Raw genomic sequence first — 144179 nt, 5'->3', positions numbered from 1 at the left:
CAAACGTAAAATAAACTAATACAATAACTTATAGATGGCTCAGAGAAAAGAGTCAATATCAAGTCACATAAAGAAACAGACCATGATTGCCTCAACAAGCTCTCAAAGAATCAAGAGATCTTCTAAAAGAAAGTGCACTCCTGGAATTACCAGAAGGAGAATACAAAATATTAATATACAGAACCATTCAAGACATCAGGAAGGAAAGGAGGCAATACACAGAACAAGCCAAGGAATGCACAGATAAAGCAACTGAAGAAATTAGAAAGATTATTAAGGAACATAATGAAAAATTTAATAAGCTGGAAGAATCCACAAAGAGACAGCAATCAGAAATTCAGAAGATTAACAATAAAATTACAGGAGTAGACAACTCAGTAGAAAGCCAAAGAAGCAGATTTGAGCAAGTGGAACGTAGAATTTCTCAACTTGAAGATAAAGCACTTGGCACTAACATATTTGAAGAAAAATCAGATAAAAGAATTAAAAAAAATGAAGAAACCTTAAGAATCATGTGGGATTCTATCAAGAGAAATAACCTATGGATGATTGGAATACCAGAACAAGGAGGGATAACAGAAAATACAGAGAGAATTGTTGAAGATTTATTGGCAGAAAACTTCCCTGATACTGTGAAAGATGAGAAGATATCTATCCAAGATGTTCATTGAACTCCACATAAGGTAGATGTTAAAAGAAAGTCACCAAGACATATTATAATCAAACTTGCCAAAACCAAACATGAAGAGAGAATTTTAAGAGCAGCTAGGGATAAACAAAAAGTCACCTACAAAGGAGAGCCAGTAAGAATAAACTCGGACTACTCAGCAGACACCATGCAGGCAAGAAGGCAGTGGGATGACTTATATAAAAAAATTGAAGTACAAAAATTGCCAGCAAAGAATCATATATCCAGCAAAACTGTCTCTCAAATATGAAGGTGAAGTTAGGACTTTTCCAGGTAAACAGAAGTTTAGGGAATTTGTAAGAACCAAACCAAACCTATAAGAAATACTAAAGGGAGTTCTTTGGTTAGAAAATCAAGAATATCAGGTATCAACCCAAGACAAGAACACTGGACAGAGCAATCAGAAGTCAACACAGACAGGGAAATCAAAAAAATAAGTCAAGATTAAAAAAACGCTCAAAACACGGTAACAGCGATGATATTATGTAAAAGAAAACACCATTAAAACAATAAAGAGGCACTAAGAAATGTAGTCATAGATCTTCCACATGGAGAGAAAGACTAGGCGATACAAAGAAATAAAAGTTAGGTTTAAATTGAGAAAAACAGGGGTAAATAATAAGGTAACCACAAAGGAGACAAACTATCCTACACATCAAAATAAAATACAAGAAAAAAACAGAGACTCAGCAGAAAAAAAATTAACAACAATGAATATGAGGAAACCACAATATAGAAAGATAATCTACTCAGCACACAAAATTAAGTGGGAAAAAGAAACTGTTGACAACACACAAAAAAGACATCAAAATGATAGCATTAAATTCATACCTATCCATAAATACAGTGAATGTAATTGGACTAAATGCACCAATAAAGAGACAGAGACTGGCAGAATGGATTAAAAAACAAGATCTGTCTCTAGGCTGCCTACAAGAGACACATCTTAGACTTAGAGACACAAACAAACTAAAACTCAAAGGATGGAAAAAAATATAACAAGCAAATAACAATCAAAAAAGAGAAGGAGTGGCAATATTAATTTCTGACAAAATAGATGTTAAAGTTAAGTCCATCATAAAGGATAAGGAAGGACACTATATAATGATTAAAGGGACAATATACCAAGAAGGGAAACCCTGGTGGCGTAGTGGTTAAGTGCTATGGCTCCTAATCAAAGGGTCAGTAGTTTGAATGTGCCAGGCGCTCCTTGGAAACTCTATGAGGCAGTTCTACTCTGTCCTATAGGGTCGCTATGAGTTGGAATTGACTCGACGGCACTGGGTTTGGTTTTTAGTTTTTTATACCAAGAAGATGTAATCATATTAAATATTTATGCACCCAATGACAGGGCTGCAAGATACATAAAACAAACTTTATCAGCGTTGAAAAGTGAGATAGACAGCTCCACAATAATAGTAGGAGACTTCAACGCATCACTTTCGGTAAAGGACAGGACAGCCAGAAAGAAGCTCGATAAAGACATGGAAGATCTAAATGTCACAACCAACCAATTTGACCTCATAGACATATACAGAACACTCCACCCAACAGCAACCAAGTACACATTCTTTTCTAGCGCACATGGAACATTCTCTAGAATAGAACACATATTAGGTCATAAAGCAAGCCTTAGCAGTCCAAAACATTGAAATATTACAAAGCATCTTCTCTGACCATAAGGCCATAAGAGTGGAAATCAATAACAGGAAAAGCAGGGAAAAGAAATCAAACACTTGGAAACAGAATACCCTGCTCGAAAAAGACTGGGTTATAGAAGACATTAAAGGATAGAATAAACTCATAGAATCCAATGAGAATGAAAACACTTCCTATCAGAACCTTTGGGACACAGCAAAAGCAGTGCTCAGAGGTCAATTTATATCAATAAATGCACACATCGGAAAAGAAGAAATGGCCAAAATCAAAGAATTATCCCTACGATTGAACGAATAGAAAGAGAGCAACAAAAGAAACCCTCAGGCACCAGAAGAAAACAACTAATAAAAATTAGAGCAGAACTAAATGAAATAGAAAACAGAAAAACAATTGACAGAATTAACAAGACCAAAAGCTGGTACTTTGAAAAAAATCAACAAAATTGATAAACCACTGCCAAACTGACAAAAGAAAAACAGGAGAGGAAGCAAATAACCAGAATAAGAAACAAGATATTACAACAGACCCAACTGAAATTAAAAGAATCATATCAGAGTACTATGAAAAATTGTACTCTAAAAAATTTGAAAACCTAGAAGAAATGGATGATTTCCTAGAAACACAGTACCTACCTAAACTAACACAAACAGAGGTAGAACAACTAAATAGACACATAACAAAGAAAGAGATTGAAAAAGTAATAATAATAATTTTTTAAAAAGCCCTGGCCCAGATGGCTTCACTGCAGAGTTCTACCAAACTTTCAGAGAAGAGTTAATACCACTACTACTAAAGGTATTTCAGAGCATAGAAAAGGATGGAATACTCCCAAACTCATTCTATGAAGCCAGCATATCCCTGATACCAAAACCAGGTAAAGACACCACAAAAAAAGAAAATCAGACCTATATCCCTCATGAACTTAGATGCAAAAATCTTCAACAAAATTCTAGCCGATAGCATTCAACAAGATATCAAAAAATAATTCACCATGACCAAGTGGAATTCATACCAGGTATGCAGGGGTGGTTAAACATTAGAAAAACAATTAATGTAATCCATCACATAAATAAAACAAAAGATAAGAATCTCATGATTTTACCAATTGATGCAGAAAAGGCATTTGACAAAGTTCAACACCCATTCATGATAAAAACTCTCAGAAAAATAGGAATAGAAGGAAAATTCCTCAACATAATAAAGGGCATTTATACAAAGCCAACAGCCAACATCATCCTAAATGGAGAGAGCCTGAAAGCATTTCCCTTGAGAACGGGAACCAGACAATAATACCCTTTATCACCGCTCTTACTCAACATTGTGCTGGAGGTCCTAGCCAGAGCAATTAGGCTAGACAAAGAAATAAGGGGCATCCAGATTGGCAAGGAAGAAGTAAAATTATCTCTATTTGCAGATGACATGACCTTATACACAGAAATCCCTAAGGAATCCTCAGGAAAACTACTGAAACTAATAGAAGAGTGCAGCAGATTATCAGGTTACAAGATAAACATACAAAAATCAGTTGGATCCCTCTACACCAACAAAAAAACATTGAAGAGGGAATCACCAAATCAATACCATTTACAGTAGCCCCCAAGAAGATAAAATACTTAGAAATAAATCCTACAAGAGATGTAAAAGACTTATACAAAGACAATTACAATACACTTCTGCAAGAAACCAAACGAGACCTACATAAGTGGAAAAACATACCTTGCTCATGGATAGGAAGACTTAACAATATAAAAATGTCTATTCTACCAAAAGCAATCTATACATTTAATGCAATTCCTATCCAAATTCCAATGACATCCTTTAATGAGATGGAGAAACAAATCACCAACTTCACATGGAAGGGAAAGAGGCCCCGGATAAGGAAAGCATTACTGAAAAAGAAGAACAAAGTGGGAGGCCTTACACCACCTGATTTTAGAACCTATTATACCACCACAGTAGTCAAAACAGCCTGGTACTGGTACAACAACGGATACATAGACCAATGGAACAGAATTGAGAATCCAGACATAAATCCATCCACATATGAGCAATTGATATTTGACAAAGGCCCCAAAACAGTAAAATGGGGGAAAAGACAGTCTTTTTAACAAATGGTGCTGGCATAACTGGATATCCATCTGCAAAAAAATGAAACAAGACCCATACGTCACTCCATGCACAAAAATAAGCACAAAATGGATCAAAGTCCTAAATATAAAATCTAAAACAATAAAGATCATGGAAGAAAAAATAGGGACAACGTCAAGAGCCCTAATACATGGCATAAACAATATACAAAACATTACTAACAATGCAGAAGAAAAACTAGGTAACTGGGAGCTCCTAAAAATCAAACACCTATGCTCATCCAAAGACTTCACCAAAAGAGTAAAAAGATTACCTACAGACTGGGGAAAAGTTTTTAGCTATGACATTTCCAATCAGCCCATGATCTCTACAATCTACATGATACTGCAAAAACTCAACTACAAAAAGACAAATAACCCAATTAAAACTGGGCTAAAGATATGAATAGACAGTTCACTAAAGAAGACATCCAGGGAAAAAGAAACTATCAACACACAAAAAAAGACATTAAAATGATAGCACTAAATTCATACCTATCCATAATTACCCTGAATGTAAATGGACTAAATGCACCAATAAAGAGACAGAGAGTGGCAGAATGGATTAAAAAACATGATCCATCTATACGCTGCCTACAAGAGACACACCTTAGACTTAGAGACACAAACTAAAACTCAAAGGATGGAAAAAATATATGAAGCAAACAACAACCAAAAAAGAACAGGAGTGGCAATATTAATTTCTGACAAAATAGACTTTAAATTTAAATCCACCAGAGAGGATAAGGAAGGACACTATATAATGATTAAAGGGACAATACACCAAGAAGATATAACCATATTAAATATTTATGCACCCAATAACAGGGGTGCAAGATACATAAAATAAACTCTATCAGCTTTGAAGAGTGAGATAGAAAGCTCCACAATAATAGTAGGAGGCTTCAACACACCACGTTCGGTGAAGGAAAGGACATCCAGAAAGAAGCTCAATAAAGACACGGAAGATCTAAATGCCACAATCAACCAACTTGACCTCATAGGCATATACAGAACACTCCACCCAACAGCAACCAAGTATGCTTTCTTTTCTGGTGTACATGGAACATTCTCCAGTATAGACCACATATTAGGTCATAAAGCAAGCCTTAGCAGAATCCAAAACACTGAAATATTACAAAGCATTTCTCTGATCATAAGGCCATAAAAGTGGAAATCAATAACAGGAAAAGCAGGGAAAAGAAATCAAACACTTGGAAACTGAACAATACCCTGCTCAGAAAAGACTGGATTATAGAAGACATTAAGGTTGGAATAAAGAAATTCATAGAATCCAATGAGAAAGAAAACACTTCCTATCAGAACCTTTGGGACACAGCAAAAGCAGTGCTCAGAGGTCAATTTATATCAATAAATGCACACATCGGAAAAGAAGAAACGGCCAAAATCAAAGAATTATCCCTACGATTGAACGAATAGAAAGAGAGCAACAAAAGAAACCCTCAGGCACCAGAAGAAAACAAATAATAAAAATTAGAGCTAAACTAAATGAAATAGAAAACAGAAAAACAATTGAAAGAATTAACAAGACCAAAAGCTGGTGCTTTGAAAAAAATCAACAAAATTGATAAACCACTGGCCAAACTGACAAAAGAAACACAGGAGAGGAAGCAAATAAGTGGAATAAGAAATGAGATGGGTGATATTACAACAGACCCAACTGAAATTAAAAGAATCATATCAGATTACTGTGAAAAACTATACTCAAAAAAATTAGAAAACCTAGAAGAAATGGATGAATTCCTAGAAACACACTACCTACCTAAACTAACACAAACAGAGGTAGAACAACTAAATAGACCCATAACAAAAGAAGAGATTGAAAAGGGAATCAAAAACTCCCAACAAAAAAAAGCTCTGGTCCGGACGGCTTCACTGCAGAGTTCTACCAAACTTTCAGAGAAGAGTTAACACCACTATTACTAAAGGTATTTCAGAGCATAGAAAAGGACGGAATACTCCCAAAATCATTCTATGAAGCCACCATATCTCTGATACCAAAACCAGGTAAAGACACCACAAGAAAAGAAAATTATAGACCTATATCCCTCATGCATGTAGGTGCAAAAATCCTCAACAAAATTCTAGCCAATAGAATTCAACAACATATCAAAAAATAATTCACCATGACCAAGTAGGATTCATACCAGGTATGCAGGGATGGTTCAACATTAGAAAAACAATTAATGTAATCCACCACATAAATAAAGCAAAAGACAAGAATCACATGACTTTATCAATTGATGCAGAAAACCCATTTGACAAAGTTCAACACTCATTCATGATAAAAACCAGCAAAATAGGAATAGAAGGAAAATTTCTCAACATAATAAAGGGCATTTATACAAAGCCAACAGCCAACATCACCCTAAATGGAGAGAGCCTGAAAACATTTCCATTGAGATCAGGAACCAGACAATAATACCCTTTATCACCACTCTTATTTAACATTGTGCTGGAAGTCCTAGCCAGAGCAATTAGGCTAGATAAAGAAATAAAGGGCATCCACATTGGCAAGGAAGAAGTCGAAGTATCTCATTTACCGATGACATGATCTTATACACAGAAAACCCTAAGGAATCCTCAGGAAAACTACTGAAACTACTAGAAGAGTTCAGCAGAGTATCGGGATACAAGATAAACCTACAAAAATCAGTTGGATTCCTCTACACCAACAAAAAGAACATCGAAGAGGAAATCACCAAATCAATGCCACTTACAGTAGCCCCCAAGAAGATAAAATACTTCGGAATAAATCTTACCAGAGATGTAAAAGACTTATACAAAGAAAACTACAGCACACTTCTGCAAGAAACCAAAAGAGACTTACGTAAGTGGAAAAACAAACCTTGCTCATGGATAGGAAGACTTGACACTATAAAAATTATTCTACCAAAAGCCATCTACACATTTAATGCAATTCTGATCCAAATCCCAAGGACATCCTTTAATGAGATGGAGAAACAAATCGCCAACTTCATATGGAAGGGAAAGAGGTCCCGGATAAATAAGGCCTTACCGAAAAAGAAGAACTAAGTGTGAGGCCTTACTTTACCTGATTTTAGAACTTTTATTATACCGCCATAGTAGTCAAAACAGCCAGGTACTGGTATAACAACAGATACATGGACGAATGGAACAGAACTGAGAATCCAGACATAAATCCATCCACATATGAGCAGTAGATATTTGACAAAGGCCCCAAAACAGTTAACTGGGGAAAAGACAGTCTTTTTAACAAATGGTGCTGGCATAACTGGATATCCATCTGCAAAAAAATGAAACAAGACCCATGCCTCACTCCATGCACAGAAACGAACTCAAAATGGATCAAAGACCTAAATATAAAATCTAAAATGATAAAGATCATGAAGAAAAAATAGGGACAATGTTAGGAGCCCTAATACATGGCATTTAATACATGGCATAAACAGTACATAAAATATTACTAACAATGCAGAAGAAAAACTAGATACCTGGGAGCTCCTAAAAATCAAACACCTATGCTCATCCAAAGACTTTACCAAAAGAGTAAAAAGATTACCTACAGACTGGGGAAAAGTTTTTAGCTATGACATTTCTGATCAGCGTCTGATCTCTAAAATCTACATGATACTGCAAAAACTCAACTGCAAAAAGACAAATAACCCAATTAAAAAATGGGCAAAAGATATGAATAGACACTTCACTAAAGAAGACATTCAGGTAGCTAACAGATAACATGAGGAAATGCTCACGATCATTAGCCATTAGAGGAATGCAAATCAAAACTACAATGAGATTCCATCTCACTCCAACAAGGCTGACAGTAATCTAAAACTCACAAAACTATAAATGTTGGAGCGGCTGTGGAGAGATTGGAACACTTATGCACTGCTGGTGGGAATGTCAAATGGTACAACCACTTTGGAAATTGATTTGGCGCTTCCTTAAAAAGCTGGAAATAGAACTACCATACAATCCAGCAATCCCACTCCTTGGAATACATCCTAGAGAAATAAGAGCCTTTACACGAACAGATATATGCCCACCCATGTTCATTGAAGCACTGTTTACAATAGCAGAAAGATGGAAGCAACCAAGGTGCCCATCAACGGATGAATGGATAAATAAATTATGGTATATTCACACAATGGAATACTACACATCAGTAAAGAACAGTGATGAATCTGTGAAACATTTTATAACATGGAGGAATCTGGAAGGCATTATGCTGAGTGAAATTACTCAGTTGCAAAAAGACAAATATTGTATAAGACCACTATCATAAGAACTTGAGAAACAGTTTAAACTGAGAAGAAAACATTCTTTTGTGGTTACAAGAGCGGGGAGGGAGGGAGGTTGGGAGAGGGGTATTCACTAATTAGATAGTAGATAAGAACTACTTTAGGTGAGGGGAAAGACAATACACAATACAGGCGAGGTCATCACAGCTGGAGTAAATCAAAAGCAAAGAAGTTTCCTGAATAAACTGAATGCTTTGAAGGCCAGCGTAGCAGGGGCAGGGGTTTGGGGACCATGGTTTCAGGGGACATCTAAGTCAATTGGCATGATAAAATCTATTAAGAAAACATTCTGCATCCCACTTTGAAGAGTGGCGTCTGGGATCTTAAACGCTAGCAAGCAGCCATCTAAGATGCATCAATTGGTCTCAAACCACCTGGATCAAAGGAGAATGAAGAACACCAAGGAAACGAGGTAATTACGAGCCCAGGAGACAGAAACGGCCACATAAACCAGAGACTACATTAGCCTGAGACCAGAAGAACTAGATGGTGCCCAGCTACAACCGATGACCATCCTGACAGCGAACACAACAGAGAACCCCTGAGGGATCAGGAGAGCAGTGGGATGCAGGCCCCAAGTTCTCGTAAAAAGACCAGACTTAATGGTCTGACTGAGACTAGAAGGACCCCGGTGGTCATGGCCCCCAGACCTTCTGTTGGCCCAGGACAGGAACCATTCCCAAAGCCAACTCTTCAGCCTGGGATTGGACTGGACAATGGAATGGAGAGGGATGCTGGTGAGGAGTGAGCTTCTTGGACCAGGTGGACACCTGAGACTATGCTGGCATCTCCTGCCTGGAGGGGAGATGAGAGGGTGGAGGGGGTTAGAAGCTGGCGAAATGGACACGAAAAGAGAGAGTGGAGGGAGAGAGCAGGCTGTCTCATTAGGGAGAGAGCAATTGGGAGTATGTAGCAAGGTGTATGTGGGTTTTTGTGTGAGAGACTGACTTGATTTGTAAACATTCACTTAAAGCGAACTAAAAATTTTTAAAAAAAGAAAGAAATGAGAAGACCTTCAACAAAATAGATTGGCACAGTGATTGCAACAATAGGCTCGAACAGCAATGACTGTGAGGATGGTGCAGGACTGGGCAGTGTTTTGTTCCGCTGTTCCTATAGTCAGTATGATTCGGAACCAGCTTGACAGCAGCTAACAACAGCAACAACATGTTTGAAACAGCAAATGTGGCACACGGTTCCTATGACCTTCCTTCTAGGGTATTTGCTTTCCTCTTATATTCTCTAGTATTTTTCTCCTCCAAACTTCTCCTTTGCTAGTCATAAATCACTTTTAGGTAGGGACTTGGCTTTCTATTTCTTTCATAGCTCCATGGCCCTTAGCACACAGTGTTCTGGGAACAGTGGTTGTTTTTCCAGGTCTTATCCCTGGCTGGGCATCAGAATCAGGAGGGGAATGCTCTGAAAACACAGAATCCCTAGCCCCACCCTGCCTTTCTGATTCTGGAATCTGGGATGAGGTTGGGGACTCTGTAATTTTTTTAAGTTCCACACATATTTCTGAAGGACAGTTGCGGTTGAGACACTAGACACAGTGACTGACTGACTCACACACTCCTGACTTAAGACCACTGTCTTCCGAGATAAAAGAACAAGGGCGAAGCAATGAAAAGGGGTGAATTAAGAACTTGAATATGTAGTGCCTGGGATCTTAAAAGCTTGCATACAGCCATCTGAGATACATCTATTGGTCCCATTCTGTCCAGAGTAAAAGAGAATGAAGAAAACCAAAGACACAAGGAAAATATTAGCCCAAAAGACTAAAGGACCACATGAACCACAGCCTCCACCAGCCTGAGCCCAGAAGAAATAGATGGTGCCCAGCTACCACCACCGACAGCTCTGACAGGGATCACAAAAGAGAGCCAGAGCAGACAGAGTGGGAGAAAAATGTAGAACAAAATTCAAATTCACAAAAAAAGACCAGACTTACTGATCTGACAGAGACTGGAGAAATCCCCAAGACTATGGCCACCAGACACTCTGCTAACTCAGAACTGAAGCCAGTCCTGAAGCCCACTTTTCAGACAAAGGTTAGACAAGCCCATTAAAAAACCCAAAACGAAACCCACTGCTGTCAAGTCGATTCCGACTCATAGCGACCCTATAGGACAGAGTAGAACTGCCCCAAAGAGTTTCCAAGAAGCACCTGGCGGATTCAAACTGCCGACCCTTTGGTTAGCAGCTGTAGCACTTAACCACTACGCCACCAGGGTTTCTGACAAGCCCATTGGGGGAGAGTAATTGGGACTATGTAGCAAGGTGTATATAAGTTTTTGTGTGAGAGACTGACTTGATTTGTGAACTTTCACTTAAAGCACGATAAAAATTATTTTAAAAAACTGGAAAAAAAAAGATTAGACAAGCCTATAAAACAAACAATAACACACGTGAGGAATGTGCTTCTTAGAATCAAATACATGAGACAAAACAAGCAACACCTGCCCAAAAGCAGGATGAGAAGGCAGGAAGGGACAGGAACTGGGAGAATGGACACAAGGAACCCGGGATGGAAAGGAGACAAGTGCTGTCACATTGGGACAATTGCAACGATGTCACAAAACAATGTGTGTATAAATTTTTGAATGAGAAACTAACTTTAGCTGTAAACTTTCACCTAAAGCACAATAAAATTTTTTAAAAAAACAAAAAAGAACTTGAATTCCCTGGACCTTCTAACCCCTCCTCCTTCCAAGCCCTAGGGTGCTGCATCCGTGGCTCATTTCTACTGGCCTCTTAGTGTTTTGGGTGGACTTTTTTTTTTTTAGCACTTCCCATGGCTCAAAGCTTGATCAGGGATTTCAAAGTCAGGGTGGTAGCTGGTGGGTCTCAAATTTGTATATATACCTCTTGATGTGTTCTAAGGGTACACTCCTAATCTTCTAGCAGGAAAATATCTTGACCTGAGTTCAAGGAGCATTGCATTTGGTTCTGAGAAAACATTAGAATCACTGGGATTTTATGCTCGGTTTCCTTCGAAGAAATGAGCTATGTGTTCTGTTTAGTCACACATAACTACGGATAGAGTAACTTGTTTAGTCGTTAATTACTAGCCCAAAGTTAGAAATACAACAGGGACTTTAAAAATCCCAATTACCTCAAAGAAATACCTGTCAAACCCTTCTGCCTTCTCTTTCATAGACGTTTTAGTTAAGGCTTCTGACGCTCACTTTTTAAATACACCCGTTATTTAAAATACCAAACCAAAAAACAAACAAACTTGTGGTCATCGAGTAGATTCCAACTCCTAGCGACTCCATAGGACAGAGTAGAACTGCCCCATGTGGTTCTCAAGGAGTGCCTGGTGGATTCAAACTGCCGATCTTTTGGTTAGCAGCAGAGCTCTTAACCATTGCACCACCAGGCCCCCACTTAAAATACCAGACGAAGACCAAACCCATTGCCAACGAGTCGATTTTGACTCATAGCGACCCATAGGACAGAGTAGAACTGCCCCATGTGGTTTTCAAGGAGTGGCTGGTGGATTCGAACTGCCGACCTTTTGGTTAGCAGCTGAACTTTAAAATACAGTCAGGCACAATAATACGTAATCACAGCCTGCTTGATATCTTTAGTGGATCCTACAATCTATGCTGTCTTTTAAGACAAAGGTAAGTTCTTTTAGAAAACACATAGCAAAGCTGAAACCCAACAAACATTTAGAAAACACAAAACAGGAAAACATCAGAGCTGGGGGCCAGATGTCCTGAAGAAGTTTTCTAAGAAAAAATCTTTGAGATGAACTGCCTCTGTTGCTTTGCTGCCTGGCGTTTTTCTCATTGGAGCAGCTATTGCACAAGATTGCAACAATAGCTTGATCTTTGTCTCGATCTCAGTTATTTTTGGCCCCAATAGGTTGGGATTATTTTCAATAACTGCGTTGGAAACAGCTCTGTCAAGTCCCTTTGTTTCATGCCACAGATCTTGACTGAAAATAGTACAATGGTTTCATTAGCGACCCTAAAAGGCTTACACCAGGAACCCTTGGGAAGCCACAATAGAAAGATACCAAGGCTGCTTAGAACGATGAAACGAGAGTAACTATCTACCAATGGGTCAATTAAGCGTACTCGTCCTTATTTGCTGGTACAAGCAAGTGGCTGAGCCTCACCATTTGGGGTCTGTTTCTTGCAATAGCTGTCACTGACTCACCCTGCAAAACACTGAGCAGGAGTTGCTGGAGCTTGCCTCAGGGTCATCGGACTCAATGCTTCATTTAAGCCACACTGGGAGATGAGTACCACCACTAGGTTCCCTTGAAGGAAAATATTAAATTGAAACCAACCCTATTGCCAGTGTTTTTCAGAATAAAAGGAGCCTGCTAAGTGAGACAATTGTGAAGTATCTTCTCCTCCACTCTGCTATTTTGCCAGAATATTCTATTAACTTAGCAACATTCAAAACCTTGTTAGGGTTCCATATTAAAGTCCACAGACTTAATTGGGACCATACAGAGGGAATGGCAAGCATGGACTAAGTGTCCCAGGGACTTGGGATTAGTGAAAAGAGAGCCACACGGTGTGGGCTGCGATTGAGAGGGCCAGACAGGAGGAAGCAAGGGGTTCAAAAGCAAGACCTACTGCAGCCTGCAGGATCTTGGTTTGGTTGCCTTTCCCTCATCTGTTACAATAAAAAAAATTAGAATCTTAAGCCAGGAATCAATCTTTAAGATGATCCCCTTGATTTTGTGGATAATACACCTGGTGTGTGCCTAGAGGGGTACAGCAATTAGATGTGAGATTCAAGGTCTCACAACTGGGTTGTGACTAACCCATGCCTATTTGTTACGCTCAACTATTAGAATATTTTTGGTAGTTAATGGTAGCCACTGAAAATGTTTGAGTGAATGCTGGTTAGCTACTTCTACTATTGCTTCACCACCAACTAACGAGGAAAGCAATTCTCAAACGACATTCTATCGCCTTGCATAAAAGTTTCGTTCTCAAGTAGACACAACAACACAGCAGAGACAAGATTAAACCCAGTGCCGTCGAGTCAAGATTAGGTTCTCATTATAGTCAGCATCATGCAATGAGAAATCCTCCTAAACCAATGGCTGGGCAAGGGCCCATTTAGGGTTGAATTTTTAGGTACCATCCCTAAGGGTACAGGTACCATCCCAAAGGGAGCAGGCCATGAGCATCACTAGGTTCCTATACCTAGTTCATGCAAGGATTCATCATGCCAATTAACAAACCATTAATTTTACCAATAAAACCTTGTTCTGACATTTGTTTTGCTCATTAGCAAAACCTAGGTGATATAAAAAAAAACAGAAATGGTTGTAGTACGAGGCCATCCTCCAGAGAGTGTCATCTTTGCTTAGGGTGATCACAGACCGGCTGTGGGGTGTGCACCCTTGGTTGGCATCTGAGTTATCTCTGAATCTCAATTTGATTCATGTAATGTCACTCTGTATTTGGTGAAGAGTTGTAAAATAAATTTCAGATATCATAACAAACTGGTTAATAATGAAATGAGAACTTGAACCCATGTCTTCTGACTTCCAATCCAAAATATTTTCCAAAGAACCACCTGACTCTCTTCTAAAAAAAAAATTCATAAAGTTTGCTGGACATATGCTAAAAAAGATGCCAAACACCTCATTCACGCATGCCCAGGGAATTGGGATTTCTCTGAAAACGGTTCTTAGGAACCTAGAAAAAACCCAGGAACCCAGACTGACATTTATTACGAGTTCTGCAAAGAAGTGCCTTTCAGAGCTGTTCGAGAACCTACCTCTCAGAGTCTCACGGAGCCCTGAGCAGATTCACAGGGTGGTGCAGGAGACTACAGAAAACTCTGTCTTGCCCGAGAGCTGATTTTGCTTCTGGGCTTGTCCAAGCGGGCCTTTCGGGTGTGGCAGGATGGATACATAGGAAGCACTGACTCAGTACTTGTTAAATTAAATTGTGCTGAAAACCCTACTGGTTCCCCTGGGAGATGGTGGGCACTGAGTGGGCTTAGGCTTGTTTGCTTTGGATCCTAGCCTTCTCTACGACTGTGTATAATCCAGTGACTCTTGCCCTTGGCCGCATCTTAGAGTCACTTGGGGAAGTTTGTAAAAATTCTCAAGGCCTGCTCTATGCTAGAGCAATTAAATCAGGATCTCTGGGAGGTGGGGTCCAGGCGTCAGTATTTGTTTAAAGGTCCTCAGATGATTTGAACGTGCAGCCAGTGTTGAGACTCAATTGTCTAATCTCGTGCTTCTCAAACAGCAATGTGCAAGCTAACTACCTGGGGATTTTGTTAAAATGTAGGTTCTGATTCAGCAGGTCTGGTGTGGAGCCTAAGATTCTGCATTTCTAATGAGCTCCCAGGTGATGCTGATGCTCCTGGGCCACAGGCCACACGTGCAGTGACAAAGCTCTAATCTCTACGCAAAGGGTTTTGAGAACAAAACCACTTAAGCAAAATCTGAGAAGGGCCAAAACAATCCAACTCGACCCCATAGTTTATATCCTTCCAGAGAATGTGAGGAACACATATTCAATGTTACTACGGAGCAAATAAAATGATTAAGCACCTAAACATTTTGTAAAAAAGGAAAAGAAATTTGACTTCCCATAGATTTGCCTTAAATGTTTAGAATATTTTTCAAATCCCCAAAATCGCATGGCTCCAGTCCTAAAGAGCTAACCATCTAATGTACCCAAAAAGGAGCCAGCTCCCTGTTTCCCACTTGCTATCCCCTTTATTGATTGTCTCGGATCCAATCGCCTCTGTAGTGAGCCTGCGAGAGTGTGATACCTGTGTTTGCTGTTCTTTTCACATTTCTAGTTGAAGCCAATTAATTGCAGGACACAGGGATGGTGTGGAGGAAGCTGCATCACAAACAGCCAGCAGGTCTGCAAACAGCTCGGGCAGCTGGAAAGGCAAGGGCGATCTCTGCAAGTAAACAAAGAAGCGCATTGAGTGGCCTTTTCGCTATACCTGCATAAGCAGGTAAAAAAAAAAAGCAGGTAGTGACTGATATTTGCTGCAGCAGCTTGGCGCTGAGGATGAGAGAGAATTTTGCAAACTCAGAAGAAAAGAAAGCCCAAGCCACAGAGTCCAAGGTGTGTGCACGGGTGAATTATGTTATCGGCTGCACAGCAGGACTACAGAAAGCACTAACTATGAGCAATATATAAATTACAGGGGTCATCCAATGAGCAGATCAAGTGCAATTAAAATGCAAAAGACTTTTCTTTTTACCTGACTCAGAAAATTTTTGCAACCTCTCCAGGTCACACGAGAGTGGCTCAAATTGTCCAGAAGAGCATATAGTGGGGGGGGGGGGGAGGGGGAAGACCAGATTACTGGACTCAAAAAGGCAAACGTGCCATTCGTGTTCTTTTTATGTAGATTAAATGCATTGACTGCAGTTTGTACTGCTTAGATACGCAGCAGGGAGTCAAAAGCTTGGGTATCAGTCAACCACAGCCAGCAGCTAAACCATGGGGCCAAATCTGCTATTGTGCCTTAGATGAGACATTTAACCTAATCTTTTTTTTTTTTTTAATGGGAGCAAACCCCCCTGGACAAATAAAACGGCATTACAAGCAGCGATGGTAGCTGTAATGTTAAGAAAACGTACCAAATATTTTTAGTGATAACATAATTAATGATGTCTCCAGCCTCCTGCTTGATCCTTAAAAATCTTGCCTTCCAGATCACAGTTGCTTGGCTCACAACAGGCTGGTGACTCTCAGATATACTAGCAGAAGGCAGCAGTTTGCCTTCGCACTCTCTCAGGAAGCCATGTGGCCTAGGTACACCACAGTCAGAGAAACAGGGTTTTTCTCCCAGGGGCCACGTATACCTTTTCATGTAGACAGAGAACATCGATGAGTTCCGATGAATTTGCCCTATTAAACAAGATGGAGAAAAGGGATAGGAAGACAGAAGATGGTGAAATTCAGCATTCTGGGCTCCTGGGACAGGTACTCTTAAGTTTCAGGATGGAATTAGAGCTAAAGATGGCAGAACAGGCTAATAGAATATTAAAAACTGGAGTTAACTTTGGAAGATGGATGGTTAATTTTAACGTGTCAACTTGGCTGGGCTGTGATTCTCAGTAGTTTGGCAGACACTGGACTGGTTGCTGTCCTGTAATGTAAAGTAACATAATGTAATGTAACGTAATATAATGTAATCAACTTCCATGATGTGATCTGACATAATCAACCAATCAGTTGAAAGGAGAGACTCCTTGGGGGTGTGGTCTGCCTCGAGTATATAAATGGATTTTTTGGCAGAGCTCACTCTCTCAGACCCTGGATTCTTCTTGTCACCTTACTTTCAGTTCTTGGAACATAAACCTGCAGAAGTCTCCAGCCTGCTACCTGACCTTCAGATTTGGGACTTGTTAGCTCCCACAATTGTGCTAGCCATTTCCTTGAAGTAAATCTCTCTTTGTCTCTCTCTGTACACACACACACACACACACACACACACACACACAATTTCCTTGAAGTAAAGCTCTCTCTCTTTCTATCTCTCTCTATATATACCCTGGTGGCACAGTGGTTAAAGAGCTTGGCTGCTAACCAAAATGTTGGCAGTTCAAACCCACTAGCCACTCCATGGGAGAAAGATGTGGCAGTCTGCTTCTGTAAAGATTTATAGCCTTGGAAACCCCATGGGGCAGTTCTACTCTGTCCTACAGTATATATATATACACAAACACACACAGTCACATGTCACTGGTTTTGCTCCTCTAGAGAACCCAAACTAAAATGGAAGACATGAAATCCAACCTCTCTAACTCAGAAATTGATTCTGCAGTGTTCCCATCAGGTATGGAAAAAATCAGGTATGGATCCCGGGTTAATTTGATCGTTTCCAGAAAAAGGAAGCCCATTTCTTCTCAAGGAAGCACTTTCCAGAAGCTGTCCCTCTAGAATGTATCTCCCTCGATCCCCAAGTCACCACACAAATAGTCATTTATTTAAGTGTTTTCGGACTTTAAAGCATACACAAATCACCTGGGCATCTTATTAAAATGCAGATTCTGATTCGGCAGGTCTAGGTCGAGGCCTGAGATTCTGTATTTCCAATGCACCTCTAGGCGATGCTGATGATACTGGTCCACAGATCACGCTTTGAGTTAAAAGGCTTTGGTTGTCTGAACAAGCCCTAAATCAAGCCTAAACTTATTAGCTTGGATAAGCCTGGTTCTGAGACGGCCAAAATTTCTAGATTTTATACTCACGTGGCCCATTCTTCATGATCACAGCCTTAACCCTCATCAACCACCTTGCACATGGTCTGTGGCCACCATTCCTAGAAAAGCAAAATGCAGGTAGGGCAGTTTCTTGCCCAGTGGACAGCCCATTATCACAGAAGCTTCTCTAAATGATGGACACATAACCATTTTGCCAAATGTATTAATTATCTACTGCTGTGTAACAAATAGCCCCAAAACTTGGTAGCTGAAAACAATAGATATTTATCATCTCCCAGTTTCTGTGGATCAGGAATTCAGGAGCAGGTTGGCCAGATAGTTCTGGCATGGGACGTCTCACCGGACTACAGTCAAATGTCAACCAAGACTGCAGTTGTCAGCAGGCTCTATTAGGGCTGGATAATCTGCTTCCAAGGCAGCCCATTCTCATGGCTGGCAAATTGGGTCTGACTGTCGGTGGGAGATCTTAGATCCGTTCCATGTGAGCCTTTCCACGGGGCTGTTGGAGTGTCCTCATGCCATGATGACTGGCTTCTCCAAAAGCAAGTGATCTGAGAGACCAAGGCAGAAGCTACAACCCCCGTTATGACTTAGTCTTAAAGTCACACACTGTCACCTCTACCATGTTCTATTGGTCACACAGCGCAGCCATGAATTCAGTGTGGGAGGGGAGTATACAAGGGTGTGAATACCAAAAGGCAAGGATCATTGTGTGCCATCTTGGGAGCTTTGGTCACCACATCCACTTACCCAAGGTTTCCTATTCCCTCTGCAAGGTATGCTGACTGGGGTCCACAGCCCACTGACTGCTCAGAGCCCCACTCTAACATGTAGTAGGCTTCTGCCCTCACAGGCTGAGTTCTGTACTTACTACGAATCCATTGTTTTTGCTGCCAAACCTGGTTATGACAATTGTTCCAGTGTCACTTGTCACTATAATAAAGTTATTTCCACAATACGTGAATTGACGAAACATGAATGCAAGATGGAGTTATTTCTATGGAAACTAAGTTGAAAATTTTGGAAGATTTAATAATAGGGAGCTACAAATTCTGTTGAATTATGTGTGTGCCAAACAATTGTAACAGACTGAAAAAAATCATAAAAAATTAGGACTATGCACGAGCTCGCTTCACAAGTGTCTTAAACTTCTTGCTCCATTTTAAAGAAACTGAAATTGGAAATCATAGACAGTGCATTTTAGGTAAGGTTTATGCAAGAAAGAAAGCCCACAACTCCCATCAGCAGATCAGTACTCGAAGAAAATGGCTTGGCCGTACATCAAAAGCTTAGTGGCTGAATGTATATTTACATGTTTTAAGTTAAATAAAACGTTTAAAGTTTGTGTGTACCAGTTTTTAATGATTCCCTGCTTTAGTTTTTTTTTTTTTTCTTCAATTAACCAACCCAATTCTGGATCAGATGGATGGATAAGAAAGCATCCATTATAAATGGGAAATTGCTCCTGGGACTGGCACTTTTGTTTAGAAGGAGGAAGAAGGAAGGAGAGAGCTAACGAGAACAGGAGGAGCTCGACCATCTGGTTCTAGAAAGTCCTGAGGCTGGAAGACAATTTGGCTGCCATTTCATCTACTGGCTATAGCTGTAGTGGGGCCATAGCTGGCCTGTTCTACATATGCCTTGGGCTTCATATTGTCTTTTTTGTGGGAGAATATATATAACAAGGAAACCCTGGTGGCATAGTGGTTAAGTGCTACGGCTGCTAACCAAAGGGCCGGCAGTTCAAATCCGCCAGGCGCTCCTTGGAAACTCTATGGGGCAGTTCTACTCTGTCCTATAGGGTCGCCATGAGTTGGAATTGACTCGACAGCACTGGGTTTGGTTTTTGGTTTGGCTTATACATAACAAAACATTTGCCATTTCAACCATTTTTACATGTATAATTCAGTGACAATAATTATGTTCACCACGTTGTATAATCATCACCACTCTCCATTTCCATTTTTTTTTATCACCCTTAATGGAAACTCAGTACCCTTTAAGCAGTAATTCCCCATTTCCCCCTCCCACCTTTTGTCTCTATGCATTTGTCTAGTCTAGATATTTTATATAAATGGGATCATACAATATTTGCCCTTTTGTGTCTGACTTATTTCACTCAGCATAATGCTTTCAAGGCTCATCTACGTCATAAAATGTATCAGGACTTCATTTCTCTTTATGGCTGAATAATATTTCATTGTACAGACGAACCACATTTTGTTTATCCGTTCATCTGTTTATGGATACTTGGGTTGTTTCCACCTTTTGGCTATTGTGAATAACGCTGCAATGAAGACTGGTGTACAAGAAACTGAGTCCCTGCTTTCAATTCTTTTGGGTATATACCTAGGAATAGAATTGCTTGGTCATGGGATAATTCTATGTGTAAGTTTTTGAGGGACTTTCAAACTGTTTTCCACAGTGGGTAAACCACTTTACATTCCCACCAGCAATGGATGAAGGTTCTGATTTCTCTACATCCTCATCAACAGTTGTTATTTTCCATTATTGTGATAATAGCCATCCTAGTGGGTGTGAACTTTGACTAGTTCTTTTTGGTATAATGACTCTGTGTATTCCTTCCGTCTTCTTTTGATGCTTCCTGCATCTTTTAATATTTTCCCCATAGAATCCTTCACTATTGCAACTCGGGCCTTGAATTTTTTCCTCAGTTCTTTCAGCTTGAGAAATGCTGAGCGTGTTCTTCCCTTTTGGTTTTCCATTTCCAGGTTTTTGCACATGTCATTATAATACTTTGTCTTCTCTAGCCACACTTTGAAATCTTCTGTTCAGTTCTTTTATTTTGTCAATTCTTCCTTTTGCTTTAGCTGCTCGACGTTTGAAAGCAAGTTTCAGAGTCTCCTCTGACATCCATCTTGGTCTTTTCTTTCTTTCCTGTCTTTTCAATGACCTCTTGCTTTCTTCATGTATGATGTCCTTGATGTTATTCCACAACTCGTCCGGTCTTCGGTCACCAGTGTTCAATGCGTCAACCTATTCTTCAGATGGTCTCTAAATTCAGGTGGGATACACTCAAGGTCATATTTTGGCTCTTGTGGACTTGCTCTGATTTTCTTCAGTTTCAGCTTGAACTTGCATATGAGCAATTGATGGTCTGTTCCACAGTCGGCCCCTTGCCTCGTTCTGACTGATGATATTGAACTTTTCCATTGTCTCTTTCCACAGATGTAGTCAAGTTTATTTCTGTGTGTTCCATCTGGTGAGGCCCATGTGTATAGTCGCTGTTTATGTTCGTGAAAGAAGGTATTTGCAATGAAGAAGTCGTTGGTCTGGCAAAATTCTATCATTTGATCTCCGGCATTGATTCTATCACCAAGGCCATATCTTCCTACTACTGATCCTTCTTCTTTGTTTCCAACTTTGGCATTAAAATCACCAGTAATTATCAATGCATCTTGATTGCATGTTCGATCAATTTCAGACTGCAGCAGCTGATAAAAATCTTCTATTTCTTCATCTTTAGCCCTACTGGTTGGTGTGTATATTTGAATAATAGTTGTATTAACTGGTCTTCCTTGTAAAAAAAAAAAAAAAGGTCTTCCTTGTAGGCCTATGGATATTATCCTGTCACTGACAGCACTGTACTTCAGGATAGATTTTGAAACGTTCTTTTTGACGATGAATGAAACACCATTCCTCCTCAAGTTGTCATTCCCAGCATAGTAGACTATATGATTGTCTGATTCGAAATGGTCAATACCAGTCCATTTCAGTTCACTAATGAGGTAGCATATGATCAGGAACTGAAGGTACTGAAGGAAGAAGTCCAAGCTGCTCTGAAGGCATTGGCGAAAAACAAGGCTCCAGGAATTGATGGAATATAAATTCAGATGTTTCAACAAACAGATGCAGTGCTGGAGGTGCTCACTCGTCTATGCCAAGAAATATGGAAGACAGCTTCCTGACCAACTGACTGGAAGAGATCCATATTTATGCCTATTCCCAAGAAAGGTGATCCAGCCGAATGTGGAAATTATGGAACAATATCATTAATATCACACCCAAGCAAAATCTTGCTGAAGATCATTCAAAAATGGCTGCAGCAGTATATCGACAGGGAACTGCCAGAAATTCAGGCTGGTTTCAGAAGAGGATGTGGAACCAGGGATATCATTGCTGATGTCAGATGGATCCTGGCAGAAAGCAGAGAATACCAGAAGGATGTTTACCTGTGTTTTATTGACTATCCAAAGGTATTCGACTGTGTGGATCATAACAAATTATGGATAACATTGTGAAGAATGGGAATTCCAAAACACTTAATTGTGCTCATGAGGAACGTTTACATAGATCAAGAGGTAGTTGTTCGGACAGAACAAGGGGATACTGATTGGTTTAAAGTCAGGAAAGGTGTGCGTCAGGGTTGTATTCTTTCACCATACTTATTCAATCTGTATGCTGAGCAAATAATCCAAGAAACTGGACTATATGAAGAAGAACAGGGCATCAGGATTGGAGGAAGACTCATCGACAACCTGCGTTATGCAGATGACACAACCTTGCTTCCTGAGAGTGAAGAGGACTTGAAGCACTTGGTAATGAAGATCAAAGACCACAGCCTTCAGTATGGACTGCACCTCAACATAAAGAAAACAAAAATTCTCACAACTGGACCAATGAGCAACATCATGACAAACGCAGAAAAGGTTGAAGTTGTAGAGGATTTTATTTTACTTGGATCCACAATCAAAAGCCATGGAAGCGGCAGTCAAGAAATCAAAAGACACGTTGCATTGGGTAAATCTGCTGCAAAGGACCTCTTTAAAGTGTTGAAGAGCAAAGATGTCACCTTGAAGACTAAGGTGCGCCTGACCCAAGCCGTGGTATTTTCAATCGCATCATATGCATGTGAAAGCTGGACAGTGAATAAGAAAGATCAAAGAAGAATTGATGCCTTTGAATTGTGGTGTTGGCGAAGAATATTGAATATACCGTGGACTGCCAGAAGAATGAACAAATCTGTCTTAGAATAAGTACAACCAGAATGCTCCTTAGAAGCAAGGATGGCGAGACTGTGTCTTCCATACTTTGGACATGTTGTCAGGAGGGATCAGTCTCTGGAGAAGGACATCATGCTTAGCAAAGTTCTGGGTCAGCAGAAAAGAGGAAGACCCTCAATGAGGTGGATTGACACAGTGGCTGCAACAATGGGCTCAAGCATAACAACAATTTTAAGGATGGCTCAGGACTGGGCAGTGTTTCGTTCTGTTGTGCATAGGGTTGCAATGAGTCGTAACCGACTCGACGGCACCTAACAACAACAACAACAAGTGGGTGTGAAGTTTTATCTCATTCTGGTTTTGATTTGCACTTCCTGATCATTAGTCATTAAAAAAAAATTTTTTTTAATGACTAATGATGTTGAGCATCTTTTCATGTGCTTATTGGCTATTTGTGCTTATGGGCTTACCCACAACAATTGTGAGGATGGTGCAGGACAGGGCAGTGTTTCGTTCTGTTGTACACAGGGTCGCTATAAGTAGGAACTGACTCAATGGCACCTAATAACCTAACAACACTGGCTATTTGTATATTTTCTATAGTAAAATGTCTTTTCAAGTCCTTTGCCCATTTTTTTTTTGATTATTTGGTTTTTTGTCATTGAATTGTAGGAGTTGTTTACATATCTCGGATATTCAACCCTTACACGATTCCCAGATAATTTCTCACATTCCTTAGTTTGTCTCTTCACATTGTTGATAAAGTCCTTTGATGCACAAAATTTTTCACTTTAATGAAGTTCAATTTATCTATTTTGTCTTTCATCGCTCATGCTTTCAGTGTCATATCTAAGAATCCATTGCTGAAAACTAGGTGCCGAAGCATTACCCCTGTGTTTTCTTCTAAGAGTTTTACAGTTTTAGTTCTTACATTTAGTTTATTGATCCATTTTGAGTTAGTTTTGTATATGGTGTGAGGTCATATTGTCTTTTGATGCCTTCTTTTCCCTTTCAAGGCATTCCTTGCCATTTGTATTAACCTGATTTCATTTGTAGACAACGTTTAGGGAGAGATATGGCTTGCTGGCCACCAAAAATTTGTGCTCCCCTTTTGGTTCCATGCTGTAGTTGTTGCTAGAAAATGGTTTCCCAGACAGGGGCTACACTCCTCAGCCCCATTTTCATCCAGATAAGGCCCTGTAACCAGTTTTTGTTGAGGTAAACATGACCAGAAGTGATGTGTAGCACTTCCAGGGTGGGGTTTTTAAGAAGTTGTTGTTGTTAGTTGTCTTGAGTCAGCTCTGACTCATGGTGACCCTATGTATAACAGAACAAAACATTTCCTAATCCTGCACTATCCTCATGATTGCTGGTATGAGTCCACTGTTGTGGCTACTGTGTCAATCTACCTCATTGAGGGTTTCCCTCATTGTCGCTGACCCTCTACTTTACCAAACATGATGGCTTTATCCACCAATTAGTCTTTCCTGATGACACGTCCAAAGTAAGCAAGCCAAATCTTGCCATCCTCAGTGCTAAGAAACAACCTGGTTGTATTTCTTCTAAGACTGGTTTTATGAAGTGAATGTACTTACCCATGGTCTTTCTCCTTCTTCTGGCTCTGAGGCTCTGAGGGACAGTACAGCCTCATGGTAGAAGAAGCTTAAGTCCCTGAATCATCATCTATGGGAAAGTCGCTCACCTACCTATCAGGAACACCCACCATAAACCCAAAAAAAAAAAAAAACCACTGGTGTTGAGTCAATTTCAACTCATAGTGACCCTATAGGACAGAGTAGAACTGCCCCATAGGGTTTCCAAGGCTGTAAATCCTTACGGTAGCAAACTGCCACATCTTATGTGGAGTGGCTGGTGGGTTTGAACCATTGACCTTTCAGTTAGCAGTTGAACACTTAACCACTGCATCACCAGGGCTCCTCACAAGGGACTCTTTTGTCTTAAGACACTTACATTTGGGGAATTAATTATAGTAGCTAGTGTTATGTTACTCCGACTAATACAGGGGTGGCTCACCCTGAGACTTGCTCTTCTCCATTATTCTGCCCTTCTTGTTCCTCCCATTCCAGCCTCTTCTGTTTCATTGAGATTATCCTTTTTTGGTATGAGATACGGATATGCAAAATGTTGTCTATGTGTGCATTTTTTCTGGGAAGATGGTCCACTGTTTGTTTGTTTTATTGTTGTAAAAGTATATATAACACAACATTTGCAATTCAACATTTTTCACATGTACAATTCAGTGAAACCAATTACATTAATCATGTTGTGCAACCATCACCAGTATCTGCTGCCAAATTTTCCATTACCATAAACAGAATTCAATGCTTCCTGAACAATGATCCCCCCCGCTCCGCACCCTGATGGCCCACTGCTTTTGTGAGCATCTCATAGAGGCCTGTGATCCTCCCAATTGTCAAGAGCTGCTCTAAAAGATTCTCCCTCAGTGTTCTCATTCCTAATTAATCCATGCCCTTAATTCACCATATGATTTAGAGATCTGAATGTCCGTGGAGAATCCATAGATGTAGATAAGGTGAAAACAAAAAATAAAGAGCTCTAGTTGGATTACGAATGCAAATGTAGAGGTACACCATGGTCTACATAGAACTGTGACCCAAGGAAGACGAATTAAAGCCACCTTTGTGATTTATTAAGTAGCTGGGCTTCTCCTGTTGCAGTAGGTACAGCCCCAAAGGGTCTCCTGGTTACCTCAAGGAACTACCGTGTTCCTTTCTAACAACCTAATTTATGACCTGGGACTAAGGAGATCCTGTTTTTGTACATTCTGAGAAGCAGTTCTTCTCCAGCTCAACTCGTACTTCCTGAGAAGTTTATTTCCAACAAAACTGCCTTAATGCCAGGGAAGTAAAATAATATTGGTCTTCAGGATCCTGCAAGAGGCTGGAAATGTGAGACAGTGGATTATGTCTGTCCCAAGCTTTGAAAATTACTGGGTGGAACTAAGGATCTCCAGAGAGTTCATTATTCATACAGACGTGTCTAGTCTCCTCTTTAGAGGCCAGGAATGACCTGAATTCTAAAACCAGGGGTTGACATAGAACATCCCATTTTACTTGGTGTCTTTTTTTTTTTAATAGAAAAGGTATGGCTATATCATCTTGATCTTGATGGAGTGGCGAGGATTTTGGAACTGCCATAAAAAGTCCCCCAACCCCTGCCCAAGAAGTAAGCATCCTCCTTTTGGCTAGGTAAGAGGTAGCAATGTTCCTCTGAGGAACAGGAGAGGGTATTAATGTTTCAGAATTTCCCCCTCCCATGTTTTTGGCTTGGGTCTATGGCCATCTTCTCTTCTCACCCCCAGTTTTTAGACAATGCTTCATATAATTTATTCCTTGGACATTCTGGACCTTGGTCTAACCCCTTGACCTTGGCTTAACCCAGTGGTTCTCAAATGTGATCTTCAGACCAGCAGCACCCAGGAACTTGTTAGAAATGCAGATTTGTGGACCTTACTCCAGACGTGAGGAATCAGACACTCTAGGGATGGGACCCAGCGATTTGTATTTTAACAAACTCTTCAGGACATTCTGATGCAAGCTCAAGTTTGAGGACCACTGGACCAAACTTGACCAGAAGTCTATCCTTCACTGCCTAAACTTGACTCATGTGGTCTCTTAGCAGATTCACATCTATTTTCCTCTGATACTGCAATCCAAAGTGCCTAAATCCTAAATGCCTAAACCCTAACATATTTAGTTTCTTTGCTATCACCAAGATAATGTGGTGTTGCACTCACCTAAGAACCACGTGGCAGAAAGAAATTTACTTTCTGAAAAATTTATGCTTTTGTATACTATGAAATACATTCCATCCAGTAAGGCATTTCTGGGTTCCTCTTCCCCAGATGTTTCTGAAGTGTTGGTTCCCTCTAAGTTGTAATGGGTGGGAAGACCTGCTGGGTATACATGCCCTGTCTTATCCTGATCTAGCATCACACAGAGGAAATTTCTCGTCAATTGAAAGACAGCCTGATAATCTCTCTTGCTTTAAACTCCTTTAGATCATGTACCTTCAAATACTCATGTTTGCCTTCAGAGATCATTAGAGAAAAGCTGCTTCTTAAAGCTCAGAGCTTTAAAGCAATTCTTTGATCCAAAAGTCACTGCCAGTGAGTCTAGGACACACACAGCCCCACTGTGTTTGAAGCTTTCTCTTCTCTCTCCTTACTCCTTTTTTCTCTATCTCCTTTCCTCTTCACTTTCTGCATCTTTTTCCTCTTCTGTTTTCCTCTGCCTATGCCCAACACCTTCTAAGACTACATTTCTCAGCACATGTTTTGAAGATCACATGCCTCAGAATCATCTGGGGTTCTTGTTCAAAATGCAGATTCCTAGGTCCTGCCCCAGACCTACTGAATCAGCATCTCAGGAAATACAGCCTAGGAATCTATCTTTTAAACACATGCCCCAGGTGAGTCTAAGTTTGACTGAGTCAACGAGCACCACTTTCAGGACTCTGAAGAGTAGTAGCATCTGAAGAATGGCAGCTCTGGAAAGTCTTAGGACTTGGGGATGGCACTCTCTTCTAAGCGGTGGGAAGGGAACTTGGTAACTTGTCCAGCTGCATGATCTAGCAATCACTTGGTTTCTTTGTGGTTTCTATGTTTATTCAAAGTGTCTTCGGAGGAAGGCCGATAGAAATTACGGGGATATTAAAGCCTGCCCTCCAGCCACACCATGTAATAGTATTACCTACCTGCCCACCACCCCCCAGGCTATAAAAAAATGCTAAAACACTCAGTGTTCATCCTATTTGAACTTTGAATAAGGCACAAAGATAATTTTTTAAAAACTCTAGGGTCCTGACACCCGCATCTCAATGTTGTTGTGTGCCATCAAGTCAATTCCAAGTCATAGCAACCCCTATAAAAGGGTATAACTGCCCCCACGGGGTTTCCAAGGCTGTAATCTTTATGGAAGCAGACCACTAGGTCTTTTCTTCTGTGGAGCTGCTGGTGGGTTCAAACTGTCAACCTTTCAGTCAGCAGCTGAGTGCTTAACCATTCTGCCACCAGGGCTCCTTTCTGCATCTCAATACCCTATATGAAAACAGCAATGCATTTTTGTTAATCTTCAGTGTTTATCATACCCACTATCCTCCCTGTTATGGGTAATATTGCGAAGAATAGGAATTCCAGAACACTTAATTGTGCTCATGAGGAAGCTGTACTTAGACCAGAAGCAGTTGTTTGAACCGAACGAGGGGATACTGCGTGATTTAAAGAAAGCTATGTGTCGGGGTTGTAGCCTTTCACCAAACTTAATCAATCTGTATGCTCAGCAAATAATCTGAGAAGCTGGACTATATGAAGAAGAATGCGGCATCAGGATTGGAGGAAAACTCATTAACAACCTTCGATAATAATCTTGCTTGCTGAAAGTGAAGAGGACTTGAAGTACTTACTGATGAAGATCAAAGGCTACAGCCTTCAGTATGCATTATACCTCAACATTAAGAAAACAAAAATTCTCACAACTGGACCAATAAACAACATCATGATAAACTGAGAAAATACTGAAGGTGTCAAGGATTTCATTTTGGTTGTATCCACAATCAACACCCATGGAAACAGCAGTCAAGAAATCAAACAACATATTGCATTAGGCAAATCTGCGGCAAAAGACCTCTTTCAAGTGTTAAAAGGCAAAGATGTCACTCTGAGGACTAAGGTACGCCTGACCCAAGCCATGGTATTTTCAATCTCCTGGTACGCATGTGAAAACTGGACAATGAATAAGGAAGACTGAAGAAGAATTGATGCCTTTGAATTATAGTGCTTGGTGGAGAATACCAAACATACCATGGACTTCCAGAAGAACAAACAGATCTATCTTGGAAGAAGTACAGCCAGAATGTTCATTAGAAGCAAGGATGACAAGACTTCGTCTCATGTACTTTGGACATGTTATCAGGAGGGACCAGTCCCTGCAGAAGGACATCATGCTTGGCAGAGTACAGGGTCAGTGGAAAAAAGGAAGACCCTCAACGAGGTGGATTGACACAGTGGCTGCAACAATGAGCTCAAGCATAGCAGTGATTGTGAAGATGGCGCAGGACTGGGCAGTTTTTCGTTCTGTTGTACGTAGCGTCGCTATGAGTCAGAACTGACTAGACAGCACCTAACAGCAATGACAATGTTCCCTGAACTCAGGGACTGAAAACTCTCCCCTACAGTGGACCTGGATGGTCTCCCTGTGGTTGTGAGCACCTCAGGAAGACTCTATGGGCCTATTCCCCTTCCTCTATCCACTCAAGACTGCTTACTGCAAACGTCTGCAACTCTCTACAAAAGCACTTTTGGCTGGCACTCAGGGCAAGATGAAAATGTTGGTGAGTTAATACTTCTGGGAGCAGCCTTCAAACAATGACAGATGGGGACTTGGTAGATAAATGCCTCAGCTTCTTCTTCCCTCAGGTGGGATAACTCTTAAGCATGTTCAACACTATCCCCTAGAGTTCCCAATGGGATTAATCTTTAGTAGCCCCCAGCGTAACTTTCCCCCAGTGGTAACACACATTGTTGTGGCTTCCTCCCCTTCCCTGTTCACTTCTCCACTTCCCAACCAGTGTTTCCTGGGACCACCTTCCAAACAAACTATTTGCATTTGAGTCTTTATCCCTGTGCTCCTGGAGGCACCCAAACCAAGACAGCCCCCCTAGGACTTAATAGACACAAAGTTGAGCTAACAACTCTGAAGGAACCCACAGACTGTAAAAGACAGAAGAGGACGGCAGCAAATATCTGTATCTGTAGCATTTTGGTATGGTGGTCAAAATCATCTAATTTCTATTCCCTTGTCTCTGACCTCCATTCAAAATCTATGGCTGTCAGAGAAAACTGAAGACCTGTTTCCATTGCTCCTCCTTAATAATGACCATTTTGCTATCTAGAATGACCAGGACAGAGCAACTTCAGTCCTGTTTTGCCCTGTTGCAGGCTGAAGCCTCCGTGTTCTACCTCAGGAGGTCAAGATCCAAGCACAGTTTGGGAGTGGGAGTGGCTCCAGGATTGCCAGAAGAGTCAAGGAATGGGGAACCCAAGCCTCTTCCCCAATCCCCACCCAGAAGGAGAATGCCCAGATTTGAGTTAGGGCCATTGGCCCCAGAATTCTCTTCCTCACTGGTTTGATATACAGCATTTCATCACTTTCATGGGCACCAAGTTGCGATGTCACATGAAAAGCTCAAGGCTCCTTTGGTTGCAAACTAGCACACAAAGCCTGATCTTACAGAGACACTACAAAAAAGCATTCTTTAGGAAGAAAACCACAACAATGGGAATTTGCCATTCTCAAATTAGCATTTGGAAAATACTAGTCACACAAACACAGGACAGCAGAGACCTCAGAGAGCATCTCGCCCAGACCCTCACTTAACAAACAGGGAGCTGAGATATGAAGAAGAAGAGCTATAACAACAACTAGCCTTTAGTGTCGACTCTGCCTCAGGCACTTAATTACTTTATTCCTGTGGCACAACAATCAGATGAGGTAAAATCATTAACTCCATTCCCACGATGAAGAGACAGAAGTTCAGAGAGTGTCAGTAACTTCTGCAACGTCCCACAGCTAGAAAATGGCGGAATAGAGACTTGAACCCAGTATCTGGGATAAGTCCAAAGCCTGTGTCTGTAACCATTAAGCTAAACTGTGCCTCTAAGTGATGTTTTATCCCTCCCGTAGTCACACAGATTGTTAATGATTAAACTAATTAAGGTAAATGAGCAGAGCCTGGAATTCAACAAATGATACTACAATTCAAGGCGAAAGTCAAAGTCAAAGAGTGTGTGAAAGTGAATTCTAATAGAAAGGACAGAGCAGAGACCTTAAGAGACTTAAAAGATAGTCCTTTGTGGGAACAACTACGAGCTTAGAGTGAGCAATGACCACAGCAGTGTGGTTCGATGGTTTTAAGACTTAGACTTGAAGCCAGTCTTCTTAATTTCAACCCTAGCTCTGCCTTTTCCTAGCTTAACAGCTCTGTGCCTCTGTTTCCTCACCTGTAAAATAGGAGAGACCCCCCAAAAAAATAGGAGAGAGTAATCTTAATTACCTAGTGCTACCATCACACCAATACCACAAGTGGATGGCTTTATAGAACAAGGATTTATTTTCTCACAGTTCAGGAGGCTAGAAGTCTGAATTCAGGGCATGGCTCTAGGGGGAGGTCCTTCCCTGGTAGTTTTAGAAGTTCCTTGGCATTCCTCGGTGTTCCTTGGTCTTCCCCTTCTGTGTGTGTCTCTGTGTCTATTCTGCTCTTTTCATAACTCAGAAGTGATTAGGCTTAGGACCCACTGTACTAGTGTATGACCTAACTAACATAACAAAGAAACTCCTATTTCTAGACAGGATCGTATCCACAGGTGTAGGGGCTAGGCCTTCAATACATATTTTCTGGGCGCACAATTCAATCCATAACAGGGTAGATGTGAAGGACGAATGATATCAATAAGTACAAAGCGCTTAAAACAGTGCCTGACACATAAACAAAAACAAACAAACAAACCCATTGCCGTCAAGTTGATTCCAGCTCATAGCAACCCCATTGGTTACAGAGTAGAACTTCTCCACAGGGTCTTCCTGGCTGTAATCTTTGCATTGGGCAAATCTGCTGCAAAGGACCTCTTTAAAGTGTTGAAAAGCAAAAATATCACTTTGAAAACTAAGGTGAGCCTGACCCAAGCCATGGTATTTTCAATCGCATCATATGCATGTGAAAGCTGGACAATGAATAAGGAAGACCGAAGAAAAATTGATGCCTTTGAACTGTGGTGTGGACAAAGAATATTGAATGTACCACGGACTGCCAAAAGGATGAACAAATCTGTCTTGGAAGAAGTACAACCAGAATGCTCCTTAGAAGCAAGGATGGTGAGACTGCGTCTTCCATACTTTGGACATGTTGTCAGGAGGGATCAGTCCCTGGAGAAGGACATCATGCTTGGCAGAGTACAGGGTCAGCAGAAAAAAGGAAGACCCTCAATGAGGTGGATTGACACAGTGGCTGCAACAATGAGCTCAAGCATCACAACGATTGTAAGGATGGCACAGGACCAGGCAGTGTTCCGTTCTGTTGTGCACAGGGTCACTATGAGTCGGAACTGACTCAATGGCACCTAACAACAACAATCTTAACAGATCACCAGACCTTTCTTCTGCAGTACTGCTGGGTAGGTTCAAACTGCCAACCTTTTTGTTAGTCTCATTCTCTCACTGCCATCGAATCAATTTTGATTCATAGTGACCCTATAGGACAGAGTAGAATTGCCCCATATGGTTTCCGAGGAGCGGCTAGTGGATTTGAACCGCTGACCTTTTGGTTAGCAGCTGAGCTCTTAACCAGTGTGCCACTACCTAGAGGCCTATGCCTGATACATACTAAGCTCTTTATAAGAATTTACTGTTATTACTCAATGCTGTATCTCCAGGGCTAACACAGTTTCTAGCATATGGAAGGTGTTCGATAAATATTTGTTGAATAAATGAAAAGTATTAGTAATTCTAATGGTATTTATTGTTCTCTATTCCCCCAAAACAGAAAATAAGTAAAAATTAGTAAGCCCAATTCTTCAATGATTAGAACCACTTTTCCTTGGCAACGACCAGCTGTTTTCAACTTTAATCCTTGTTTTGGGCCCATTTTACCAAGGAAGTGACATCTTAGAAACGTGGCAGATCACAGCTTCAGGATTTTTTTGGCTACAGCTCTCAAAAATCCAACTCAAATGGGGAGAAAGGAGGTGAATTTACAGACTCGAACAAAAAATACAGGGATGACTTCAGGCATGGCTACAGCCAGGGGTTCGAATGATGTCATGAGGACTTGGTCTTATTCTATCTCTTAGGTCTTCCTTCTTCAATGTTTCATTCTAATCTCAGGCAAATTCTCACCTGTGATAGCAAGATGGCTGCCAGCGGTTTCAGATTGATGCCCTTATGGCTCCAAGACCAGGGAAAATAAAACACTTATTTTTCTGGTCACTCAAGCCAAAGTCCCAATTTTAGCTCTGATGGGACCAGCTAGAGTCATGTATGCATCCCTGAACCAGTCACTGTGACTCCGTGAATGGAATACGTTGTCCAGGTTTGGTACACGTGTCCTCCACCTTCGTTGCAACGGGTAGAGTGAGCCGTAGCCAAAATACACGGACTAAGATTGGAATGTTATTACCAAAAGAAAGGAAAATGGCCTAGGCAGGCAAGAATTACACACTTCCTCTACAACCAGTCATGAGGCAGGGATGCCCAGCAAGTCCAAAGCATGTTCCTTAAAAGGATGGTAGATAGGTAATCACCAGTTTACCTAAAGTTTCACTTGTATCACACACCTCACACCTCCCTCCAGCTCCAAGGCAGTGATTTAAAAAACTTTTTACCTCTACCTCCAGCAAAAAAATAAAATTCATGTTGGGAGATAGTATGCATATGAACTGAAACAAATGCTTCACAGGACAGTATTGAATCCAGCCCAGCCCCTGCCCAGCCACAAAACAGTATTTCCTTTTTACTACTTGCAATGTACTTGGATAGTTTCTAGTCTATTCTCTTCTATTTCATTTATGCCTTTCCTTCCCTTCTGACTCCATTCCATTCTGTTCATTCCTATTAGGGCAATCATTGGTAGCTACTGAAACAAACAACCGCTAAATCTCATTTGCCTGACAAAATAGAAGTTTATTTCTTGCTCATATCCTAGTCCAAAGTAGGTCAGGCAACTCTGCTTATGACTTTCTTCCCCCTCCAGAGGTCCCAGCTTTTTCCATGTTATGAGGCTGCCATCTTTAACACAGGATCGGGCAGAAGACAGAGAGTAGAGAATCACTCAGGGGATTTTGATTTTGGTTGAAAGTGACATATCACTTTGCCCATGCTCCACTGGCCATGATCCAGTCACATAGCCCCAACCTCGCTGGAAGGGCCCAGAAAACATAGTCCGAGCACCCAGGAAGCAGAACCAGCATTAGTGAGCAGTTAGTCTACGCCAGACTATTCTAGTCTGTTAAGAAAAAGAAAATGCTGGTTTTGACCCGCTCCATGGAATTCAGGGCTCTAATGGTTGCAATTCCCTAGTTTGAAAAACTTGAGCCTAGCGGCCTGCCTACGTTGTGGACTGATCCTTTCTTCGATTCTGTCTTTTTGTTCTCATATGTCTATCCTAGCACCTGACGTCTTCGTCCTTGGTGAGGAGACCCTGACCCCCTTCCCACCCACCTTCCGCCCCACACCATCAGTCCCTAACTCTTTGCCTGTGTCCCAAACTCCTCGAAACATTCTTTGGCCACTGTAGCCACCATGGCTCCTGGCTCCTGCCTTGTACGGTCCTCCATGTTTCTCATCCTGTCTGTCTACTTTCTTACCCCTGCTCAGCCCCAGGGCCCATGGTAAGCAGACAGACTACGCTTCATTTTCTGCTTTCTGAGATGGTAAATGAGACCAAGTTCTAACAGCCCCTCACAACTCTGGGGTTTTGCCCTAGGCTGGCTCGGGGGTCTATCTAGGTCAGGACTGACGTAATTGAGCCAGTCAGGCATGTAATAAGATAGCTCCCTGCTACTATGGTGAGGAGCTATGGAATCCGACTCTAGCAGCATCTTTATCTCCTCAATAGGCTTCAGAATTAATTATCTAAAAAGCATTCGCTACTCACAAAGTAGCAAATCTCTTATCAGGCTATCTTTTTAAGACGAGGCAAGTGGAGGATCGGATCTTGGGCTCTCCAGTTAAAAAGGCCTTCTGATTCTGGAAGGATAGAAGGATTTCTGCTGCTCAACTTGATAAACAATTAAAAAAAAAAAAACCTTTAGTCAATACTTAAATGGAGTTTACCATACGCTAGACACTCTTCTCGGTGCTTTACAATATTAATCCATTTAAACCTCTCAGAAACCCTACAGATGAGGAAACTGAGGCCAGGAGAGGCTAAGGATCTGCCCAACATCACACAGCTAAAAAAGATTACAGCCTGGATTCAAACACAGGCAGTCTGGCTCCAGACACTGCCCTCTTGACCACTGGGTTACATTGTCCCCATGAGAATAATTTTTATTTGTATATAATATTTTTTTCTACTTACAATTTTTGAAAGGAACCCTGGTGGTGCAATGGTTAAGCTCTTGTCTGCCAACCCGAAGGTCAGCAGTTCAAACCTACCAGCAGCTCCGAGGGAGAAAAGAACTGGCCATCTGCTCCTGTAAAGATTACAGACTGGGAGACCCTATAGACCGTTTCTACTCTGTCATGTAGGGTCACTATGAGTTGGGATCAACTCGACAGCACACAACAACAGTTTTTGAAATGTTTACACAATAACACCCTCACAATAACTCCGTGATCTAGATATTATGATGAGGAGGATCCTATTTTACGATAGAGAAAACTGAGGCCCTAAAGAGTTACATGACATTCTCATGCAGTAATGCTTTACAACCAGCTCAAACCAGCTTCCCAGGGGCAATTGTTCAATTTTCAAAACTTCTGCAAGCCAGTTGTAAACCATGGTCATTATTAATACTATCTATCTATCTGGAGCCCTGGTGGCGCAGTGGTTAAGAGCTCAGCTGCTAACCAAAAGGTCAGCAGTTCGAAACCACCAGCCACTCCTTGGAGACCCTATGGGGCAGTTCTACTCTGTCTTACGGGGTTGCTATCTATCTATCTAATACTGTGGAGTCCTTGGGGTAGCACAAACAGTTAAGCACTCAGCTACTAATCAAAAGAGGTTGGCGGAAAGATTGAACAGGCCCATGGAACAAAACAAGACTAAAGGGGCACACCAGCCCTGGGGTGGGGACTGGAAAGTAGGAGGGAACAGGAAAGCTGGTAATAGGGAACCCAGGGTTGAGAAGGGAAACTGCTGACATGTCGTGGGGTTGTTAACCAATATCATACAACAATGTGTGTACTAACTGTTTAATGAGAAAATAGTTTGTTCTGTAAGCCTTCATCTGAAGTACAATAAAAAAAGAGGTTGGCAGTTTGAATCTACCTAAAAGCTCCACAGAAGAAAGGCCTAGGAATCTACTTCCGAAAGATCATAGCCATTGAAAACCCTATGGAGTAGTTCTACTCTGACACGAATGGAGTCGCTATGAGTCGAAATCAACTCGATGGCAACTGGTTTGTTTTTGTTACATTATATATTTTTATATATGTATTTATGCATATATATTACTTAATATGGAAACCCTGGTGGCGTAGTGGTTAAGTGCTATGGCTGCTAACCAAGAGGCCGGCAGTTCAAACCCACCAGGCGCTCCTTGGAAACTCTATGGGGCAGTCCTACTCTGTCCTGTACGGTTGCTATGAGTTGGAATCAACTTGACGGCAGTGGGTTTGGTTATTTGGGGTTTTTTTTTATTACTTTATTTTTTTTATTACTTACATATAACATATTACATTTAATATATAACATATTACCTTTAATAAATAAAAATAAATTTATAACTGAATAAACTATATGATTTATTTAGTTACTCAAAGCTCATCACTTCCTCATTATTTCACTGCATTTTGCTATTATCCACGTGCTTTTTTTTTTTTTTTTTGAGGTTATCTGTATCTCTATTGTATCTGCCTGGTGGAGACACTGTGTAATAAAGTGTTATTGAACAACTCTTGCCAACTCTGTGTTTAGTGACATCACATTGGTAGCCTGAAATCAGCCACACTGGTAGTATTGACACTATGGAAGTCAGCAAATTCTATGAAGAAGCCTCCTCCCCCCGCCCCCCAGTCATGAAAGCCGGTTGTTAAACATTTACCAGCATGCCACTGTTCCCTTGTGTCTGACCGTCCCTATTCCATGGACGTCACAGGTATGTGCCTAATGTGACTTCTTTTCTTGCCTAACTCAACATTGTATCTCCAGGCCTGACATGGTCTCATTCCACTCCAACTCCTCGTAAAGACTCCAGCCAGTTTCCTGACTTTCCTCTACCCATCACCCCCTCTCTCCTTTTGACTCCCATTTCTCAAAAGGGCTTTCCCAAGCAGCTTCCAGCTGCCTTCATTTTATCTGAGTCAGCTAATATCCAGTCAGCCCCATGGCCCTCGTTGCTGCAGGGGTGAAGTTCTGTCCTCAGAAATACCCACCCACCTTCCTGTTTTCCCTCTCAGGCGTGGGAGTCAGTGAGGCCCAGAAATGTTTTTGCCCTAGACTTCTCTCCCACGCTCTGGCCCAGCCTGGTGGGCAAGAAAATGGTTAGCTTCTCTGTGTGTGTTCTCTGGGAGCCGGTTACAGATCAAAGGCTGGTCCTTCCCTAGGCTTAATGCAGAACACCCCTAACCATGCCAAATGCTCCCGCTTGGCAGCCTGGGTTTTGACTTACAGGCATCCAAAATGGGGCAGAGATGTTGGTGGATCATCCAACACAGGAAGTACAGAGCATACATTCATCTTCATTCTCTCTGACACGCACTTAGATTTTTTAAACTAACAGTTCCCTTTCTTTACAGCCCCACGGACTTGAGGAGATTCTAGAACATTACAATAAAATATGTAGGACTCACTACATGCCAGCCATTGTTCTAATCGCTTTGAAAAACTTGATGAGGTAGGTGCTATGATTAAATTAGTTAACCAGTTGCTGTCGAGTTGATCCTGACTCATGGTGACCCCATGTGTGTGTCAGAGTAGAACTGTACTCCATAGAGTATTCAAAGGCTGGTTTTTCAGAAGTAGATCACCAGGCCTTTCTTACGGGGCACCTCTGGGTGAACTTGAACCTCCAACCTTTTGGTTAGGAGCCAATTACCCCCATCTTAAAGGTGAGAAAACATTTTAAAGGTGAGGCACAGAGAGGTTTTAAAAAACTTGCCCAAGTTCACACAGCTAATAAGCTTGACTTCAAAGCCTTTGCTCTTAATGGCTATGTTGAAATGATCTTAACTGGAGCTGGTTCCCCCTCCGGGCTTTGAAAGCATTCTGTTTATACCTGGGTTATGGAATTTACCACATTATATATATATTTTTTGTCATTATCTGTTTATGAGTTTGACTACACCTCTCCTGGTTCCTCAGGTTGAATCCTTTCAGGAAAGACATCATGTCTTATTTTTGTTTGAGCCCAGGGTGTAGAACAGAGTCTGGTTCCTGCTAACTGCTCACCACGAGTTAGTTAAAATGAACGGCCTTTCTCACTTTCAACATGAGGAAACGGACGCCCAACAATTTGACAGAAACCTCATGGCCCCTAGTCTGGCACTCGCTCTGCCCTGGCTCACTACTCTTTCTGTTAGTCTGGGGACTGGGAGCTGGATTATGGGGACCAAGAACAGCCTGGCATTGCCCACGTGCCATTTGGAACACTGGCCTGTGACTTCTCCCAGAAAGAGTGTGCACCTATCTCCCCAACTCACAGTCAGGAGAGGCTGAGAAAAGTCCAACGGCCACCTCCGAGATAATCACTCGTCGATGACGCAAGTGGGCACAGCCTGAGCGGAGACCAGCCTCCCACACCAAACCGATCAGGCTTCAGATATACAATGCCCAGAGCAGCGAGGGCTTAAGAACCCAAATCAGAGACACCTCATTCACAGCTGATTTCTATCAAGATTATTCGGACTCAAAACTTATCAAGGAAAAGGCAGGAAGATCCTCAACCATGAATTCCCCCCTCCCCGCCCTGGGGCATAGCAAGGGTAATGAGCACCCTGGGGCAATGAGCACCCAGGGGCAATCTCTAAGTTGGGGAGATGGGGACAATTTCAAGATGAATAAACCTTGATAGCAGCGAGGCATCAGCAGAAATGCCTTCCCCCCTCTTGTCCGGCTGCCTTAATCAGGCGCCTTTCATATTTGTGGCACCTGGGAATGTCATTGCATGCCTCGTCTGGCGCCCCCTTGGACTTGTGCCCCGGGGGCAAGTGCCCTCCCTAACCCCCTACACCTCTGATCTCCACTCCTTCCCATTTTGTCAGAATGTCTTAACACGAGCAGAGATTAGCTTGATCTTGTCCTCCTTTTCTTTAAGCCGGGTATTTCAACTGGCTGCTTTCATCCGTACCCTTAGGTATAGAGGGAAAACTCCCGTTAAACTTAAATGCAAATAACCGGAAAAAGCAAAGGCAGTCCCGGTTCTGTGTTACTTTATAAAACATAAACAAATGAGAAATCAGCAAAATAATCACGGGGATTTGAAAAATTCAGTGAACCTGACAGGCTATCACAAAAAAAAAAAAAAAGGCCTGCGTAATTCAGAGGAATGGTACAACGAAATGTTTATAGTGTCACTGAGGTCCTGGCAAAGCTTGAAGCACCTTTGACAGATCAAAGAAAAAATAAAACATTATTCCATTTAGGTGCAGTGTTATGGATAACTTGGTATTCTAGTTCTTTGGAAATGATTAACTCCATGTGGTATTGATGGTAACGATCCATTTTCTGGCATAATGAATTAGGCATTCCTCCATTGTTCCCTAGCTTGGCTTCATTCTGTGTGTATACCAATGGCAAGTGTGTGTGTGTGTGTGTGTGTGTGTATAAAAAATATACATCTTTCAGTTTCACACACACAAAAAATAAAAACATGCCCTATAGGCTGCCAGAGGAGAGAACACCAGCCTGGAAACTGATTTATTTTGATCACCTCGAGTAACCCTATTTCCTACCTAAGACATGAAACCACATCAAGGAGGGAACAGTTTTCACTTCTATGAAGTGGAAGGGAAATTGCCACTCTTCAAGCTGGGAGCTCAGAACCCTTTGTTGCAAAGTGTCCATTTTTATCTAATGCATTCTCTCTCTGGAAGGCCCTTGTTTTTAAGGAATAATTCTTCCAGCAAAGGCTCGCCCATCAGGCATCCCATTCGTGATTAGTTAATCTGCGAAGATGAGAAACACCGTCTAAGTGGCTGGTCTACTTTAGCAGCGAGAGAAAATCACAGCCTCTAATTTCTGAAACTCGTGATTGTCTTGCGACTGTGTGATTTTTAAACTGCAGAGACACTGATAGGAATAAGGTAAAAGGACAGAAAAGTCAGCAAGTGCAATATCTTTGTTAAACCAGTATCCTTCTCTTATGTTTGTTTTTTTGTTGTTGTTTTAACGAGGAACTGCCTCTAAGGTTGCTAATCTGTCTTTAACATCTGAGCATTTCATTATATTACACTGAACCATCTCCGTGGCATTTAAAGTGAAATATTTGCTTCTGAAATAAAAAAAAAAAGATAGGCAATAAAATGTAGCTGTAAACAAGCCTTCACGGTTTTATTTTTCATAGATAAATACACAATAAGTTCAAAGTGGAATTGAATTCCTAAAGCAATACCCTACTAATCTGTATTCGGGGGTCTCAAGCGTATTATCTGTAATTTACAACCAATTTAAATGGCATTAACAGCCTTCCCCTTATGGGAATTTAAATTTGCATCCTACATTGAGTCAAACAGTGATTGCATATTTTCTATAGGGGACAGAATGCTCTTTGATGCTTGTTTTGAATAATGAAGCATCTATTCATGAGCTGGGTGCAGTGCGCTCCTTTGTCCCCAATGCAATTGAAGCAAATGTGAGTTAAAGGGATTTTTCTCCTAGCCAAAGGTTTGTTGATTGCTGTCTATTTTCATCTATTCAAAATTAAGAAAACAGTAATCTCTCACCACACTGGAAAATCATTTATCCAAAAAAGGCCCTGAATGAAGGCAGGTCAAGTTGTGCCTTATTTGATCTTTTCAAAGACGGAGACTGATGTCAGAAAATATTTCAAACTATCTTTGGGGGAATGATTTGCAATTCTCCACTAGAACCAAAACAAGAAAAGCAGAAGCGGAGGATAGGGAAAAGGGAGAATATGGCTTGTCTCCAAAGTAAGAAACTTAAATAACCTTGCTCTCCCTCGCCAAACTATACTGAGGTGGAAAGGGCAGATTCTTGCAAATCATAGAATCGGAGATCGTAAAAGTCCAGGGATGGAAAAGTCATGCCGGATTCCGTTCGTCTCCCATAGTGTGCCCACACCAGACGTAAATAAGCGTTTGTAGCTCCCTTTGCCACTGAGCGAAGATATAGCTTCATAATCAAGTGCTCTGGGCAGCCAATAGCAGTTGACGTGAGTTGGCACTACAGGGGAAACGTATTTGCCATTTCAGTTCATTCACCCATGTCATTTAATAGACGGGTTTAGAGAGATGGTGTGACGCTCTGTATGTCTCAGAACTGGCCATTGGTAGAGCCCAAACTAAGAACCTACCACTACTGATTGCTGGATGGTGCTCTTTCCACCAAACCCCACCACATACCCTCTGTGGGTAGGCACCACACCTGTCTTGTGCACCACTGTATCCCCAAGACAGAACACAGTGCTTACACCCGGTAGGTGCTCAATAATTACTTTTTATTTTAATGAATAAATGAATAAGAGAAATACATATTACCAAACCTTCATCACTATGGAAAAGAAGTTGCTTCTTTAAAAAAAAAAAAAAACAATAACTCCTCTGACCTAGCTGGACATAGATAGCTAAATGAGGCCCAACACTGAGGCCCAAACAACATTTTAGCATCTGTTTACCAAAGTCTTTATGCAGAGGTAGGGAGAATCACAAATATCAATAATATCAATGAGAAGAAAGCATTTAAGAGAAAAAATTGCTTTCACAGACCTTAACACACTTTGAAAATATCTATTAATATACAACTGATACATCATTGCAAATCATTATCCAGCAAAGAGGTGATCTGAAGAGCTCTGCTGCATTTGAAATAAAATTGTATTGAGTAATTGCATAATTCAGACTTTTCAATAACTGAAATGGGATTTTCTGCTTATTGCCCTGTATTAATAATATTCTAGGAGTCGACGGGTGGCACAAATGGTTAGGTGCTCAACTATTAACCGAAAGGTTGGTGGTTCAAATCCACCCAGAAGTACCTCAGAAGAAAGGCCAGGTACTCGACTTCTGAAAGATCATAGTCATTGAAAACCCTGTGGGGCGTAGTTCTACTGCGACCCACATGGGGTTGCCATGAGTCGGAATCGACTTGATGGCAACAGCTTTGGTTTTTTTTTAATTAGTATTCTAGTGTATTTCTCTTAAGAAAGTAATATACTTAAAAAAGAAAGCAGTACACAATTGTTTCTGACACTTGTCTAGACAGTATCAAAGTTCTTTTTGCTTATAAGAGGACCCATCTTCAGGACTTAAAATGATAGAGAAAATAGAAGTTCACTTGTTTCAAGTTCTTAACATAAATATACCCCAGTGGTTGAACCAGGGATGAGTTTGCCCTCGAGGGGATATTTGGCAGTATCTGGGTACATTTTTGGTTGTCACAACCGGGGGAGGGGGAATGCTAATGCTATGTAGTGGCTAGAGAACGCTGCATCCTACAGTGCCCAGGAGTCCTCCACAACCAAGAGCTGCCCAGGCCCAAAAGTCAGTACTGCTGAGACTGAGAAACCCTGGGATATCCCCTCCTCTCACGACTGTTAATGTCAATTCAGCCGTATCTTGAATTTAGAATGTATTTCTCTGTGGCAAATAGGTTACCACAGTGTGTGTTTCTCTCTCTCCTGTTTCAGAAATAAAGTTTTCTTATGCAGAGAGGAAGACAGCTACTGATATTTCTCTTGTTTGCCTTCTCCCAAAGCCAAACTAAGGATTAGCTCAAGTAGCTCAATTTGGGGTTTTTCAAGAGCAGAGAGAAGTGTTTGAGGAACTCCTGGGGGTCTCCACTCTTCTCTCCCATTGGCTTAATAAAGGCAGAAAAGTGCAGGGGCACAAACTGCCTGCTACTGCTTACACCTGAGGTTGCCTTCCTTTTGAAGGTTTATGACCCAGCTGTTATCACAGAAGAGTGGAATTTTATTTTTTTATTTGTATTGGTTGTTGTCTTCCCGCTACTGGTTCTAGTTCTGTGGCTGACAGAGATTATGTGCCCACTGCTTATCTTTTCTGCTTTTCTACTCTCCTATCAGTTAGAGGGCATTCATACCATTCTACTGGAGGATTAAAAGAGATAATAAATCCAAGATGGTTTCAGCGCTACCTAGAACAAGGTGTTCTAACTCTGTGGGGGTTAGGGACTGTGTCTTGTTTACCCTATAGCTTCAGAGCAGGCAGATGGTTCTGTGCTTGGTACAAAATTGGTACAATTAGTAAGTCTTGACAATACTTTGGAAACTATTTGTCAGTCTCCACTAAAGCTAAGAAGCAACCTAGTAATTCTACTCCCAGGTATATGTATACCCAGGAGAAATGAGTGCACAGGCCCTGCAAAAGCCAAGTACAAAAAGCTTCCTAGCAGCTTTTTTCATAATAGCCCAAAGCTAGAGAAAACAAACAACTCACGCGTGCATCAACAGGAGAGTGGATACATAAATTGTGTTCATGTAACGCAATGACCCACTGCGAGAAAAAAGATAAAACTCTCAGCAGAGTGTCTGCTAGTAAGGGGTGCTCAATAATGATAATGACAATGATGACAATACTTAATGAGCACTCACCAGTCACTTTTAGGAGTTTACGAATGCTGATTCATTTACTCCTCAAAACAACCCAAGGAGATAGTCCTTACTTCTAGTCCTGCTTTACAGAGGAGAACGCTGAGGTGCAGAAAGGTTACGTACATATTTGTTGTACTAAATGGATACAAAGATACATTCTGATGTTTTTCTAAGTACCATGTAGAAAGCAATAGTGGAAATTCAAAGCAATGGCTTGCTTTGTATTTAGCCTGGCCATACCTTTTCTCTCCTGTGTTTTAGGGCTTCATTCCAGACCTTTCCATCTTGTACCTTTTGGCCAAGATTATTTTTCAAAAGCCGAAACCTAGGCAGATGCTGCTCTCGTGATTAAGGGCTGCACTTGGAACACTCCAGTTAAAGGAAACTTGGGGAGGCATTTTGCCTTTTGATTTGCTTTGCCTGCTCCACTACAGGGCTGCCTCTTGACTCCTGGGGGGCAGTCAGTCGATGAAAAGCTGAAGGTGAAATTTTGAGGGGGGGATCTTGGGTACCTCAGCTTCCTTGCCAGTCAAATAATGAAGGCCCGCCCTTCCTGGCCCCCAGAGCTGCAGAGGAGGGTGATGGAAAGAGCTACTCCTCCCACCCGACAGTGGATCCATGGAAATATCGGTCAGGCAATCGTATGCTTTGTAACGACCCAAGTGTTTGGTGCGAGGGTGTTGAGGAAATTTGGGGGGGGTCCACCAGAGTAATGAGCAACTGAGGCAGTGTCTCAATTGTTCACATCAAATGCTTCCACACGTAATTTTGGACTCATAAAAATTTCTCCATTAGGAAAGGAAATAAATACAGGTGACACAGGAATACTCACCTCCCTGCCCTGTTGGAAAATGCTGCCATTGGTGATGACAAATTCACCTCTGTGTGTGTTTGTCTGTGTGTCTGTGTGTCTGTGTGAGCATGGAGAGGTACAATCACATCCTAGCTTCAAGTTTATTTATGGTTTGCTCAAGGTTTAATCCGCCACCCCCATCCCTGCATCCCCAATGGCAGGCTTCTGAGAGGGCAGAGATGTGACTATTAAATCCCCTCATCGACACCTCGTCTCTGTTCTCAGCAGCAGCTGGTGCCTCCCCTCTACAGGGCTGGCCTGACTGGATGCTGTCACTTAGGTAGCTGGGGGTTCTGGCCAAGGTGATGGCTATGGTGCCTTCTTGGGGGCTATTCTAGACACTGGTTTAGACCAGCTCAAAAATTCAGTAGGTTCAATGCTTCGGCTGGATTTAACTGACTATGTTTTTTGGGATGCAAATAAACAAATTGACCTCCCCCCAATTTTTTTTTTTAAATAATCAATTTGAGGGCAGTAGGAAGTGACTTGATCTTGGAATTCTAGGGACACTGAGGAGAAATTCCCTTTCTAAGGAAAGCCTCTGGGCCTTTTTTTTTTAATTAAAAATGTATGAGTTGATTGTTTTTTATTAATTAACTTTTTTCAAAATTCTACAAGTAATAGAGGTTCCCTGTAAAAATGTCTGAAAATAGAGAAGCCAAAAGAAGAAATTAAAATAACACTCAAAGAACCACAATGTGGTGTGTAATCTTCTATCTGGTCCATGTACAGATGTGTGTGTTTCTACAAATATTTTTTAATTAAACATTAATGTATTTAGTGATTTGCAACCTGCTCTTTATTTTATTCAACCGTATCACTTGAGCATCTTCTCAGGTTGATAAGTATGCTTCCGCATTATTATTTAAAATGGTTGCCCAGTATGTTACTAGAATTTATTTAACCAATCCCCTTTTGTGTGGACATGTGTCTAAAGCTGGTTGTTTGTAGTTTTCCACTGTCATGGATTAAAAAAAACTGTGATAAATAATCTTGGAGGCAAATCTTTGTTTACATTTATATATGTTCTCTTGGAATAAATTGCTAGGGTTGTTGTTGATGGGTCGAGGGCATTTTTAGGGCTTTTGATATGTACTGCTAAATTGTCCCCAAAAAGGCAGTGTGTCAGGATGGCCTACTCCCCAAACACAGTGGGTTTGTTTAAACAACATTTCAAAAGTCTGTGATTAGTTTTCTTTCTATTGCTTTTTGTCTCTTCCTGTAATATTCACATCTTCTCTCTGACCTTGACTCGCTGCTCTGGTACTCTTAGAAAACTCAGAGAGAAGCTAGAACCCCAAGCAGAACCCACTGGGGGAACTGGTTTTGGCAAACTCTCAAGGAATTTCAGTTTCCTGCTGGAAGGACATGGCACAAAGAACTGCCCATTCATTCTGTGCAAGAAGGTATTTACATTACATTTTATAACAGTCATAAATGAAAATGGCATTAATCTGCCAGGTTGTTGTTTTTAAAAGAGAAAAAGGGAGGAGGTGGTTGACCTACCAGAGAAAGGCCTCTGTCTGCCAGAGCTTTGCTGTGCGTATGCTTTTAAATAGCAGGGCAAAGGTGATGAAGCCAGCTCAACATCTCTGTCTCCATGGCAACAGCATCCTGGCTCTGAGCCTCTGTCACAGCAGCAGGGACCAAAATACACTTCTTGCGCACAATTACATTGCAAGTTAGGAGTTCCTTTGGCTGCCTTGTAAATGCACAATTGAAAAATGTGAGCAAGGACAGAGAAAGAGCAAATCATGCACAACCAGGGGAGAGTCTTTAAAATGAGGAAGCGAAGAAAATGAACATCTGAAGGGTTTGAAGTCTGCAGCCTACACGGAACATGCACAGAGATGGAAAATCTTGCTCGTCTGTGAGTAGAAAAAAAAATCTATGCATGCATATTATAAGTACTTTCCCTAAATTTTTAATACAGGTCAATCTTGCTTTCAGCATACCCACTTAGCTCAGGTTATGATTTAATCAATTAAAGAAACCATCCAATTTACATAGCTGGAAGCTGTTCATACGTTAAACCCAACAAAACTTCAAAAGAAACTGCATTTAGCTCTGGGTTGTGGACGGTATAATCGGCCTCCTGAAAGGTCACTTAAAACCTACGTGTGGTCACTAATGCACACGTCGGCTCCTGTTGAGGGCTTGAACATCCGTTTATTTTTAAAGGAACTTCAAAATACAGAAATGCAGAATTGTGATTGTAAATGGTTGGGTTCTTTCAGACCTGGTGTCTCTGCTACCAGGTGAGTGATGTGCAAGAAACTTGGAGTGATGATCCAACTACTGAAGCTACTTAACATTAATTCTTTAAACATGTGCCTCAGTAAATGTCAAGGGAATAAATGAATGAGCAATAATACCAAGGGAATATGAAATAAACACATGATAGGTTCCATATGTGTTTCCATTGAGGGTGCCAAGATCATCCAGTTCAGTGGTTCTCATCCAGGGGATGATTTCGTCCTCCCAGGGGATATTTGGCAATGTACACACATGCACACACACACATATGTTGTCGTTGTTAGGTGCCATCTACTCAGTTCCGACTCATAGCGATCCTACGTATGACAGAACAAAACATTGCCCAGTCCCGCGCCATCCTCACAATCGTTATGCTTAAGCCCATTGTCACAGCCACTGTGTCAATCCATCTCGTTGAGGGCCTTCCTCTTTTTCACTGACCCTCTACTTTACCGAGCATAATGTCCTTCTCCAGGGACTAGTGCCTTCCAATAACATGTCCAAAGTACATGAGGCGAAGAATATATAAAAATTATTTGGCTTTCCTTTTTCTCGAACTTCATATAAATGGAATCATACTGTATGTATAGTTCCATGAATTTCCTCTTTTACTCAATATTATATTTTTCTATTCCTCCATGTTCATATGTTTAGCTGTAGTTTACTCATTTTCACTGCTGTATATTATTCTACTGCACGGTTAAATCACAGTGTGTCCATTTTACTGATGGTAGACATTTGGTTTTTTCGGGTTTTGCCTATTACAAACAAGGCTGCTATGGATTTTGCTGTACATTTCTCCTGGGGCACATGCACACAGGTTTCCTCTGGGTGTATAACTAGCAGTGAAATTACCAGGTTGAAGGTTTCTGTGTGTTTACTAGACAATGTCAAATTCTATTTCAAGGTCTTGGGTACCAGTGTGCACACTTACCAACAGTGTACAAGGACTACCATTGCTTCAACATACAGAAGCAGTAAATAATTGGTATTCTTACTTTTTAACTTTGCTGTTTTGGTAGACATGAAATTATATCTCATTGTGGTATTAATAATAACTATTAGTAAGGTTGTGTTCTTCCCTTTTGGTTTGCTAACTCCAGGTCTTGGCACATTTCATTATAATACTTTACTTTGCCGGCATTTCTCAAGCTGAAAGAACTGAAGAAAAAATTCAAGCCTTGAGTTGCAATATCAAAGGATTCGATGGACAGAAAGCATCAAAAGAAAATGGAAGGAATACACAGAGTCACTGTACCAAAAAGAATTGGTCGCCATTCAGCCATTTCAGGAGGCAGCATATGATCAAGAACCGATAATACTGAAGGAAGAAGTCCAAGCTGCACTGAAGGTATTGGCAAAACACAAGTCTCCAGGAATTGACGGAATACCAATTGAGATATTTCAACAAACGGATGTAGTGCTGGAGGTGCTCACTCGTCTATGCCAAGAAATTTGGAAGGCAGCTACCTGGTCAACCAACTGGAAGCAATCCATATTTGTGCCCATCCAAAGAAAGGTGATCCAACAGAATGTGGAAATTCTCCAGCAATATCATTAATATCACACGCAAGTAAAATTTTGCTGAAGATCATTCAAAAATGGTTGCAGCAGTACATTGACAGGGAACTGCTAGAAATTCAATCCAGATTCAGAAGAGGACATGGAACAAAGGATATCATTGCTGAAGTCAGATGGATCTTGGCCGAAAGCAGAGAATACCAGAAGGACGTTTATCTGTATTTTATTGACTATGCAAAGGCAATTAACTGTGTGGATCATAACAAATTATGGATAACATTGCAAACAATGGGAATTCCAGAACACTTAATTGTGCTCATGAGGAACTAGTACACAGACCAAGAGACAGTTGTTCATACAGAACAGGGGAATACCATGTGGTTTAAAATCAGGAAAGGTGTGTGTCAGGGTTGTGCCCTTTCACCATATTTATTCAATCTGTATGCTGAGCAAATAATCCGAGAAGCTGGACTCTATGAAGAAGAACGGGGCATTGGGATTGGAAGAAGACTCATGAACAATCTGCGATATGCAGATGACCCAACCTTGCTTTCTGAAAGTGAAGAGGACTTGAAGCACTTACTAATGGAGATCAAAGACCAAAGCCTTCAGCATGGATCACACGTCAACATAAAGAAAAAAAATAATAAAACTCTCACAACTGGACCAATAAGCAACATCATGATAGATGGAGACAATATTGAAGTTGTCAAGGATTTCCTTTTACTTGGGTCCACAATCAACAACCATGGAAGCAGCAGTCAAGAAATCAAATGACATATGTCATTAGGCAAATCTGCTGCAAAAGTCTTCTTTAAAGTGTTAAAAAGCAAAGATGTCACTTTGAGAACTAAGGTGCACCTGACCCAAGCCATGGTATTTTCAATAGCCTCATATGCATGTGAAAGCTGGGCAATGAATAAGGAAGACTGAAGAATTGATGCATTTGAATTAGGGTGTTGGTGAAGAATATTGAATATACCATGGACTGCCGGAAGAACAAACAAATCTGTCCTGGAAGAAGTACAGGCAGACTGCACCTTAGAAGCGAGGATGGCAAGATTTCATCTCAAGTACATTGAACATGTTATCAGGACGGGCCAGTCCCTGGAGAAGGACATTATGCTTGGTAGAGGGTCATTGAAAGAAAGGAAGACCCTCAATGAGATGGATTGACATAGTGGCTGCAATGACGATCTCCAGCATAGCAATGATTGTGAGGATGGTGAAGGACTCAGCAGTGTTTTGTTTTGTTGTACACTGGGTTGCTCTGAGTCAGAAACAATTTGGGGGCACCCAACAACAACAGTAATGAAGTTGAGCAGTTTTTCATGTTTATGGGTCTGTTGGTGTTTCTCATTCTATGAAATATTTCTTAATGCCCTTTGTATAATTTTCTGTTGTCGTTGTTGTTGTTGTTAGGTGCCGTGGGATTGGTTCTGACTCCTATTCTATTGAGCCGACTTCTAAGATGCCCCTAATCATCTGCTTGAGTGTATCCCAGAACGTGATACTTCTGGTATTCACACTTTTGTGTAGTCCCCTCCCCTTGAGTGTGGACTGAACCTAGTGGCTTGCTTCTAACAAATAGAATATGGTAAAAATGATAGGATGTCACTTCCAAGATTAGGTTACAAAAGACTGCGACTTGTGTCTTGCTAGCACTTTCTTTCTTGCTGGAACACTCTTTCCCTCCCACTTGCTCCTCTGATGAAGCCGGCTGCCATATTGTGAGGTACTCTGTGGAAAGGCCCACATGGCAAGGAACTGAGAGAGTCCTTCTGCCAACAGCCAGTGAGGAACTGAGGCCTTAGTCCAACAACCCACAAGGAACTAAATCCTGCCAACAACCTCATATATAAGCTTGGTGTGTGAGTGTTCCCAGTCAAGCCTTGAGATGACCTCAGGCTGTGTGAGACCGGGACGGAGAGGACCCAGCTAAGCCACACCCAGATTCCTGACCTATAGAGACTGCGAGATGTTTTAAGCTGCTAACTGTGCGGTTGTTACTTGGCAATGTATAATATATAACATATATCTAGTGTGTGTGTATTTCTGGATAAGAGTTCGTTAGTAATCAGTGTTGCAAATATCTTCCGCCAAATTGTGGCTATTTTTAACTCTCTTAATGGTGGTATTTTATGAAAAGAAGTCCTGAAGTTTAATATAACCAAATGTATCAATCTTTTCCTTTAAAGTTTGGACTTTTTGTGTCTTACTTAAGCAACAATTCCCTACCTCCAGGGTGGTCGTATCAATCTTTTCTTATGTTTTCTTCTAAAAGTTTTAATGTTTTGTCTTTTCACATTTAAGTGCTTAATCCATCTGGAATGGATTTTTGTGTATAATAAGGTAAAGATTCATTTTGTATGGTGTATGATGTGATGTGGTAGGGATTCATTTCCATTCTTTCCCTAGGGATAACCAATTATCCTAGTACCATATATTGAATCGTTCATCTTTTTCTTCCCAATTTGCAATTCTAAGTGTCATATCAGAGCTCTGGTAGCTTAGTGGTTAAGGGCTCGGCTGCTAACCAAAAGGTCAGCAGTTCAAATCCACCAGGCGCTCCTTGGAAACCCTATGGGGCAGTTCTGCTCTGTCCTATAGGGTCGCTATAGTCGGAATCAACTCGAAGGATCCTAACAACAACAATAACAAGGGTCACATATCAGGTTTTCATACCTGTATTAGTCTGTGTCTGGGGTCTCTTTTCTGTTCTCTGTTGCCATGAGCACACTGTCTTAACCATAGCTTCGTAATAAGTCATGATATTTGGTGGGCCAAATACCCTTCTTTAGGAGAACCTTGGCTATTCTTGGAACTTATTCTTTCATGTATATTTTCAAAACAGCGTGTCAAGTTCCAACCTGTTGGAATTCCATTGGATTTATAGATCCGTTGGGTGAGAGGAGATTATAATATTGAATCTTCCTATCTATGAGCATGGTATGTCTTTTCATTTATTTAGATTTTCAATAATATTTTATAATCTATTCTGTAAAGTTCTTGAACATATTTTGTTAGATTTATTCCTAGGTACCTTATATACTTCTGTTGCCATAATAATTGGTATTTAAAAATTTTTTTTCTGTTTGTTGTGGATGTATAAAAATGCAGTTGACTTCTGTGTATTGATGTAAGCTCCAAAATTATAATTATACTCATAAGAAAAATGCTGATAGATTTTTTATAACTTTCCAGAAATTCAGTTAAAGCATGAAATGAAACAAAATTATAATTAAATTATAATATGTTCTAATAATGATCTGTATATCTTTGCCCCAGAGTAAATTTAGCCAATTTTCATATCAAATTAAGGCTAGACATTATTTGCTTTATATGTCTATATTTGTCTAATTGTTTGAACTTCCTGGATGCTGTCCTTATGTTTACTTTGGTCAAACCAAGTGCCTCATTAATGTGGGGAGCTATGATTTAATGGCTGCTCCAGATAGCATTTCCAGAAGAAAATTTCTTATTATTTTATTTTTCTGATTTTCATCACCCATTAACATTTCCAAATTTCATCACAGACATTTTTTGGAATGTCTGATCATAATGAGATCACTGATTTTTGTCAATAAATGTAAGTTCACAAGTGCCACGTAAGAAACCGTATCAGGAAAATCATTCTGCCTATGTCACAACAATGGAAAGGTAAGGTTTCAAGGACTCAGCCAACTTCTCTCCTTTTTAGCACGTGCAGAAAGATTTAAGAAATGCGGGTACTCTGTACACGTGTACCCTCATAATTTTCATATCTTAGTGATTGACTTCAGCTGGCTGAGCAACACTTATCTTCAAGTAATACTCTTGAGAAACGTTCGTGTCTTTATTTCAAGGTAGAACCATAATGGAAAAGATATGTCTGTTAGAATCCTTACTATTCCAGGTGAGGCTGGAACATGTTCAGCTTGGAGGTGGATTTCTAAAGAGGCTGGTGGTGGGAGGCTGGGTTGGAGTTGGAAGTTCTCACCTAGGGGAACTAAAGACACCAGAGTGAGGAATGTTGAAAACCATGAGGGAGTGCTGAGGTCCAAGAAACAGGGAAGGGGAACCTAAAGGTCACTAAAACCAGAGGGGCCCAACTTGGGTCTTATAGTTGGAAATAAGGCTAGAGGTCCAGGGCTGGGGAGCATGAGCCCTGGCATCTGTGAGATAGACTAGGAACATGCAGTAAACCCCAAGCCAAGGTCTTTCACATGGATGCTAGAGGAGTCTGGGTCCTATTGGCAGAATACCCTGGGCAGTGGGTGAGCTGAGAACTCAGGGCCAGCCTGAAAGTTGAAGTCAGGGGCACAAAGAGGGGCTCAGCCGCTCGTGCTGCTGGGTTCCAGTCTCTCCTCACCTCCATCACTCCACCCCTTTTTGACCCTGCCTTCTGGTGTGCAGCCCTGTACAGACTCAGCCCCTGGCTTCCTGATCTTGCTGAGTCTCTTCTCTGAGTTTCTGTCTCTGACTGGTTAACAGCATGGTTTGCTCCTTAGCCTCATGGTTTAGGATGCCTTGGATCCTTTCTCCTGTTCATATCTAACTCCCTTATATCTATCCCCTACCCCCTCTTGATGAATCTCCTATTCCCTATAATAACTAAGGGAAGCCAAGGTACTATAACAAAGAGACCCAAAAAATGGTGGCTTAAAAAAAAACATGAAAGAAGTTTCTATGTCTGTAAGTATTAGTGCAAAGTAAGAGCTCTAGATCCATGAGCAGCTCTCTCTGCCTTATGGAGTCATTCAGAGACCCAGATTCCTTCCACCTTTATAGCTCTCCTCAACCCCTAGGGTAGGGGTTCCTTACCTGGGCCCATGGATAGGATTCAGGAGGCTTGTGATGGGAAGAAAATCATCATTATTTCAAATAACCTTGTAGTAGTTTTCTACTGTTGTAATAAATTACCACATACTTACGGCTTAAAGCAACACAGCAACACAAATTTATTCTCTTAAGTTCTAAAGGTAAGAAGTCCAAAATCAGTGTCACTGGGCTAAAGTTAAGTTGTCAGCAGGGCTGTATGTTTTTGGAGGTTCTAGGGGAGAATCCGTTTCTTTGCCTTTTCCTGCTTCAAAGGCCACCTACATTCCTTGGCTTGTGGGAAAAGTTACCTTGGTCTCACTCTGCTAACTCTGTATGGTTGGGAGTATCCAGGAATATCTCCCTTGCAGACTATTGGGTGTATATTATTTATTCTCTGTGCTGTGGTCCCAGGACTGGTCTGGAAACTTAGCTCTTGAGGCAAGACTAAGTTATCCTCATTGGTGTCATGTCTGCGTAGCTCAAGAGAGAAATCACCAGATACAAAAGACCACATATTATATAATTCCATTTATATGAAACGTCCAGAATAGAAAAATCTCTAGAAACACAAAAGGAGACCTGTGGGCCAGTGGTTAAATGCTCAGCCGCTAACCAAAAGGTCAGTGGTTCAAATCCAACAGCTGCTTCTCAGGAGAAAGACGTGGCAGTCTGCTTCAGTAAAGATTAAAGCCTTAGAAACCCTATGGGGGAGTTCTCCTCTGTCCTATAAGGTCTTTATGAGTCAGAATCAACTTGATGGCCATGGGTTTGGTTTGGGTTTATAGAGACACAAAGCAGATGAGTGGTTTCATAGGGCCAAGGATAATAGGGAGACAGGAGCTGGGGTTTCTTTTTTGAGGGTATGAAAATGACCTAAGATTGACGTGGTGATTGATGGTTACACAACTCTGTGACTATACTACAAGCCATTGAACTGTACACTTAGTGAGTGAATTATGTGATTTGTAAATTATATCTTAAGAAAGCTGTTAAAAATAAACAATATCCCTTGAAGCCATCATTAAACTAAACAATTTAGCTCAATTAATAAAGAATGTTTGCCTTGAGCATTGAGCTCTTCTAAAGAATTATTTATGTAAGTTCAAACTGACACAGTTAATCTAAAGCACGGATGAGAATTTTAATGGGCAGAGAGTCTAAATTAGTGGTGATAAAATAATATGGGTAGAGACAGTGAGACACACTATCTAATGGTGACACAATGTGAAATACGTAACCAATGTCATTGAACTGCACAAATAGTAATTTTGAATGGATGTATGTTTGGTTGCATATATTGCCACCAAAAATAAATAATAATAAAAGGGAAATAAGAATTTCACATTGCTGTCATGAATATATGGAACATCTGTAATGAGACGGTACAACAAAAGAGTCAAGATGAATGGTTGCAGGTCACCAATAAGACAATATAGCACAACCAAGGTGGTTAATACCAAGTAAGGACGATTCCACCATCTGAAAGGGAAGCCCTGAACTAGTGCTATTATTTAAGTATAAGGTGACTTTTGGTAGGTGCCACAATCAAATCTGAGTGTCTCTTAAATTACCCATCCATACACTGCCCAGGCAACACTCTGCTTCCACCAGAATATTGGTCTTGGTTTCCTGTACTGAGCAGCTTGGTACAGGGCTTCTAGGAGCACCAATCTGACCAGCATTACTATGGGAATTTGAGAAAGTTAAAGTCCTTCCTAGTCTTTACAGTGCAAACTGCAAAATGGACACTGTATTGTCTGACCAGAACAAGAGGCAATTTGGCATATAAGAAGGGACATGGCTTTGAGGTCCGACTACCTGGGTTCAAACTGCAGTAACTTGAGGGAGTGGCTGAATCTCTTTGAACCTCAGTTTCTTCAGCCCTGAAGTGGGAACAATTACACTAGCCAGCCAGCAAGGGAGGAGGCTTAAAGTGCACTGGTGGAAACATGTAGCCCAGGGCTCAGTCCATTGTACACACTCAAATAATCATTAGCGCCTTGGCCTTTGTTTCTGTGAATGCCTCTCTTGGGGCCAGTTTGGGTATACCATCGCTGTAATGGAAAACAGAGTATTAAGCTTTGAAATCTGTGGCATAAATGCAGATGTATTTAGAGAAGCAAGGGATTAGCTATGACAATAATAGCCCGCATATGGGTATTAAGCCCCAAATGATGGGAAAAAGAGAAAATTTGGACTAAATTTTAAAACGACATCCTTCCGAAGGAGGAAATATACATTTTTTTTCACTCCTTTTGTTGTTGTTGCTGTGTGCTGTTGAGTCAATTCCAACTCATACCAATCCCATGTGACAGAGTACAACTTCCCCATAGGGTTTCCAAGGCTATAATCTTTATGGAATTAGAAAGGAGTGGCTGGTGGGTTCAAACCACCAACCTTTCTGTTAGCAGCTGAGCGCTTAACCGCTGTACCACCAGGGCTCCTTTTCATCCCCTAGTGCAAGCTATTTTCTTCGAAGGGCTTAGACCAGGAGGGTGAAGCTGCGGTTCTTTGAAATAAAGGCTGGTGCTCTGCTCTCCCTGTTCCTTTTTCTTAGACCAAATCAAATGGCTGGGTTTTGTCTGAGAAACTTTGGGAACTGTAATTGTAATTTCAAGAATCACAATGCTAAGAGCCCTTGAAACCACTAATGGAGAGAAATCTGGGTCTTCTCATACATCCTGTTATTTCCTTTCAGAGGATCATTAACGTTCCTTATAGGAACAGCAAACAGTTGTTTTGGTTCTGGTTGCAATGGCCCCGGACCAAAGGCTTGAAAACACTCTGCTGGATGCAGCCTGGCTAGAAATACTCAGTCATATGAAAAAGGAATTTTCTCCCAACAAGCTCTTTAAGCTGCCTTTGCTGGACCTGATTAACTCAGGAGAGTAGGGTCCAGGAAAATGCTTTTCATTCCACTTGAGCTCTTTCTGGCACTGTCTCTTTTCCTTCCTCAATTCAAGGAGCCTGAAGCCGCACTTTCTAAAGCATCCTAGGCCTTCTGAGGAGAGCACAGGAGGGTTCAGTCTCACAAAAGGAATATAGATGATTCCTTCTGGATGGCTTTTGACTCAAGGGATTTCTGTCTTTCAGTGCCTTCAAAAGGTGAAGATAATTCTGATTTCTGTGGCATTGGAAAAGATCCAGGCAGAACAGCCATCAGTGGTGGGAAACTGGCATAATGGCGACAACGACAAAAATAACCAAGGAACATGTCTAGGGTGACACCATTCTCAGTCTGTAGAGCTCTCCCTTAGTCACCCAGTTTGAGTAATAATATGTCTTTGGTGCTGAGCAAAGCAGGTTGATTTCATCTCTTCTGTGCTCTGTGTTCCTCTTGCAGGGAGGGCCAGATTGTAAAATGATGGTGAAGATAGTAAATTTTTGTTATTTATTGGCCGGACTTTCTACGCCCTTTGCTAAAAGCTCTCATTGGGAGAAGCCGGCAGCAAGGAGGAAAGTATTTCTTTAGCATAGTTGTCATTTTTCACTGAATGGAATGTAGTTAAAAAGGTCATAAATGCTGCCTCTATCTGTTCACAGAGTAGTATCATCACAAGTGCCAATATTTCATATTGAAGTTAAAATCAATTAATTCTTTAAAATTGCCTGTTTTCAAGGAAGTGGCTAAAATGGGGCTACCTTTCAGGCATTTATTAATTGGTGTAGCAGCAGTCTTTCAAGGCTCATTTAAAAATTAACATCCTGAGGATCAAAAGCGGTGGCACGTGCTTCCCAAATTATTGAAAGTGAGTTTCATATCTGGCTGTAAAAATACCAATCGGCCTCTTTTACTCTGTGTCGGTTCAGAGAGCAGCAGCTTATGATGTAAAAAAAATATATCACGGCCAGCTGGTTTACAGCATCCACTATAAATATAAATACAGAGGTGTTTTATTAATCTGAAGAAAAGCATGAATTGGATCAAGACAAGTTAGAAGAATAAGCAGGAATTTCGATTTTAGTGAGCATCACAAAGCATGTACCAGGTGGGGGATGCCAGGTTTAGGCTGCTTTCCTGGCAGAAGCTTCCCTTCCTCTCCACACTCCCTCCCTCCCCTCCACCCTGCCATCTTGTCAGGTTCCCCAGAGCCACCATTTTCCCTGAAGAATTCATTTTCACCAATAGATATTGGGGCTGGTAGGGAGAGGAGAAGCCATTTTTGTCTATATAAAAAAAAAAAAATCAGTTGATTTCGATTCCTAGTGACCCTATAGGACAGAGTAGAACTACCCCATAGGGTTTCCAAGAAGTAGCTGGAGGACGTGAACTACCAGCCTTTTCGTTAGCGACCAAGTTCTTAACCACTCCACCACCAGTGCCCTGTTTTTGTCTATAGAATAATTGAAATCATGGAAATCTCTCTCTGATCAGATTATTGAAAGGCACCTGAGATATTACCTCATACCAACTCCCTTCAAGCCAGGACGCACCATGTCAAAATACCCTAGACAAGGTGAACAGCCACTTTCAGTATCAGAAAGGTCACTATATTATAAGGTGAGCTGTGCTGTCAGGGCATCAGGCCATTTGTATATTAAACTAAAGTTTGATTCCCTAGAGCTTTACTGCATTGGCTTTGGTTCTGATTTCTCCAGTCCACATACTCAATGATTTATTTCTATCTGCCTTATTTCATGAAGATTTGAGGCAGATTACAAATAATAATAATAATAAAATGCACACAATATCAAAAGAGAAAAATAAAAAGTTGAAAGAACCAGGAAAAGAGAAGATAAAAAAAAAAACCCAAACCTCTTGCCTTCGAGTCGATTCCGACTCATAGCAACCCTATAGGACAGAGTAGAGCTGCCTCATAGGGTTTCCAAGGAGGACCTGGTGGATTCGAACTGCTGAGCTTTTGGTTAGCAGCCATAGCTTCTTAACCACTACACCACCAGGGTTTCCAAAAGAGAAGATGGGGGTTAGAAAATCATATAGCCAGGAGCCAGATTCAAGCCAGAAGTACATTTCCTAAGGTCTTTTGGAGTTGTTAGAGGTGGCCTCCAGTGTGGCTCTGCATTTCCTGATCATAGGAGCAAAGAGAAACTAGGATATAAGCTTCATGAGAGCAAGGGTATGTGTCTGTTTGTTCCCTGCTGTGTTCCCCAGGGCCTAGGGGGTACACAAATCAACATGGGTTGAACCAATATTAAATGAAAGAGGAAAATGCAATCAACTCCTAGATTCAGAGGGTTGGCAAGATGGAAAAGGAATTGTTCAGAAAAAGCAGTTCCTGGAAATAAAACTTGAGAAAAAGTGCCCCTGAGTCCTCAAATATAGAACAGAATGTAATCTAGTGGATTATATCCTTGACAAGTGGGAAAAGAATGAATTTCCTCCATGATTGTTTCTAACGATATTCAGTGTAGGTAGAAGGTACAAGGCTGAAGTGCTGTTCAGTTAAAAAGAATGCCACCAGAGGACAAATAATAGAATATGAGTACCGTAAATCTAAAATGTTTTCACTCCAAGTTTTTCATAGGGATATGTGTCACTGTGGGCGATGGACAAAGGGAGGGCACGTGTAGCTTGAAACCACAGATTAAACATGGCGCATCAGCCTGAACTGTTGAATTTACTGGAAAACGGAGAGAAGGCAAGTAAATTGACAAGCCCAGGATTTAAACCCTTGCTATAGGGTGGCTATGAGTCGGAATCGACTCAACAGCACTGGATTTTTTGGTTTTACTCAAAGTTTGCATAGACCAGCAACTCTGGCATCCCTTTGGGGGCTTGTTAAAAATGCAGAACCTCAGGGCTCCCCTAAAAATCAAAAAACCAAACCCGTTGCCGATTCCAACTCATAGTGACCCTACAGGACAGCATAGAACTGCCCCATAGAGTTTCCAAGGAGCTGCTGGTGGATTCAAACTGCTGACCTTTTGATTAGCAGCTGAGCTCTTAACCACTACCACCAGGGCTCCCCTAGACCTACTGAATTGAAAAAAAAAAAAAAAGAATTGAACCTGCATTTTAATAAGATGCCCAGGTAATTTATATATATAAAAGTCTGAGAAATGCTTATTTACTCCATTATTTTTATATTTAGAAAAACATGGATCAGTCATGGAGTAAAATGTAAAGTTTGCTTATGTTTTAAAGAGACTTCACTAGTGACTGGCAGCTTGGGGCTACACTGCTTGATGGGTGGGGAGGTCTAGAGAGCTCAGGCTCTTCTGTCTCAGGGTAAAGACAGGAATGTTTGAGAAGCACGGCTCTGTTTACTGAAAAACGCAAATCTAAACTCTTCACATATTTAAAGACAGCTTTGAAGTTCTCATCGTCTTCCCCTCAAGTTTTTTGTTTGTTTGCTTTTTATTGAACGTAACACCTCTGTCTTCAGTCATTCTCTATATCACAGAATTCCTGACAGTGGCATGCTGACAAATCAGCTGTCTGAAAAGCAAAAAAAGCCCTGATTTATAGCATTTGCCTATTATTATGGTGTAAATATTCCCACCGTGTCCCATTTCAAGCTACCTATGCTTTACCAACCAACTGGCAAAAGTCACGAACATTTAGTTATCTCTAGCAAGTGAGTTCCAGTTGGCTCCAGACCTTCAATTGGTTCCAGACACTTTTCCACCCTGGCTCCCTGTCTCAGATACCTTGCAACTTGTCAGCCTGCCACAGTCTGAGTACAATAACCCAGACGGAGTCTGGCAGATACCAAGTACAATAGAATTAGCTTTCCCATTATACTGTAATTAATGTACTCCAAGATCACATTCGATACTTGGCAGCCATGTCACACTTTTGGCTCATGATGAGTTTATAATAAACTAAAGGTCCTAAGGCTCCTCCCCCACAACTGGCTGGCAAGGCTCCTCCCCCCCCCCAACACCACCACTACCACTATGCTAATGTTGGTCTATATTTCATTTACACTATTTTTGCATAGTTTAAATTTTAAACAAAAGTACACGCATTTCCATGTCTTCTTTATTGCATTTAATCTTGTTCACTTTAATCATCCTTGTTTGAGAGCCCTCTGAATTCTGAGGGTGCCATTGACCACGGAATCCATTCATCTTATTCTGTATCTTCTACAAATTTGCTGAGCTTGCCTCTTAAGTGTTTATTATAGTGCTCAGCTCAATAACTTGATACCATGTTGTTTTCACTTATATGGAAGATTTACCAATGCAGAGAACCAAGCAAACTTGGAGGGGCTGATCTTTGGAATTAGACTCAGTCACTGGGATGGACAGGCAATTGAGGGCAATGTGAGTGATGGGAGGAAGTTCTGCCAAGTGGGTAGAACATGGTGGATGGAAAGTACAATTCCTCGCAATGTTTTGGAAAAAATAATTGGTGTCGTGGAGGACTCTTGACAGATAAGAGGGAATATGGTAGGAAAGTAGGCGGAGCCAAGGAGAAGGTTCTATCCAGTGACCTAAGAAGAGAGGAAACTGGGGCATCAGGGCTTTCTGTCATCAAATTGCAAGCTGGGGTCCAAGAACATAGTCCATTCCTAAATTAGGAATGGATAATGCAAGGAAGGGCCCAGATCCAGACCTGGGGCACAAGTTCAGGGCTGGGCTGGTAGCCAGTAGTGTGTGACCAAAGCATTGAATCAGGTCCTCCCTGAGTGAAGTCACCTTTTGTGCCACAGACTGGCTCAGACTGAGTTTTCAAGTGAACACCAGATTATTCCCAGCCACAGGGACAGGGAAGATGAGTAGGCAGGGAACTAGGGAGATACTGAAATCCTTGATCTATGTGCACTACAGTGCAACGTCAATTAAAAGAGTCAGACTACCTAACCTGGCTCCACCACCTATATATCTTGGGCAGGTTACTGAACCTCTTGGTCTCAATTTCCTCATCTGAAGTGTGAGAATAGTATTAGCACTTACCTTATAGGGTTGTTGAGAGAAATCAATGAGTTCACATATGTGAGGCACCCAGAACCAGCACCTGACACCTAGTAAGTACTAATGTACATGTTAGCTACTAGTATTATTTGCCTTTTCCCTTTAGAAAACCCAGAGCTGTGCCAATCCTCTAGCATCTCTTCCTTCTCCATCATTTTCCTGATAACCAATAGCAGTTCTATTATTTCAACTGCATGTTCTTTCAGTGACCCTAGATATAATTTACCCAGGCTTAGAGATTTTCTTTTAGAGATTTTAATTCATTTAGAGCAGCCAGGGGCTTTTTAAATATTGCTTAATAACTCTTCACTCTTAACCATGCAAGGACCTTGTATCAGTTCACTGCTACAATCTCATATGAAACTCTATCTTTGTTCTTCTTGTTCCTATTGTAAGATTGTTTTGTTGTTGTTGTTGGACATTTTTTTTTTCTTGATGGAAACTGCAGAAGCAAAATAGAATTGAGACTTTGGTGGAAGGGGATCAATAAGATTTCAGGCAAAAAAAAATCTTGAAGAAGTAGAAAGTAGCCTTGAGAAATTATTAGAAGATTGGGTTTCTAGTCTTGCTTTCTGCCACAGCTGTTTGATTTTGGCAAGTGGCTTAATCTCTCTGGTTCTTAGATCTTTATTCATCAAAGGGAGAGTATTAGATGAAATTTTCTCTATGCTGCTCTGTCCAATATTGAGTCACTTGCCACATGTGGCTATTGAACAGGAGAAATGTGGCTAGTCTGAATTGAGATGTGCTGTAAGTACGATGTTTTTGTTTTTGTTGTTGTTGTTAGGTGCCAACGAGTTGGCTCTGACTCATAGTGACTCCAAGAATGACAGAACAAAACATTGTCTGGTCCTGTGCCATCTTCACGATTATTGGTATGTTTGAGTCCATTGTTACAGCCACTGTGTATTTTGAGTGCTTTCCAACCTAGGGGGCTCATCTTCCAACACTATATAGTACAATATTATGTTGTCATCCATAGGATTTTCACTGGCTAATTTTCAGAAGTAGATCTCCAGGTGTTTCTTCCAGGTCTGTCTTAGCCTGGAAGCTCTTCTGAAACCTGTTCACCATGAGTGACCCTGCTGATATTTGAAATACCGGTGGCATAGCTTCCAGCATCATAGCAACACGCAAGCCACCACAGTAAAACAAACAGACAGGTGGTGCAAGCATACAATACATAACACATTTTAAAGACATAATCAAAATATATATAAGATCTTATTAATATTTTTATACTGATCACATGTTCAAATGAAAACATCTTAGAAATATTGCATTAAGTAAAATGTATTATTAAAATTAGTTTCATCTGTTCCTTTTCACTGTCTTAACGTGGCTACTAGAAAATTTAAAATTACACCTGTGGCTTACGTTATACATCTGTTGGACAGCGCTGCTCTATGGTCCCTCTCTGCTCCAAGTGCGTATTATTCTACAATCTTCTGATAGCTTGTCTAGCATTGGTGGTGTTTTCCAAAGTCTGAAGTGACAGTCAATGGGACAAGAGATGTACAGCAAAATTTCTGGTGGCATTCTTGGCTGGTTTCCCTCCTTCCCCCGGACTTGGCTGGTAAATTCCTGAAGGTGAATTGCTGAAACCAAAGTAGGAAAATCCCCATTGGCTTTTCTATTGCACAGAAATGTCAGCTGTTCGTCACTATAACACATTCCTGCTCCAACTTGCAAAAGAATGAGGAAAAGACATTTACAACTTATATTCCCAGTGAGGAATTATTCAAATTAACTTGAAAAACATCTTACACTTTATATTCTAGCTTTCTTTCTGGGTCACCTACATGAGGATGAAAAATTTGAACTTTGACTTCAGGAGTTTGTAAGTACTAGAATGGGCCTAAGAACAGGTAGAGATAACTTAGTTTTAGTGATACAAAGGACCAAGACAAAAAGAAAATAACCAAAGAGAACAGAAGTTGCAATTTAATATAATTAGAATAATAATTCACCTTAGTTCCCCTTCTAGGTAATCTTACTGGGCTAAGGTCAACTTATAGCCAAGAGAAGCGATTGGATTTATCTGCAAAGAAATTCCCGCAAAAGATAGTGAGGAAACTAGCGGAGAAGATCAGTAACATCAAACTAGCTAAACAACAACCCTACTGAGAGCAAAAGCGAAAGTGAGACAAGAGAGGGTAAAAGAGTGAGAGAGAAAGCATGTGCACGATTTTAAAAAGCACTAAAAATAAAAAGCTCAAATTAGACTAGAAAAGTACTCAGGCTGGCACAAACCTGAATCCTCAGGGGACTAGTCCAGTGTCTATCATTTATAATCCCAAGGAAACAATATGTTAAAATGAGAATCCCCATATTCAAATTACATGTCTGATGTCACAGGACCTGAGACTTTGGGTTTATTATTGACATTGCGAACATGAACTCAAGATGATTTTCTTCCTGACTCTTGAGAGAATAATGCTTTTTCTTTAATTTACTTTAAGCCTATTGCCAAAATTTGTTAGACAGAGGTCATGGTAAAATAAAATAAATAAAAACTCCTTACTGTTGAGTTGATTCTGACTCACAATGACCCTATAGGACAGAGTAGGATTGCCCCAAAGGGTTTCCAAGGAGCGGCTGGTGGATTCAAACTGCTGACCTTTCCCTTAGCAGTCGAACGCTCTAACTACTGCACCACCAGGGCTCCATGGTAAATAAAGTAGGACTATATATTTTTTTTTCTATATTACACAGAGGAGCCCTGGTGGTGCAGTGCTTAAGAGCTATGGCTGCTAACCAAAAGGTCAGCAGTTCGAATCCACGAGCCGTTCCTTGGAAACCCTGTGGGGCAGTTCTACTCTGTCCTATAGGGTCGCTATGAGTCGGAATCGACTCGTCAGCAATGGTTTTTTTTTTTAATTACAAAGAAGTAACATTTGCAAAAAGAGAGAAATGAAAAGAGACACACACACATCTTTCTTTAAAAAAAGAAAACTAAGTATTAAAAATATAATGAATCTGTAAGTTTCTATTAAATCACCACCTTGACAACCACAATTTATGCATCTGAATGTGTAACAGACATTACATACTATTTTGGAATATTTTCACCCCTGTAGATATGAGTGATAAGTGTGCAGGGAGAAATCGTGCCACAGCAGCCAGTAATATATAAGTTTGGGTCATAAAACAAAAAACTCAAAACAATTTCTTGGTTTCCCCAAATAGAAGGCATTTCATTTTTGCTTCTGGGTTGGGGAATGAAAGCTAAAATGGGAATAGAATTAGAAAGCAAGGGCCCTAAAGACCAACTTTTTTGACTTGAAAATGCCACCTTGAGCAGCTCAAGGTCTTGCACATAAAATAAAATGGTTACACTCTTTGAATTGACATAGACTTGGCTATGGTTGTCCTGTTTTCTGGGATTCAGATTCAATAAGGCCTTCGCAAGGAGCTGCAATCTTCTGAACATGAGCCACATAAAATGTCAACCAGACCCTCCAACTCACTGGGCTCAACTCACAGAGGGCCATTTGCTAGAGGTCAGAGCACACACATCAGATCAGCAAGTGCCCTGAGGGAAAAGGCATTCTGGGTCCTATTTATGCTTTGAGAACTGTTTGCCTTACATTATTTGCATGGGTGACTATCTTTGTCATAAAACCTGTTTTGTTTGCTTTCTAGAATCACTTCATCACCAATGACAAATATTACAAAGCATTTTACGTGGGTAGGATATTGTCCCAGGAGCTGGGGCTATAAAGAGAAGGGAGACACAGTCTCAGCATTCAGGAAGCGTATATTGTAGCTCGGGAGAGGATCAAGGCAGGGCCAAAAATATAAATAGTAATATAAGCATAGTGGGGGGGCAGACTTGAGTCTCAGTGGGATTCAGATGTTCATGGGCATGACAGGCAGACTGGTTGGGTGGGCCCACCAGAAGCCTATTTGCATGAGTATTGAACAGCTGCTTTAAAAAAAAAAATCTCTCACTAATGGGACTACAAAATGCCAGGAAAAACATGCCTTCGCCAGTAACAAAGCATAGGGGAATAGTGTTCTGAGTAAAAGCCCGCATCTCTACTGTCTCTAACCCAGCCCTAAAAAAGCATCGCTTGGATTCTAGGAAGAAAGAAAGTTGTAAGTAAACATTTAGTTCCATTAAAACTTTGTAGAACATAGAGAAAGAATATGCTTTGAGACCCTCCTAACAGAGTACAACAAATGGAAACCGTGGTAGTCATTACTGCTATCCTCCAAATTTTTCCTGCTCTCCGTTTTCTGGGAGTGGAAGTAGGATTGCACTTGTTGGTGCCCTTGTGCTTGGGTGGGCCTAGTTCTGGCATGTGGATGGACGTGTGGAAGTGGGTACAGAGTTTGAAGATCTATGGCTCACATGTTAACACCAGAGAGCATCCACCATGGAGAAGGCACTGCATAATCAAGCAGACAAAATGACTTGGCCAAATGACATTAGCAACCTTTGTCATCAGCCACTAGAGAATTGTCATGATGGAAACAATACAGTAGCCATGATGGCAGAAATGGAGGCCACACATGGGCCCAACAGCAATCTAGTTACTGCCATCTCTGGATGCTCAACTTGTCAGTAACATAGACCAATGCTGAGCCTCCAATATGGCACTACTCCTTGAGGAGATTTTTTGGGCACTTAGTGGCAAATTGACTACATTGGGTCTCTTCCATCCTGGAAAATCCAGCACTTCATTCTTACAGAAATAGACATTTATTCCAGATATGGGTTTGCCTTTTCTGCCTGCAGCACCTCGGCCAGCACCACTATCCAGTGCCTTACAAAGTGCATGATCCCTAGTGATAGAATTCTACATAACATAGCATCTCAACAGGGGACCCACTTTACAACACAGGAGGTGGGGGAATAGGCCCATGATCGTGAGATCCACTGGTTGTATCACATACCGCAGCATCCAGAATGTAGCTGGCCACCACAGAACAATGGAATTGCTTGCTCAAGGTACATTTGATGGGCCAGCTCAGAGGCAAGACTTTGCAAAGACTGCCATCCTCTGGGACTTAGTATATATACCAAATCAGAGTCTTTATATGTTTTTTTTTGTGTGTGTGTGTCCCCAGTAGAAGAATATAATGACCCAAGAAGTGAAAGCAAGAATGGTTCCACTTACCATTATTCCCAAAGATCCACTGGGCCACTGTGTTCTTCCCATCTCTGCAACTCTGGACTCTGCCACCCAAATCTCCCTTCAGGGTGTACGGCAAGCTGCTGTCTGAATACTTTGTACTCCTTGCATCCTGGTCTAGCAGGCAAATAGAGGAGTCTCCTTCCTGCAGGGATAGTTTACCCTGATCAGCAGGAGGAGGTAGGGCTGCTGTTACACAATGGGGACAGGGAAGACCTCATGTGGAACCCAGGTGATCCACTTGGGCACCACGTGCTACTCCTTTGCCCAGTTGTACCTGTGGATGGACATAGGAATCCACCTCAGCCTGAGAAGAGAACAATTACCAGGGGCTCAGACTCCTCAGGAGTTAGGGTTTGGCCACATCGAGCCACTGAAACCAGAAGAGGTGGTAGCTGAGGGTGAAGGGAATTTAGAGCAAATGGTGGAAGAAGGAGAGGACAAGTACCATTTGTGACCCTAAGTCCAACTGCAGTGATGGGGGCTGTAGTTCATCACACTAACCCCTTCTAAGTTTCCCATGAGGAAGAAAGGCTCATTGGCATGATGGACTAACTGTCCCCTGAACCTGTATGAAGAAATGGATTAGTATGGCAATCATGGAAGTATGCCAACCAAATCTCCACACAAGAAAAACTTGCCATTCGGTTTTGAGGGGTGCAGTTAGCTGACAGCTTCCAGCTGCAGCACCTTTGGGATTTACCACACCATCTGAACAGAGGCTCCACTCTTCCCAGACAGCCTTCAGCCAATCTCTGAGCATAGTAGGGTTACTAGGGACTGGCCATCTCTGTCAAATTGTGGACTCCTCTAACATCAACTGGTTTATAGGATGACCATGATTGGCTCAGACTATTAAAAAAAGACACATTTTATTGAAGTATAATATACCTCAAAATATGTGTATAGCTTGATGAATTTTTACAAATTAAATTCACCAGTACAGCCAGCAAACAAAACAAAAACAGTTGCCTTTGAGTCAATTCTGACTCATCGTGACCCCATCTTTGTCAGAGTAGAACGGTACTCCATAGAGTTTTCGATGGCTGAGTTTTCAGAGGTAGACCACCAGGCCTTTCTTGCAAGGCACTTCCGGATGGACTTTTGGTTAGCAGCTGAGCACATTAACCATTTACACCACCCAGGGACTCCTATCTAGCACGAGATAAGGGTTTTTAACTTTGTTTGTGCCAGGGGCTCCTTTGGCAGTGTGATAAAACCTTAAAAGAATAATGTTTTTAAGTGCATAAAATAAAATACAAAGGATTACAAAGGAATCCAGTTATTTGGAAATGACATTATAACAATTTTAATGTCTTCGGGTTAATTAAGATTAATGTGGTCATTCACAAAACAGCCTAGCACTGGTACAATGACAGATACATTGACCAGTGGAACAGAATTGAGAACCCAGATGTAAATCCATCCACCTATGGTCACCTGATCTTCAACAAGGGCCCAAATCCATCGAATGGGGAAAAGGGAGTCTTTTCAACAAATGGTGCTGGCAAAACTGGATGTCCATCTGCAAAAAAAATGAAACAGGACCCATACTTCACACCATATACAAAAACTAACTCAAAATGGCTCAAAGACCTAAATATAAAGCCAAAAACTATGAAGTTCATAGAAGAAAAAATAGGTTCAATGCTAGAGGCCCCAATACATGGCATTAACAAGATACAAACCACAACCAACAACACATAAACTCTAGAAGATAAGCTAGATAACTAGGATCTCCTAAAAATTGAACACTTATGCTCATCAAAAGATTTCACCAAAAGAGTAAAAAGAGGACCTACAGATTGGGAAAAAAATTTTGGCTATGACGAATCTGACAAAAGTCTAATCTCTAAAATCTACAAGAAAATCCAACACCTCTACAACAAAAAGACAAATAATCCAATTAAAAAATGGGCAAAGGAATTGGCAAAATAAATTCTATTAAGAAAACATTCTGCATCCCACTTGGAAGTGTGACGTCTGGGGTCTTAAATGCTAACAAGCAGCCATCTAAGATGCACCAATTGGTCTCAACCCACGTGGATCAAAGGAGAATGAAGAACACCAAGGTCACACGGTAACTATGAGCCCAAGAGATAGAAAGGGCCACATGAACTAGAGACTTATATCATTCTGAGAGCAGAAGAACTAGATGGTGCCCGGCCACAACCGATGACTGCCCTGACAGGGAGCACAACGGAGAACCCCTGAGGGAGCAGGAGAACCGTGGGATGCAGACCCCAAATTCTCATAAAAAGACCAGACTTAATGGTCTGAGACTAGAAGAATCCCAGTGGTAATGGTTCCCAAACCTCTGTTGGCTCAGGATAGGAACCATTCCCGAAGACAACTCATCAGGCATGGAAGGGACTGGACAATGGGTTGGAGAGAGATGCTGATGAGGAGTGAGCTACTTGTATCAGGTGGACACTTGAGACTGTGTTGGCGTCTCCTGTCTGGAGGGGGGATGGGAGGGTAGAGAGGGTTAGAAACTGGCAAAATGGTCGTGAAAGAGAGACTGGAGGGAAGGAGCGGGCTGACTAATTAGGGGGAGAGTAAATGGGAGTATGTAGTAAGGTGTGTATAAGTTTATATGTGAGAGACTGACTTGCTTTGTAAACTTTCATTTAAAGCACAATAAAAATTATTTTTTAAAAAAATGGGCAAAGGAAATGAACAGACACTTCACCAAAGAAGACATTCAAGCAGCCAACAGGCACATGAGGAAATGTTCCCAATCACTAGCCATTAGAGAAATGCAAATCAAAACCACAATGAGATACCATCTCACCCCAGCATTACTGGCATGAATCAATAAAACAGGTAATAACAAATGTTGGAGAGGCTGTGGGGAGATCGGAACTCCTACGCACTGCTGGTGGGAATGCAAAATGATACAACCATTTTGGAAAATGATGTGGCGCTTCCTTAGAAAACTAGAAATAGAAATACCATATGATCCAGCAATCCCACTCCTAGGAATATATCCTAGAGAAATAAGAGTCGTCACACGAATTGCCATATGAACACCCATGTTCACTGCAGCATTGTTCACAATAGCAAAAAGATGGAAACAACCTAGATGCCCATCAACAGATGAATGGATAATCAAACTGTGGTACATATACACAATGGAGTATTACGCAATGATAAAGAGCAATAATGAATCTGTGAAGCGTCTCATAATCTGGATGAATCCGGAGGGCATTACGCTGAGTGAAATAAGTCAATCACAAAAGGACAAATATTGTATAAGACCACTACTGTAAAAACTCAAGAAAAGGTTTACACACAAAAAGAAACATGCTTTGATGGTTATGGGGGGGGGGATGGAAAAACGCTAAATAGACAATAGATAAATGGTAACTTTGGTGAAGGGTAAGACAGTACACAATACCGGCGAAGCCAGCACAACCTGTACAAGGCAAGGTCATGGAAGCTCCATAGACACATCCAAACTCCCTGAGGAACCGAATTGCCAGGCTGAGGGCTGTGGGGACCATGGTCTCAGTGAATATCTAGACCAATTGACATAACATAGTTTATAAAGGATATGTTCTACATTCTACTTTGGTGAGTAGCATCTGGGATCTTAAAAGCTTGTGAGCAGCCATCTAGATACTCTACTGGTTTTACCCCGTCTGGAGCAAGACAGAATGAAAAAACCAAAGACGCAAGGGAAAGATTAGTCCAAAGGAATAATGGACCACAAGTACTACAGCCTCCACCAGACTGAGTCCAGCACAACTAGATGGTGCCGACTACCACCACTGACTGCTCTGACAGGGATCACAATAGAGGGTCCTGGACAGAGCTGGAGAAAAATATAGAACAAAATTCTAACTCAAAAAGAAAGACTAGACTTGCTGGCCTGACAGAGACTGGAGATACCCTGAGAGTAGGGTCCCTGGACACCCTTTCAGCTCAGTAATGAAGTCACTCCTGAGGTTCACCTTTCAGCAAAAGATTGGACAGGCCCACAAAACGAGACTAAAGGGGAACATCAAGCCAGGGGCAAGGACTAGAAGGTATGAGGGAAAAGGAACGCTGGTAATAGGGAACCCAAGGTTGAGAAGGGAGAGTGTTGACATGTCGTGGGGTTGTTAACCAATGTCAGAAAACAATATATGTACTAACTGTTCAGTGAGAAACTAGTTTGTTCTGTAAACCTTCATCTAAAGTACAATTAAAAAAAAGATTGATGTGGTCATTCACATTTGTTGAATGGACCTCAGGTTAAGAATATCTGGAACTTTAGACTCAGGTAGGGTGGTCTGGGTGATGGGGAGTTGAACATCATGACCGTCCACAGTAGATGAAGGAAATTGGCGCTTCAAGTATTGCAGATTCATTCATTCATTCAACAGTTATTTACCACACATAGACTTTGTGCTAGGCACCATACTAAGTGGTGAATTAAGCAGACATGATCTCTCTCTCGTGGAGTTTATAGACCACTGGAGGAGAGAGACGATAAACAAGTAAACAGAGTTGAACTGAAGATTTAGAGAGAGGCCCAAGTGGCCTTTTGAGCTGGAATCCATAGGGCTGGTTCAAAACAACCAAAGGGTGGGAAAATTGCTAGCTCGGTTTGTTAGATAATTGCCAAGAATTTCTCCTGAGCAAGGCAGACTTCCCAATGGGGCCACTCCCTGGAGCAGTCCTGGCAGTCTTAAAGCCTGGTCTTCAGTGTAGTGGCTGGTTCTGTTTTATTTGGTGCTGCCCAATAAAGATCCCTACAACTCTCTTTGCCATGTGGTGCTCTCCACCAAACTTTCTACAAAAGCCAGAAGCTCGCCTTTCAGTGGTTTGCCTTAAGACGTTGTCTCCAGCAACACATTATGTCTTCATCCTGGAGCTTCCAATATCAACAAAGGCATTTCAGTAGCCTGAAAACATAGAGCTTCATTTCTTCCTTCCTTCTTTCATTATAAAGTATTTACTGAGCATCTTCTGGATTACAGGCATGATGCTGGGAGCAAGGGACACAGAGGTTAATAAAACCCAACACTACTCTGAAGCAAAAAACAGTCTAGTGGAGGGAGAAATCCACATAAACCAGTTAGATGACATTCTGTGTCCCAGAAGCTGGGAAGAAGTCTGTGTGGGTTGCAGTGAGGGTACAAAACCTGGAGGGGACAATTCTAACAGGTATGAGGGTGGGCAGGCAGAAAAGTCTTCATAGAAAAGTCAGTCCTTGGGCTTCATCTTGGAAGAGGGTGAGTGGAATGGTGCTAGGTGGTCAAGGGAGGAAGGAACTTAGCTGGACATTCACCAGCCACCACAGCCTCCTCCACCCAGAGGAGTTGCAAAATCCTAATCGAAGCCCCAGTGAGCAATGAGGAAGCTCTGAAATTAGGAACCACCGTCATTCAGCCTTTCTTTTGTTGCTTTTCTTCAATGGTGTTTGGAAACATGTGAGCCAAAAAGATACTCAGATAGGAAAAAGAAATGAAATGAGGAATAATTATAGGCAAGTGGGCAAGAATCTGAAATAACTCTATGTGAGCAATGAAAGGAAATGAAGTTAGTACTTCTGTGTTAGGTATAAACCCAAAAAAGCCACACTCGTTGCCGTTGAGTCGATTCCAACTCATAGCAACCCTGTAGGGCAGAGTAGAACTGCCCCATAGGGTTTCTAAGGGGCCACTGGTGGATTCCAACTGCTGACCTTTTGGTTAGCAGCTGAGCTCTTAACCACTGCACTACCAGGGCTCCATGTTAAGTATATAAGGGAGCAAATATTTTTTCAGGTTCTCAAATTATCATGAGAAAACAAAGTTTTTACATCTCTTTATACTGGGTTAAAGGAGCCCTGGTGGCGCAGTGGTTAAGCACTCAGCTGCTAACCAAAAGGTCGATGGCTTGAACCTACCAGCCAATCTGTGGGAGAAAAATTTGGCAGTCTGCTTCCGAAAAGACTTACAGCCTCGGAAACCCTATGGGGCAGTTCTACTCTGCTCTGTAGGGTTACTATGCGTCAGAATCGACTCGATGGCAATGGGTTTGGGTTTTGATACTGGGTTAGGAGTCCCTGGGTGGTACAACAGTTAATTGAAAGGTTGGAGGTTTGAGTTCACCCAGAGGCACCTGGGAAAAAAGGCCTGGCAGTCTATTTCCAAAACATCAGCCATTGAAAACTCTATGGAGCACAGTTCTAGTCCGACACACATGGGGTTGCCATCATTCAGAGTTGACTCAATGGCAGCTGATTTGGTTTGGTTTTTTCTCATACTGGGCTATGTGGTTGTCAACCTTGGCTGCAAAGGGGAATATATGAGAGTACGTGTCTTAGGCTTTACCGGCCATACCATCTCTTTGGCAACTACTCGGCTCTGCTGTTGTAGTCTGAAAGCAGCCATAGACAATATGTACACGATGGGTGTGGCTGCGTGCCAACAAAACTTTATTTACAGACACTAAAATGTGAATTTCATGTACTTTTTACCTGATACTAAGTATTTGTCTTTTGATTTTTTTAACCATTTTAAAATGTACAAACCATTCCCTGCTGGTGGTACAAAAATGGGAGGTGGCGAATTTGACCCGCAGGGTGCAGTTGGTTGACTCCTGCTATAGGCACGGTGAGATACTCGGCCAAGGAGGGCAAACTGGAAGGCTTCCGTGGCCTCCTTGGTGAAATGTCCACTTGAAGATAAAGCACATTTCCGCAGGCCAAGCATTCCTATCTTGGTCCTGAATTTTCTCGCTGGACATTCAAGCCTAATATTACACAGACATTGCTGAAATTCTATCTTACTGTGCTTCAAAAACAAACAGGTAAGTAGACAAGATATGCCAAAAAAAAAGTTTTCAAAATATGTTTCTGTAATCTTATGCAATACCCACTTTTAAATTGCCAATATTGCAACCCACTTCGCAATTTCATCAAACTGCCAGGAACAATTGGATGGGGTTGGAAAGCGATGACTAGCCAAATGTCGCCTGAGCCAGCAGGGGCTGGAAACAGCCTTGCTGACGAGGCTCCAGCTTGGTGAGTGCGTACACAGCTATAACCAACCTGTTCTCCACCAAGTAATTACCTTCTCCTGGGGAGACGGAGTGGTATTAAAAAAAGTACAGAAAGACAACACGCAGTGGGGGGAGAAAAGGAACAGGAGCAGAGAAAATGAGAGGCAAAGAAAGGAGAGAAGGTGGGAGAGGAAATAAATTCCTGCAAGAGGAAAGAGAAGATGGATGTAGAGAGAGCCACCTAAAATTCCATGTGGGAAAATCATCGGGAAGATGGAAAGGGAAGCTAAAGTGCTGGCAGGTGAACAAGCCTGGCTTTTAATGGCTTAATAATAGGGAAGCTTTGGTAACCAAAGAGGTTAATGTGCGAGTGATATAAACCAGCAGGGGGTCTTGCCAGGGGACTCGCTGCACATACTAATTGAATGGCATTTAATGCAGGATAATGGCAGAAAGATAGGGCTGCCGCTGAATCCACTTTCCTTCATTCACAAAGGATGAGCTGGCTGAATTTAACAGCGTGGCGCTGTCATTTGAGAGGAGCAGAGATATTGATTGAAATAAAGTCTTCGTTTTAATGTGGGAACCATGCAAGGGGAAGGAAGGAAGGAAATGAGGAAGGGAGGGAGGAAAGTTGACAAATGAAGTTAACAAATGAAGTTAATGAGAGACCCTGTGGCTGTGATTTCTGGGCTAGGGAGCTATAATATCTGCCATTCCTTAGAAAATACCGTGTTCGTGCAGTTGGTCAGCAAGCCAGCTTCTCAAACTTTGATGTGCAAACAAGTCACCGGGAGAGCTAGATGAAAGGCAGATTTTGATTCAGTAGGGCCGCGGTGGGGCCCTTTTTGCATTTCTAGCAAACTCCCAGTTGATGCAAACACTGCTGGTCTAGGGACCCCACTTGAAGTAGCAAAGTTTCTAGGCCTGCGCTGTCCCATTTGGCAGTTTTTTAGCCACACGTGGGAAACCCTGGTGATGCAGTGGTTAAGAGTTCAGCTTCTAACCAAAAGGTGGGCAGTTCGAATCCACCAGGCGCTCCTTCGGAACCCTGTGGGACAATTCTACCCTGTCCTATAGGGTCACTATGAGTCAGCATCAACTTGAGGGCAACGGGTTTGGTTTGTTTGGTATAGCCACACATGGCTATGTGACCAGTCCAAATTAAAGATGTGCTATAAGTGTAAAATACACACGGGTTTTCAAAGACTTAGTAAAAAAAAAAAAAAAAAGAATGCAAACTATCTCCTTAATCATCCTTATATCGATTACAGGAGTCCCTGGGTGATATAAATGGTTAACATGCTCAGCTGGTAATCGAGTGCCTCAGAAGAAAGGCCTGGTGATCTATTTCCCAAAATATCGGCCATTGAAAAGCCCTAGGAAGCAGTTCTACAGTGACATACACGGGGTCGCCGTGAGTCAGGGTTGACTCAACATAAGCTGTTTCTTTTATTTTTTTAAATAAATTACATGTCGAAAAGACATTTTGGATATATTTGGGTTAATTAAAATATAGTATTACAATTGACTTCACCTGGTTTTTTGAAACTTTTTTTTAAAAATGTGGCTACTAGAAAATTGAAAATTCCACACCTGGCTCGTGTTATATTCCCACCGGACAGCGCAGCTCTAGGCTTTTCCTCCTCACTGCCTCATCTGGTGGGAGTTACAAAAACTGTGTTCGGAGCAGCGTACATGGTTAACCTGCAAGCGGTGGCCACTGGAGTCTGTCTCTCTTTCCCCTTTCCTTCTCACCTCCCTATCTCCTCTCAGATCCTACGCTGCCTGTTTTCAGCAGGAAAGTGCAAGGAAATCTAAAAGCAACTTAAGCAAAGGTGCCTGTGAGCCAGGGCTTTGAACCAGCTCCTTCCAGTTTGAATCCCTGCTGAAAACTGGCAATTCTCTGCTGAGAATTTGCATTTCCACCCCCAGATATACAGAATCAGAATCTACATTTAACAAAAGGCCCCCAGGTGATTCTTATGTATACCTCCCTGGGAGCTTGTTAGAAATGCAAATCCTCAGCAGGAGTTCGAACCAGAACAAACCGGTTCGAAGCCCTGCTTTGAGCTCATTTCCCTACACTAACTCATTCCTCAGAGTTTTTGGGTAGTGTCAGGGATTTATGCATGCAGCTGCTAACCGAAAGGTTGGAAGTTCAAGTGCACCTTGGAATAAAGGCCTAGCGATCTGCTTCTGAAAAGTCACAGCCATTGGAAACCCTGTGGAGCATAGTTCTGCTCTGACACATGGGGTCAACTCCACAGCAATTGTTTTTTTCTTTTCTTTTTTTTTTAAACTCATTCCTCACATAAGCATTTACTCCAGCGAACCCCCCGGCTCAGTCATCAAACAAACACTGGCAAAAAAGACAAACAGCATACCCATCCCATAGCCTAGAGACACGGAAAGACAGGTAAATAAGGAAATGTAACACAGTGTTGTTGTGTTGTTGTTAGGTGCTGTTGAAATGATTTTGACTCATAGACACCCCATGTGACAGAGTAGAACGGCCCCTTACGGTTTTCCAGGCTGCAGTCTTTACAGGAGCAGATTGCCAGGTCTTTCTCCTGTGGAGCTGCTGGGTGGTTTTGAACTGCCAACCTTTTAGTTCACAACTGAGTGCTTAACTGTTGTATCACCAGAGCTCTTTGTGCACTTGGTGCTATAATAGAAGCATATATAAAGCACACGGTAGGGAACATGACAGAGGCTGTTCCATTGACCAGAACCTCCTCCTGCATCTTAGCAATGCGCCTTTAGGCAAGGTATTTAACCAATCTGTGCCTCTGATTCTACATCTCTTTAGTGGGAAGAATAATAGTACCTACCTCATAGTGTTATTATGAAAGTTAAATGAGTTTATATTTATAAAGTATGAGATCTTTACCTGACTGATACACAGTAAGCTCCATATATACATTTGCTAAATAAATAGACTTGATTGGCCATTGTAAATCTGTGGATGAATGTTTCTAGGCATAAATATCTCAATACAGTTATGAACCCACACCACTGAACTTCTGAGACTCACTAAGACCCAGGAAATTGTAGTTGATTCATGCACTTAGATATTATACAGCAATGAAAAAGAAATCGATTGCAGCTACTGAGAACACCATGGATGAGTTTCACAGATCCAACATTGAGCAAAGGAAGCCAGACACAAAAAAGTACATACAGTATAATTCCATTTATATAAAGTTCAAGAACAGGCAAAAGTAGTCTATGATGAAAGAGCATCTTTACTTTTGGGGTGGTGATAATGGCTAGGGGTGGATATGAGGTAGGCTTCTGGGTGTTGGTAATACATATCTTAACCTGGGTGGTGGTAACATGGGTTCACTTAGTTAAAATTCACTGCGTTACACACTTAAGATATTTGCACTTTACAGTATGTATATTATTCTATAATTTTTTTAAAATTAAAGAAAAAAGGGAAGGGAAGCTGCCAGCAAGTTCTATTTAAAGAGTTCCAGTTGGAAAATTCAGCCATGAACCCCTGGGTTGCCATGAGTTGGAACTGACTGCACGGCAACAGGTTTGAGTTGTTTTTTTTTTTTTTTTTTTGGTTTGGAGAGTAGGAGAAATGGATGAGTGAAGTCAGAAGATTAGAAAAAAGGAGGAAAATCAGGACAGAGTAGAGAACGTGACAAGCCCTGGGAGCCCCCAAGAAGTCTGTGATGAGCAGCCTAAGTAGCTCAGAGAGGAGAGTGTGTCTGGACGGGGTGGGAGAGAGAGACAAAATGTTCCACTTCGGACCTCCTTCTGAAGCTTTCTTCTCCCCTCTAAAGACCTTTCTATTTTTTTACAGTCCCCTGTGAGACGAGAAGATTTTGTAAATTCTTTCCTCACTGCGAACCCACTAGGAAACTGCATTTTTGAGAAGCACTAGGAGTGTTGCCAGAGGGTGAGAGTAGCTACGTCACACAGTGTCTTACATCGAAGAGTCAGATGGGCAGAGAATCACCCAGAAACAGCATAAGGACCCAGAACTGACAACAGTCTTGCTCACAGTTGTGGGAAGATCATCTAACATCCAAGAGGCAGGGGAAGGAGGATTCATGATTATTTGTACTTTGCCCCATAACCAATTTATTAATTTTAGAAATTCTATTTTCTTAATATTCGCACTACTTCTAACATGAAGAAAAATTATTTTCTAAACTTTGTCAATTTAACCAAGCAATAACCTTTTGTTATTTTAAATATCTTCATCGTTTGCAAATAACATAGCAGGGTTGAAAGAACTAAGACTGAAAGTCGGGAGAACCGGGTTGTTGTTGCACCCCAGCCCCTGCCCCGGTGTGAGACTTTGCTTGCGTGGACCCTGGTTTCTTTGATTATAAAATGGGGAGGGGGAGCAACAGTGGGCTCTGGGTTTCATGGCATTTAAGGTTCCTTCAGATCTAAACTTTTGTCATACTAAGAAACAAATCCCCTCACCCCTTTCAAATGCGAGCACTCGCATGTCTTTGTCTGAGGAGGCTGTCTCTGACGTGGAAGCCAGATTTGTCTCCCTTTGTGACAGGCCAGAAATACCAGGGAGTTGACACCATTTGGAAGCAGCCACCCTCCAACAGTACTTGAGAGTTGGTGTGTCAATACCCCAGCTCTCTCGCCCTTGAGGTAGAAGAACTCTTGTGCATGAGTTGTATGCTGTTTCCCAGAATTCCCCAGTGAGATTAAGTTCCACTCAAGTGGTAATTTTCTGCTTTTCCTTCCCTGTCTCACTTCCCCACTTCCTTACCAGTTTTTGTCAAGCTAAGACTAAACTCCGCAAACCAGACACTGCGGTGATAGGTTTCCTGGAAACAGCAGAAAAATGATTCCCTCTCCAAGCCTGAATTTTAGGGAGTTTAGTAGATTATGTGGAGAGGGGAAGACGCATTGCCATCCAAACATAAAGCTGAGGGCAAGACCACTTGACCAACTACTGTTTGACCAAAATGATACCTTCTTTAGACTTTTTTTTTAATTGTGCTTTAGGTGAAAGTTTACAGAGCAAATTAGTTTCTCATTCAACAATTTACACACAAATTATTTTGTGACATTGTTTGCAGTTCCCCGCGATATGTCAACGCTCTCCCCTCTCCATCAGTAGGCCACTCTCCCTGTTTCCATTCCTCCTGTTTTCCTGTCCATTCCTGCCTCATCTTTGCTTTTGGGCACGTGTTGCCTGTCTGTTCTCATGTACAGGATTGAGCTAAGAAGCAAGTTCCTCAAGTGTGTTGTTTGTACCAAAACCAAAAACCAAACCTGTTGCCATCAAGTCAATTCCAACTCATAGCGACCCTACGGGACTGAGTAGAACTGCCTCGTAGAGTTTTCAAGGAGTGGCTGGTGGATTCGAACTGCCAACCTTTTGTTCAGCAGCCAAGCTCTTAACCACTGCGCCACCAGGAGACCTGTGTAATCTTTGGCTAAAGGGTGAACTTCGGGAGTCACCTCAGTTCTGAGTTAAAAGGGTGTTTGGAGGCCATAGTCTCGGGGTTCCTCCAGTCTCTGTCAGACCAGTAAGCCTGGTCTTTTTTTGTGAGTTAGAATTTTGTTCTACATTTTTCTCCCGCTCTGTCTGGGACCCTCTGTTGTGATCCTTGCCAGAGCAGTTGGTGGTAGTAGCCAGGCACCATCTAGTTGTTCTGAGCTAAGGCTGGTGGAGGCTGTGGTACTTGTGGTCCATCAATCCTTTAGACTAACATTTCCCATGTGCCTCTTGTTTTCTTCACTCCCCTTTGCTCCGGACAGGATGGGACCAGTAGATGTATCTTAGATGACCACTGGCAAGATTTTAAGACCCCAGACACTACTCACCAAAGTTAGATGTGGAAGATTTGCTTTATGAGTTGTGTTAGGCCAATTGACCTAGGTGTCTCCAGAGACCACAGTTCCCAGCCCTCAGCCCGGTAACCTAGTCCCTCAGGGTGTTTGAATATGTCTATGAAATTTCTCTGATTTTGCCCTGTTCACATTGTGCTGACTCCCCCTGTAATGCGTACTGTCTTTCCCTTCACCAAAGTTACCACTTACCTACTATCTATTTAGAGATTCCCCCTCCCCATCCCTCTCCTCCCTAGTAACCATCAAAGATTTTTTCTTTCTGTGTGTAAACCTTTTCTTGAATTTTTATAATAGTAGTCTCATACAATATTTGTCCTTTTGTGATTGACTTATTTCACTCAGCATAATGCCTTCCAAATTCATCCATGTTGTGAGATATTTCCGGATTCATCATTGTTCTTTATCATTTTGCCTAATATTCCATTGTGTGTATGTACCATAATTTGTTTCTCCATTTGTCTGTTGATGGGCACTTAGGTTGTTTCTATCTTTTTGCCATTGTGAATAATGCTACAACGAACATGGGTGGTGTGCATATGTCTATTCGTGTGACGGCTCTTATTTCTCTAGAATACATTCCTAGGAGTGGGATTGCTAGATTGTGTGGTATTTCTATTTCTAGCTTTTTAAGGAGGGACCATATCATTTTCCACAGGGGTTGTACCACTTTACATTCTCACCAACAGTGCATCTGAGTTCCACTCTCACTGCAACCTCTCCGACATTTGTTAATTTCTTTTTTTTTTTGGTTACTACCAGTAATTTCAGGTGAGATGGTATCTCATTGTAGTTTTGATTTGTATTTCTCTAATGGCTAATGATCGTGAGCATTTCCTCAGGTGTCTGTTAGCTGCCCGAATGTCTTCTTCAGTGAAGTGTCTGTTCATATCCTTTGCCCATTTTTAATTGGATTATTTGTCTTTTTATTGTTATGGTATTGCAGTATCTTATAGATTTTAGAGATTAGACCCTTGTTGGATATGTCAGAGCCAAAAATTTTTCCCCGGACTGTAGCTTCTCTTTTTACTCTTTTGGTGAAGGCTTTTGATGATATCTAGTGCTTTTTTCTTTAGTGTTACTATGGAAACCCTGGTGGCGTAGTGGTTAAGTGCTACGGCTGCTAACCAAAGGGTCGGCAGTTCAAATCCGCCAGGCGCTCCTTGGAAACTGTATGGGGCAGTTTTACTCTGTCCTATACGGTCGCTATGAGTCGGAATCGACTCGACGGCACTGGGTTTGGTTTTGGTTTAGTGCTGCTATAACAGAAATACCACAAGTGGATGACTTTAACAAAGAGAAATTTATTCTTTCACAGCCTAGGAGGCTAGAAGTTGGAATTCAGCGTGCCAGCTCCAGGGGAAGGGTTTCTCTCTCTGTTGCTCTGGGGGAAGGTCCTAGTCATCAATCTTCCCCGATCGAGGGGCTTCTCAGCACAGGGACCCCAGGTCCAAAGGATGCACTATTCTCCTGACTGTTGTTTCTTGGTGATATGAGGCCCCCATGTCTCTCTGCTCGCTTCTTTCTTTTACATCTCAAAAGGGATTGGCTTAAGACTCAACATAATCTTGTAGATTGAGTCCCGCCTTATTAACATAAGTGTTTTATTTTTAGGAGATCTCAGTTATCTAGTTTACCTTCTGCTGTTTTTGCATTATTAGTTATAGTTTGTATCCTATTTATGCCATATATTAGAGCCCCAGCATTGTCCCTATTTTTTATTCTATGATCTTTATAGTTTTAGGCTTTATATTTAGGTCTTTGATCCATTTTCAGTTAGTTTTTATGTGTGGTGTAAGGTACAGATCCTGTTTCATCTTTTTACAGATGGACATCCAGTTTTGCCAGCACCACTTGTTAAAGGCTATCTTTTCCCCCATTTAACGGCCTTTGGTTCTTTGTCAAAGATCAGCTGACTGTAGGTGGATGGATTTACATCTGGGTTCTCAATTCTGTTCCATTGGTCTATGTGTCTGTCGTCGTGCCAGTACCAGGCTGTTTTGACTACGGTGGCTGTATAGTAGGTTCTGAGGTCAGGCAGTGTGAGGCCTCCTACTTTGTTCTTCTTCAATAAAGCTTTACTTTTCCGGGGCTACTTTCCTTTCCATATAAAGTTAATGATTAGTTTTTCCACCTTGTCAAAGAACGTTGTTGGTATTTAGATCAGGATTATATTATATCTATAGATCGATTTGGGTAAACCCATTGCTGTTGAGTCGATTCTGACTCATAGTGACCCTAAAGGACAGAGTAGAGCTTCCCCATAGGGTTTCCAATGAACAGCTGGTGGAGTCAAACTGCCAACCTTCTGGTTAGCAGCTGTAGCTCTTAACCACTGTGCCATCAGAGCTCCCGCTTTGGGTAGGATTGACATTTTACAATGTTGAGTCTTTCTATCCATGAGCACGGTAGGTTTTTCCATTTTTGTTTCTTCTATCAGTAGTGTTTTGTAGTTTTCTTTGTATAGGCCCTTTACGTCCCTGGGTAGATTTATTCCTAAGTATTTTATTAGGTGCTAATTAAACATAATATAAATGGTACTGTTTTCCTGATTTCCTTTTCGTTGTTCTCTTTATTGGTGGATAGAAATCCAACTGAGTTTTGTATGTTGATGTATCCTGCTACTCTGCAGAATCTTTCCATTAGTTCCAGTACTTTTCTGGTGGAATCTTTGGGGTTCTGTATGTATAGTATCATATCATTTGCAAATAAGGTTAGTTTTGCTTCTTCCTTGCCAATTTGGATACCCTTTATTTCCATTTCTTGCCTTATTGCTCTAATTAGGACTTCTAGCACATGTTAAATACGAGTGGTGATAAAGGACATCCTTGTCTTGTTCACATTCTCAGGGGGAATGCTTTCAGCCTCTCTCCATTGAGAATGATGTTGGCTGTTGGTTTTGTATATGTGCCTTTTTATTTAGTTTAGGAATTTCCCTTCTATGCTTATTTTATTTAGAGTTTTAATCAGGAATGGGTGTTGGACTTTATCAAATGCCTTTTCTACATTGATTGAGATCATCATATGCTTCTTCTATTTCTGTGGTGGATTATGTTGATTGATTTTCTAATGGTGAACCAGCCTTGCGTACCTGGTATGAATCCCACTTGGTCGTGGTGTATTATTTTTTTTGATATGATGCTGAATTCTATTGGCTAGAATTTTGTTGAGAATTTTTGCATCTATATTCATGACAGATATTGGTCTGTAGTTTTCTTTTTTGTGATGTCTTTGCCTTGCTTTGGTATCAGGGTTATGTTGGCTTCATAGAATGAATTTGGAAGTATTGCTTCCTTTTCTATGGTCTGAAATAGTTTCAGCAGTACTGGTGTGAGCTCTTCTCTGAATGTGTGGTAGAATTCTCCAGTGAAGCCAGCTGGGCCAGGTTTTTTTTGTTGTTGTTGTTGTTGGGAGTTTTTTTTTTTTTCCTTTCCTTTTCAATCTCTTCTCTCCTTACGGGTCTGTTCAGAATTTCTACTACAGTTTGTGTTAGTTTAGGTGGGTAGTGTGTTTCTGGAAATTTGTCCATCTTCTCTAGGTTTTCAAATTTGCTGGAGTACAGTTTCTCTGTTATGATCCTTTTTAGTTCAGTTGGGTCTGTTTTAATGTCCCACATCTCATTTCTCTTATTTTTGCGTTCTCTCCGGTTTTTCTTTTGTCAGTTTGGCCAGTGGTTTATCGATTTTGTTGATAAGAACCAATTTTTGGTCTTGTTGATTCTTTCTGTTGTTTTTCTGTTCTCTATTTCATTTATTTCTGCTCTGATCTTTATTATTTCCTTTCTTATGGTAACTGTGGGCTTCTTTGCTGTTCTCTTTCTCTTTGTTTGAGTTATAGTACTAACATTTTGATCTTAGCCCTTTATTCTTTTCTGATGTGTGCATTTATTGCTATAAATTAATCTCTGAGCACTGCCTTTGCTATGCCCCAAAGGTTTTGGTATGATGTGTTCTCATTCTCATTTCTTTGAGCATTTTAACTGCTAAAATGCATGGGAATTATTGGAAGGTTGGAAAACTGTTGCACCATCTGCTAAATCTAGTCTGCTGTCTGGGAGACACACTAAATCTGATGTTCATCCATGGAACAGCCATTTTTCAAAGATTCAAACAAAGCCATTGCTTAAGAGCGCACCCCTCCAATCTGATGGAAGAGACTTTCAAATCTGCTGTTCCAAATAGTTTTCACTATCAGCTATATTCAACACCTTCTGAAGGGATTACTATGGGACTTTTTTTTTATCTAGAGAAAAAGAGCAATAGGATAACTTTTATCTCAAAGAAGGCTTTCCCTTCACTTCTGTTTCTCTCCTTCCTTCCTCAGTGTGGACACTTCGTTAGCCAGGGAAGAGATTCACGGTATGTGTAGCAGACACTGCTCAAAGACCACCCAACATTTATTTCCCACCCCTTCTCTATCACAGCCTGTAGAGCCTAAAAAGTTGGAGATTCACTTTTCCAGCTTCTCCTATACAATGGGGGCCGTTTTACTTAACTCTGACCACTGAGACTATTAGAAAGGTCAGCGGGGAGGCTTTTACAAAAGGAGAAGAGAGAAGTATGTGAGAGCTCCTTTACTGTTCTTCTCTTCCTATGAGGATGTGGCAGTTGGAGCAATGGTAGACCATGAAGGGAGGCTCTGCCTGAACACTAAGAAAGGTCAAAAGGGAAAGTGGAAAGAGCCTGGGTCACTGGGGCATCATCGAGTGCCAAATCAACTGTGACCACCCAACTCCTTACTGACTAAATAATATCCATATGGTTTAAGTCACTGATGATACGATGGTTCTTGTACGCAAAAGCACTCCCAACTGATAGAGCAGGATTTTTTGTTTTGTTTTGTTTTGTTTACACAATTTTCTACTGAAGTGCAATGTACATACGGAAATATGCACAAATCATGAGTATAAAGCTTGAAGGATTGTCATGAAATGATTTTTTTTTTTTTGCTGTTGTTTTTAAATCCCCATTGCCCAAATACTGTGGAGGCCCTGGGTTGTTCAAATGGTTAATGCACTCTGCTGCTAACCGAAAAGTTGGAGGTTTCAGTCCATCCAGACATGCCTCAGAAGAAAGGCCTGGTGATCCACCTCTGAAAAAGCAGCCATTGTAAAGCCTGTTGAGCAGTACTCTGACATACGTGTGTGCTGAAGTTGACTCAACAGCAACTGGTTACCCAGATACTTTGGAAATATGCATAGTGGTTCAGAGCAGAGATTTTGGAGCCAGATTTCTGGGTTCAAAACCCAGCTCCGCCACTCACTAACTCAATGACCTTGGACAAATTATTTAACCTCTCTGTGCCTCAGTTTTGTCCCTTGTAATACAGGAAACACAATTTCATAGGGTTTTGTAAGGAATACTTTAATTTTTATAATTTATATATATATGTGTCTAGCACATAGCAAGTGCCAGTAAGTATTTGTTAGGCCTGTATAATATTAACTAGGGTACAGGTTAAGAGGAAGGTAGAGGAGGAAAGATCTGGAGGACTGAGTAGGTGTTTGAGGGCTGTTCCTCACCTCTGGCCTGAGATGCTCTTGGAGGCTAAAAGTGTCTAACGAACTAAATCTATCTTACGGCCTAGAGCTGCATGATGTGCGTCAGGGTTGTATTCTTTCACTATACCTATTCAATCTGTATGCTGAGCAAATAATCCAAGATGCTGGACTATAGGAAGAAGAACAGGGCATCAGGATTGGAGGAAGACTCATTAAAAACCTGTGATATGCAGATGATACAACCTTGCTTGCTGAAAGTGAAGAGGACTTGAAGCACTTACTGATGAAGATCAAAGGCCACAGCCTTTAGTATGGATTACACCTCAACATTAAGAAAATGAAAATCCTCACAACTAGACCAATAAGCACCATCATGATAAATGGACACAAGATTGAAGTTGTCAAGGACTGCATTTTACTCAGACCCACCATCAACACCCATGGAAGCAGCAGTCAAGAAATCAAACAACGCGTTGTGTTGGGCAAGTCTGCTACAAAAGGCCTCTTTGAAGTGTTGAAAAGCAAAGATGTCACCTTCAAGACTAAGACGCTCTTGATCCAAGCCACGGTGTTTTCAAATACCTCATATGCATGCCTAAGCTGGGCAATGAATAAGGAAGACCAAAGAAGAATTGATGCCTTTGAATTGTGGTGTTGGCAAAGAGTATTGAATATACCATGGGCTGCCAAAAGAATGAACAAATCTCTCTCGGAAGAAGTACAACCAGAATGCTCCTTAGAAGCAAGGATGGCGAGACTGCGTCTTCCATACTTTGAACATGTTGTCAGGAGGGTTCAGTCCCTGGTGAAAAACATCATGCTTGGTAAAGTAGAGGGTCAGCGAAAAAAAGGAAGACCCTCAACAAGATGGATTGACACAATGGCTGCAACAATGGCCTCAAGCATATCAACAATTGTGAAGATGGCTCAGGACTGGGCCATATTTTGTTCTGTTGTACATAGGGTCTCTATGAGTTGGAACCGACTTGATGGCACTTAACAACAACATAACAGAGCTGCATAATGGAGTTACAGACCGCTAGAGCTGGGATGAGGCTTTGAAATCTTCTGTATGGCAGTCCTTAAATGAGATCCAATTATGTGTTCTGGTAACCCCCTACCCAGAATGGGATTACCCAATAAGCAAGGTACGCATGGTCCCAGTCGTGCCTTCCCACCAATCTGTAGTAAACAATTTCACCTGTCTCACACCACATCAGCGATGTGGTGAAACCCATGTGAAATTGTTCACCACAGAGTAGCAAGTAATTAAGTAGCAATTAAGCCTGTGGGTACCTTGCTTAATGCACACAGTGCTTGCTGGTTAATCTGCCCCTGGAGGCACCACCCCTGGTGTGCTGTACAAAGTAAGCATATCTGGGCGTGTGTGCTTTTCTGAGGAGGAGATCTAGAGTTTTCATCAGACTCTTAGAGGGACCCATGATTCACAAAAGGTTAAAATCATCAACTAGCTCTCCCCAACGTCAGAGTTATGGCCCAAAGAAAAGCCACCTAATACCTGAACAGAATTGTCACATTTAACTTTATTTACATCTCCCTAGAAGAAAAATGAGGTCAAAGAAGTGTTATTCTACTCCAAAGTCCTAAAATTTTCCAACTGAAAGGGCTTAGTAGCTCATTAAATAGAATTCTGCTTTTAGAGATGAGTAATTCAAATTCTAGCGAGGCTAATATGACCCACTCAGAATCCCTGAGAGAAACAGAACTGTGGCTGACCAGGTGTCCTGGCTCAGCATCTAATTTTCCCCCTGCCACGGTAATACTTTGGTGGCAAAAAATCTCACCAGCTCATTTCATGGGCTGGCCCTGGTCATAGTTGTTAAATGCTCTGTATTGGACCCCTTTAAATGTGGTTGCTAAGGACAGCCAGGACCAAGAGGCTTCAAACATTCTATTCCTTTCATTGCTATAAACTTCGGAGGATTATAATTAGCCACAGTCTCATGTGTTTGGTAGGGTAAGGTGGGAAAATAAAGCAGGTTTTTCCGCCAGCCCAATTTATCATCTTCAAGGAAAGCCATTTCGCCATCTTCTTTTTGTGTGTTCCTCTCCTTTGATAAATCTTTAAGGCCTCCTTTCTGGGTAATATGTGTGTCCTCAATTATGAGCGCAAGAGGCACAGAAAGAGCAAAAGCAAACACATGAAAAAGTAATTCTATATAATCTGTAGAAACAACCACTTCTAAATACAGATCGCGCCCTCAAAGATGGGGGTGGCGGGGGTGGGTGACACTGAGGCGAAATGTAATTTAATGTATTTGTCCATGAGGGTTATACTGGGTCTGGCATTAGGTTCTGATTAAACAGGGCTTTTTTACATTCTGGTTTTCACGTACAGGTAAACGTGCTCGCTTGCAGCTCTAAGACTTGACTGCTGCTGGAATGAATTTCCGATCTCCACTGGGTTTTTTATTAATGTCATACCTGAATTGTCAGTAGCTCTGCACCACATTGTTTCTGTGGGAAGGAAGGGGGCCAAGGAAAAAAGGAGAATATGCTAGCCTGGCTGTAATTTCAGACCCAAAGATCTTGTGAATGTAATACACCAAAAAAAAATGTATTTCCCTCAGCACTGACTGACAATCTTGTTTTTATTACCAGAGGAGGAGAGTCTTAACTGTGGTTCCTGACTGTAGGTCATAAATAAAAATAACAGGTCTAATTGTGGTCTTCATCCTTTATTTATTTTTATTTTTTTTAACATTGTGTTAGTTTTCTCCCTGAAGCCTCCCCCCACCCTTTTCTTCCTAGAAGGACAGAACACAATGCTTCCTTACCCAGCCCCAGGCGAACAGCAAAGGCCTTTGCTTTATAAATGGCTGGGCCAGTGAGAAGCCGTAGAACCCACCCCAAATGATGAACAGCCAAGAGCCCGCACCCTCTCAGGGGGGCCCTGACTAATTTCTCTTCATGTCTCAGAAAGTGAGTGGGTGACCTTACCGCCTGAGCCAGAGAGAAAACACACATGACTGAATCGAAATTGGGTCACTCTCAGGCAGGCTGGCCAGAGGAAGCGCACTATCGCCGAGGTAAGGAATTGTGTCTTCTCAGGCCTTTCAGGCCCCGTGGGAAAGACAGCTTCCTTTCCCCACTGCCTCTCAGCAAGTGTCCCACCTACCTGCCATTTTTTCTTTTATGGTGTGGACGAGTCCGTTTCCCACCAATTTAGATAAATCTGACCCGGTAGAGATATAGGGGGAGGAAGAGAATAAGAAGGACCTAGATGAAGTAAAATATACTGAGATATTTCTCTAAGAAAAAAAAAATCACATATTTTGGAAATTCCCTCAAGGGCAGTATAGGTAGAGTCAGGCTACTATCACTTCCCCTCCTCGAAGTTGGCCAGGGAGGCAATTTGAGGCAATTTGCACATGAATATTTGCCTTAATCCATATTACTTTTTTATAAAGATATTTTAAAGGGGACCAAAACTCCAAATATGTTAATTAATTAATCACAGAAATGTACTCCAACTGTAGTTGAGCCTAATTCCCAGGGGGTCTACTGGCTTCCTCAAAATGAAGGATGGTTTAGGAGCTGGCACTGCCAGGTGCAGAGGAAGTGGCTAGGGGTGGCTGAGCTCCACGAGGCCAAGCAGCAGAAAGCTCTAGAGCCACATCTCGCTCAACTAATCTCTTCTTTTGGGGTACGCTTGCTTCTCAGGGCCTTAGCATCCAGAACCTTGTTGCTGTTGTTAGGCGCTGTTGAGTCAGTCCCAACTCATAGCAACCCTAGGCACAATAGAACGAAACACTGCCCAGTCCTGCGCCATCCTTACAATCGTTCTTATAGCATCCAGAAGCAGCTTTAAAAAATACCTGAGTGCAGGAGGAAATCACCTCTCCCAGTCTCACCAAAGCCTCCTGGCATCTCCCTTAAGTATTGCTCCCATCTGACCACTCTGTGTGCCCAAGTCCTCAATCCAAAGACTATTTATTGGGTTCCTCTCTGAAAGGCTATGTTTCCCTCTCAGCCTGTTTCCAGACCCCCAAAGTAAGATCCCAGGGACCCCGAGCCTGTTTCCTCTCTGCCTGTCCCAGCATACCTGATACACCCCCAGAAGGCTTCCGGAGCCCATTAGTGCTGCAGCAGGTGGACAGGCAGAAAATGCAAAACACAAGCTCAGGAGGTCTGGGGGCAGGAAAGAAATGTCCCCAACATTAGTGTGGCAAGCACGTCCTGGCCTCTGCAGAGGACAGCTCCTTGGAGAAGCTTCCCCCTAGGCACGGAACAAAGGACTTCTTTCTCCTACCATTCAGCCAATGGTCTGAGGTTTAAGGTGTGACCAAAACGTGACCTCTCATCACAGCCACTTAGTTTTCACCCCCCCCCCCTTTTCTAGCCCCAAAAGGCAAAATGGGAACAAAAGACATTTTTCTTTCTATTTTTAACACAGTGTATATTAGCAATAAATTAACACTCTCCTTCCAGCACCTTTTAAGCAGCAGCAGGGGCCACTTCTTACTATATTGTCTTCCGAAGAGCAGCCAATGGATCATGCTGTCACAGAACGCAACACAGTCAAATAGCCCTAGAAGCCGAGCTCAGAGCTGAGCTGCAAGCTATGCAGTTTTGAGAAGCTACCTTAAGGTGGAGAACCCAAGTCAACAGCTGTAGTGTCTCCCGTGATCCCGTGATGGGCAATGGATATTTGCTGTTCCCCCTTGTTTTGGAAACAGGGAGGAGGTAAGAGTAATGCAAACATCGGTAACTTGCATGGGATAACTGCTCCCTTTTTCTCTTTTTCTTGATTGTTCAGTATTTAGGAGGCTAGCAAAAGAAGAGATATGGCCAGGCTACTCAGAAAAGGCTAGATTAACCCTTCCTTTGCCACACATCTCTTGGCAGAAGGGCACTCCACGCCCTGCTAAGTAGTGATTATTCCCTGTATCTCATATCCATTTTGGATACTAATAATCCAAATAAAAACTTTCCTATCTTTCTCTCCCAGGCCCAAGCACCAAGACTACTTATTACAAGATCATTTACATGTTAGCACATACCTAGGCTGTTGTTGGTAGAAATGAAAGTATTCTCCCCAAGTATTTTCTTTCAAAGCCACTAGAGCAATAGGAAGGAGCCATGGTGGCTCAATGGTTAAGCATCTGGTTGCTAAATGAAAGGTCGGCAGTTGGAACCCACCAGCAGCTCTGCGAAAGAAAGATGTGGCAGTCTGCTTCTGTACAGATTACAGCCTTGGAAACTCTATCGGGGCAGTTCTACTCTGTCTTATAGGGCCGCTATATGTCAGAATCGCCTCAAAGGCAATGGGTTTAGAGCAATGGGAAATTGACGAGATTTCAAAATCAGATGTCTTCGACATTTCCTGAACTGGCAGAGTAAGTCCATGTGAACAACCAAGAACACTCCAGGGGTTCAAAATCTATCCGGATCTTTTTATTGCCATTTGGGCTAATTGTCTGGACAGATCTTGAACCTCTAGTATACCTTCGGTTGTTACATGGACATAATCTGTCTGTTTAGGAATTGCTCAAGACATCTGATTTTGAAATCTCATCAATTTCTCATTACTATGGAATTTAAAAACATGGATTATGGCGCCAGACCCCTGGATTTGAATTCCAACTCTGCCAATTACTAAGCTGTGTGACTTTAAGCAAGTGACCTAACCTCTCTGCCCCTCAGTATCTTCATTTGTAAAACAGTAACTTGAACACTAGAATTCCAGGCTGTTGTATTCTGAGCTTGTATCACCTTCTCAGATTGGCTGTGGGACTAATGGCCTTGACCTTCTTTGATAAGGAACAGCTGTACCAGCTATATCTGTGCTTCCAGATTAGCAGTTCTAAGGAAAAATCCATGGGAGACAGTGACGAGAAGCCTGTAGACTTTTTGAAAAGCAAAACAGAAAATGCTGAAGGTGGACATGAAGGGAAAATATAGTGTTGCCTCCACAAAGGTAGGACCAGGGGTTTGTTCGGCTTGGGAATAATGTCCTCTTTTTGTTATGAAAAGGTAAGAGGACACTCACTCGAAGGAAAATTTCAGGAAGTCGAACAACATCTCATTTTTATCTCCAAATCTACTGAGAAAATCATAGGTCACAATTCCCACGGCCTCCCTACGCCACCTGGGTTAGACAATCTTTTAGTTCATGACATTTTTCTTTCTTTTTTTAAAATAATATTTATTTTTTTAATAAATACATGCACATGGTTCAGCTCTTTAAAACTACAAAAGTTCAATTTTGATCGAAGATTCCATAGAAGAATCCTGATCAAAAGGGGGAAAATATAGAACAGAATTTCAAATGCTCATGGACTCTAGACTTTCTGGAGCCATGGAGGCTGGATGAACCCTTGAAGCTATTGCTCTGAGGTAATCTTTAAACCTTAAACCAAAAATATCCCCTGAAGTCTTCTTAAAATCAAACAACAGTTTAGCTTAACTAGTAAAAAAAAAAAGTCTGCCTTAAGCATTATGCTTTTTTAAGAACTATCAATATGGGATCAAAGTGACAACAGTAATTTGAAAGATTAGATAGGAACCTTAGGGGGCAGTGAGTTTATTTTAATGGGGGAGGAACAACTCAGAAAAGGAGGGTGAGAAGGGTTGCACAACTCGAAGAATGTAATCAAGGTCAGTGAATTGTACATGTAGAAACGGTTCAATTGGTGTATGTTTTTGCTGTGTATATTCTCAACAATAAAATAAACCACCACAAAAGTTCATACAGCAAAAAGTTCCTTCTGCCTCTGTCCCCTAGCCATCCAGTTTCCCTCCCTGTAGGCAATGAATATTACCCATCTCATGTTTTCTTTCAGAGATATTTTATTTATATGTAAGCAAATGGGGCAGTTCTACTCTGTCCTGTAGGGTCGCTATGAGTCAGAATCAACTTGACGGCACACAACAACAACAGCAAATATACCCATATGCCCAATTAAATTTGAATTTCAAAGATAATCAACAAATAACTCTTTAGTAAGTATGTTCCAAATACATGAGACATTAAATAAACAACTAAAAATCTTTGTGGTTTATCTGAAATTAAAATTTAACGGGGAATCCTATATTTTTCTTTGCTAAATCTGGCATCATCATCATCAAATCTGGCACCTCTGCTGTGTTCCTCAGTCTCCTCACTTGTGCCTACTTCTTGGGGTGGTTATAAGGATTTAAAAAGGTAGTATTTGTAAAGAGTATAGACTAGCGCCTGAACATTGTAAGTGCTATGTCAGAGTCTCTTAAAATAAATAAGTGCAATTTTGATTTGACTCGAATGAAAACTCTAATTTCTTATTTCTACCTTTTGCCCCAAATGGGGAGAAATTATTAAATATACAATGAGTATCAAGGAGACTCTGAGTTAAAGGGGGAATTTGATCAAAAATATTCTGGAACAGGTAGAAGATCTGGAGAAGTTTATCATTGTTTGATCCAAGAACAAAGGCCTTGCTGTTCCGTATGAGTCAAATCAATGCTTTGTGGGGCATTTGACCCCACTGTGGTCGGGCATCAAAGGTGAGGAAATCAGGAGGGAGGTGAAGAAAGGGGCCCCTGGTAGGGGACCAGCTCACTTCACAGAGGTGGTGTGAGACAGGCCAGCACACAGATGGCAGGGGTCTGACCCTGGCCTGGCTGCAGGAGCCACAAATGAGCAGCGATGGCAGGAATGGGGGCCTCCAAGGATCACAGCCATGGCCATGACAAAGGGAGGGAAGAAGAAGGGCATTTTTAGGTAGAGAAGCTAGGCAGGTGGAGTGTTCTGAAGATGATGATGATGGGGTGCAACCCCCCAGCCTCAGGTAAACCTACACAGACTTTAGAAGTTTTTCCCTCATTCATTCAGAGCTCAGAATTTGGCTCTGCCCCCTCTGATGAGGCGGGTGATGAGAAATACGGACAATGTTACCTCCATGGGTTACTGAGGAAGGCTCTGGAGAGAGAGGGCTAAGGGGAGCCAGAAGCCCCCATAGGCCAGGGGTTTCTGACTTGGGTCTACGGACCCTCACAGAGCCTGTGAACTTGTATGGTGTCTTAAGTAGCTAGTGCTGCTGTAACAGGAATACCATAAGTGGATGGCTTTAACAAATAGATTTATTCTCTCACAGTCTAGGACGCTAGAAGTCTGAATTCAAGGTGTCAGCTCCATGTGAAGGCTTTCTTTCTCCATGGGTTCTGGGAGAAGGTCCTTGTCATCAATCTTCCCCAGTGAAGGAGCTTCTCAGCTCAGAGACCCAAGGTCCAAAGAATTTGCTATTCTCTTGGCTCTTGTTTCTTGGTGGTATGAGGTCCCTATGTCTCTCTGCTCGCTTTTCTCTTTTATATCTCAAAAAAGATCGGTTTAAGACACAACCTAATCTTGTAGATTGAGTCCTGCCTCATTAACATAACTGCCGCTAATCCCACCTCATTAACGTCATAGAGGTAGGATTTACAACACAAAGGAAAATCACATCAGATGACAAAATGGTGGACAGTCACACACTACTGGGAGTCATGGACTAGTCAAGTTGATATTTTGGGGGGACACAATTCAATCCGTGACAGATGGGAAAAATTAACATCGTTATTTTTACTCACTCTGAATGAAATTAAGCATTTCCTTCAGTTAGGAATGTAGACAACACACCTCAGTAACATTAGCCATACCTGTGACTTTGTCACCAATAGAAATTACAGATATTTTCACATCATATTACAATTGTTGAAGATATCTTGAAATATCATTTTTGCTCACTCTCACTTAGAAATTACAGTAATTACTGAACCTGCTGCTGCTGTTGTTAGTTGCTGTCGAGTCAACTTCAACTCATGGTGACCTCATGCGCACAGAATGGCTCATTAAACCCCATGTGTGCAGAGCAGAACTGGCTCCATTGGGTTTTCAAGGCTGTGACCTTTCGGAAGCAGATCGCCAGGCCTGTCTCCCGAGGCGCGTCTAGATGGGTCTCAGCTGCCAACTTTTCTGCTGGTAGTTGAGCACTTAACCATTTGCACCGCCCAGGGACTCCTGGACCTGTGGCTAGAGCTTGCTATTGAACCCATTAACAAAAATGCACAGACATTATATCACAAATTTGGGTTTTTAAAAAATATTTTGATAACTGTATTCCACATAATTGGTTTCATTGGTAAATTTTGCATTTTATTTAATGCACTTAAGAACATTTTTCTGCTGAAGAGTTCTATATCTCAAAACAAGGCTAGGAACTCTGACTTAGGGCAACATCGGTCAGTCTTCAGAGGAGTGGTCTGAAATCCAGGGCATCCCTATATTGGTTTCCAGGAGTGTGGGGGTCTTTGGTCTGCCTTGTGTTTAGTTTTTGTTGTTGTTGCTTGCTTAGGCTAAGATCATAAAAGCATCTGAACTTTGAATGTGTTTAAGGGGGGAAATATGTACGTGGTGGGTGTGAATGTGTGCGTCAGATCCTCTACCTTGTGTGGCTCTGTTCATTTGGGAGAAATGTCTGCATTGCACATATTGGGGTCTCCCCCTCCAAAAGAATGAATGAATCCTTTTACTCTGCAGTTTACTAAAAAGTAAATGATACCATTGCCCTGGAAACCCCAATTTGCTTCTAAACATGGAGGGAAAAGCAATCTCTCTATCTCTTCTTCTGTGTGTCAAAATTTCCTGGCTCAACCTACCAGCTTGATCAGCTGTAAATAGGACAGGGAGTTGAAAGCCCCTGGGTCAAAAGTTTGGGATCAAAGAAAGTAACAGAGAAGACTGGCCAGGGCTACTGAAATGAAGAGAGAATTCTGACCAAGAAGTCTTCTTTATCTACCCTTGTGACTTTGGGGGACTCTGCATCCTCTTGCTGCAGGCCTCTTTCCCGTGGTGGTGTGAGCTCTGGAGACAGGAGAGCAGTTCAGAGTATTTACGAGGTTGCTCCAACCAGCCAGGAGAGGAAGGACAAGAGAGGATGACCACTAGAGAAATGGCAGCCCGGCAGCTAGAATTCTTCTGCTTTCTGGCCCAGTGGGATTGGGTGGAGAAGGGCGGCGGCAGATATAAATTAGGGAGGCCCCAAGCCCCTCTCTAAATCCTGCTGCTGGTGAGCTATCCATGCCTCATATAAACGGCACTAAATCACAAGTGACACAGTTAAAACAACATTCGAGGTCTGGTTAAACCTCCAGGAGCTGGAGAGTTTAGAGTTAATACTCCCAAGCTAGGAGCCTGCCCTAACCTCCCTTGCTTTTGAGGCTGGAGCAAGAATTTCAACAAAAGGATGGAAAGGGAAAAACGCTAAATAGATAATAGCTAAGTGGTAACTTTGGTGAAGGGTAAGATAGTACACAATACTGGGGAAGTCAGTACAACTTGACCAAGGCAAGGTCATGGAAGCTTCACAGACACATCCAAACTCCCTGAGGGACTGAATTACTGGGCTGAGGGCTGGGGACCATGGTCTTGGGGAACATATAGCTCAATTGGCATAACATAGTTTATAAAGAAAATATTCTATATTCTGCTTTGGTGAGTAGTATCTGGGGTCTTAAAAGCTTGCGAAGGTCATCTAAGATACTCCACTGGCTCCACCCTATCTGGAGCAAGGAAGAAGGAAGAAAACCAAAGATACAAGGGAAAGACAGTCCAAAGGACTAATGGCCTATGACTACCACGGCCTCCACCAGACTGAGTCTAGTACAACTAGATGGTGCCCTGCTACCGCCACTGACTGCTCTGACAGGGATCACAGTAGACGGACCCTGATAGAGCTGGAGAAAAATGTAGAACAAAATTCTAACTCCCCAAAAAAACACCAGACTGGTCTGATAGAGCCTGGAAAAGCCCCGAGAGTATGGCCCCTGGACACCCTCATAGCTCAGTAATGAAGTCACTCCTGAGGTTTACCCTGCAGCCAAAGATTAGATAGGCCCATAAAACAAAACGAGACGAAATGGGTACACCAGCCCAGAGGCAAGGACGAGAAGGCAGAAGAGGACAGGAAAGCTGGTAATGGAGAATCCAGTGTTGAGAAGGGAGAGTGTTGACATGTCTTGAAGTTGGCAACCAATGTCACGAAACAATGTGTATTAACTGTTTAATGAGAAAGTAATTTGCTATATAAACCTTCATCTAAAGCCCAATTTAAAAAAATTCAATAATTCAGCTTGTGCATTGTAATCTAGGACCACACTGGCCAGCTGTTTCCTCTGTTTCTTGCAAGGCCAACTGGTACCTTCCTCCCTTGGTTTGGGAAACGAGTCCCCAACCGATCCACCATACGCACTGAGGCCCTGAACATGTACTAAGGGTATCTTCATTGGAAAGCTCTCCTTTTCTTCAGTGGCTTTAACCTTATCCTTGGCTTACCTGCCTCCCACCTCCATTTCCAATGACCCCAAACCATCAGAGGTGCATAGGTTAAGGCAAAGAATCCTAGAGAGCAAGCCTGTCCTATAAATACTGAGCAGTACAAGGTAGGGGAGAACATAATGTCACCTTCCTGATTCCAAATGTAGCCAAACCAAGACCAATCTATCTTCCTGGTAAAAATGAACAGTGGCTAGAGCCATCTCCGTGCAGGTCACAATGACTACTCAATCTCAACCAAAGGCTCCACCCAGCCAATCTTACCCTCTGTTCCCCACAGGACTCAACCTAGGCCAGCCTAACATTTTAAGTGAGAACTTGAGCCTTCAGGGTTCAGCAGCCCAGACTACAGCCTGAGGCCCACAATCTGGAGTGGGGGAAGGGAATCAAGAGGTTGGAAGGTGGGGCCCAGGGCTCCTGTTTTCTCTCATGCTGGCTACAGGACTACTGTGGTGTAGGAGGGAGATTAAAACAAAGATTGCTGCCCTTGGAGAGTAAATGCTGCAGAATTTTTAAACAGCCCAACTGGACCTCATAACTGTGTGGCAAGGGCTGCAAAATGTGAAGTTGGGAGTCTTGGCTTCAATGAAAGGCTCTCTCTGAATAACAATTTATTTTAATTTGAGATTTCTCATACTGTCCATATGGTGGGTCTTCATGGAAAGGCAACTGTCTCCCAGTCGACAGGGACATCTGAAGTATGCTGTTTTGGCATGCAGGAGAATTTTTTCATTTAAATCAGTGGCTTGGTTTAGGAGAGTTTGAAAACATTTTCCTAATGTTTCCAGCATTTTTACTCCTGGAAATTTATCATCTCCCCTTGGAAGCTATAAACTGAAACCCATTTCTCAACTAAATTGCCAGTCTTTTAGGCCAACGCCAGTTTGTAATTGTAGAGTTCCGTGGGCAATTATTTGGAAATGGAAAATCCTATATCTGAATGCATATATAGGTATGTTTTTTAACAACAACCCAGAAAACATGTGGAGAATGTACTGACGTGAAGTAGGGATTGCCTTGAAGTATCCCAGGCTGATGTTGTGAAATGACACCTAGAATAATTTACAATCTATCTCTGGAGAGGCAAGCCATAAAGTGGGCACCAGACTCATGGCAAGCCCATGCACAACGGGATTGGACCATTGTCATCCATCTAGGGTTTTCAATGGCTGATTTTTTGGAAGTAGATTGCCAGGTCTTTCTTCCTAGTATGTCTTAGTCTGGAAGCTCCCTCTGAAACCTCTTCAGCATCATAGCAACACACACCTGTATGACCTGCATGACCCATTGACAAAAGTATGGTGGCTGCACTTCAGGTGTATTGGCTGGGAATTGAACCCCTAGGACTCTGGTACCACCACAGGTATCGTGATGGTCTTTACTCTTACAGAGCCTTCTGACTACAGGTGAGGCACCAGAGGTGTAACATGGGGAAGGGAGCTTGTTTGCTTTCTCATCTCAACTTTCTCCTCTGAAAGAGAGAAAGGAGACCCTGGAAGAATCTCTATTTTCCCCCACATTTACGACACCATAGGAGAAGGGGAAATAGGTGAGGTAACATGAAGTCACTAAACATACTGATTAAGTCACATCCTTCTACAGAAACCTCACTACTCAAATGTCACACCCTTAGAGAAGTCTTCCCTGGCAGAGGCATCAAAAATAGCATCCTGGCCATCCTCAGTCTCCTTAACTTGCTTTGTTTCCTGTCTGTAGCGCTGTACCTATCTCTTCCCAACCCTGTATTCAGTGGCATCACAATGGTAGCTTAAAATCATTCGTGGATAGAGTATTTACACCACAGAAATTGGCAAATGCTTTTAATTAAGGCTTCTCCACCCCCTGAAACACCAGCACAACACTATCACTACCTGTTATTTTATTACATATGTGTTTCTTTATATTATATAAGTTGTATGTATGTGTATGTGTATCTGTACAGCATGCATATATAACACATTATATTGAACAATCATTTTATTAATTATCTATACCTCCTTCTATCAGAACGTACATCAGCCCCATGAACACTGTTTTGTTCCTGATATTTTACCACACTTAGAACAGTGTCCATACCTAAACCCAAACCAAACCCATTGCCATCTACCTAGATGCTCAATAAATATTTGTTGAATGGATGAATGAATGAGGTCCCTTTTGCCCTCCTATTCAAGCATTTATTCCTCTGTATGTTTCAAAGTTCCCTTCCATTTTGCCTCCACCCTCTTCCCCATGTCTTCTTGACTTCTACCACCATCTTTGTCATCACTCTCATACTAGCTAGAAAAATCTACTTGCTGTCTTTACTAGTGATCCCTGATTCTTTGTTTAAGTGGCTCCTCTGGGCACCGGAAGCATTCTTCTGAATTTTGCCCTATCACATTTTCCCCAGGAGAGCATTTCCTATGGTTTTAACCAAGGTTAGGTGCTTATTCGGCATCCAGAACAAGTATACACGTAAAACACTCTCTCTTTTCACAAGACACTTACAATCTAGTTGAGAAGTTAAGACTAATCTTGGCTTAAAACAATTATAAGCAAGTAAGACAATGATACAATTAACTGCTAAATTGGGGAGTAAAAAAAAGAGTAGAGACCGTAAAAACAGAACAGTGAGGTCTGCTGGAATCCAGGAAAACATCAGAGAGAAGCAGTGTGCCTTGAACTGCCCTTGACTGATAGGGTTTGATTAGGTCAGAGTTTCTTCACCTTGGCACTGTTGACATTTTGGGTTGGATAATTCTTTGCTGTAGGGCACTGGCCTGTGCACTGTAGGACATTGAACAGCAACTTTGGTCTCCATCCATTAGATGCCATTTGTACCTTCCCCCCTCCCCAATTTGTGGCAACTCAAAATGTTCTGGCGATTCCCAAATGTCCCCTCGCTGGGTGGAGGGGGAGGTTCATTCCAGGTTGAGAACTGCTGTACTAGATGGAAGAGAAAGAGGAGGACATCTGAGCTTACAGAGATTCAAGCAAGGACATCCTCACTTAACTTAGAATCCTGATTCGATCCACAACTGCGTCCAGGCACAAACCTGATTTATTGGGGGCATATTAATCAGCTTCGTATGCAGGCTTTGTACATGTTCTATTAAACCTATACCCTGCATTAAATTTGGATTGAATTATTGATGTGGTTTCTAAATACTTTAGTCGTGGAAGCCTTGAGTTCCAACAAAATCATAGCCAGAAGCACCAACAAACACTAAGGACATAAGCAGAGTGGATTTTATCAAAGCTTGAACAGACAACTATCCTCTCCCCAAGTCCAGCCCCAGCCTTGCCCAGTGGCCCAATAGCACAGTGATTCCTGCTGCATCTCATTAAATTGTAAACTTGATGAAGGCAAAGGTAACATCTAGCCCTACAGTAGCAACTGTAACGTTGCGGTACAAGAAAAGGAGCAATGGATCGGAAGTCGCAAAACCTGAGAGTTCTATTTGGAACTTTTTGCCTACCACCTGTACGACCCTGGACATGTCAATTAACCTCTCTGAACTTGCATTTCTTTGTTATAATCTCTAAGGCCCCTTTCAGCTTTAAAATGCTATGAGTATATAACCACAACTGCAAACCCATAATAATGATATTGATGATTACAGAGAAGCTGATTATTTGTAATATCCACCCAAGTTCTCTTTTAGAGGCAAGGGTGAGTGGGGAAGGGATTCTAACCTCTAAAATTCCCTTTGAATAGCACTTTGAACTTTGCTGAATTTATTCATGCTTGAAATTCAATAGTGCTCAGCCCGGTTGCCTTTATTCAAAAGATCATGCGACATTGGGTCACAAATGAAGGTGTGAATGGATATTTAAAAAATTAAGAATGAAAATGAAAAATATGAAACCCTCGTTGCCAAATTCACAAGGTTAGAATAAGATTTTTTCAAGTGAAATGCAAAAGATTCCGTTAGGGACAAGCAAAAACCCAGAATCAAAGTCTAAACAAACCAACAACAAGACCCAAGGATGCTGTGGCCTATAATCAATCGTCACTCTCCTACCTCAGTGGCACACACGAGCCAGCTCTCAGGACGAAAGGGTCTCCCAGCAAGCAGAGGCAGAACAGACAGAACCTTCCCATCCCCTGACTTGGAACAAATTTATGTCTTGCTGCACAAGAGATGGGTGGGAATTTTTGTCTTGACTTTTTTTTTTGACTCCTCTTTTATAAAAGAATTTTAACCCTCCCCACAACCATCCAATACCACAGAGAAATAGCAGCACAAACCACAGCTACCAAACAATGATGCTCAAATCCACAATTATGCGTCTACCAAATATGATACTGTGTTTACAAATTCCCTTTTCAGTGGTAGTTCGACTCTTCTATTTTAAACATAAATGAGATGTTATGCTAGTTACAGATAAATGATGATTTTTAATTGAAATGGAGACATGTTTTTCAGATATCCAGTAACCCGATTCTTCATGAGAAATGACGGACATACGAACTACTTTGGCGGTTAAAAGAAATGTCAGCAGTGCGTGTTTGTGTGTTGGGGGGCACCTCTTTGGTCAATGAGGACAACTCAAAATTATCCAAAGCTGTTCAGTATGATAAGTCATGGAGGCGTGCAAAGATTTGTGTTATGGAGATGCTTTTTCCAGGCATGATTACACCTGGCCCTAGGAACTGCTGAAACATTGATATTATTGCTAAGTCTTTAAATTTTGAATTATTCACTTTGAATATGTAAAATACGGACTTGGTAAAAATAATTCAAACAATACAAAAGAGCGTACAGTGATAATTAAGTCAACCTCTCATCTCAGTCTCCCAGTCCCTCTCCCAGTTTCTTATGTATCTGTCTAAAGATATTCTATGCAGTACAGACATATGTTGATTCATATTCATGTATAAAAAAAAACTCTACTGGGCAGTTCTACCCTGTCCTATAGGGTCGCTATGAGTCAGAATTGACTCGACGGCACTGGGTTTTTGGGGATGTTGTTTTATGTATGCTTATATGTATTGTGTTGTTTTGTGCATATGTGTGTGCACGTGCCCGCGCATGTGTGTGGAGAGAGAGAGAGAGAGACATATATAGGTGTCCCTAGGTGGTGCGAACGGTTTGTATTCAACTGCTAACCTAAAGGTTGGCAGTTTGAACCCACCCAGTGGCTCTGGGGAAGAAAAGGCCTGGCAATCTGCTTCTGTTTAGATTACAGCTAAGAAAACTCGATGGAGCAGTTCTACCCTGTAGCACATGGGATCCCCATGAGTAGCAATCAACTTGACAGCAACTAACAACAACATATACGAGTGCGTGTAGGGTCACTATGAGTTGGAATCAACTCAACACAACAGGTTTGTATATATGGATAAAAAAATGGATACAGATAGGTATATACCAAACCAAAACCAAGCCTGTTGCTGTCGAGTCAATTCCAACTCATAGCGACCCTATAGGACAGAGTAGAACTGCCCCGTAGGATTTCCAAGGACCAGCTGCTGGATTCGAACGGCCAACCTTTTGGTTAGCAGCTGAACGTTTAACCACTGTCCCACCAGGGCTCCAGATAGGGATATATACATATTCCCTTGTTACATAAACGGTAACATACCCACACTTCGCACATTTTTTCCCTCTGCTTAACAATATGTGATAGATTAAAGAGAGTTGTAAGCATGCTGTCATTCCTTCCATTAAGAGGTAGAGTCTACTTCCTCTCCCCTTCCATCTGGACCCGCATGCAACTTGCTTGGACCAATAAACTGTGGCAGAAGTGACACTATGTAACTTCTGATGCTGGGCCTTAGGAGATTTGCAGCTTCCCCCTTCACATGCTTGGGACACTCCCTCTTGGAACCCAGCTATAAAGCTGTTAGAATCCCAAACCATGTGTAGTGTCCACATGGAGGAGAACTGAGGGTCTCTGAGCAACGACCTGGCTGAGCTCCCAGCCCTTGGGCAGCGCCAACAGCCAACCATATGAGTCACTCTGGATGTTCCAGCCCAGTTGAGCCCTCAGATGACTACAGCCCCATCTGACATTACATAAAGCAGAAAAATGGCACAGAGGAACCCATTCAACTCTACAATCATAAGAAATAATAAATGGTTGTTGTTGCTTAAAGCCCCTAAGTTTTGGGGTGATTTTTTTTTATTCCATTTCAATAGAGTATATAAGTTTGCTTCATTCTTTTTAATACCAAGCCAAACCCAGTGCTGTCGTGTCGATTCTGACTAATAGCAGCCCTATAGGACAGAGTAGAACTGCCCCATAGGGTTTTCAAAGAGCAACTGGTAGATTCGAACTGCCGACCTTTTGGTTAGCAGTTGGAGATCTTAACCACTGTGCCACCAGGGCTCTTTCTTTTTAATAAATTTTAAAATAATAGCTACTGCATATTTATATGCTTGCTATGTGCCAGGCATTGTTCTAAGTGCCTTATATACGTTGACTCATTTAATTCCCAGTAACCCTCCCTGGTAGTGCAAATGGTTAACGCACTCAGCCGCTAACTGAAAAGTTGGTGGTTTGAGTCCACACAGAGGTACCTCAAAAGAAAGACCTAGTGATCTACTTCCAAAAGTAGTCACTGAAAACCCTGTGGAGCAAAGTTCTACCCTGACACACATGGGGTCACCATGAGTCGGAATCAACACAATGGTCACTGATTTAACCCTATGAGAAAAATACTAATACCATCATCATTCCTATTTTTTCAACTTTTTTTTTTTTTTTATTGAAGTGTATCATCTCCATTTTACAGATGAGAAACTAAAGTATAAAGAAGTTATGGGACTTGCCCGGTATCCCAAGTAAATGATACGACTGCAATTTAAGCTCAGGTCTTCTGACCCCAGATACTCTGGTCTTAACCACGACCCTGGACTACCTCAGTAACTATTTATTTAACTAGTGCTCCACTGGTGAACACTCTAGTCATTTCTAATCTTTTGCTTGTGAGAATAAGGTTACAATGTCTCTCCTTGTACACACTTTTCTGCATGTTTGAAAGTAGAAACCATTCTTTTTAAGCAAAGGAGGGATGACTAGATTCAGTTTATTTTGCTGCCTAAGTAAGTGTCAGATGAAATATGTCAGGTACAGAATGTCAAGTGCATCCACTCGTCAGATTAGAGTTCCAGCCCATCTGGCCCTTGGCACTAGGTGCCAGAAACTTCATCAGGGAACATAAGGATCAGGAGACCCCAGAGAGGATATTTATCTTATTTTCATTTGGGTCCTAAGTGGGGCAAGTAATAAACTAACTTTCCTCAGGATACACTGTACCTTAATGTGTATTTTAATAGGAATTCTCAGATGCCTGAAAAGAATATTTGGAAAATAACTAATGAACCCTGACCTGTGGCACATACAATAAATCCGCCGCCACAACCATTGCTAGTTCTGAGAACTCAAAGGCCATATTTACAAGGTACATATGTACAACAACTCTTAGTGGTTTATCTCCTCAGCTCTCACTCTGATATAAGTACCTTTGGAAAGGGGGAGGGTGGACATAATCCCTTTTTATGACTCTTGGCTCCCTCGAACACATCTGAAGCTGGACTTCCATCTTGTGACGGCTTGAGATGGAATGGAGGGCCCCTGCCACTATCTCAGCAGACTCTAGGCCTTACCTTCCAAGCTGCCAGGAGGACCACAAACTAAGCCCTGCTGGCTGTGGGGAAAAGACTAGTAAAGCAAGTTTTCTGGTATTTGAAAGCTAATGAAATCTGCTTCTACTCATTAAAATATGAAAATAAATTAATACCAAGTAGCTGTAAATGATAATGAGATAATTGCCTAATTATCGTATTTAAAGGCTACTCACTTAAGAGTCCCACTTCTGCTCCTGCATATGGGTTCCTCCCCTAGGAAAAACATGACAAGATATCGTACCCATATCTCCAGGAGCATTAGAAAGGCCTTTAGAGGGGATCTTGTTCAAGGTCTTGATCTCATGGAGAAGTAAACGAGTCCCAGAGTGGTGGAGTGATTTTCTGAGGGTCCTCATGGGTGGTATATCACTCAGCTATTACAATAATAATGTGTATAACAAATCACCCCAAAACTTAGTGCCTTAAAACATCCACTCTTCCATGACTAGGCTGTGTTCAGCTGGGCTCAGCTCCATGCTGGGGATTGGGTTCAGGTCTTCTTCACATGGCTGTCATTGCTTGGACCAGAGGGCTAGCCAAACTTTGCTCTTCACATGGAGAATGTAAGGTGTGCAAGAGAACGGGCCGAATTATGTAAGCATATTTCAAGTTTCTGCTTGCAACATGTCTACTAACAGCTCATTGGCCAAAGCAAGTCACCTGGCCAAGTTCAACATGGATAGGACAGAGATGTATCCTCTGCTTCCCAAGGCAAGAACTGCGAAGACCATGGCAAAGGGCATGAATACAAGAAGTGAAAACTTGGGAACAATGAAGCAATCAATCCCAGTTGGTAAGTTACAGAGTGTCTTAGTTATCTAGTGCTGCTATAACAGAAATACCACAAGTGGATGGCTTTAACAAAGACAATTTTATTCTCTCATAGCCTAGGAGGCTAGAAGTCTGAATTCGGGGTGCCAGCTCCAGCGGAAGGCTTTCTCTCTCTGTTGGTTCTGGGGGAAGGTCCTTGTCATCCATCTTCCCCTGGGTCTAGGAGCTTCTCAGCACAGGGACACTGAGTCTAAAGGACATGCTCCTCTCCTGGCTCTTCTTGCTTGACAGTAATGAGGTCCCTCTCCTCTCTGCTCATTTCTCTTTTATATCTCAAAAGAGATTGACTCAAGATACAGTCTAAGCCTGCAGATTGAATCCTGCCTCATTAACATAACTGCCTGTAATTCTGCCTCATTAGCATCATAGAGGTATGATTTACAACACGTAGGATAATCACATCAGATCACAAAATGGTAGACAAGCACACAATACTGGGAATCAAGGTCTAGCCAAGTTGACATACATTTTGGGGGGACACAATTCAATCCATAACAGAATCAGAAGCCAGGTCCCTTCATTCCCAGCTCAATTTCACAGTTGTTTCTGTAAATAGTTTTTGTTTCTCTGTCTTAGGAACTATTACTCTAAGATAATGAGGCTCTTTTAAGGTTCCGATATGAAGTGGAGGCAGGCAGTATGGAAAGGAAAAGATGATGGTGATGGTTGCAGCAATGGTGGTGGTGCCTGGGAGCACCAACAATGACACTCAGTATCTACTCCCTTGCACATAGCACATTCACCAGTCCACCCTCTGGAATGAAGCCAGTGTAACTGCTGGTCAGATCTTTCTCCATGTTCTGGGTTGTGGAGTCCAAGACAAGTGGCCAACTTTGCATCCACTGCACTAATATTGGGGTTATGATCTGTACAGACAGTATGGGCTCTAGAACCAGACTGAGCTAAGTGTGATCTCAGAATCACCACTGCCTGACTATATGACCTAGGACAAGCCAGGTTCCTTCCGGACACCGTCTTCCATGCTCTTTCCTCTTCCAGCTTGATGCAGACAAGCTCTGCAACTTTGAAAGTCACTCTAAAGAGACATAAAGGAGCTTGTGTTCCTGACTCCCTGCTTGGAATTCCCAAGTGTTCTATTCGCAGATGTCCTATTGTATGTGAGCCATCACGCACATTTGGTTTTGTTTGTTACAGCAGCTAGTGTTACCTTAAAAAATGCACAACATGACTGATGTAATTGGTGTCCTGAAATTGTACAAGTGAAAAAATGTGGCATTGGCAAATGTTGTTATATACATTTTTACAACAATAAAAAAAGAAAAAAGCAGTCTTATTATTATCCCCATGGTACTGATGAGGAACCCTGTGGCTTACAAAGATTAGGTAGCTCGCCCAAGGTCACACAGCTAGTAAGTGGTGGCTGTCAGTTATGCACCCAAAAAGTCTGACTCCAGAGCACCTGATCTGAAACACACACTTCTCTGATGCTCACTAATAGTAGGACCCATCTCATAGAGTGATTGTGTGGACTAAACAAGCTAATGCCTATCAAGTCCTCAGCACTGTGTCTGCCATATAGAAGCACACAGCAAATACTAGCTGTGGATATTATTACTGCCACGTGATGTGATGTAGGGAGAAGCACCAAGTTACCATTAGCCTCAGAAAACCTTTCAATGACTATTTCATGCTGAGGTGATTTTAGACGATACCAACAGCTCTAATATCTTAGCAGTTGGCCAAGGCCCTCTTTCTCGTACACAATTCCATTTGATTTCACAGCCACCCTGTGAGGTATAGGGTAGGACATGTTGCCCCCAAATCAAGGATGCAGATTCTGAGGCTCCGGAGGGATTCATGTGGTTAGTGTCATAGCCTGGATTAGGACTAATGTCTCCCAGTGCTCACCCTCAGTTTCTTCGTCCTAAAAGGGCTTGAACTATGGAACCAGACTAGGTGAGCCAACCTTGTTATGGCCTAGACCACACTGTCCAATAGAAACATTATGCAAGCTACACATGGAAGCCATATACGTACTCATAAATTTTCTAGTAGCTTCATTTTTTTAAAAAAAGGGAAAGGCAACCAAGTAAATTAATTTTAACAATGTACATTATCTAACCCAAAATATTTTCATTTCAACATGGAATTAATATTAAAACGTTAATGAGATATTTCACACTCTTTTTTCACTAAGTCTTAGAAGCCTGGGGTGTATTTTGCACTGACAGCACACCTTAATTTGGGCTGGCCACATTTCAAGTACTCAATAAACCACAGTAGCTAGTGGCTACCGTATTGGATAGCACAGGACTAGGCCAAATTCTTTCCCTGAAATTGTCTTAGGGTAAAGCCCTAGAAAGGCTCACAATGAAAATCGCAAAACATGTTCTTCACTTTGTTCTTTGAAGGTCTAGTTGTGTGCCTTTAAATTGGAAATACTGTCTGGAACAGGGCAACCTGTTTTCGAAACTCAAGTTTCAAAGATAGGAAACATATCCAGCATTAGGGAACCCTCTACATAGGCAGGTCTCCCTATCTAACCAGATTCTTTGCAGAACTCAGTTGGAGAATCATGGCAGGGCAGAATGATCCACATAAACATCATTTTAGGGGATTTTAAGGTTTGTTTTTTTTTAAGGAATTACACTCAAGGTCATATTTTGGCTATTGTGGACTTGTTCTGATTTTCTTCAGTTTTAGCTTGAACCTGCATATGAGCAGTTGATGGTCTGTTCCACAGTCATCACCTTGCCTCGTTCTGACTGATATTGAGTTTTTCCATTGTCTCTTTCCACAGATGTAGTCAATTTGATTTCTGTGTGTTCCATCTGGCGAGGTCCGTGTGTATAGTCGCCATTTATGTTGGTGAAAGAAGGTATTTGCAATGAAGAAGTCATTGGTCTTGCAAAATTCTATCATTCGATCTCTGGCATTGTTTCTATCACCAAAGCCGTATTTTCCAACTACTGATCCTTCTTCTTTGTTTCCAACTTCCACATTCCAATCACCAGTAATTATCAATGCATCTTGATTGCATGTTCGATCAATTTCAGACTGCAGCAGCTGGTAAAAATCTTCTATTTCTTCATCTTTGGCCCTAGTGGTTGTTGCGTAAATTTGAATAATAGTCGTATTAACTGGTCTTCCTTGTAGGCGTATGGATATTATCCTATCACTGGCAGCGTTGTACTTCAGGATAGATCTTGAAACGTTCTCTTTGATGATGAATGCAACACCATTCCTCTTCAAGTTGTCATTCCCAGCATAGTAGAGTATATGATTGTCCAATTCAAAATGGCCAATACCAGTCCATTTCAGCCTACTAGGAGATCAATGTTTATGTGTTCCATTTCATTTTTGACAATTTCCAATTTTCCAAGAGTCATACTTCATACGTTCCAGATTCTGATTTGACACATTGAACACTAGTGATGGCAGACCAGACAAGTTGTGGAATGACATCAAGGACATCATCCATGAAGAAAGCAAGAGGTCACTGAAAAGACAGGAAAGAACAAACAGACCAAGATGGATGTCAGAGGAGACTCTGAAACTTGCTCTTGAGCGTCGAGCAGCTAAAGCAAAAGGAAGAACTGATGAAGTAAAAGAACTGAACAGCAGATTTCGAAGGGCGTCTAGAGAAGACAAAGTAAAGTATTATAATGACATGTGCAAAGACCTGGAGATGGAAAACCAAAAGGGAAGAACACGCTCAGCATTTCTCAAGCTGAAAGAACTGAAGAAAAAATTCAAGCCTCGAGTTGCAATAGTGAAGGATTCCATGGGGAAAATGTTAAATGACGCAGGAAGCATCAAAAGAAGATGGAAGGAATACACAGAGTCATTATACCAAAAAGAATTAGTCGATATTCAACCATTTCAAGAGGTGACATATGATCAGGAACCAATGGTACTGAAGGAAGAAGTCCAAGCTGCTCTCCGTTCCTCCTCAAGTTGTCATTCCCAGCATAGTAGACTATATGATTGTCCGATTCAAAATGGCCAATACCAGTCCATTTCAGTTCACTAATGAGGTAGCATATAATCAGGAACCGATGGTACTGAAGGAAGAAGTCCAAGCTGCTCTGAAGGCATTGGCGAAAAACAAGGCTCCAGGAATTGATGGAATATAAATTCAGATGTTTCAACAAACAGATGCAGTGCTGGAGGTGCTCACTCGTCTATGCCAAGAAATATGGAAGACAGCTTCCTGGCCAACTGACTGGAAGAGATCCATATTGATGCCTATTCCCAAGAAAGGTGATCCAACTGAATGTGGAAATTATAGAACAATATCATTAATATCACATGCAAGCAAAGCTTTGCTGAAGATCATTCAAAAACGGCTGCAGCAGTATATTGACAGGGAACTGTCAGGAATTCAGGCCGGTTTCAGAAGAGGACATGGAACCAGGAATATCATTGCTGATGTCAGATGGATCCTGGCAGAAAGCAGAGAATACCAGAAGGATGTTAACCTGTGTTTTATTGACTATGCAAAGGCATTTGACTGTGTGGATCATAGCAAATTATGGATAACATTGCGAAGAATGGGAATTCCAGAACACTTAATTGTGCTCATGAGGAACCTTTACATAGATCAAGAGGCAGTTGTTCGGGTAGAACAAGGGGATACTGTTTGGTTTCAAGTCAGGAAAGGTGTGTGTCAGGGTTGTATTCTTTCACCATACCTATGTAATCTGTATGCTGAGCAAATAATACGAGAAGCTGGACTATACGAAGAACAGGGCGTCAGGATTGGAGGAAGACTCATTAACAACCTGCATTATGCAGATGACACAACCTTGCTTGTTGAAAGTGAAAAGGACTTGAAGCACTTCCTAATGAAGATCAAAGTCCACAGCCTTCAGTATGGACTGCACCTCAACATAAAGAAAACAAAAATCCTCACAACTGGACCAATGAGCAACATCACGATAAACAGAGAAAAGATTGAAGTTGTCAAGGATTTCATTTTACTTGGATCCACAATCAACAGCCATGGAAGCAGCAGACAAGAAATCAAAAGATGCATTGCATTGGGTAAATCTGCTGCAAAGGACCTCTTCAAAGTGTTGAAGAGCAAAGATATCACCTTGAAGTCGAAGGTGCACCTGACCCAAGCCATAGTGTTTTCGATCACCTCATATGCATGTAAAAGCTGGACAATGAATAAGGAAGACTGAAGAAGAATTGATGCCTTTGAATTATGGTGTCGATGAAGAATATTGACTATACCATGGACTTTCCGAAGAACAAACAAATCTGTCTTGGAAGAAGTGCGGCCAGAATGCTCCTTGGGGGCAAGGATGGCGAGACTGCGTCTTACATACTTTGGACGTGTTGTCAGGAGGGTTCAGTCCCTGGAGAAGGACATCATGCTTGGCAAAGTACAGGGTCGACGGAAAAGAGGAAGATTGACACAGTGGCTGCAACAATGAGCTCAAGCATAACAACGATTGTAAGGACGGCTCAGGACTGGGCAGTGTTTCGTTCTGTTGTGCATAGGGTCGCTATGAGTGGGAACCGACTCGACGGCACCTAATGACAACAACAACGATGAATTACACAGATGAGAAGCAGAGAAATGTGCTAGAAAGCGAACCATACAGGGCTTTCAGTCTTTAATTATTTAGTGTATCCCCACATTCCTTCCACCCGCTTTTTCTGAGCCACTTTTGGGAATGCACAATTACACACACATTTCCTTTACTGGCAGACGGAAATCATCAGGTTTTTTGGATTCAGCAAGGCAACGTTAGGCAGGGGTGCCCGTTGTGGAACCCTGCTTCTCACATTTTCATTTTCAGTGTTTGCTAGAGTTTATAGCTAAAACAGACCTGATTTTCTCTGTTTGTATGGATATCAAGAAATCAAAAGGCCCAGTTTTAAAGCCCTTTTTTGGTCACATGACTTACAAGGGGTTTTTTTCTAAGCCATGGCACAAAGTCAGATTTGCAGATCTTAAAATACGCTTTTACTACTACGCCTCATTTACCGAGTGTTGTTGAGGATGAGGTTTTTACATACACGAGAATTATCCAGATAACGGAAATATACCTTTCAGTTTCAGTACATATAACCATTTTTGATGGCAGTATTTCTAAAATTTGGCCTCCATCCCCGTGCTTTCTTAATTCTTACTTTCATTACGTAGGGTCATTGTGACCAGCCATTTCGTCACAACGTCCAGAGATTACTGAGTCATGTAGTGTTCTTAGCACTTATAATTATTTCGTATTTCATGAGAGAGTGGTCATTGTCTGCTCACATGCAAACTTGGACTGAAAGCCTTTTGTGACCCATTCAGGTAAAAAATCTAGAAAGCACAATCACCAAAATGTGCAGAATGGGCGTCAGACCTGTGGTCCACTAGACTATGACATCAGAGTTTCTGACCACTTAGAATTAGTATTTTACATTTCTCAAATGAGCCTATTTTGGCTTAAGTTGACGTGGATTTTTTTTTTTCATCTATTACTTCAGATTTCATTCAAATTTTACTTGAACATAAGCATTTTCAAATAAAATTCTTCCCCAGTCATCTCATGAGGTAAATGCATCCCGTTTACCCATAAGAAAACTGAGACTTAGAAAAGTGAAAAGATTTGTCCATCAAGCCTTTGACTACCAGATTTCTGCATAGCTCTGGACAAGGATGTATTAATTCTGGTAGCTCTTTTGATTGTTTTTTCTATAGCTTTTGACTCCTGCCTTTTGCTAATTTGTGTGTGCTATTTTTTCTAAGCTCCTGATGTATGTTGTGCCTAATTATCTGGGAGAAAGCTTGAAGATTTGTCCTCCTCTTCTAGAACCCCTGTGGCAGCTTTTCACCCCTTGAAAGACATTTTCACACACTCCTAGGTTCAAACCTCTGTTGTGGACATTGAGGCTGCGAGAAGTCTGATTACTGGCTGGTAGCCCCCTCCTCCCAGGAAGATTCTTCTGGTCTGCACAGCAGATTTCAAGTAAAGAAGTTTGACCCAAGAGAGGGAAACACCTGACAAAGTGGCAAATAAATGTGTGTAGAGGTGGAGGGTCAGCATTGTACATTCAATGGCTCAGTCACCCAGATGGTGATGACAAAGCCACAGGAGGTAAATCTTACTGCCTGTTGGCCACTGAGCCATAGGATAGATAACTCCAGGAATAACCATAGGCTTTTTTTTGAAGTCCAGCATCAAACTCATATCTGTAAGCACCAAACTTCCCTGGATGGAGACAACTGGTCAGAGGAATGAGGACGGAGGTGGCCCATCAGAATACTGCCTTTCAGCACATCTAAGGTGCCATAAGTTATAGGATATGATGTTATTTTATGTACCACCAAGAAATAAAGACACTGCTGACTATACTTTCTGACCACTTTGAATTGTCATTTTATATTTATCAAATGAGCCCATTTTGACTTAAGTTGACGTGGATTTTTTTTCATACATTACTCTTGAACATACATTAAAAGGCCCCAGGCTGAGTCCTCTGAATTACTTTTCAGCCCCAAGTCAGAGATGACCATGTTTTCCCATATAGCATCCTCCTCTCTGGCATGACAAGAGTTGATGGATAGCTTTTCATAGAAGAGTGCTCCACTGTTGTCTTTGGGATTTTCTTCCAGGCCACTGATGCCCATTCATCGTTTTTATATTTGTGCTTTCTGGATTTTTACCTGAAGGGGTCACAGAAGGTGTTCAGTTCAAGTTCGCATGTGAGCAGACAATGACCACTACCTCATGACCACCGCCTGGCTGACAACAATGGTAAAACACCATCAGTTAGCTGCATTCCAACTTCAGAAGGTGTTAAAATTCAAAAAAAGTATCTCTTAAAATTGATATACTCACTAACTCAGGAATATCTAAATCCCTAGAAGTTCATTGCCAAAATCTCATTAGAGGAATTACAGATTTAAGTTTTTTTGTTGGTTTTTTGTTTGTTTTTGTTTTTTGCCTTTTTAAAATGATAACTACATTTAGTTGGACATGTTCTCATGAGGTCTAAGTTTTTGTTTTTATTTTTTACCTCTTTGAAAGCATGTGGAAACAAGCTTGGGAAATAGGTTTTCTCTTGAGAGGAATGAGAAACATGTTTAAAACTTAGGTGAATGTTTACCCCTAAATCACTAAGTAATAAGACCACTACCCTGTGATATATATCAGACAGCATTTTTTATCTAATTTTGTACTTCGTCAGTAAATATTGCATACCCATTTGCTAGGATTCTGGAACATTCTCCAAATTTCTGAGATGAAAGAAGAAACTGATATTGTTTAATGGCTATATATATATATATATATAGTGTGTGTGCATTTTCGCAAGGTGTTGTCTAAGAACCCAAACTTTGAGATCCCAATATCAAGTTTAGGTAACAATGAAAAGACACAGAGGGGAAAGCTCTGGATACACAGAAAAAAAAAATTCAGTTGAAATTCCGTCAAAACGTAAGTCATATTACCCTGTTACTATGCATCTGACACCCAACTTTAGCTAAGAACAAATTATTTTCAAGTATCAGGAGCCAGGCACTTAATAAATCTGAAATTTAGTCTGGGATTGTCATTAAACTTTGAAATTATTGGGCTTCTCTCTTGGATATATGTGCTCCATCTTCTGGGGGAAAAAAAATCAGAAGCATGAAATTGGCCAGAGAGGACACAAGGAAACTAAGGGGTCAAATGGAAACCGAGAACATGCTCTACTAAAAAAGGAGCCTAGGTTAGTGGTCTATCAAATTGAATAGTTGATTTAAAGGGATACGAAACACGTTAAGGCAAACTCAGACCAGATTTTCCCAGAGCGCACCTGGTTAATCTTCACCTAGGGATGAACTGGGGCAAGGTAGACAGAAGAAGCCTCCTGGCCTTTGAAGTGCTACAGAGCCCAGTATATTACAGTCAGGAGCAAGCACTCCTTCCTTCAGGTGCCGGTGGGAGTTTATTAACTATGATTTTTATGAGATACTGAAAGAAGTTGAAATACGGCTACGTAGCCACAGAAACGTGTAGTGTTGGAGCCAAGAGTCATTATCAGTTGAGAAGTTGACAACGGAGTCTTCCTGAAAGATTCTTGCCATCTGTGTAGAACGTTAACACAGAAGCCATTTTTTTTTTTCTTTTGCCCTTAAAGCTTTGCCCTTAAGTCATGAAGTATTGCCTGAGATATTGCATGTTATTCCTTCTTAGCAGGCCCAGGACCCCTTGAGGAGAAAGTGCCATCTTAAGAGGTGTTTCTAGGGGCACATCATCTGCCTACTGTGGAAAGAAGAAAGTGGGAGTTTCATGGCAAAGAAGTTTAATTTTGTCCTGTATGCCTTGGACTGAATGTCTAGTAAGGAGAATAAAACTACATGTGGTCTTGGAAGGTTTGGAGAACACGGATTGATTTTTGTAGATTCTCCTTTTCCAACACCAGGGCATGCATGTTACAGGTCACATGACAAAGTAGGTCTTTGGATATCATTGCTAAGCAATGTCAGGAATGGCCTGCGTATGGTGTGCAATGATTTTATTATACTTTTTGTCTCTAAAGCAAACCTTGGATTAACTTCCTCAGGAAAGGAAGGTATGATCTTTGGAGTAAAAAAGACCCATATTTGAATGTGCTGTCCACCTCATACTGGTTATAGTATTACAATAGATTTTCTTATATGATAAGGCCATATCAGTCAACTATTGCTGTATAACAAACCACTCCAAACTCAGTGGCTTACAACAACAATCTTTTATTATTGCTCAGGCATCTTCAGATTGACTGGGGTTCCAAGCATCTAGCTGGGTCTGTGCCATCCAAAAAGATATGTTGAAGTCCTAAACCCTGGTACCTGTGAATGTGACCTTGTTTGCAAATAGGGTCTTTGAAGATCTTGTCAGTTAACATAAGGTCACACCTGAGTAGGGTGGGTCCTAATCCCATCTGAGTGGTATTTTATAAAAGGGAGGGACAAACATGGAGGGACACGTAGGGGGAAGACACCATGCGAAGATGCATCTAACAAGCCAAAGAATGACAAGGATTACCAGGAGCCATCAGAAGCTAGGAGAGAGGCACGGAACAGATTCTCCCTCAGAGTCCTCAGAAGGAATCAACATGGCTGATACTCTGATTTGGACTTCTAGCCTCCAGAACTGTGAGACAATAAATTTCTGTTCTTTAAAGCCACCCACCTTGTGGTATTTTGTTATGGAAACACTAGGAGACTAAGTGCAGTGGGGTGGATCACTTTTGTGTGGCATTTCTTGTAACTCCCACCCAAGTGAATGGGCGGGACTGTGTGATAGGGTAATTGTGGCCCACCAAAGAGATTGGTCAGCCACTGGGCCTGAAATGAGCCACCCCAGAGGCATGACAGAGAGGATCCCACCACTATCAAGGAAGGACAACCAGGAGCCAGTATGTCATTTGGACCAGGATCCCTGTGCTGAGAAGCTCCTGGAACCAGGAGACAGAGAGAGAGAGCTGTAGCACTGAAGGCAGCGAGAAGCAGCAGTGGAGACCCAGCAGCGAAGACCCAGCAGCAGAGACCTGGCAGCAAGATATGGTGTGGTGGGCTTTCCGGCCCACGGAGAGAGAAAGTTGAGTGTCTTTGGGCAGAGGCCAAGGGCCAGAGGGAGGCATGCCTGCAAACACGGTTGGAAAAAGGCTGCCCAGATGGAAGAACTGTATCCTGGGCATTCCTGAGCCTGAATTGTAACTGTTACTTCCCTAATAAACCCCATAATCATAAGTATTGTCTGTGAGTTCTGTGTGGCCATTGCAATGAATTATCGAACCCAGCAGAGAAGTAGAGAGTGCCGTGGGAGGGATGGTTGGTGTCAGAATTGGTAAAGATGGCGGAGAGAGGAAGCATGTCTGACCTCCAAGGCCTCATAGGAATCAGCCATGGGCTATTGGTCTTGATTCTCCTTCCTCCTTGTGAAGTTAGAGGAGGTCACACAACCCGCATGCCATTTTTACACTAAGATAGTCTGCTTCAGACTGCAGGAGCTGGGGAATTCTGCTTCTCACTGCAGGTCTATGAGTTATCTGAGGTGGTTCTCTCAACCCCCTTTAACCAACAGGCTAGCCAGGATGCTTTTATCCTAGAGAAATGGCAGAGGTGCAAGAGAACAAGTGAAAACCTGTGAGGCCTCATAAGGCCTGGGCTCAGAACTGATTCATGCCACTTCTGGTGACATTCCATTGGGCAAAGCAATTCACATGGCCAAGCCCAAAGTGAAAGGACCTTTAGAAGAACTGTAGTCACAAGACAAAGGATGTGGATTCAGGGAAAGGCGAAGAATTGGGGTCAAAACAGGAATCAACCCTAAAGGCAGTCCCCCACTTATTACTCTTCTTCTTCAGAATTATCCTGGCTATGTTTACTCATTTATTTTTCTGGGTAAAAGTTAAGATAATCGTATTAACTTATAAAAAATGTCCCAGGGGAATTTTGGTTGGAATTGTGTTAAAGTTATCAATTCATTTGGGTAGAGCCATTTTCTTTATAATATTAAGTCTTCCCATCCAAGAACATAGTGTAGGTGTGTCTTTATAATTTAGTCAGGTCTTATTTCACGTCCCTCAGTGAAAATTGACAACATCAACTCCAAAAGGTTAGATAGGAAGCTTAGGGGGCAGCGATTTATGTTAATGGGGGAGGAACAAAGCAGAAAAGGAGAGTGAGAATGGTTGTAAAACTTGAAGAATGTAATCAATGTCAATGAATTATATGTGTAGAAATTGTTGAACTGGTATATGTTCTGCTGTGTTTATTTTCAACAACAAAAAATTAAAATAAGTTATTAAAAAAGAAAAACCTGTAAAGTAGGCAGAGTGAATAAATAAATAGCGTCTCAATTGCTCAAGTAATGGCAGTGAGACCCAGAGAGATTAAATGATCTGCCTAGGATCTTAAGGCTAATTAATGATAAAGAATTTGATGTTGTGGCCTATAGTCCTGTTCTCTTTCTTCCTTTTCCCCTTGCCTTCATTGAGTTCATCCTTGCCATTTTATCCTTGGTGGCTGACTCTTCCACTTTGAGGACCTCTCAGAATCTAGAACAGAACCCAACCCTTAGGACAGACCCAAACGTTCTGTTTACATGTAGAATTTTCCTAAATTTTACTTTGTTGTTGTCGTTGTTGAGAATATATACAGCAAAACATACATCAATTCAACCATTTCTACATATACAATTCAGTGACATTGATTACATTCTTCGAGTTGTGTAACCATTCTCACCCTCCTTTTCTGAGTTGTTCCTCCTCCACTCACTGCCCCCTAAGGTTCCTATCTAATATTTTGAGTTGCTGTTGTCACTTTGATCTCATATAGATAGCCCTTAAAAGAGCATAATATTCAAGGCAGGCATTTTTTACTAGTTACGCTAAACTACTGTTTGGTTTTAAGAAGACTTCAGGGCATATTTTTGCTTTGAGGTTTAAAGATTATATCAGGGCAATAGTTTCACGGGTTAATCCAGCCCTCATGGCTCCAGAAAGTCTGGAGTCTATGAGAATTTTAAATTCTATTCTATATTTTCCCCCTTCTGATCAGGATTTTTCTATGAAATCTTTGATCAAAATGTTCAGTAATGGTAGCCGGGCACCAACCAGTTCTTCTGGTCTCATGGCAAAGCAGCAGTTGTTCATGGAGACAATTTGCCACATATTCCATACCCTCCTCCTATTCCTGACTCTTCTTCTTGATCTGTTGCTCCAGGTGAATAGAGAGCAATTGCCATGCCTTGGATGGCCGCTTGCAAGCTTCTAAGACCCCAGGCACTACGCAGCGAACTAGGAGGTAGAATAGAAAAATTAAACACGCTGTTAGGCCAATTAACTGGGATGTCCCATGAAACCATGACACTAGACCTCTAAACCAAGGAACCAAATCTAATGAGGTTTTTGGTTGTACATAAGCAGCAGCAGCTACTCTTTTTGTGTTATTATATAAATGTATTTTTTATCACACAGCTTTTGCAGTTCACCTTTTTACAGGTGTACAACTTCTTAAGAGCAATTACAATAATTGGCTGTGCAACCCTACCCTTAATCAATGCAATTTTTCCATCACTATTAACCCCCCTTCCTGCTGCCCCCCCATAACCGCTAATAACTTTGGTCGCTATACATTTGCCTTTTCTTGTCTTTTTATATAAGTGAGGTCATACAACATTTATCCTTTTCTGATTGACTTACTCCACCCAGCATAAAGTCTTCAAGTTCCATCCATAGTGTAGCATGTATCAAGACTTCATTTCTTTTACTTTACCAAAAAAGTGAAAAGACAAGCTACTGACTAGAAGAATATCTTCAGAAACCACATATCCAATAAGAATCTAATGACCAATATATATATAAAACTTTGTTATCTTAACAACAAAAAGACAAATAACCCAATCATAAAATGGACAAAGGACTTGAACGGACATTCACCAATGAGGGCATTCAAATGGCCACCAAACAAAAGAGAAGATGCTCAGTGCCATTAGCCATCAGAGAGATACAAATCAAAACTACAATGAGATACCATTTCATTCCCATTAAGATGACTAACATAAAAAAAAAAAGCAGAAAATAGCAAATGTTGGTGAGGATGTGAGAAAATTGGAGCCCTTACTCATTGCTGGCGGGAATACAAAATAATACTGCCATTGTGGAAAATAGTGTGGTGGTTCCTTGAAACACTAAAAATAGAACTACCGTATGACCCAGCAATTCCACCACCGACTGCTCTGACAAGGATCACAATAGAGGGCCCCGGACAGAACCGGAGAAAAATGTAGAACAAAGTTCTAACAACAACAACAAAAAAAAAAAAAACAGATTCACTAGTCTGACAGAGACTGGAGAAACCCCAGAAGTATGGCCTCCGGACACCCTTATATCTCAGTGATGAAGTCACTTCTGAGGTTCACCCTTCAGCCAAACATTAGGCAGGTCCATAAAACAAAACGAGACTAAATGGGCACACCAGCCCAGGGGCAAGGACGAGAAGGCAGGAGGGGACAGGAAAGTTGGTAATGGGGAACTCAAGGTTGAGAAGGGGAGAGTGTTGACATGTCATGGGGTTGGCAACCAATGTCACAAAACAATGTGTGTATTAATTTTTTAATGAGAAACTAATTTGCTCTGTATACCTTCATCTAAAGTACAATAAAAAAAAAGTGGAAACAACCTAAATGCCCATCAACAGATGAATGAATAAACAAAATGTGGTACATACATACAATGGAATACTATTCAGCCAGTAGAGGAAATGAAGTCTTGATACATGCTACAATATGGATGGAACATGAAGACATTATACCGTTTACATGTAAAATTTTGTGGATCTGGAAAAAATCTTGTTTCATATTTGAAAAAGATGCAACGATTTATAGAGAAAAGAACTTAGACTTTGGAGACAGACTTGTTTTCAAATCCCCATTCCATCCACTACTTAGTAGCTTTGAGGCCTTGGTCAATTTACATCAGCATTTGTACCTCAGTTTTTTCATTTTTAAAATGGGATGAAAAGACCTTCCTTGCAAGAATACAGTAAGAAATAAAGTTTATATAAACTCTCCAACATGTAGGGGGAACTCAGCAATTACTGAAAATACGGCACAGTAGCTGGCTCCAAATACACATGGGTATCATTCAGGAGTTTCAGTGGCAGGTTTTTTGTTTTGTTTTGTTTTTCTTTAAAAAGAGATTTATACCTTATGCTGTTGTTGTTGTTAGCTGCCATTGAGCCACACTTCCCGCACCCCACCCCCCACTCCTGACTCATGGTAACCCCTTGCACAACACAATGGAAAAAAGTGCTGCCTCATCCTGTGCCAGCTCCACGGTCAGTTGCAGGTCAGAGTGATTTTCAAAAGTAGATCACCAGTTTAACACATTGTATCCCTCCAGCCCCCTTGCATAAACATTCTATACCAAGGTCAACAGAAGTGCAGAGCCTCAGCTAGTTCTTCAGATACATAGGACTACTTTTTTTTGTTGTTGTTCTGGAGGAGGAAAAAAAACTAGCTTCCTCAAATCAAAAACGTGCTTTTCCAACATGTTTCAGGATTTTTCAGTCTTGTGATAGATTTTTTCCTCAATTGGAAAAATTTGAAAAAAATGTGGAGGACAGAATGAGTGTAACACATCTGCACGTTTTCAACCTACTTAGCTGCCTTTACATGTCGGAGAAATCGCAACAATTTCCATGACAACAGACGTTAGATGACATATACTTTTTGACAGTGAGTGGATTTATAAACCTTGGATTTATTGTCTATGTATCATTTTTTTTTAGAAATGCATCAGAATAAGACAGGCAAACCACACTTTTATGAAATAATTCACATAGTTGGCTGTCAGTCGAATTGGGAACTTTGTAAAATACCATGCTTTATATTCATAACACTACCGTCCCACTAACTGTTCTTCACACACAGTTGGATTTTGACAAATGAGTAACAGATATCTGTCACCAATCACATGCCATTTCTCACCTTTGCATTTTAGTGGTTTTACTGAATTGCTTATGTTTGGGGGAAGGCAACATAAGGTGCACAGAATTAAAAGTCAGGAAAGCCATGGACTGTTGGAGAGGTTGTTTACCACACATGGGTGAGTGCCTGGTTGAGGGGACAACAAGGCTTTGAAATCCACTCTGTGATCTACACACCAAGCTAAGTACCCTGATACAAGGATACTCTGTCTGGACCCAGTTTCTTTTTCTAATTCACTACAGAGATGGCACGTGGGCTAGGAGCAGCCCAGGCCACCCACTCCTTAGTGGCTGTTTGATAAAAATAGAGAGAAAGGTACAGAGAAGAATGGGAAAAAATCTAGGTCACTTTCAGGCCTGTTGTTGTTGTTAGGTGCCATCGAGTCAGTTCCGACTCATAGCAACCTCATGTACAACAGAACAAAAACACTGCCTGGTCCTGCACCATCCTCACTCACTATTGTTGCTATGTTTGAGCCCATTGTTGCAGTCACTGTGTCAGTCCATCTCGTTGAGGGTCTTCCTCTTTTTCACTGTCCCTCTACTTTACCAAGCATGATCTCCTTCTCCAGGGACTGATCCCTCTTGATAACACATCCAAAGTATATGAGACATAGCCTCGCCATTGTTGCTTCTAAGGAGCATTCTGGCTGTACTTCTTCCAAGACAAATTTGTTCGTTCTTTTGGCAATCCATGGCATATTCAATATTCTTCGCCAACACCGCAATTCAAAGGTGTGGATTTTTCTTCGGTCTTCCTTATTAATTTTCCAGCTTTCACATGCATATGAGGCGATTGAAAATACCATGGCTTGGGTCAGGTGCACCTTAGTCTTCAAGGTGACATCTTTGCTTTTGAACATTTTAAAGAGGTCTTTTGCAGCAGATTTGCCCTATTGCAATACGTCATTTGATTTCTTGACTGCTGCTTCCATGGGCATTGATTGTGGGTCCAAGTAAAATGAAATCCTGAACAACTTCAGTCTTATGTTTATCATGATATTGCTTATTGGTCCAGTTGTGAGGATTTTTGTTTTCTTTATGTTGAGGTGTAATCCATACTGAAGGCTGTGGTCTTTGATCTTCATCAGTAAGTGCTTCAAGTCCTCCTCACTTTCAGCAAGCAAGGTTGGGTCATCTGCATATGGCAGACTGTTGGATCTTCCTCCAATCCTGATGCCACATTCTTCTTCATATACTTCAGCTTCTCAGATTATTTGCTCAGCATACAGATTGAATAAATACGGCAAAAGGGCACAACCCTGACACACACCTTTCCTGATTTTAAACCACATGGTATCTCTCTGTTCTGTTTGAACAACTGTCTCTTGGCCTGTGTACTAGTTCCTCATGAGCACAATTAAGTGTTCTGGAATTCCCATTGTTTGCAATATTATCCATAATTTTTTATGATCCACACAGTCAATTGCCTTTGCATAGTCAATAAAATACAGATAAACATCTTTCTGGTATTCTCTGTTTTCAGCCAAGACCTATCTGACTTCAGCAATGATATCCTTTGTTCCATGTCCTCTTCTGAATCTGGATTGAATTTGTGGCAGTTCCCTGTCAATGTACTGCAACCATTTTTGAATGATCTTCAGCAAAATTTTACTTGCGTGTGATAATAATGATATTGCTGGAGAATTTCCACATTCTGTTGGATCACCTTTCTTTGGAATGGGCACAAATGTGGATCTCTTCCAGTTGGTTGACCAGGTAGCTGCCTTCCAAATTTCTTGGCATAGAGGAGGGAGAGCCTGCAGTGCTACATCCATTTGTTGAAACATCTCAATTCCTGGACTCTTGTGTTTTGCCAGTGCCTCTAGTGCAGCTTGGACTTCTTCCTTCAATACCATCAGTTCTTGACCATATGCTACCTCCTGAAATGTTTGAGTGTTGACCAATTCTTTTTGGTACAGTGACTGTGTATTCCTTCCATTTCTTTTGATGCTTCCTGTGCTGTTGAATACTTTCCCTGTAGAATCCTTCAATATTGCAACTTGAGGCTTGAAGTTTTTCTTCAGTTCTTTCAGCTTGAGAGATGCCGAGCATGTTCTTCCCTTTTGATTTCCAAACTCCAGATCATTGCCCATTTTGTTATAATACTTTACTTTGTCTTCTCAAGCTGCCCTCAGAAAATCTTCTGCTCAGCTGTTTTACTTCATCATTTCTTCCATTTGATTTAGCTACTCTACCTTCAAGAGTCTCTTCTGACATCTATTTCGTTTTTTTCTTTCTTTCCTGTCTTTTTAATGGCCTCTTGCTTTCTTCTCGTATGATGTCCTTGATGTTATTTCACAACTTGTCCAGTATTCAGTCATTAGTTTTCAATGCATCAAATCTGTTCTGGAGACAGTTTCTTAATTCAGGTGGTATATACTCAAGGTCATATTTTGGTTCTCATGGACTTGTTTTAATTTTCTTCAGCTTCAACTTGAACTTGCATATGAGCAATCAATGGCCTGTTCTGCAGGTGGCCCCTGGGCTTGTTCTGACTGATGATGATATTGAGCTTTGTCATTGTCTCTTTCCACAGATGTAGTCAATTTAATTCGTGTGTATTCCATCTGGTGAGGTCCAGGTATATATTTGTCATTTATGTTGTTGAAGAAAGGTATTTCCTGTGAATAGGTCGTGGGTCTCTGCAAAATTCTATCATGTAATTTCTGGCATCGTTTTTATCACCGAGGCCATATTTTCCAACTAGTGATCCTTCTTCTTTGTTTCCAACTTTCGTATTCTAATCACCAATAATTATCAATGCATCTTGATTGCATGTTTGATCAATTTCAGACTGCAGAAGTTAGTAAAAATCTTCAATTTCTTCATCTTTGGCATTAGTGGTTGGTGCATAAATTTTTTGAAATCTGAGGCTGTAGTGGTTGGTAGGTAAATCTGACTGCTTATCATTCACTAATTTCTGATGACTTGCTCTACCTCTCTCTGCTTCAAGTTGAACCTTCTAGAAAGTGGTTTGGTAGCTGATTTAGCTAAGATTAAAATAGGTTGATGCCATGAGAGATCCTAAGTGGCAAGTGGTGATTACTTATTTAGAGCAAATGGTCATGGAAGGCCTCCATATGGAGGTGACCTTGAAGCTTAGCCCAGAAGGATGGAAAGGAGCTAACTATATTAAAGCTAAAGAAAGGCTTTTCCAAGCAGAGGGAATGGAAAACGCAAAGGCCCTGTGGCAGAAAAGAGCTTGGCGCCTTTTGGGCACTCTCACAAAGGCTAACATGCCTAGAACCAAATGAGGTAGGAAAGAATGGCATAAAATTTGATTGGAGTGGCAAATACAGGGCAGATCACATAGGGCTTTGTGGGCAATGGTCAGGAGTAACTTTTAATTTTCTGAAAAATTCTTCTTCATATCCAGTTCAAAACTGCATCTCTATAATGTGTGGCCATGTGACTTGCTTTGGCTGATGAAATGTGAACAGAAGTTGTAGAAGCCTTAAGAGCAAGTTCTTTGCCATATTCTCTGTCCCTTCTGCTACAGCAACTTGCAATGCTCTAGATAGTGTCCATAATGTAACACCATCACTTATCTCATTTGCCCTAATGACTTCCGGTATGTTGGGAGGGGAGCTAGGGATTATGGAAATGACAAATTCTTGAATAGAAAACTGATTACTATATTAGATTCCAACCAGGAATTCCTCAACCATTTGTTCTTGATCAGGATTGGCAAACTTCTTCCGTAAAGGGCTAGTGTGGTAAGCAGAGTAATGGCCTCCAAAGATGCCCACACCCTACTCCCCAGAACCTGTGAATATGTTGCCTTAAATGGCAAAAGCAACTTTGCAGATGTGATTAGGTTAGCGATCTTGAGATGAGAAGATAAGCCTGGATTATCCAGGTGAGGCCTATGGGATCACAAGGGTCCTTAAAATCAGAGAAGCTTTCCCGGTAGTAGTCAAAGGGAGATGTGACTGCAGAAGAAAGGCACTGAGAGATGCAACACTACTGGCTTTGAAGATGAAGGATGGGGCCATTAGCCAAGGAGTATGGGTGGCCTCTAGAAGCTGGAAAAGACAAAGAAACAGATTCTCCCCTAAAGCTGCCAAAAAAGAACATCAGCCCTGCCAATACCCTGTCTCACCCAGTGAGATCCATGTCAGACTTCTGCCCTCCAGAACTGTAAGATAATCAGCGTGTGTTGTTTGAAGCCACGAAATTGGTGGTAATTTGTTAAAGCAGCAATAGGAAGCAAATACAGCCAGACAGTAAATATTTATTATGTTGTTCTGATTTGTGAATCATGTGAATATAATTTGTGAATCATGTGAATGTATTATCTATTCAAAAAAATAAAGTTTAATCTCAAAGAACAAAAAATACATTTTCCACCAAGAAGGAAGCTTAGTTTCCAATCATTGTCGTCCTGAAAGCAACCCAAAAGGATGAAAAAGAAGGTGGTTTGATGAATGACTATAATAGGCTGAAAAATGGCTTCCCAAAAGATATGCACGTTGTAATCCCTGGAAACTATAAAATAAAAAATAAATATATATATTTTATATAAATGGGACCTTATTTGAAAGAAAAAAAAAGTCTTTACCCACCAAAACCCACTGTCTTTACAGATGTGATAAATTAAAGATTTTGAGATGAGGAGATTATCCTAGATTATCTAAAAAAAAAAAAAGGTGGGCCCTAAATACCATCACAAGTGTCCTTATAAGAGAGAGAAGCAGAGGGGAATTTGAGGTACATAAAGAGGAGGAAGTGATGTGGAGACAGAGGCAGAGATTGGAGTGATGCAGCCACAAGCCAAGGAATGTCAGTAACCACCCATCAGAGGCTGGAAGAAGCAAGCGATAGATTCTCTCCTACAACCTGTGGAGGGAAGGCAGCCCTGTCGACACCTTCATTGCAGCCCAGTGATAATGGTTTCAGATTTTTGGCCTCCACAACTTTCTACTGTTTTAAACCACCAAGTTGTGGTAATTTGTTACAGCAGCCATAGGAAACTAATACAATGACCAAATAAATGTTTTTGTGCTGTTTTAAGGGTTTTTGTTTTTCAATGTATAAGGACAATTTAGAATCAGGGCACTTAAGACAGAAGCAAGGGGACAAATGATACATAAAATAGAGGTGAAGATAGAAGATTAAATGAAAGAAGTTCTACTGGCTGGTTTGTTTGGGTGCTTTAGGTGAAGGTTTACAGAGCAAATTAGTTTTCCATTCAATAGTATATGCACAAATTGTTCTGTGACATTGGTTGCACTCCCTGCAATGTGTCAGCACTCTCTCCATTACCAACCTGAGTTCCCCATTTCCATTCATCCGGTTTTCCTGCTCCTTTTTGCCTTCTCATCTCTGCTTTTGGGCAGATGTTACCCTTTTGGTCTCATGTAGATGATTGTTCTAAGGAACACTTTCCTTACATGTGTTATTATTTATTTATAGGCCTGTCCATTATTTGGCTGGATTTGAATTTTGTCATACATTTTTTTCCTCACTCTAACCAGAACCTTTTTGTTATCCTGGTCAGAGTAGTCAGTAGTGGTAGCCAGGCACCATATAGATTTCTGGTCTCAGGCTGGTGGAGGCCGTGGTTCCTGTGGTCCACTAGTCCTTTGGACTAATTGTTTCCTTGAGTCTTTGGTTTTCTTCACTCTTCTTTGCTCCAGAGGGAAAGGGAGCAATAGTTATATCTTAGGCGGCCACTCGCAAGCTTTTAATACCCCAGGTGCTGCTCACCAAAGTAGGATGTAAAACATTTTCTTTATGAACTATGTTATGCCAATTAACCTAAATGTCCCCCAGGACTATGGTCTTTAGCCTTCACGCCCAGTTCCTCAGTCTCTCAAGGTGTTTGGTTATGTCTAGGTTGTTTCCATGACTGTGCCCCCTGTGCGCTCTGTTGTATATATGACCATACACGCAGCACGTATAAATACGTATATAGAAATATCCACAGCCAAACCTAAATATGCACATGGGTCTATTCCCATACGCCCTCCCACTCCTATTCAGCATACATATCTATGTACCCACTCATAAATTATCGTTTTTTTATTAATGTTGTTGCAGGATTATGTACGTTACAGTATTTGCTTTCATTGCCTTTTACTCGTGCCTACCTCTCAGTGTCTTCCCTTGCCTTGGTTATGTTGTGCTGACTTCCCCCGTATTATGTACTGCCTTTCCCTTCACCAAAGCTAACTAACACGTGTCTACTCTCTAGTTAGTGATTTTCCTTTCCTCCCCCTCCCATCCCTGGTAACCATCAAAAAATGTTTTTTTCTGTGTATAAACCTTTTCTTGACTATTTATGATAGTAGTCTCATACAATATTTGTCCTGTTGTAATTGGCTTATTTCACTCAGCATGATGTCCTACAAATTCATCCATGTTGAGATGTTTCCCAAATTCATCATTATTCTTTATCATTGTGTAGTATTTCACTGTGTGTATGTACCACATTTTGTTTATCCATTGATCCATTGATGGGCACTCAGGTTGTTTCCATCTTTTTGCTATTGTGAATGATGCTGCAATGAACATGGGTGTGGGTGTCTATTCTTGTCACAGCTCTTAAATCTCTAGGATATATTCCAAGGGGCAGGATTGCTGGATCATGTGGTATTTCTATTTCTAGCTTTCTAAGGAAGTGCCGTATCATTTTCCAAAATGGTTGTATCATTTTGCATTCCCACCAGCAGTGCATAAGGGTTCCAATATCACCACAACCTCGCTGGTGTTTTTTGTTTTCTGTTTTTTCAATCAGTGCCATTCTTGCCAGAAGAAGATGGTATCTTATTGTGATTTTGATTTGCATCTTTCTAATGGCTAATGACCACAAGCATCTCTTCATGTGCTTGTCAGCTGCCTGAACGTCATTTCATGTCCTTTGCCCATTTTTTAATTGGGCTGTTTGTCTTTTTGTTGTTGAGGTGTTGAAGCTTTCTATGAATTTTAGAAATTAGACCCTTGTTGGATATGTTGTATCTAAAAACTTTTTCCCAGTCTGTAGGTGTTTTTACTCTTTTGGTGAAGTCTTTTGATGAGCATAATTTTTTTTTATTTTATTTTTTCGGAGTTCTGAGTTATTGAGTTTATCTTCTACTGTTTGTGCATTTTAAGTTATGTTTGATATTCTATTTATTCAATATATTAGGCCCCTAGCATTGTTCCTATTTTTTCTTCCATGATCTTTATAGTTTTAGGTTTTACATTTAGATCTTTGATCGATTTTGTGATAGTTTTGTGTATGATGTGAGGTATGGATCTTGTTTAATTTTCTGCAAATGGGCATACAGTTTTGCCAGCACCATTTGTTAAAGAGACTATCCCCCTTTTAATGAACTTCGACTCTTTGTTGAAGATCAGCTGTTCATAGGTGCAAGGATCTCGATTCTATTCCATTGGTCTAAGTGTCTGTCATTGTGCCGGTACCAGGATGTTTTGACTACCATGGCTGTATAATAGGTTTTGAGATTAGGGACTGTGAAGCCTCCTACTTTGTTCTCCTTCAATAATGCTTTGCTTATCTGGGGCCTCTTTTCTTTCCATATAAGTTGGCGATTAGTTATTCATCTCATTAAAGAATGATGTTGGAATTTGGATCAGGATTGCATTATATTTGTAGGTTGCTATGGGTAGTATTGACATTTTCACAATGTTATGTTTTCCTCTTCATGAGCATGGAATGTCTTTCCATTTATGTAAGTCTCTTTTGGTTTCTTGCAGTATTATTTTGTAATTTTCTTTGTATAAGTCTTTTATGTCTCTAATTAAATTTATTCCTAAGCATTTTATCTTTCTGAGGGCTATTGTAATTGGTATTGTTTTCCTAATCTCCTCTTTGGAGTTCTCTTTATTGGAGAAGTTCTACTGTTTTGTGTATCCATCTTTGGTCCCAGTTTGTTGAGGAAATTTTACCTAATTCGAAGTTATTCAAATGCCCAGCAACTTTAAGAAATGTTTCCCTTCCTGGGAGATATGCTTAGAGTGTGCGTGTAAGTGGCTCCCTGAGAACTTAGAGTCCAAAATGATAGGAGCCATAAAAACAGAGAATAAAAATGAATACATACATATATGAGGAATAAATAAATGGATAAATAAATAAAAGCCATCCTTATCTTCCAGTGTACCATAATTTCTGATCTGCAGCATACCTCTAGACTGTAAACATTAATTCAGTCCATTTTCTAATTCAATCTGAATCCATTTCATTGAAAGTTTGTATAATTTGCTTTAAAATCCGAAGAGCATTCCTGTAGCCTTCCTCCCTTTCTCTAATATCCCCCAAAGGATATGAAGGAAATAAAAGCTCCTCGGTGCCCACTTGAATTCTGATGCTTAACATTCTTCAATTACGTAATAAAAATGAGGTATATATACTTTGCAATTGGGATCTTGCCATTATCTTTATACCCCTCTCCATTAACTAACAAGTTTCGAGAATTAAAAAGCACAGTAGGTTTATGAACAAGAAAGAAAACACCGCCAAAAAAAAAAAAAAGGTTTAGAGGCCCATAATGGTAGAGTTCACGTTCCTTTGCTTTTAAATGGTTACTATTGCCTTTAAATATTGGATCCATTAACACTAATCTCATTACTAGCAAATCCATTTCTAGCCCTTAATCCACTGAGAGGAGAGTTTCTCTTTAAAATGAAGGAAGGAGCTATTGTATTTAAACTGCACAGATTAAATATCTAAGTGAAAACTGAAGCATACTACTAATCATATTAATATGCTCGTCTGTCCCCCTTTTGATGATTTTCAATAAAGTTTGTTATTGGTCATCCTAATTTAAACAGTGTAGAGTCTTTTGTTGTTGTCATTTTTTAGTTTTGTTGTTTTTTTAAGGAAGGAGGCCACCAGTAGGAAGAGCTGTTTACTCAGGTTGGAGGCTTCCTGTATCTTTCCACTAGGAATATTCATGCTGAAGAATGAATTTTCTACTCTGAAATGACAAACTCTATTGTTGGCCTGTAGTTTTTGTTGTTGTGAACTTAATCACAGGCCAAGACAAAATGACAAGGAGACTTGGCCTGAACTGAGTTGATTTTGAGGACAGTAGGATTAAAATACACGGAAGAAGTATATCAAAAACCAGTTTGATTTCTCTATAATATTTCATATGACCTATTTCAGTGATAAGTAGATTGGTGACCATAATTCTCAAGTGGACTCAGGTAGTGGGAAATCCAAGGCATCTGTTTCAAGAGAAGTATACTCCAGTCTGTTCTGTAGCTGCTCTCTCAAGTTGATCTAACTCACCATGTCTGAATCCCTCCCACTTCCCTTGCCCCTAAGTTCCTCATCTTGTAGTAACCAATTCAGCAAATTTTTCTATTAAGTGCTTCGAGCTACCTAGAACATAGTTTCATTGAGTCATTCTTCTACAAAGTGCATTGAGATACTTAGAAGATAATTCCATCGAGTCATTCTCAACACAAGGACTCTTGAACCCTCTTCCTGCTCCAACAGATTGCTTTATTGCTTGGAATTCTTTGCCCTGTCCAGAATCCATGCCCTTTGACATCCATGTGACCTTGTGGTTCCACTGGAGGTGAATGATATACTCCCAACCCATTGATGTTGCACTTGGCCACATGAGTTGCTTTGCCAATGGAATGGTCTGACAGTTCTGAGCCAGGGCCTTAAGAGGAATCCCATGTTACTGCTTTCCCCTTTTGTAAATCTGTCATCACAAATGGAAAAACATACTCAGGTATCCTGCTGGTCCAAAGAGGATGAGAGGCATGTGTACCAGTACTGGAAGCAAACTATATTAAGGAACCAAGCCCATCTGGATCTTCAATATGAAGCAGAATTTTCCAACGGGGCCCAAGCTAGATCATCCAATCCTCACTTCACTTATATTACACACTGTAAATATGAGAGTAAACACTTACCGTTGTAAGCCACTGAGTGTTGGAGTGGTGTGTTATGTGCTGTAAGAAAATATACAAGAGGATCTTATTGTGGTAATCACTAATTGATCCAAACACCAAAGTCCTAACAAAGTTGGGTCCTGCTTTAAGAAAATCAGTAGAGTGCACAAAATCCAGATCTAAAAATTAGACATACATAGACAATGAGGAAGATTATTCATATGCCATACGGGTCCTATCAACTAGCAAACATTTTTTGTCAATTTACAATATTATTTGATTTGCATATTGTGGGATTTTTTTTTAATTTATATTAAGATAAATTCACATGCAGTACGGGATTGTTTTGGGTTCTTTTCGTTTTAGTCCCAGAGGGGTAAGGCCCATTCTGGAGTTAAGAAATGTAACAAAACCAAGCGTAGGGAAGAAGTAGGTCCGGAATTGATATTTTAATCTGACTTTTTTTTAGAGACAAGTAAGGAAATAAACTAGAATGTAATTGAAGTACATGGTTCTGCAGATGGAAGGCCAGTTGTGCATATGGCGATTTTCATTCTAGGAACGCCTTAAAGGCACGCTCCTCCCTCTGACAAAGGGGTGAGACTCCTGTGCCAAGGCTCAGGATGATTTACTTCTGTTCCCTGCTCTGTCACTAGGTAACTGAGTGGCTTTGGGCAGGCTGAATCCCCTCTCTGGGACTTAGGTTTCTTGTACAGTTGTTGTTATGTGCCTTCAAGTCGATTCTACTCTGTCCTGTAGGGTCGCTATGAGTTGGACCTTTGTACAGTAGTAGCCATCTTTTCCTGTATGTACTGTCTTTCTAACTTGATTGTCAGCATCAAGGGAGGGTCTATGGCCTATATCTCCCACAGACTCTATGTTAGTACTTTTTATAGGGGAGGCTTCAACAAGTAATTTCTAAATTCATTATTATCTCCCCTCACATTTGTGCTTTGGTCTCTTATTCCTAAATTGTGTTAATACCCGTTATCTCATGAAGCATTGTAGCTAGCAAATGCACCTGCCTGTTGGGTGTGGAAGGAGGATGGTGGACAGAGGGGTTTGGATTGGAGTTATGTGACTATAACCCTAGAATGACGGGCTTCCCCAAATCGATGCCTCATGGAGTCTTCTGTACAAGGCAGTGAGAAGCCAAGTTGTACCAGACAGAGAAGAGTTCACATAAGTCACCAAGACCGAAAGGACCAGAAACAGAAATTAAACCAGGATAGAGCTCCAGAGTCGGAAACATGAAATAATAAGGCAGCGGGCTTTGTTTAAGTGGAAATTGACCCAGGCTTGTTTTTGGAGAAGCGAGTTGTTTTTGCTGGATGAAATGCCTCTGCCAACTATGGCATGAATGTGGTTGAGATACTGAAACATAAAGGACCAGGGAAAGGATAGATCAGAGATGACCATGCAAGAGAGGCAGAAGAACTTGGTCTTCGGGTGGGAAAATGAAGCTCAAAGAGTTGAACACAGAAAAATTAAGTGAACAAAGAAGAATTAGATAAATATATACACACACACCACACACACCTCTTTCTAGGTGCCAGACTTGCCTTTTCCTTCTTTAAAAAATTCACTCACAATGGAGCCAGATTGGTCTCCCGGTAAGAAAGGCAAAACCAGCAAAGTTGCCCTGGAGTATGGAATGTTAACAATCAGAATAGTATCCAAAGCAGAGCATTAAGGAATAACTGCTGAGACACTCCAAGGCAGAAGTGTTGTCGTTCAAGAGGACAAATAAGCAGTGGCCCCTAAATATCTCCAGCCACCCAAAACCACAATCCTCTGGTACCTGGCACTGTAATGAGTGCAAGTTTTATCTCTGAAATTGTCTCTTAAAAGAAGAGTTATCAAGGACTTTCTTAGCCATTAAATCCATTGACTGTCAGAAGTGATTGGGTCCCCCATAGGTAGAGCCTATCTTACCTAGCACGCATTTTATAAACAATCGAGAAGGTGGTAGTCAGTTTCCCAAATGGCCTGTGCTACAAAATTCATTGCATGCTCCTACAACCCACAGTGTGTCAATCCCGATGAACTGTTATGTATGTCCCAATTCAAATATTGCAATTCTAACTGACAAGGTTTCTGATGCTATTAAGTTGCAACAGTGAAAGGAGTTGCAAGGACATTCCTTTCTTTTAATAAACTTTTCATTTTAGAATTGTTTTAGATTTACAGAGAGTTCCATTGAGTTCCATCCAATTTACCCTATTGTTAACTTCTTATATTACTGTGGCACACCTGCCAAAACTAATGGACCAATATTGATACTTTGTTATTAATTAAAGTCCATACTTTATTCACATTTCTTTAGTGTGTACCTAAAGTCCATTTTTGTTCCAGGATCCCATCCAGGATACATTCGGTCATCATATCTCCTGTGACAATTTCTCAGACTTTCTTTGATTTTTATACTCTTGATAGTTTTGAGGATGGCTGGTCAGGCATTTTACAGAATTTTCCTCAATTTGGGTTCGCATGATATTTCTCTCATGGTTAGATTGAGGTTATGGGTTTTGGAGGAGGAAGATCATAGAGGAAAAGTGCCATATCAAGGGTACATACTATCCACATGACTTATCACTGTGGATGTTAACCTTGATCACCTGGCTGAGGTAGTGTTTGTCAGGGTTCTCCACTGTAACGTTACTCTATTTTTGCTCCTTTTCCATATTGTCCTCTTTGGGAGATGTCACTATGCACAGCACACACTTAAGTGATGGGAGTTATATTCCATTTCTTTGAGAGGAGAGTAGCAACATAAATTATTTGGAATTCTCCATGGAATATTTGTTGATTCTCCCATTTATGTATTTATTTATATCATATAGACTTGTAGATACTTATTTTATACTTTGGGTTATAACCCATGCTATTATTTATTTTGTTGCTCAAATTGTTCCTGCTTGGCCCTTCAGTTGACATGCCACCATCATTGTCTTAGGTCATTCAGTTTTGAATACAGAAAGGACTTCAATCATTTCATTTTTCTTCATCTGGGAAAACTTCTCAAATTATAGAATTTTATACATGAAACAATTTTATAGAAGGAGAAAGAGAGAACAAAAGTAAAACCTTTCTTATCTAGTATTTTTAATTGCCATCCTTTGCACATGTGGTATCTGTGCACTCGGTCAACATCTAATTGTCCTCACAAGAGTGCTCAGCACCAGACTTGGCTTATTTTGGCCCCTCTCAGATGGATTCTGTCATACTCTTCACTCCTAGGACTATCCTTGCCCAATCACTGAGCCAGACCTCCAATGCTTTGGGTCTGAAAGGAAGCTGTCTTCTCATGTGTGAGTTCCTCCTGTCCCTGAGGTGAGTCCACTGGGCATTGCTCAACCACAGGGCCACATCAGTCACCAGCCTTCCTCGCCATGGCATCTTCACACATTGGGCCATCCATAAAATTAGGCTTCTACATCTGTTTCTCTATAGATCTCTCAAAGTTTCCACTGGAAATGTAGCTCTACCACATAGCCCCACTCACTAAACGTACCCATCAACTCTTATGTCCACATTGCTGCTCACAGGGGATAGGGTCAGTTTCCCTTTCATTGGTGTTCTGCCTTGAAGTGACTGCCTGAAACTTGATAGAAGTGTTTCATAAATTGTGTACTGCCAACATGGTGGATTATCTCTTTCAACCCTTCTATCAGATTGGTCTTTGTTAGAGATTCACAGTAGGGATTGGATATCCAATTGTTCTGGCACCATATGTTGAAAAGGCTACCCTTGTTGCATTGCACTGCTTTCATGCCTTTGTCAAAAATCATTTGATCACACTCACGTAGGTCTATGACTAGGTTCTCTATTCTTTTCAATTGATCTATGTATCTGTCCTTCTGCCAGTACCACACTGTCTTGATTACTCTAGTTACATCCAAACCAGTTGTGGTTGAATTAACTCTGACTCATGGCAACCTCATGTGTGTCAGAGTAGAACTGTGCTCCACAGGGTTTCCAGTGGCCGACTTTTCAGAAGTAGATCACCAGGCCTTTCTTCTAAGACACCTCAGGGTAAATTCGAACCTCCAACTATCGGTTAGCAGCTAAGTGTGTTAACTGCATGCAACACTGTAAAATTAAATGCATTTCAATATACTAACAATAAACATGAGGAAGCCAAAATTAAAAACACAATACTATATACGATTATTCCAAATAAAATTAAATACTTTGGTATAAATCTAACATGTACAGAATTTGCATGCTGAAAATTACAAAATTCTGATTAATGAAATCAAAGAAGACCTCAATAAATGGAGGGACATACCATGGTCATCAGCTGGGAGACTCAACATAGTAAAGATGTCAATTCTCCCCAAAATGATCTACAGGTCTAATGCAATTCCTGTCATAAGAACTACATTTTTATAGACCTGTAAAAGCATATTATAAAATTTCAATGGAAAAGCAAAGGTTCTAGAATAGTTTAATGATTTTGAAAAAGAAGAATAAAGCAGAAATAATCAATCTACTCAATATCTGAATATTAATCTTTGCAACAATTGTAAATAGTATTGTGTTTTTAATTTCAGTTTCCTGCCAGTGGTACTGGGCTCACCTGGTGTTGTCAGAGGGACTACCTGGTTCACTTTTTTTTTTTTTGCCAGGTTGGGAGCAGGGAAATACCTGGCCTGGATCCCCTTCTTTCGTTGAGTGGGTAGACATAAGATGCCCTGCCACTGTTTACTCATTCCTAGGGTCCAAACCAATTTGTCACTTTCTTACCACCTTTCCGAGTTCTCCTTTGGGAGACTTGTTCTATCTCTATAGTTGTACCCACCAGGGAAGAGCAGGAAGAATGGGTCTATATCATCTTATCCAGAGCAAAAATTAACCTTGACTTTTAGGACTGTATCTCATGCATGAATTGAGATGTTCCCATTGTTAAAGAATGGACAGATGAACAATTCTGATTTTCCTTGAGTTCTGGGAACTTGTGGTAGTAGCCTACAGGAGGGATAACTGGTACTCCAACAGCTAGTCAGGGAAGAGGTATCATATTGAGGTCAGCAATTTCGTCAATATGTTAAGGGCCCTTGGTGGACTAGTTACTGGATTTTGTTTCTAGGCATAGATGATTGGATGGATGGGAAAATTAATCCATATATTGTAGGAAATGTGTCACTAATTCAAACCAACAGTTTTTCCTTCTTGAGGTTTGGGGTAGTTGAATCAACAGAAGAGGAGTCAAAACCTCAGGATCACAACGTTCACATTATTTTGTGCCAGGACACTACTAGAATGTAACAAGAATCTGTTTTTTTTTTTTTAAGCAGTTCAAGGAATATTCTCTAGAAAGTGAGCATAAATGTAACATGAGAAGCATTTGCCTTTCTTTTAAGAAGTTCTCTTCATTTCCCAGCTACCTGTGAAAAACAGTTTGGAAACAACTGTGCTTATGTGGCATTTGTCACATTTTGCCTCTCCTTCTCTCCTCACTATTAAGCAGTAGAGAAACAAGCTGGAGCACAATAATCCTGATACCTGCAACATGCAAAAAAACATTTCTGAATGGAGCAAGCTGTAGCCAACTCCCTTCCCAAGAGCATCACTGCATACCTACATGTGGTGGGCATGGACACGCCCTACCCAGATCTCCCTTCAAGACAACCTGCTACTGGAGTGACTTCAGTACTGTTCACGCCTCAGCCAAAGAATAGACAGGTCTATAGGGTCAACATAACACAGGTGAGAAACGTGCTTCATAGTTCAATCATGTATATGAGACTAATGGGCACACCAGCCCAAAAGCAAAGATGAGAAAGCAAGAAGGGACAGGAAAACTGGGTGAATGAAAACAGGGAAACTGGGGTGGAGAAGGGGAGAGTGCTGACACATCCTGGGGTTGGCAGCCAATGTCACAAAACAATTTGTGTCTTAACTGTTTAATTAGAAACTAATTTGTGCTGTAAACTTTCATCTAAATCACAATTTTAAAAAAAGAGAAAGAAAGAAAGAGAACCTGCTGCTGGGACTCTGTTTGATGGACAGTCTTGAGTTGCTGCCCTTCTGAATCCACCACAGAATTCACCCCTGGCCACACTTTCTCAAGGCTGCTCCCAGCCAAGACAGCATGGTGGGGTTACTAGAATAGCACTGTTCCTGCTCAATTCAGCACTCTTCTAATGGGCAATATTTACTAAAGAACTTCCCCTCAACTTGGTCAAGATTTTCTCAGAATGCGTTATGGTCTGCAAGTCACCCTACCCAACCCTCTATCTTTCCCTCTGTCCTTTCAAAGGTGTTAGACCCGCATTTTGGCCTAAAAGCTCTATCCATTGCTCCTGCTTCCTCTCCCTTTACCCTTCAAAGGAATTTCTCCCAGTAAATCTCTTGCACATCTAATCACGTCTTAGTGTCTGCCTCTCAGAAGACCCAAGCTGACATACTAGGGTTATTCTGTCCAGCACATGAAGCTGAACAATTTGCAGTTCAGGAAAAGATAAAATTTCCATGGGCAAAAAAATTAGAAATAATCTCTGCGGTTGGATATTTGGGGTTTGTTTCTCTTGAAAGAAATTCCTCTCTGTTCATAGAAAAGACCTTTATTTTTTAACTTTTTATTGAAGTATAACATACCATACCAAACCCATTGCCGTCGAGTCAATTCTAAGTCATAGCAACCTTATAAGACAAAATAGAACTGCCCCGTAGGGTTTCCAAGGAGCGGCTGGTGGATTCCAACTGCTGGCCTTTTGGTTAGCAGGCAAACTCTTAAACACTGCACCACCAGGGCTCCGAAGTATAACATACACACATAAAAATGCAAAAATAATAAGCATAGAACTCGATGGAGATTCACAAACAGAATATACACATGTAACTAGCACCTAGATCAAAAAACGGAACGTGACCAGCACCCCTGAAATCTCCCCTGCATTTCTTCTCAATTACTACCCCCTAAAAGTAACTTTGGAAACCCTGGTGATATAGTGGTTAAGAGCTAACCAAAAGGCTGGCAGTTTGAATCCACCAGATGCTCCTTGGAAACACTATAGGACAGTTCTACTCTGTCCTATAGGGCCACTGTAAGTTGGAATCAACTAAGTGGCAATGGGTTGGTTTTTTTGGATAAAGGTAATTTTGGTTTTTGGTTAAAGGTAACTACGAAGGAGCCCTCATGGCACAGTGGTTAAACGATGAGCAGTTAACCGAAAGGTTGGTGGTTTCAACTCCTCAGCTACTCCATGGAAGAAAGATGTGGCAGTCTGCTTCCATAAAGATTACAGCCTTGGAAACCCTATGCAGCAGTTCTATCCTGTCCTAAAGGGTCACTAGGAGTCAGAATTGGTTTGGTTTTTTGTTTTGTTTGATTTTTCTACAATGTTCAACTTATTTTTTTTTAATTTTTTCTCATTGCGTTTTTTTATAATTTTTATTGTGCTTTAATTTTTTTTAAGTGAAAGTTTACAAATCAAGTCACTCTCTCACATAAAAACTTACATAAACCCTGCTTTTTTTACATACTCCCAATTACTCTCCGCCTAATGAGACAGCCCACTCTCTCCCTCCACTCTCTCTTTTCGTGTCCATTTCGCCAGCTTCTAACCCCCTCCACCCTCTCATGTCCCTTCCAGGCAGGAGATGCCAACATAGTCTCAAGTGTCCACCTGATCCAAGAAGCTCACTCCTCACTAGCATCCCTCTCCAACCCATGGCCAGTCCAATCCATGTCTGAAGAGTTGGCTTTGGGAATGGTTCCTGTCTTGGGCCCACAGAAGGTCTGGGGGCCATGACCACCGTGGTCCTTCCAGTCTCAGTCAGACCATTAAGTCTGGTCTTTTTACGAGAACTTGGGGTCTGCATCCCACTGCTCTCCTGCTCCCTCAGGGGTTCTCTGTTGTGTTCCCTGTCGGGGCAATCATCGGTTGTGGCCGGGCACCATCTAGTTCTTCTGGTCTCAGGATGATGTAGTCGCTGGTTCATGTGGCCCTTTCTGTCTCTTGGGCTCATAATCACCTTGTGTCCTTGGTGTTCTTCGTTTTCTTTTGATCCAGGTGGGTTGAGACCAATTGATGCATCTTAGATGGCTGCTTGCTAGCGTTTAAGATCCCAGACGCCACTCTTCAAAGTGGGATGCAGAATGTTTTCTTAATAGATTTTATTATGCCAATTGACTTAGATGTTCCCTGAAATCATGGTCCCCTGCTACACTGGCCTTCGAAGCATTCAGTTTATTCAGGAAACTTCTTTGCTTTTGGTTCAGTCCAGTTGTGCTGACCTCCCTGGTATTGTGTGTTGTCTTTCCCTTCACCTAAAGTAGTTCTTATCTACCAACTAATTAGCGAATACCCCTCTCCCACCCTCCCACCCTCCCACCCTCCCTCCTCTCATAACCACAAAAGAATGTTTTCTTCTCAGTTTAAACTATTTCTCAAGTTCTTATAATAGTGGTCTTATACAATATTTGTCTTTTTGCAGCTGACTGATTTCACTCAGCATAACTCCTTCCAGGTTCGCCCATGTTATGAAATGTTTCACAGTTCATCACTGTTCTTTATCAATGCGTAGTATTCCATTGTGTGAATATACCATAATTTATTTATCCATTCATCCATTGATGGGCACCTTGATTGCTTCCATCTTTTTGCTATTGTAAACAGTGCTGCAATAAACATGGGTGTGCATATATCTGTTCGTGTAAAGGCTCTTATTTCTCTAGGATATATTCCAAGGAGTGGGGTTGCTGGATAGTATTGTACTTCTATTTCTAGTTTTTTAAGGAAGCACCAAATCGATTTCCAAAGTGGTTGTACCATTTGAAATTCCCACCAGCGTGTATAAGTGTTCATTCCAATCTCTCTACAGCCTCTCCAACATTTATTATTTTGTGTTTTTTTTTAATTAATGCCAGCCTTGTTGGAGTGAGATGAAATCTCATTATAGTTTTGATCTGCATTTCTCTAATGGCTAACAATCGTGAACATTTCCTCATGTATCTGTTAGCTACCTGAATGTCTTCTTTAGTGAAGTGTCTATTCATATCTTTTGCCCATTTTTTAATTGGGTTATTTGTCTTTTTGTACCTGAGTTTTTGCAGCATCACGTAGATTTTAGAGATTAGGCATTGATTGGAAATGTCATAGCTAAAAACTTTTTCCCAGTCTGTAGGTAATCTTTTTACTCTTTTGGTGGAGTCTTTGGATGAGCATAGGTGTTTGATTTTCAGGAGCTCCCAGGTATCTAGTTTTTCTTCTGCATTCTTAATGTTTTGTATACTGTTCATGCCATGTATTAGGGCTCCTAACGTTGTCCCTAATTTTTCTTCCATGATCTTTATCATTTTAGATTTTATATTTAGGCCTTTGATCCATTTTGAGTTAGTTTTTGTGCATGGAGTGAGGTATGGGTCTTGTTTCATTTTTTTGCAGATGGATATCCAGTTATGCCAGCACCATTTGTTAAAAAGACTGTCTTTTCCCCCCATTTAACTGTTTTGGGGCCTTTGTCAAATATCAACTGCTCATCAATGTTCAACTTTTAACACATAAATTAATTTTACCTCCTTTGGCACTTTATATAAATGAAGTCATACAGTATACATCTTTGTGTCCAGATTCTTTAACTTAGCATTATGCTTGCAAGATTTATCCATGTTTTCCATGCAGCACTAACTTGTCCATTCTCACAGTTGCAGCTCAAAAATCTATCTTAAATCTAAGTCTTGTCAATGCATCTTCAAGACCTAGATTGGCAATGCCCAGCTGGAGTGCTTTATCATATTCAATTTTCACTTGGCTTTAAGGCAGTTTCTTCTCTTGGAACACTATTTCACAAGTCCTAACATGCAGAAAATGTTCCTGAGAGTCTGATTTTTCTTTCCCAAGAATCGTTTTCATGTTATCTAATTACTCTCCCTGGGACCATTATATTCTTCCAATGATGGAGAACTATTGTTCTCTCTTAGCCAATTCTTTGGCTGTAGTGCCTTTCTTCTTACTTTTGTAAAATAATTTCTAAATGTCTTCCTATCTTCTGCCATCCTTTGGAAAAGCAGGGTCCGAACCTGTCAGCAAAATTCTAAAGACCATGTCCAGCCAATAGGAAACTCACTGGGCTGTACACGAGCTTCATCCATAGGAAGAACGTATTCCACTCTGAGGTCTCCTCCCTAGTCCCCCAGATGAGAACCAGCATAGTCTTGTCTAAAACACTAGGACACTTTTGAGAACAGGATGCTACAAGGAAAGAAAATCAACTAATCCTTTATGACTGTCTTGGTAGTTGAAAGTATCTATATCCACTCTTCAAGGAGTCCTGGCGGTACAATGGTTAAGCACTCAAAAGGTTGGCAGTTTGAACCCACCCAGTGATTACACAGGAGAAACACCTGGTGATCTGCTTCTGTAAAGATTACACCCAAGAAAACCCTATGGGGCAGTTCTACTGACACATGGGGTCGCTGTGACTCAGAATCAACTCTATGGCACCCAACAACATTTCTACTCTTCAGGTCTTTCTCAACTCACTAGTTTTCTTACAACTCTTCATATGGGCCAGAGAACTATTGTGTTTGGAATCAGTTTTTTTTTTTTTTTTTTTTTTACTCCTAAAGATGCAGTGTCTCCAGGAAGTTTTCTAAACAGAATTTTGTTCTGAACTTTTTCTAACCACTTTGACTTAAGTCTTCAGTTGGATTATTTCTGATGCCGACCTTCAGTTTGGGATCAGGATGAAAATCCTTCAAGGATTATTGCTCTTTTTCTTTGTAATATGCCAACATCTAATAAGGACTCGATGGCAGTGGTTTTTTTTTTTTTTTTTTGGTTTAATAAGGACAGCCATAATTGAGGATTTATCTACTCTGTGCAGAGCAGTTTATAAACCTTATCTGTAATCTACAAATCTGCAATGTAGGTATTATTAACTGTATTCATTGACAGGGAAACTGAGGCCCAGAGAGGTTAAATGCCCTACCTAAAGCCACACAAGTTAGCAAATGGCAGTGCTGGGATTCAAACTTTAGTCTTTGGCTCCAGAGTTCATTCTTGTTCTGTTATCCCATTGTACCTTCCTGACTTCAGGCTCAGTCATCTACCGGTTTCATGGGTTCTCCATATGCTCCCTACATTGCTAAAACTCATGCCTGCAACTACACGCAGGCACACGTATACACACTGTGCTTCGTTCTTTTTTAATATGGTTACTTCCATCTTCCATTCCTCACACACTGGGTCCAAAATTATCTAAGAGAATCCCCAGCCTCCCAAGGCATTTCATAAAAAACCAAAGCTGTTGTCGTCAATTCCAATTCATAGCAACCCTACAGGACAGAGTAGAACCTTCCCATAGGGTTTCCAAGGAGCAGCTGGTGGATTCAAACCGCCAACCTTTTGGTTAGCTGCCTAACGCTTAACCACTGTGCCCACCACCAAGGCATTATGACCTAATTAGTCAGAACCCAGACTCAGAAGTCAGACATTTGTGTATGAATCTGGGTTCATACTTATTAGCTGTGAAATCTTAGGCAAGTTAGTTGATTTCTCTGAGCTTCAGTTTCTGAATCTTTAAAATGAGAATAATAATAATACCTTTCTCATAGAGCTATTGTGAGGGTTAAATAAGATTATGAATGTAAAACTCTTAGCCCTGTGCATGGAATAAATGCTTGACCAACATTCAGTTATTATTCTTAATAGTTTTATTCATGGTATCTTACAGAGTCCAGGCATAGCGATTGGTTAATAGTGATCAAAAGCAGTGGTTCTCAAACCTGGATTTTGATCTGAGGCAACTGCTGGGCTAGAAGTTCTGATTCAAGAAGCTTAGAATGGAGACCTGGGATCTGTATTTTTAAAGCTTCTCCAGGTGACTCAGGTATTCAGCCAAACTGAAGAGCAGAAGTCCTCAAAAGCAATGATTTCAGAAGGAACATTCAGAAGGTACATTTGGGTCATTTCAGAGGGATCCCTGGCATCCTTCAGTCTCTGTTCTTAGGCTCTGTCCTCCCTCACACCAAATAACACCCAGCCCCCCAACCCACACTCACACATAAACACAGGACACACACACCCCACTCACACACCACAGCCCGGATGGACCCGCACCCAGGGTTGGATTTCAGGAAAGGAAGACCGCTCTGTCATTGATATGCATTACAGAGTGGCCCCAGTGAAACCCTGTATGGTTGCTTTGGAGGTGGAGGTGGAGGTGGCTGGACAAAGCTGATCATGACCAGCAGCTATCATGTTATTTCTGAACCTCCTTGATGGCCATAGACATGTCTGTCATACCTCAATTTTTCCATCTGTAAGATGGGTCTCAAAACTGGTACCACCTCTATTATCAAAAGGCCATTAACAAAAAACCCCTTGCCACTGAGTCAATTCTGACTCACAGTGACCTCATAGGACAGAGTAGAACTGCCCCATAGGGTTTCCAAGGCTATAAATCTTTACAGAAGCAGACTGCTACATCTTTCTCCCGTGGAGCGGCTGGTGGGTTCAAGGCTCCAACCTTTCAGTTAGCAGCTGAGCACTTTCACCACTGTGCCACCAGAGCTCCTAACAGACCATTCGATGGGTAAAAATTGGAGAAAGTGCTGAAATCATGGGATGAATTCAAGGAATTGCCATTTCCACAAATGCTCTATCAAATGCCATGTCCTTCCCCTGACAAGAAGAACCTGCCTCTTGGTGATGATGAACTCAGCAATTATCAATGCATGTACAGTCTCCATCTTAATAGAGAGGTGGCTCCCAAGCCCGTGAACTGCAGTCTTGGAAACCTGGGGGATGTCTGTGAGTTCTGAGGTGGTGTAATAAGAAAAAAAAAAAAAAAAAAAACTCTGGGGCCTCCCATGATTTCTTAGGACTAACCCCAAATGCTCACAGATTTGAGACAAAAAGCTAGTACTTAGAAATGTGCAAGTTAACTTTCCTTCGAAAATTATGCAGTTCGTTTCAATCAACCTGAGGAGCAACCAAGGCTGGAAAAATAGCGATTGGAGCCCAGCTGATTCAGAGCCCCAGGTGCTTGGCTTCGGATTGCAGCTGGGATTTGTTTTCCTGTGAAGAGGCTGTAGCAACTGCTTTTATCATCTACTGTAAGTACAAATAACAGCAGGAAATCAGGCAGCACAGGCGAAATTAAGCTCTGTGACAAATGATTTGGTTTCTTCCCGTATAACAATCATGATTTGACCTGAATTGCCTCAATTAAGGGAATTTGGGTGGGGAGGGGGTTGCCCTTGGTTCGCTCATTATATATGCATGAGAGAGAGAAATGAAGACGAGAGAGATGAAACAGAAAAGATGACAGAATATTAATTTGGCATGGCATATGTAACTATGTTTTAGACCCAGTAGATGGCGGCCCATGTGATTTCACTCTTTCCAACCCCCATTCCTCACGCTAATATTCCAAGAAAGATCACAAACACTGTATTTATGAGAGCTCATTATGCCCATGTGTCCATTTGATGAATGGTGTCACTGATTAATGAAGACTTGAAGCAATTGGATTCTGATTGAAAAGAAGTACACAGCTTTTAAGAAGAAAGAAAAAAAAATTGGCAGTCCTCCTGCCTTAAATTCTCTCTTCCATGTTTCAGCCTTTAATATATATATATATATATGTATCTTTTTACATCATTTGGTATTTCCCCATTGGCAGACACATTTCTTACAAGTAATAAAGCTTGTGAAACCAAGTTGAAGAGGCTCTTCTAAATTCTACCTCTTTAGTCTTGAAACATGAAATTTCTTTTTCCTAGGCTACTCGAGGGACTGAAATGAGCTGAACAAGTTACAACTTGCAGGAATTAAACATGGAATGTGGAAGAAGATAATTATGTACTCTCATCTGACGCACTGAGGCACTGAGGCACTTTGTAGGACACTATTATGCTGGTTGGTGGTTGGTTGAGTTTCTTTTTTGTTTTGTTTTCAAGAAAGTTTTTTTTAAACTTATTATTTTGAAATAAGTTTGTACTTACACAAGAGTTGCAAAATTTGTACAGAGTTCCTGTGTACCCTTCACGCAGCTTCCCCCACTGTTTACATCTTACATAACCGTACTTCAATAATCAATACCAGAAAACTAGTGTTATTATAGGACTATTACCTAAACTACAAATTATTCAGATTTTGCCAGTTTTTTCACTAATGTCCTCTTTCTATTCCATGATGTAATCCTCCTTAAAAACCAGTTGCCACTAAGTCTATTCCAACTCATGGTGACCCCCTGTGTGGGAGAGTAGAACCGTGCTCCATAGGGTTTTCAATAGCTGTTCTTTTTTTGTCATTGGTGTTGAAAATATACACACCAAAACATATACCAATTTGACAATCTCTACACACACAATTCAGTGACATTGATTATAGCCTTCAAGTTGTGCAACCATTCTATCAATGGCCAATTTTTCAGAAGTAGCTTGCCAGGCTTTTCTTCTGAGGCAACTGAATGGGATGGAACTTTCAACCTTTTTCGGTGCCTTCAGTTTGTAACAGTTCCTCAGATTTATCTTGTCTTTCCTGGCCTTGACACTTTTGAAGAGTACTGGTCAGCTATTGGAAACCCTGGTAGTGTAGTGGTTAAGTGCTACAGCTGCTAACCAAAAGGTCGGCAGTTCAAATCCACCAGGCACTCCTTGGAAACTCTATGGGGCAGTTCTACTCTGTCCTATAGGGTCGCTATGAGTCGGAATCGACTCGACAGCGACAGGTTTGGTCAGCTATTTTGTAGAATGTTCATCATTTTGAGTTTGTCTGATGTTTTCTCATAATTAGATTGAGATTATGCGGTTTGGGCAAGAATATAGAAGTGATAATGGGCCCTTCTCAGTGCATCATATCAGAGGGTACATGATGTTGACCTGCCTTATTAATGCTGATGTTAACCTTGCTCACATGGTTAAGGTGTACCTGCCAGCTTGCTCTGAAGTTTCTATTTTCCCCTTTGTAATTAATAAATACCTCGGGGGAG

This window comes from Elephas maximus, chromosome X (assembly GCF_024166365.1).
Source record: "Elephas maximus indicus isolate mEleMax1 chromosome X, mEleMax1 primary haplotype, whole genome shotgun sequence".
Classification (NCBI taxonomy): Eukaryota; Metazoa; Chordata; class Mammalia; order Proboscidea; family Elephantidae; genus Elephas; species Elephas maximus.
The sequence above is the reverse complement of the archived record's forward strand: the minus strand, read 5'-3'. Positions refer to the sequence as shown.